The sequence below is a fragment of the Bos indicus genome, chromosome 9 (genome assembly GCF_029378745.1).
Source record: "Bos indicus isolate NIAB-ARS_2022 breed Sahiwal x Tharparkar chromosome 9, NIAB-ARS_B.indTharparkar_mat_pri_1.0, whole genome shotgun sequence".
Lineage (NCBI taxonomy): Eukaryota > Metazoa > Chordata > Mammalia > Artiodactyla > Bovidae > Bos > Bos indicus.
This window is the reverse complement of record NC_091768.1, coordinates 29,668,892-29,813,070: the sequence shown is the minus strand read 5'-3', so window position 1 is coordinate 29,813,070 and position 144,179 is coordinate 29,668,892. Positions and strand designations below refer to the sequence as shown.

The 144,179-nt window shown below is 38.7% G+C and overlaps 1 long non-coding RNA gene across 2 annotated transcripts; it reads left to right on the top strand.

Annotated features, from left to right (window-relative positions):
• Positions 1 to 35,087: 35,087 nt before the first annotated feature.
• On the top strand, positions 35,088 to 138,094 carry LOC109563771 (uncharacterized). Of its 2 annotated transcripts, none has more exons than XR_002181392.2 (3): positions 35,088 to 40,459; positions 126,644 to 126,819; positions 131,179 to 138,094. It is a non-coding gene; the product is annotated as an uncharacterized lncRNA (long non-coding RNA). The 2 variants fall into 2 exon arrangements; XR_011568410.1 differs by having other exon boundaries at positions 35,093 to 40,459; positions 126,644 to 126,707.
• The last annotated feature ends 6,085 nt before the right edge of the window (positions 138,095 to 144,179 follow it).

Sequence of the window (144,179 nt, the reverse complement as noted above, 5' to 3'; positions counted from 1 at the left end):
ACCAGGGAAGCCCCCAGAACCCTCTACAAGATATTTAAAGTTGCTAATTTTCAGCCAAAATTTATGAGACAGGCAAAGAAATAGGAAAAGGTGACCCATATTCTTTGGTTTTCCTGGTGGCTCAGCTGATAAGGAGTCTGTCTGCAATGAGGGAGACCCAGGTTCGATCCCTGGGTAGGGAAAATCCCCTGGAGAAGGAAATGGCAACCCACTCCAGTAATCTTGCCTGGAGAATTCCATGGACAGAGGAGCCTGGTGGGGTATAGTCCATAGGATCACAAAGAGTCAGACACGACTGAGTGACTAGCACTTTCACTTCACTTTTATGCAATTCTAAGTGGTTTTGAAGGGATTCAGATGTGAAATTTAGCAGGCAAAGATTTCAAAGCAGACATTGTTAAGTGCATGCAAAGAACAGAAGGATACTATGTATAAAAAATTAAAGGAAGGTGTGAGGACCTTGCTTCATCAAATAGAAAATATGAATAAAGAGATATAAAGTATTTCTAAAAGACCAAATGGAAATTCTGTAATTAAAAAATCAAGTGACAAAAATAAAAATCCACAGGAGGAGCTCAACAATAGATTTGAACTGACATAAGAAAGAATTGGCACATTTGAAAATAAGTCAGTAGAGATTATGGAATATGAATGCAAAAAGAAAAAAATAATAAAGGAAAATGAACACATCCTTAGAAAAATGTGGACTACAATTAAGTGTACCAGCAGACACATAACGGGAGTATCAAAAAGAGGGAAAAAAGGACAGAAATAATAGATGAAATGATGAGATAAAGAAATAATGGCTGAGAAATTCTCTGATTTGATGGAAAATATTAGTCTACACATCTAAGAACTTCAAATGGAATTTTTTTCTCCTCCCTGATCCTCATCCAGCAATATTTAAAATTAAAATCAATATTTAAAGATTCATTTTTACTTCAGAATGGTGTTCCATTACTTATCTAATATCCTTTACTTCTCTTCATATGTGTGTGCTCAATCGGTAGTCGTGTCTGATTCTGGATTTTAGCCTGCCAGGCTCCTCTGTCCGTGGGATTCTCCAGGCAGGAATACTCGAGTGGGTTGCCATTTGCTGCTCCAGGGGATCTTCCCAACCCAGGGATGGAACCATGTCCCTTGAGTCTCCTGTGTTGGCAGGTAGATTCTTTACCACTGAGCCACTTGGGAAGTCACTTCTTCTCATAAGTATTTGCTAAAGTCACAAGTGGATGAGGAACTTGGCTTAGAAATACAAGTTCTCCAGTTTCCTGAAATTCCTAGCATATTTTTGTCATAGAGGTGGAATAGTTCTTGCTGTAGTGCTGCATGCCAATGAAAAAGTCAGAAAATGTCTTATGTTTCATTTCCATCTGAGTCCCACAGATCTATACAGATCTCAAAATCTGATAGGCAACTTGCCATAGCAGGCATTCAGTGATACCTCTTGCTTTTTCTTTTTTATTGATTATCAAGGGTTGATAAGATCCTGTGAACACCCATGTCAGTCAGCCTTTCCAGAGACTGCCTTATTCTGGGGAATTAATTTAAGAACCTACACTGAAAAATGTAGTAACAGGGGAAAAATATAATAACCTACACTGAAAAATGGTGTGCTGCAGTCCATGGGGTTGTAAAGAGTCGGATATGAGCAGCTGAACTGACCTGAACACTGAAAAGCAAATTTTCTTCTATTAGGGATATTTACCTCAGAAATGGAGATTTAGGGACTTTCTTGGGGTCCAGTGGTTGAGACTCTCCCCAAGTTGGGAATTAAGATCCTCTGTTTTCCAAATTATCTCCTTTTCATCTGATCCAATATTTGTATTTGGTTGGTTTATTAAATGAGCCTGCTATTTGCTCTAATCTTTACTTTGCATTAATATGATGAATCTATTAATAGTCTCTGGTCAGGGATAATGTTTTATTTAGACTTTCCCTCAACTAATGAGTCCAGGAGAGATTGTAGTGAATACCTGGAGTTTTTGTCACAGCATTATTTCATGCCCTTTCTTTTATTTTTGTTTTTGTTTGAAGGAGAGATGAGTAAAACAACACTAAAATGTTCCTCTGGGAAGTCATTTTTTTCTAATTCTCTTGATAAGTGATGGTGGTGAGATTGGCTCCACTCTTCACTCCTTTTTATATGGAAATGACAACCCACATCAGTATTCTTGCCTGGGAAATCCATGGATAGAGTTGCCTGATGGGCTACAGTTCATGGGGTCACAAAAGAGTCAGAAAGGACTTAGAGACTAACACAACAACAAAGAACTTGGTTAAGCCACTGGTTTATCTCAACCTTCAGTCACAGTGATTGGACTATTATCCATCCAACAGTTTACGACATGCCAGAGAACATTTGCTGAGACTAGTGGGAAGAAAATGGCTTTTTCATCTCCCTGTAGATCATGGTATGAAGAGTTGAAGCCAAGACTTGCTGAAGCTATGCTCCCTACCCTAATGGGAGAAAGTAAAACCGCTAAAGGGACCAATTTTGAAGCCTTGAGATAATGTTATTGTAGAGTGCTGAACAGAGGTGGAGAAGAAAGGGGCTTTGGTCATACCATTTAAGTCATGGGACCATATTTCATCTGGAATTAAATATATGGATATATATCTAGACTTTTAAATTGTTAATGAATGGATTTCATTCATATTTAAGTTAGTTTAATTTAGATTCTCTGTCACTTGTTGATGATACAGCTGAAGAAATGTTACTCAATGGATGAAGTGAAAGCTCATTCATCAACAACATTTTTTATTTATTAATACACATAATGTATTTGACCATCAGGTAAACTTATCACGTATATAGTTGTGTGTGTGTTGTGTGTGTTGTGTATGTGTGTTTGTTTTCAATCAGTGGTATGATTCTTGTGATTGTGAAGCCCAAACAGGTGAAGAGTCTCACTTGGGTGGGGTGTGACCCTTGTAACAAACAGATGCTTGGTTCCAATCTTTAAAGCATAGAGAAAATACCATTTTGGAATCCGGTGCTTTTTGATGCTGCGCTTAAGTGTTTTGCACTGTGAATTTCTTGGCTCCTATGCAAGTCTATTTTAGAGGCTCAAGTTATGGGGCTCACAAACTCCCTCAGTGTCCTTAAAAGGACAAGAAGTATTCTCATCCTGCTTCTCTTTGTTCACATTGGGACCCTCCTGAATAGAGGGTCAACAATGGCAGCTGCATACAATTTCTTCAAATTACTATGATTTCCTCTGGCTTTTGCACTTCAAATGAGCGAGGAGGAATTCTTTAATTTTTCTTTTTTTTAGATAAATGCTATACTTATGTTTCATAATAGACATTGAGTTATAATCTATCTTTTCACCAATAAATTTTACCATTACCTATGTTGGAATTCCTGTGACCAGGAATTACCAGGCAAGTTCCACCTTTATCTGCACTTTGGAAAACTGGCTCCTTGTTTTGTTCCTTCCCTGTGAGATACTATTAAAAAAAAAAAAAAAAAGTCAATTTTAGGAACTCTTTCAGCTAAGCATTTTTTTTGTTCCTATTTTTAAAGACCATGAGTTTGCCTCCAATTTTTCAAAGAATAAGCATTTTTATCATTTCAAATCTGATAGCCTGGACCTGAAGTCTTGGGCTGTACATAGACAGTTTAAAGGGAAAAAAGTCTTGGAAATCATTCATTTGATTTCATCAAAGTGAAAGTCTGGCCTAGAAGTTCAAGACTTCCAACTATGTATGATTAATGGGTGGAATTACCTGGATTGGCTCTCTCTTTATCAAGTTCCACTTTTCTTCTCTCTCCTCACTCATTAGTACCTAAATTATGGATTTGACTCTGATACTCCACTGTAGATGTTCCCTCAAATGTTCCCAATCTTAAACATGGAATCCAATCTCTAATCTTATTTTTCATGGTACCTCTATTGCACTTTACAATAACTATTGCCTTTTTCAGTAAGTTCTTTTGCGTTAACCTCTAGACTGTAGAATCTTAGGATTTGCTTTTCCTTCTCACGTCCTAAATGCAGGCATTTCAAACAGTTCCCTCTTTAATCTTTATCTCTGTTCCCTTTTCTTTTGTTCATCCACTTCCAAGACCTCAAAAGTCAACTCTGTGTAACTTCAAAAACCTGTGTTCATTGGATCAAATTACTGTGCAGAGTGCCTAAATTTCAAATGTTCGATATCTGCTTAACATCTCCATTTGAGGCTTCTGCAGGCTGATGCTCAGTCATGTCCAACTGTTTGCAACCCCATGGACTGTAGCCCTTCAGGCTCTTCTGTCCATGGGGTTTTTCAGGCAAGAATACTGGAGAAGGTTGCCATTTCCTCCTCCAAGGGATCTTCCTGACCCAGAGACTGAACCTGCATCTCCTGTGTCTCCTGCATTGCAGGCAGATTCTTTATTGCTTAGCCATCAGGGAAACACCTAAAGCCTCTACATTATTTCAAATTCAACTGATTCCATTATATTTCCCCCTAAATAAGAACTTTCTCCTCAGACTGAACAACGAAGAGTTAGTGTTTACTTAGACTTCCCATTTTTCTTTTTTTGAAGTCAACATCTATTCAATCAGCAAATTCTCCATATTACATCTTCTGCCTTTTCTATTTCCCTCTTACAATTCTGGAACAGATCCTAATTACCTCTTGACTGATCCCTTGAAACAATTTGCTCCAAAGGCCCCTCATATCCAGTCTGTCTCTCTTTTTTTCACGTACACCAACAAGTGAATCTCTCTAAAGTGTAGCTCCATTCTCTTTGGATCTTCTTTCAAACTCTATCATTGTAAATGAACATAATCACAATTTCCTAACAAGGCCTTTAACCACGTCTGCCATCTTTTCAGCTGTACTTCTTGCTGTTGCTCCACACCCAAGAGTAATGCTGCTTTACCACTCATGGCCTCTCCAGTCCCATGAAAATCTTTATACCTGAAATGATGTCCCTGTCTCTATCCGTGAGAACTCAACTATAATGCTATGGAAGCATCCAAGCCTTCAGAGTCCCTTCTTTTTTTTTTTTTTTTAATTTAATTTAATTTTATTTTTTAACTTTACAATATTGTATTGGTTTTTCCATATATCAAAATGAATCCACCACAGGTATACCTGTGTTCCCCATCCTGAACCCTCCTCCCTCCTCCCTCCCCATACCCTCCCTCTGGGTCGTCCCAGTGCAGCAGCCCCAAGCATCCAGTATCGTGCATCGAACCTGGACTGGTGACTCGTTTCATATATGATATTATACATGTTTCAATGCCATTCTCCCAAATCATCCCACCCTCTCCCTCTCCCACAGAGTCCAAAAGACTGATGTATAGAACAGAGTCCCTTCTTTCCCTTCTTGCCTCTTTTCTCTGACCTCTCACTGGTAGTGTCCTTTCTCTTTCGGACTCCTCTAAGTTACAAAGTTGTGTTATGTTTATTATTTTTAAGCCTATTACTTTTAATTTGGTGATTTTTAAAACGTATTATTTAAATTTTGGATCGTATTACTTGTGGTGTCTTCTTGCCAAGAAAGCCAAAAGTTCCTCCAAGAAATGATAATTCACGTTTTTCATTTTTTCTGTTCTCTATAGAGCCTAGTGAAGGAGTTAAATAAGTACTCAAGTAACATTTTGAATTTATTACCAATTCTGGGCAAACTTAATGAGGTTATGAAACAGCTCTCAACACTTTAAACTTTCAGTATTTTTCACAAGCAATTAACTTCTTTAGGTGGGAGAAATAATTTTCTTCTTACTGAACTATATATAATAAAACTCTACATAAAATCAGACTGGACTAGTGAAAAAATTATAAGATGGCTCCAAGGAAACCACGTGACTGAAACCTCGGATATTTACTTACTATCCTTTGCCCTTGTGTGATAGCTAGAGCTGAATTCAAGTCAGCCTGCTACTGAGCAGTTTGGGTGGCATTGAATGGCCAAATTACATCATCTTTTTAAACTTGTATTCTAGTTTGTAAAGGGCGACTAGTACTCTATACCGACATTGTTAAGCATAAACAGGACAGTACATGTAAAGAAGCAATACAGAGACCATGTTCAATACACAATAGCTACTACTGACATTATCATCCATAATGGACTGCTTTTCCTTAGCTAAGATTTACACACCCATCTATTAGGCAAGATCTCTGAAACATTAGATGGCTCCCTGGCCATGGTTGCTTTTCCCAGTTTTATCACTCATTGCATTTCCCACTTTTTTCCAAATTTCTGATATTCTACCTGGCTTAGAAGATCATATTTGCCATTATGTCTCCTTAGTAAATTGTTGCAAAAGCATAGAAAAGTTGGCAGTTATTTTTTACTTACTGTTTGCTTCAACTGTTCCATTTGTGTAGCACAGTTCCACCCAGGTAGGAGTTTTATTTTTTATTAACTTCTCAGAACATAAAGTTTTGGCCTATTCCTCTATCTTATTACCATATAAATGATAGAATATGGTCTAAGTTAGAAAAAGTTGAGTGCACATTTTGAAGAGGGAATCTCCATGAACTTCCATATCCCATGGTCAGTGCAGCAGAGGTACCAACACACACGTCCCATTGCCATTATCAGGCATCCCTGATATCTATCTAGTATTGCACAGCTTACAAAACACCATCACAACATCATCAACTTTGAACCTTGCAAAGTACAGTTTAGGAAGGCAGTGCAGGTATTATCATTTCAATATCATAAATGGGAAAACTGAGGCTTGCAAAAATGAAGTCAGGTGGTTTATAATGGAGAACATCATTCAGAACAGTCTCTTGACTTTTCATCAAAGACATTTTCACCTAATCTCCCTAGTTTTTAATGTCCATGAACCATATGGTAAAATTAATCATGTTTTCCAGATAGCAGAATTTTAAGACAAACTAGGTATCTATCCTTCCAAACATTTAGGAATCTTGTTCTTGCTAAAGGAATTCTTTCCATGTTATCATCCATATTTTATGGTTAAGTGTGAGTTCACTGCACTCCTATCTCAATATTAAACTCCTCTGACTTTCAGTAAGTTTGTGCCTTCTCTTTCCTTCTCTCACTTCTTTGGCATGTAAGCTAGTTACAACTAAGTGAATCAGGAAATAAGGGAATATATATATATATATATATATATATATATCACATATATATTTTATGTGTATGTACTTTTCACAAAGCAAATGAAAAAATCACATATATATTTTATGTGTATGTACTTTTCACAAAGCAAATGAAAAACAGGTGCTGATGAAAGGACCATTGTTGACCCTAATTCAAAAAACACTAGTAATATTTATGGAATACAGCAAGGACATAGATAAGAATTTCTTATAATAATTACGTAGGTAGGAAGACATTCAGAGAAGGCAATGGCACCCCACTCCAGTACTCTTGCCTGGAAAATCCCATGGAGGGAGGAGCCTGGAAGGCTGCGTTCCATGGGGTCGCTGAGAGTCAGACACGACTGAGCGACTCCGCTTTCACTTTTCACTTTCATGCTTTGGAGAAGGAAATGGCATCCCACTCCAGTGTTCTTGCCTGGAGAATCCCAGGGACGGGGGAGCCTGGTGGGCTGCCGTCTATGGGGTCGCACAGAGTCGGACACGACTGAAGCAACTTAGCAGCAGCAGCAGGAAGACATTTAAGTATGGCTATCACTGCTCAATATTATAAAAGTCCATTAAAGACAGAGTTATTTGTCCAGAAAGACAGCATTATCTAGTTAACAGAAATAGGTGATAGCATTTCTGTTTTAGATATCATGAAACAGAAACTTTATCACTCAGTCATGTGATAAACTCTTTGCAACCTCATGAACTGTAACCTGGCAGGCTCCTCTGTCCATGGAATTCTCCAGGTAAGAATACTGGAGTGGGTTGCCATTTCCTTCTCCAGGGGATCTTCACAACCCAGGGATTGAACTTGAGTCTCCTGAATTGTATGCAGATTCTTTACCTTCTGAGCCATACCCATTTGTAAAGATGATTCTGGTGTGGTTTTTTATTTTTTTTCTTCCTAACAACAGTTTTGTTTTGTTTTTTCTTGTAACTTTTTTTTAACAATTGATTTTTAGGGTTGAGAATAACATGTTATTTAATCTTGAACATCAAAAATCCTTATTAATAGTTTCATTCTAACTCAACCATCATCTTGTATTGCTTCTGTTTTCTATTAGGAAAAATGGTAACAATAAAACCTTATACAATTTTTGTGAAGCATAGTCACATATACCTAGTACATGATAAATATTTCAATGCATGCTAGTAATATTAGGAATAGTATTTGCCCTCCTCCACTTCAATATTAAGCATGTAGTATATTTAATTACAAAAATGGCCATGATTCTCCAACTCTTCCTATGTTCATGCCCTCTGCAATGTGCCTTAATAGCCTCTCCTCAGCTGGCCTATGACTTGCTTTTATAAATAGATTTCAGCAGAGACGTCACTTGCTTTACATAGTTTCACATAATCTCTTGGTACTTCTTCCTCCATCATAAAATCAAGCCCAGACTAAACTAATGAAGAATGTACAAAAAAATTTTTTAAATCATGTGACCTAATGATAACTGAGAGAACTTTCACTTGGTGTGCCCAAAGTGGCTTGCTGCTGCTGCTGCTAAGTTGCTTCAGTCATGTCCGACTCTGTGTGACCCCATGGACGGCACCCCACCAGGCTTCCCCATCCCTGGGATTCTCCAGACAAGAACACTGCAGTGGGTTGCCATTTCCTTCTCCAATGCATGAAAGTGAAAAGTGAAAGTGAAGTCGCCCAGTCGTGTCCGACTCCCATTGACCCCATGGACTGCAGCCCACCAGGCTCCTCCTTCCATGGGATTTTCCAGGCAAGAGTACTGGAGTGGGGTGCCATTGCCTTCTCTGCAAAGTGGCTTAGGCAGCTGCTTTCCTGACATTCAATGATGTGACTATGTGAATGAGCCAAGCTGGCACGCTCTTATGTTGACTATACAGAGCATACCAATGTAAAGTGACTAATGTAAAGTTGATACGGTTTTATTCTTTTTTTTTTTTTAAGAAATTGAGGCAACAAGCAATATAAACAATCAGATCAGATCAGATCAGATCAGTCGCTCAGTCGTGTCCAACTCTTTGCGACCCCATGAATCGCAGCTCCCCAGGCCTCCCTGTCCATCACCAACTCCTGGAGTTCACTGAGACTCATGTCCATCGAGTCATAAAAAGCACTTAATATTGTTATCAATATAATAATTAATTGATATAATTCATTGCAACATATAAGTAAGTAATTTAAAATTAAGAAGCACTAAATACTTCCCAGGTGGTGCTAGTGGTAAAGGACCTGCCTGCCAGTGAAGGAGACATGAGAGATGGGGGTTCCATCCCCAGTCAGGAAGATTCCCTGGAAGAGGGCGTGGCAACCCACTCCAGTATTCTCGCCTGGAGAGTCCCATGGACAGAGGAGCCTGGTAGGCTACAGTCCATAGAGTCACAAAGAGTCAGACACAACTGAAGCAACTTAACATACACATGCACAAATACTCTTGGAAGCTAAATGTTGCCTTATTAAAGTTTTCCCTGTGTGAACAAATTCTGAACATATTTACATTAATTACCTTTTATGTAGAAAAGTGAAAGTGAAGTCGCTCAGTCGTGTCTGACTCTTTGTGACCCCATGGACTGTAGCCTACCAGGCTTCTCCGTCCATGGGATTCTCCAGGCAAGAATACTGGAGTGGGTTACCATTTCGTTCTACAGAGGATCTTCCCAACCCAGGGATCGAACATGGGTCTCCCACTTCGGAGGCAGACACTTTAACCTCTGAGCCACCAGGGAAGCCTTGATTTAGTCTGACAAGAAATTCCTAACTTTTTTCTCAGATCTAAATGAGAATTTTAATTCACAGCATCACGTCAGCCAGGTATATCTGCTCAGTGCTCTTTCTGTAACAATGAATTTTTAAAAATAGATGCATTTACTGACTATGCCAAAGCCTTTGACTGTGTGGATCACAATAAACTGTGGAAAATTCTGAAAGAGATGGGAATACCAGACCACCTGACCTGCCACTTGAGAAACCTATATGCAGGTCAGGAAGCAACAGTTAGAACTGGACATGGAATGACAGACTGGTTCCAAATAGGAAAAGGAGTATGTCAAGGCTGTATATTGTCACCCTGCTTATTTAACTTATATGCAGAGTACATCATGAGAAGCACTGGGCTGGAAGAAGCACAAGCTGGAATCAAGATTGCTGGGAGAAATATCAATAACCTCAGATATGCAGATGACACCACCCTTATGGCAGAAAATGAAGATGAACTAAAGAGCCTCTTGATGCAAGTGAAAGAGGAGAGTGAAAAAGTTGGCTTTAAGCTCAACATTCAGAAAACGAAGATCATGGAATCAGGTCCCATCACTTCATGGGAAATAGATGGGGAAACAGAGGAAACAGTGTCAGACTTTATTTTTTCGGGCTCCAAAATCATGGCAGATGGTGATTGCAGCCATGAAATTAAAAGATCCTACTCCTTGGAAGGAAAGTTATCACCAACCTAGATAGCACATTAAAAAGCAGAGATATTGTTTTGCCAACAAAGGTCTGTTTAGTCAAGGCTATGGTTTTTCCAGTAGTCATGTATGGATGTGAGAGTTGGACTATGAAGAAAGCTGAGTGCCATAGAACTGATGCTTTTGAACTGTGGTGTTGGAGAAGACTCTTGAGAGTCCCTTGGATTGCAAGGATATCCAATCAGTCCATTCTAAAGGAGATCAGTCCTGGGTGTTCTTTGGAAGGACTGATGCTAAAGCTGAAACTCCAGTACTTTGGCCACCTCATATGAAGAGTTGACTCATTGGAAAAGACTCTGATGCTGGGAGGGATTGGGGGCAGGAGGAGAAGGGGACGACAGAGGATGAGATGGCTGGATGGCATCACTGATTTGATACACACGAGTTTGGGTGAACTCCAGGAGTTGGTGATGGACAGTGAGGCCTGGCATGCTGCAATTCATGGGGTCTCAAAGAGTCGGACACGACTGAGCGACTGAACTGAGGACTAGAATAAAATTCATTTTGATGTTTCTTTAAAAAATATTCTGGAATAAAAATGCAAGTAAGTTAAAAAAAATACAAGTAAGTTTAACTAGCACCTCTTGTAACACAAAAAGCACCTGGACATTAAAAAAAAAAAAATTATAGTCATTCCTTGTTGCTGCTGCTACTGCTAAGTCGCTTCAGTCATCTCTGACTCTGTGCGACCCCATAGACGGCAGCCCAGCAGGCTCCCTGTCCCTGGGATTCTCCAGGCAAGAACACTGGAGTGGGTTGCCATTTCCTTCTCCAATGCATGAAAGTGAAAAGCGAAAGTGCAGTCGTTCAGTCGCGTCCGACTCTTCACGACCCTGTGGATTGCAGCCTACCGGGCTCCTCCGTCCATGGGATTTTCTGCGTAAGAGTACTGGAGTGGGGTGCCATCGCCTCCTCCGATAGTCATCCCTTTAGGATAAGACAAAGTAAATGAACACTATTAGGATAGAAGGATGGAAGTTGAGTGGCAAACCAATTTAACTCTGATAAGCACCTGGAAAACCTAAGCATTTTGTTTATTAAACCTTCAGTCAGAAGAAATTATTTCTTTTCCTTTGCATGTTCAACATATATAGCATTTCCTATCCTAAACAAATACACTTCCTAATTTAGCATATATTTCCTCACACTAATTAAGTGGCTTTCAATATTATTCGTTTCTTATTCAATGACACAACATTATCTACCTTGTTTTCCCACAAGAAATGTATGTGCCACGACCGGATACTGTCAGGGAATACTTCTTAGCTGAGGTTCCCATGGCCTGCATCACCTATTGTTTGAAACACAATAAACTGGCAGGGAGTGAATCTATAATAAAACCAGGAACAGTTGCTTGGCACCTCAAAACACGTGATGTGATACAGTTACCAAGTATTTTGTAGGGCAAACTGTCACTCTCATACAAACTTTATAACTGTTAGTGAGTAGCACATATATATTCTATTTTAAATTCAGCTTCTTTTAGTGATAAGAGTCAGTTTACTTCTCACTGAGAACCAAACACTGTTTGGTTTAAGGATTAAGAAACCATCTTCTGCTCTTATATTCAACGAAAAAAATATGTTCAGATCCTAGTGACACTGTACCTCTTTTATGAATATGAGCAGATAGAATGAAGTTTCTTCAAAGGAGATCCATAGACAAGACCCAATTAAGCTTAGTAAGAAAACTATAGTATTACTATCAGACTCTAATATTGACTTATGGTAAAGAAAACATCTTTTAAAAATATTTTCAAGGTTTTTGTAACCAGGCTTTTCATCTTGATAATCACTGGCCAACTTAAAAAAAAAAGCTGTTAGGATTAATAAATTATATTTGTAGGATTTGTGGACATGTACAATAGACTGAGTAAAATGGTTTCGATTTCTATTGCCCCCAAATGCTATTTTGTATATTACTTCTCTCTTTTAATTCTGAACAATCAAGTCTTAATTTTTCAATGAACCACCAAAGCATTTTCATAGTCAATTCTATTTCAGAATATAATTAGTTTGTAGTTTTATCCACCTAAACTGTTTACAAAGCTAACCAATTAGCAAAAGTATCCCAGATTATATTTAATTGTATTTAAACGGAGTTGAATTTAATATTCAGACAGCTAAGTGACCAAAATTACTTAAACAAAAACTGTACGAAGTAAATATGTACAATTAGAGGGAATGGGTCTCATTAAATTAAGAAGAAGTAACAGGAGCAACATAAACTCAATGATAAGAGCAGCATCACAATTGAATCAAAATAAGAAGGAGTAATGGAAACTATCCTTGAGGTTTTGAGTCTGCCATTATTTCCTTTTATTACTAAATAGTCAATGACTTTCATTTTCAAAGGACTGGCTTTAGTCCACAAAAATATTAAGTTTCAGTTTATAAATACAAGTACTTCATAGAAAACATGAGACTTAACTTGAGAAGACTTTGAGTACTCTTAAAGACTTATTTCAGAACTGTAGTTTGTCTCCTGGTCTATTTCCTATCCACATCATGGACATTATGAGTCATTATATCTCCAAACTATGTTCTTTACCCTCCAATGAATAAGCTTTCCAGCATAAATCTGATTGACCTTCTCACTTCATGCCTTTCTTCCTTCCCGCTTTTTTTCCTGACTTGAATTGCTTATTTAAGTTTGTGGGTCGTCCTGAATATGACTATAGACCATATGGGCAACAGTTTTCCCTTTTGTGTAACGCAGCTAGCAAATAGTAATCAGTTACTGGATAACACAATACATATATATCATAGTGCTTAATAATCAGAGACTTACAAATATTAAGTGGTGATTAAACAAATGGATTCTGGAATCAGAACGCTTGGGTTCAAGTCTTACCTATAAAACTTACTAGTTGCATGGTTTTACGAAAGTTGAATGATTTTTCTGAGCTTTTATTTTCTTATCTGGAAAAAAGAAACAATACTAATATTTAGCCTAAAAGAAACAAAGTAGCAGAGAGAAAAGCTCAGACAGAAAAATATATTATTGTGATAGGGAGCTATTAATTACATTTGAAAACAAATTAGTATAGTTAATTACATTTAAAAAATGTATTAAGCTTATAATGTATGTGAATTACAAGTCTGGGAATGAAGAAAACTAATGCTTAATCCAAATATTTGTTATGTTTGTGAGCATGAGTATCTGTTTCCGTTTTCAAGAATATCTTTATAGCAAGAGATAAAAAAAAATTAAGATACAAATGTTTTGTATTAAAACTCAAGGACAATGCAAATATATAAATGAAATTTTACCAGTTTGTTTTCTGTATCCTTCTTATCTCTAGCATTCCTGAAATAAATTATCTCAGTCACATAAAAAATAGTGAATCTTTACTTTCCTAAGCAATTATTTTCCCTAAGAAAAATTACACAGGTAATTTTTCAGTTTATAAAATGAAAATAAAGATAAGTGAAACTGAGGAAATTACCACCAAAATTCCTAGCACCCTGAGATTATTACTCCTAACAATTAAGTACACCTACTTCCATTGTATATGAATACACATTTTACAAAAATGGGATCAAAATAGACATTTTGTAGTTTTTACTAGTAATCTCTTTGCTTAGCTTCATTCTTGGCATATGGTAGAGGCTTAATAAATATTTTGTGTGCTCAGTCATTCAGTTGTGACCCCATGGACTGTAGCCTGCCAGGCTCCACTGTCCATGGGAGTTTTCAGGCAAGATTACTGGAGTAAGTTGCCATTTCCTCCTCCAGGGGATCCTTCCAACCCAGGGCTGGGTCCATGTCTCCTGTATAGGGAAGTGGATTCTTTACTATGTGAGCCATCTGGGAAACCCAATAAATATTTTAGTTAATTAATAAATGAATAACTGAGTTCTAATAATGAGCAGAAGATTCTTTTAGAAATATTTGGTCAAATTTCTAAAAAAATATTAAAATTCCTACTGGAATTATTTAGTATATTTAGATCAATTTGTTGAAGAAGTACATATTAACTACATTAAATTTTGCATTCCAGGAACAAAACACACCTCTTTACTTAGATATATCTTTTATATTTTACAATGAAGATTTCCGGTTTTTTTTTTTCAAATATATTTCAGGTATTTTTATATTTGATTTAATGTTTTTCTCAGTATAATTTTCTGGAAATTTATCCAGTTAACAATCCTAGTTCCTTTGCTTTCCAAATAAATTTTGGCATAATCTTGCCTATTCTAAACAGTATAGCTACAAAAATATCCTGCTGGGAATTTTATAAAAATTTTATTAAACTTAAATATCAATTTAAGAATAATTGGCATCTTTATTATGTTGAGTCTTCTAATCCAAGAACACAGTATCTTTCCCTATTTATTTAAAACTTCTTCCTTCTTAATCTTTGTGCCTTTTATTTCTTCTTTTTGCCCTGCACTGGCTACAGCTGTTAGTATCGTATGTTGATTCAGGGTGATGAGAACAGAAGCCTTGCTTTCCCCCAGTCTTTGGGTGAAAGCATTCACTCTCTCATCATTAAGTATAATATTGGCTCTAGGTTTTTGTAGAAGACGTTTGTCAAGCTGAAGAAGTCCTCCTCTATTCCTATTTCTCTGTGAGTTTGCCATGAATGTGTGTTGAATTTTGTCAACAAAATTAGCAATCAGTGTTAGACTTACTCCAGACTAAATGCAACCTGAAAGGAAGAAAAAAAAAAAAAAAAAACACTTTAAAATATTTGCTTTCAATTTAAAAAATACTCATTCATCCATTCATTTAATAAATAAGTACACACCAATCTGCTCAGTGTTGAATCAGTGGGGAACACAGAGGTTTATAGTAATCCTGGTTAATACAGAACTGTCTAGGCAGGCTTTGAAATGAGTTTCTTCTACCAAATGAAGAAATACAAACACCTCTGTGGAAAATCTGAGTCTTTTTTATTTGCAGATACTTTTTCTAGATAGTTTAGTAACATTAACATTATGTTTGTTCTAGGATAATTTAGTAAATTAAAGTAACATATCAAAAAGTTTTTCTTTAGGAAGCTTCAATATTCAGAAAAGTTGAAATAAATATACTTGTATCAGTTACTACTCTAGTATCAACCTATATTATGAACAAGGCTAATTTCTAGCCCCTTTACTACCAGATTATGGTCTAGGTCAGGGATCAATGGTCATATAAAGGAAAGCAAATGTGGACATTTAGAATGCAAACCTTAGCTTTTCCCATTCTGGGAAGCTAAGTGTGTGACATGATCAGACTTGAGACAAAATGTGGTGACTTGCTTCCAAAGAGCTCAACCCAAAGTAAGGATAAAGAGGAGTTATTTTCTTTGGTTTTCTTTCACAATTGCTTTGGGTTTTTTGCTTGGTTGGTTGAAAACCCTAAAGATCATTCCACCATTAAAACACATTTCTTGAAGAATCCTTTCCGTCTCTGGGTGCAAAAAACAGCTGTGCTTAAGTTAGTGCAATAAATCTAAGAAATAAGGGAACTATTGTCACCTCTTTGTCTGGCTGATAACAAAAGTCTGTGTGAAGCTCACATTCCTGAGGTGTAGTCATTCAGTTCTACAAAGTGAGTGCTTTTTACGAGCACCAGTTTCCTCTAAACCTCTTAAGGTTTCAACTAAATGAAGTTACTGTTGACTCATTGTAAGTAGTCAGAAATGTGGCTTTTTCCTATTCACTTCAAAAGGAGTAGTTTACATTTACACATGTTTTAAATTGCTTTTCCATCTAGTTCTTCTGATATTTATAGTAACCTTGTGAGATAGGTAAGGCAAGTGTTATCATTCTTACTTCATATATGAAAATATAAAATCTCAAAGAAATGATGTGATTTTTGAATAGAACTGAGTCTTCTGGCTCTTTCACTATTGTTAGTTTATTGAATTCATTTACTTAAACACTTATTAGTCAACATACACTCATTGAGTGCCTACTTTGGCCAAATATTCAGCTCCATTTCAAGCATATTACTATTTGTAAAATATTAGAAAGATTTCTAGTGATAAAAACTTTTGGTAATAATTGTGAAAGGAACATTCCTATTTTAAATCTTTAATTTTAAAAGCTGGTCTATATTATAATTACATCTTGCTCAGACATCAGCTTTGATCGTGTATCTACCCCATGTTCAGGAGAATATAAATAGCAATATTTCTGATATTGAAAATAATGAAGTCAATATTTGACAGCAAACATTTCAAACTCTCCCCCTAATATTTTCCCTTTATCTGTTGAGTTGATCATATTCTATTAATGTGGTGAATTTTTATATTGCTTGAATTTTAAATGTTAAACAAATTTTGTATTACTGGGAGCAATTCAACATGACCATGTGTAGTATCCTTTCTGTACAGTGCTAAATTCAGTGTGCTAACATTTTGTGTCATTTTTGTGACTATATTAATGACAGATATTGACACTTAATTTTCTTTGTTTTTGGCATAATATCTTTTTTAGGTTTAGTATCAAGGTTATGCTGGCATCATGAAACAAGGTAAAGAATAATGTTTCCTCCTCTAATTTTTGTAACAGTTTGTATATATCTTTTTCTTATTCTTTTACTCTCAATATGTTGCAGGAAGGGGGACCCCTTCCAGGGCCCGAAACTGGGCTCTTGTCTAACATTTGGAAATGAATTGTCCAAGGAGACACATGTACTGACAAAGCAAGAGATTTTATTGGGAAAGGGCACCCGGGTGGAGAGCAGTAGGGTAAGGGAACCCAGGAGAACTGCTCTGTCACATGGCCTGCAGTCTCGGGTTTTATGGTGATGGGATTAGTTTCCAGGTTGTCCTTAGCCAATCATTCTGACTCAGAGCCCTTCCTGGTGGTGCACAGCTTGTTCAACTAAGATGGATGCCAGCGAGAAGGATTCTGGGAGGTGGTCGGACAGATGGGTGTCTCCTTTTGACCTTTCCCAAACTCTTCTGGTTGGTGGAAGCTTATTAGTTCCCTGTTCCTTACTAGGACCTCCTATCGTAAAACAACTCATGCAAATAGTTACTATGGTGCCCGGCCAGGGTGGGCGGTTTCAATCAGTGTGCTTCCCCTAACAAATATGTCTGTGTTATGTTGAAATGGGTTTCTTGCTTATACCTTAGAGATGTGTTTTACTTTCTTATTCTGGTTGATAATCTTTAATTAAATAGTTTATATCATTGATATTTAATGTTGTTATTGATTTGGTTGGATTAAGTCTACCATCTTGCTGTCTGTTTTCTAGTTGTCCCAAGTGTTTTTTTTGTTTGTTTTAAATTTATATTTCTCCTTTTCTGCCTTTTTGTTTTAGTTAATCACTTGCTATTATTTAGTAGTTCGTTTAGAAATTTTAGTATGCATACTTATTTGTCTTGTCTGATGAAAGTTCATTCTGTATGTATTCAAATAAAATTCCAATCATTAGCCTCTTCTTTTATTCTATTGTCAAATATTTTACATCCATATGTGTAACAAAATTCTATAATACAGTGCTATCTTTTCTTAAAACTACACGTTTATTTTTTAAAGGAACTATGAGAATACAAAATAAATGATAATCATTTATATGTACCTGACTATCTGATGTCCCTTTATTATGGAGAAATGAATTTAAATATTTTATCACCAGTCTTTACATTATATTAAGACTGATGGCAAAAAGATGTTTCCAAGTGTCTCCACCCATTAGTTGCTTTCGTGTAGTTTAAAAAAGATAAACAACAACCAAAAAAGACCAATATTTCAGGAAGGAAAAGGCAAAAAGTAAATCAGAGACAAAGGCTAAAACAACCTTTTAAGACTAAGAAAAAAAGATTACTTAAAATATATAGGAGCTTAAAGATTACTTAAAATATATTAAAGGAGCTCTAAGAAGACATGTTATAATCATGATGTAAAATCCATAGAACAATTTATTCTTAAAATAATTAACTCACATTATTGAGAAATAGTGCATTTTCACTTAGTATTTAAGTTAATTTTAAGGCCTGAGCATAATAAATTTTTCATTTACTAGTAAAGTTACAACTTTGTGAAGTGCAGCTTAGAATAAGTTGAGTCAGGAAGTCACATGTTGCCACCCATCCTGGATTGGGATGTGTCATAGATAATTTTGTAGTCTAAATTTAAGTCAAGTTTTACTTTAAGAGTATTTTTCAAAGACCAAAGACAATCTGAGAATTTTTAACATGATCATTTTTTAAACACTTTTTTCCTGCTAGAGTAATTCTACGTTATTTATCTGCCAATTTTTCCATTCCTGATTTTTCTTCTTTCATGTGCTTTAAAAATGAATCAGATTGAAAATTTAATAATAGGATTATTAAGGATGGAATCACTCTATTTGATTCTAACTCTAGTTGGTTTTTCACAATAATCCTCTCAAATTCTACATACCTCCTCCACAGTATGCCACTATTCTGATCTTATAATCAATATTTAGTTGAGTTCAGTTGCTCAGTCGTGTCTGACTCTTTGCGACCCCATGAATCGCAGCACGCCAGGCCTCCCTGTCCATCACCAACTCCCGGAGTTCACTCAAACTCACATCCATCGAGTCAGTGATGCCATCCAGCCGTCTCATCCTCTGTGGTCCCCTTTTCCTCCTGCCCCCAATCCCTCCCAGCATCAGAGTCTTTTCCAATGAGTCAACTCTTTGCATGAGGTGGCCAAAGTACTGGAGCTTCAGCTTTAGCATCATTCCCTCCAAAGAACACCCAGGACTAATCTCCTTTAGAATGGACTGGTTGGATCTCCTTGCAGTCCAAGGGGCTCTCAGGAGTCTTCTCCAACACCACAGTTCAAAAGTCATCAATTCTTCAGCGCTCAGCTTTCTTCACAGTCCAACTCTCACATCCATACATGACCACTGGAAAAACCACAGCCTTGACTAGACGGACCTTTGTTGGCAAAGTAATGTCTCTGCTTTTCAATATGCTATCTAGGTTGGTTCTACTCTAAAATATTTAATAATGTCAATCTCTTTATATAAATTCAAATTTATATAAAATCTGTTTATGTAAATCATTCCCTGAGAGCTAGTCTGATAATTCTTCAAAGTCTAAATCAGGACTGTTTTCCAAGAAACATTAGCAGCTCTTTCTAGCCCACAGAGGTCTTATCTTCCTCTCATCTCAGAGAATAATGTGTGTGTGTGTGTGTTGTGTTCCATGTCTTTGTGACCCCATAGACTGTAGCCTGTCAGGCTCCTCTGCCCATAGGACTTCCCAGGCAAGAATAGTCGAGTGGGTATTCATTCCTTCCTCCAGGGGATCGACTATGGGTCTCCTGCATTTCAGGTGAATTCTTTACCCTCTGAACCACCAGGCAATTGGCAAGTGCCTGTCATATATGTTAAGTGGGTGGGTAATAAATGTGTGTTGATGGATAAGCCACAATTCAATCTAACCTCATTCTATTATGAATTAGAGAAAAATCAGTAACACAATTTTAAGTCAACCATTTCTACTTGTTCAGTTTTTCTAGGTGGGTTTTGGGATTGAAGGTACATAAACACATCCTCATGGCATAGAAGATAGGCAACCTGAGGCTGAGAGCAAAGTTGTAAAGCCTCATCAGAGCATTCTTCACTGTAAGAGAAAAAGCAGTGGGTGGATGCATTTTTAAATTAATAGATTAGCTGTTTGCTGTTAGGTCATGAGAGTATCAACAGTTCAGGATAAGGAAGCATTCATGATAGCCTCAAAGACTCTGACTTGGATGGGGGTATTCTGAAAGAACAAAAGCCCTATTTTGTCATCTTAATAGCAGGTAAATTTATTATTTATCCATTCAACAAATACTTTTTGAGCTTATAACCATGTTCTAATTCTTTGTACTGAATTCTCCTAGTTTATCCCCTCTTACTCCCAGAGATATATTTTTGGCTAACACTATTTGAAATTTATTTTGTTAAAAAGAAAAAATGAGGTTTTGTGGTCATTTATATTCTCTTGCTTTTTTAATAGATTCTCTTTCTCATAAACACTGATATCTTCAATGTTGAATTTCACATTCTAAGCATCACTCCATAATCATGCACCCCTATTATTTATTTTAGCTTGGTTCTTTTGGGAATTTTTTAAAACTCAAGTCTCTAAGGCTGCATCATTTTCTACTTCTTTATATGTGTGCTTTCTTCAACTAATAGACAAGCTCAGTTAGTTTAAAAAAAAAAAAAAAGCCAAACCCAAATAGTTGCTTTACTGATTTAGAAATTACTATAGCTAATTTAACCTCTTGTTTGGATAACTAAATTCACTTGATAGCCAAATCAACCGTGCATATGTAAATCCTAGAAATTGGAAATGATCTAGACAGTGGCAACTTTCTAGTCAAAACACTAGTTGAGAAAGCGGAAAGCATAAAAGGTGAAATAACTCCTTCAAGGTCTTCTAATCTGGGTCTCTTTTCATAGGCCGCCAATTGAAAGGTTAAACTAACAAGAATCATTTCTTTGATTCTCATTGAAATTACTTCTTTTACCTTTAATAAGCTTTCAAGAAAGGAATCTAAGAAAGGTCCAGATGAGAGAAATGATTAAATCCTTATAGGGTCTTTCTGCTTATTTATTTCTGGTTCTTTATTTCTTTGAAAGTCTAATCATGACATTTCCATTGCCTCTGACCCTTTCTTTTTTCTTGTAAATAATGATGATCCAAAATTACCTTCTGAACACCAAGTACCACTACCTTTCACTCACCCTCATCTAATTATTTATTTATTTTCTTCTGTTGTCAAGTTAACAGTGTCTGTTGATATTTTTAGAAGACAAATCAGGTGTGAAGCAAGACAAATTTTAAAGTTTCTGGTACAGTAGATGATCAGTCCAAATATTTGTACAATACATGCTGTGCTTCATGGATGGATGCTGATAATTATATCGAGGCCAATAAGCAAGGTTTTCCTCCAAGGCACAGATTGGGATTCAAAAATATTTGATAGAAACACAATCAAATTGGAAAGGATGATGGAATTTATTGCAATTAAGCTGAGCATAGTAGTTGAAACAAAATTCAGATAACACTGTTATTGTCCTTTACTATCTGTGAGGAGATCGGGATTTATTTTACACAAATAATTCAAATGCATTTTATTATGAAAAAAGAAACACCTTCCTACAGCCAATAAATTTAAGAAATTACAATCCTTTCTTCAGGTTTAAACACTGTAATGTTAAAGGTGATATATATGATTTATGGCTGGATGTGAAGAGAAAAAGGAGAATAGCCGCTAGCCAACATCTGCCTTCCACAGAGTTTTTTTTTCCCCTTTGCAAGTGTTTGAGAAAATGTTTGGCAGGGACTTTTTCCTGAATCACTATGATAAAAGCATTGCTGAGCAAATGTATTCCAAATGAATAACATTGGCTTGTTTGTGAGATGGTTACCTATTTCTTTTCCCGTAATTCAATATTTTGCCTTCAGTAATAAATAAGGCCTTATTTTGGGGGCACTATTTCATTCTTTCATTCTACGCTTCATGTAACCGTGTTCTGTCACCTTAGAGAGGCCATGAGTGCACAAAGGAAGCAGCTATTTAAAGGATTATGAATTTATCATCACAGGACTTGCATACTTTGTATGTCAGACAGATGCTACCTCTCATGATTAGAAACTGGGGTACTCTTTTAGTGAAAGAATCAAACTGGTAGGATTTGAATGGACTCTAAAGAAAATTTATTTCTAAAAGTTTCACAAATGAGACAGTAAGTTGTCAAAAGCCCTTGTTTTCCTAAAATTTCTACTGCTGGATTTTTTGAGGCTGCCTTGATTTCCATATTCTGAAGGGACTATATTATTCAAAATGCTTTTACTACCTTCCTAGTTAAATATGAGTAAATGGCATGTATTTTATATGTCAATTATGTACCAAACAGCATGACACACATTGTCTCTGTTACTATTCATTATAACCTCTGAACTATGTACTTTATTATCCTAATTTGGAGGACTTGAAAGTTAGGCTCGTATCAAATAACTTGGCCAAAATCACATAGCTGGTCAATCGTGGATTCAGAATTTGAACAATAGTTTGATTCCAGATGCTATGCTATATTTAAAGAGAGTCTATGTAGGTAGATATTAGATACATTAAATTGTAATACATGTGCATAATAAATATATGTGTATATTTCTTTGAAATGATAGACCTCACAACTTATTAATAGTTAAGGGTTGGATACTACTGTAGATTTATAGCCATAAAATATAACCAGCAACGTTAAAAGGTGTTTGGAATATTGCTCCACGTATCTGTTGAATGAATGAAAGAAATGCTAAGTAAGTAGTATAGATTAAAAACTGCTTTTCAAGTTTAGAGGAGGAAGAAAGTAAGGAAGGTTTTCCCTTAAAAATGAAGCTTCATTTAAAACATATCATAATGAGAAGAACATTAACATTGCTTAGTTTAATAAAATAACATGATAACTATATCATTGAAAGACTCACATCTATCTCAGTATATATTCTGACGGTGACAATAGTGTTTTAACAGCAAGTGTTACTGTTAACAGACAATGTACTCAAATATTTTAGTTATCTTAAAAATTTTGTCATATGAAAGTAAAGTCCAGGTTTCATAAGCTTGACTATCTATTAATAAAATATATCAAAATCTTTGGCACATAATTTGTGCATAACAACATCTATGGATTTTAAATTAAATTATATATTTTTTATGTCTGAATTCACACAAGTTTCTGAGATTATTTTCAAAACTGTCTCTGAGGGATGAAAATTCCTTATGTTGACCATCTTCTGTTGAAACAGAGCTTTTTGTATTTCATAAAGTTCCATTCAACTGCAGCCTCATTCCATGCTTCCTTTCAAAATCTTATAGACTTCTCAATCTTTACTTTTCCATGTATTTCTTTTTGTTTCTTTTCTTTCACTGTTTTGAAGCATTTTTTTTTAATTCCATACAATATTTAAGGAGATTTTGAACTGGAGTAATAAAAAACTATCTGTATTCTATTCTATTCAATACTATATCTTATTCATTTTGATATGTATACCATTTTAGATTATTAACAATTCTCAAAAAGTGTAGGTATGGAATTTTCTTATATAGATTTATCCCCACTCAAACGAACAAATCAGATTTTGCTGTGTTGATAATTTTTTTGACAATTGGCATACTGCTTGTTATCATGAAGCAGTAATTCACTAAGGACTTATATAACCTTACTGATTCCTTGAGTTTATCTAATGTCTAACATCTTTCCAAGGAGTGGTTTATGTACCGAGCAAATGTAATTCTTCTAAAAGCATTTTAAAGACAGTTTGCCTCTTACTTGTGCACTTTTTGTTACTCCAGGAAATGCTAAACTTTCCTGTGTTATTGATACAATCATTTAATATAAATTCTTTTTCATCAAAAATTATCTTAAAACATTTATATATGTTAATTCTTGCATGTTTAATATCAAAATTACTGCTCAAAGGAGCAAAACAAGCAATAATTCCAGATGAGGGAAAAGAATGTGCCCCTTAAAAGGTCAAATAGATTTATGATTCATTCATACCATCATGAATGCATGCATTAGAGTTATATGAAATGACCTGTAAGAACCTCCATGAGGCTTAGTTGAGTGAGAAAAGTGCAGAAAAACATTGAAAGAGCAGAACTATAGGATGCACTCATTAGCAGCATTTCTTACCCACAACTGCTCTTACGAAACTGTTCATTATAGTGCTAGAATTTGTGCTTTTGGATAAAATCTAGGGCAAACTTGTAGTTTACTGCTGTTAGATAGTAAAACATCTTTCAACCATTTTGGCTTTAAAAAGACCCAGTTCAGTATTGAATACATCCAGTCAGTGTAATAATTAAAGATTTCAAAGTTAAAGCATCTCCTCTCTGTAGCTCAGGTTTGATGCTAAAAGGAAGGCTATTTGCCTGCCTGTGTTTCTATCCTTGCTCCCACAGTTGGTAAACCATGGCTTCTGACTCCTCCAGCATCAAAGGGGTGGTGGTAAAGGAAGAAAAAAAGAAACAAAAATTACATAAAGGATCAGGGAAGACTTTACGTGACTAAGTTCTCCTAGTTGGCACTCTCTGGGCTTGGCAAATGTTTAAAGCTGACTACTTCTAATGGAGAGTTTGTGGGTTCTTTGGAGAGGTTCCCATAGCTGGACCTGTCTTCCTGCAATTCACTTGGCTTAGCCTGATGCAGATCTTTGTCTGCTAGTTTCCAGCTTCTGCCTAGTTCCCTGGGCATCTGCTGGTGCACTTCAGTCTCCCTCTGTTGAAGTCTCTTCACCACCCCAGATAGTCCTTTTAAGCAGGATTTATAACAGCTCTTTACCAACTCTCTCTTGTGTGGCCCACATCTTGTTCACAGGAAAGACACACTTTTGGTTTTTTGTTGATTATTGTCATTGAGACATTAAGTCCAACTCTTCGTGACCCCATGGACCATAGCCCACTCCTCTGTCCATGGGATCTCTGAGGCAAGAATAGTGGAATGGGTTGCCATTTCCTCCTCCAGGGGATCTTCTCACACCAAGGACCAAATCTGTGTCTTCTGCATTGGCAGGTAGATTCTTTACCACTGAGCCACCTAGGAAGTCCTTTCTGATGATGGACCACAGTTAATTCCCAGTAATGGCTCTGCACACTTCACCCAGTTCCCTTCAATTCTCTCACCTGTTAGCTCTGTCAGCACTAGTATCAAGTTCTCCAAATGGTTTCTTTGCAGTTCCTGTCAGTAGGCTTGAGGTGAGGGTGAGCCCTGATGTCCAGTATTCCAGGGGAGCAGGAATTGTCACTCTGAGCAGGTTAATAGCTCTCTCAAGTGAATTCCTCTCTTCAGGCTCCAAGTCTTTCCTCCTCAACCACAATCTTTTATATTCTAAACAGACGTTTGGGAAATGGTCTGAAATGTAGTTTTCAGTCCTTTACTTTGCACATCCTGCCTAGATTGTCAAGTAGTCAGACTGCAGGAAAAACTGAGATGGTTACTTTTTTGTTTTGTTTTGTTTTGTTTTGCTGTACCAGATGGCATGCAAGATCTTAGTTCCCTGATCAGGGATTGAACCCATGTCCCCTGCAGTGGAAGCATGGAGTCCTAACCACTGGGCCACTGGAGAAGTCTCAGGAGATGGTTATGTTTGAATGTGCCTGCTATAATCCCATTTATTATGTACATTAGTTACTTATTGCTGCATAACCATATTACCACAAATTTAGTTGCTTATAACATCATGGATTTATTATTTCATGGCTTCTGTGAGTCGGGAGTCTGTGAGTGGCTTAACTGAGTCTTCTCTTTAGGGTCTCATAAGGTTGCAGTCAAGGTATCTCTTGGAGTTGGGGTCTCATCTGAGGTTTAACTGGGAAAGGATCCACTATCAACCTCACATGGTTATTGGCAGCATTCAGTTCCTTATGGGTTGTTGAACGGAGGACCTATGTTTCTTATTGATTGTCCCCTGGGGGCTGCTCTCAATTTCTTGTCATGTGGACTTTTCCTAAATGGCCACTTGCTTCCTCAGAGTCAGCCAGGAAAAGTCATGAGAGAAGCCCATGTGCCACACCACAAAGACCCAGCCCAGACTAAAAATGCCACAACCACCACCAAGAAGTCAGGTTTCTCTTAAAGATGCTCCCTTTTTATTGGATTTTGAAAGGCATTCAGTGATTTGCTCTTTCTCAGTAAAGTGGTCCTGGCATCTTAGAGAACCTGACTGTAAGCAAAATGAAGTTCATGTATGAATGGGACATCTATGTTCAGTTGTCATGTATTTATCTCTCTCCTTCTCCTGTCTTTAATCCCTTTCCTCTGTTCTTTTTTCTTTTTCTGCCCCTCCTTTCTGCCCCCTGTCTCCTTTTCTCTTCTCTCTGACACATATACACACAATTAAGAAGTGAAAGACACAAATTAATATCACTCAAATTGTGAACAAAACTCAGATGTGTTTCTAATTTAAGACCAAATTACAATTCCATTTTTAGTTTTTCCACACACAGCTGCATACCATGTTGTTCACAATTTGCTCTTTGCCAACGGTATAGTTAAACATTGATTTTGCTTAAAATCTGAAAACAATATACATTTTTCCTTGAATATTGCCTTCAAGATCACAAACAGTCCTTTACTTATTCTTCATAAGAATTCTAAAGTGTTCTCTCAAAGATGTTATTACTTATACGAATAAATAGATCTGTAAAACTGAAATACATTCTTCCCCATCCCTTAGAGGTACCACGAGTCTTCAGGCCCCTGTGGACTTGCCTTTTGGTATGCCTATGCTACTTTTACGCTGAACAGATTCACCCTGATGCTGACTGCTGCCCACCATTATGATCTAGCTGTTGATGGACCACATCAACATCTATAATTACTTAGAATTAGAAAACCTGAAGAAACTTTAAATCATATTCTCTAGTCAGTCACTTTCTCATATCGTTGAGACCCATGTGGGTTGAGGAACTTGCTTTTGTCTACAAAGGAAATCCCATAGAGAGAGGACCCTGGTGGGCTACAGTCCATGGGGTTGCAAAGAGTCATACATGACTTAGTGAATACACAGCAAACATTATATACAAACTGGAGTACCTGCAACAACAATAATCTTTTTAAAAAACCTGTAGCTTAATTGGAGGCTGATACACTGAAGTAACAGAAGGCAATGGAACCCCACTCCAGTACTCTTGCCTGGAGAATCCCATGGATGGAGGAGCCTGGTAGACTGTAGTCCATGGGGTCGCTAAGAGTCAGACACAACTGAGTGACTTCATTTTCACTTTTCACTTTTCACTTTCGTGCACTGGAGAAGGAAATGGCAACCCACTCCCGTGTTCTTGCCTGGAGAATCCCAGGGACGGGGGAGCCTGGTGGGCTGCCGTCTATGGGGTCGCACAGAGTCAGACATGACTGAAGCTACTTAGCAGCAGCAGCAGCAGGCTGAAGTAAATTTCTGTAAATCCATTGGAGAAAATTATTTCTTTTTATAGTTGCCTCTAGTCCTTTGTGTATCAGTTTTTATGTTCTTGTTTCCTGACTGACAAGAACAAGACTTTAAAATGTATGAGGTATTATTTTCTCCATCTTATAGGTAAGAAAAGTTTTAAGAATTTTCGAACTCTTTGTGAATATTTGTAAATTTGATGGAACATGTGAAAACAAACAAGTTACTAAACCTTCCTATAAGGTTTCTAAAACCTGTTCTGCTGCTCCTGCTGCTGCTAAGTCGCTTCAGTCATGTGCGACCCCATAGACTGCAGCCCACCAGGCTCCCGCGAAAACCTGTTCAGATAAGATCAATAACAGTCACCTTACAGAGTTATCAAATGTAACAATGTCCACGGCATTTCCATTGTACTGCAAGGCCTCTGCAAGCACTCAGTATCAATCATGATCATGAAAACAAAAATTACTGTCAATTCCCTAAAGTTTTTAATTTCAAATATGACTGGGGAATGACGTTCTTCAGAAAATTTTTAGCATACTCTGATGACAATGTTCAGGTATATAAGTGAGTTCCTGAAGACTTTACAAATAAACAAAGCCATCGGGTGGCCTTTATTCCAGGTCATTAGTCATCTTTTATGCAAAGTGCTTTCTCATAGACTTCCACCAGGCAAATTCTCCTGGACCAAGACTAAGGATTTCTGAGGTTTGATATGAAACAAAACATACCCTGTTGACAGTTTGGACTAGCTGGTATACTGGAGCCCACAGCTATGATCAGAACGTGTTTAGGAGCACAAATCACATAGTTCTACTTCAATATAGGTCAGGGAAAGCTATAGGAAGTGTTCTCTACACTTAAGAGCAATTTGCTGTTCTCTTAAGAGAAAGATGCTATAAACCAAATTAAACAAAAAATATGAAAGTGCTATCAGTCCTCTGAGGAGAAGAAATGATCTAAGTCCAAAGGAGTGTAATTTGGTCAGCAAGCTCAGCTACTGCATTCAGTCCATATAGAGTGATAGTGAAACGTGATTCCAACTACCAAGTATTTTTCGAATCATTTCTCAGGATGCTTCTAGTAGCTCCATCAATATACGCCTATGCTCATTACAATGGGATAAAATGGGTAGTGATGCAGGAAGCTTTTGAATGATTTTTACAGAAAGAACCATAACTTGATTCAAACAAAAGCAGAGCCACTTCAAATTTCCCATCCTTTTCCACACTCTTTACTGAAAAGAGAGATCAGAGACAGAAAGAAGTAAATGGGCTTTGAGGAGCAAAGTGAAGACAGAAAAACACTTTTATATAGAAATCAAATAGCACTAAAATTGCAAAATAATACCAGACTTGGCAAACTCTAAAACAAATGTGTTTTAAATTTGACCCTGGAAGATTTCTGTGGTATAATCCCCCAAAAAAGACTGAGTGAAGAGCCATCTCCATATAAATCCTCAGTGGGAATTGTAGTTTATGCTTCCTTTATTTAGATCTGAGGGAAGAATTCAGCCCAATTGCCTTCAAAAGAGATTATTTAAGATAGAAGGCTAAGCAGGTGTACAAAGAATTTTGGATTAATAAAAATGTAATAATCTGTCTTTGAAGTCAGATAACAGACTCCATCTGGGATCCCTAATACTGCAAGTGTTTATCTTAAATATACAAATTAAGCAGTTTTTCTAGGGATGGAGTGAGCAAGAGTTAATGAGGGACAGCTCTGCCTGCCCTGGGCTAAGTTAAAATGGGTTTTGAGGAACACCAGAATGAGGGCCCAAGTGATCATTTTGAGTTGACTCTTGGCAGACCAGCAGTGCTATTTTTGAAAGCATATTTACTATAGAATAGAATATGCACACAGTTAAGAGCTCACGAGGCCTGAAGGTTCATTACTATTAATAATTGGTGGTCTCCTGCAGCAATATATGAACCGTGAACTTCCCGATGTTCAAGCTGGTTTTAGAAAAGGCAGAGGAACCAGAGATCAAATTGCCAACATCTGCTGGATCATGGAAAAAGCAAGAGAGTTCCAGAAAAACATCTATTTCTGCTTTATTGACTATGCCAAAGCCTTTGGCTGTGTGGATCACAATAAACTGTGGAAAATTCTGAAAGAGATGGGAATACCAGACCACCTGACCTACCTCTTGAGAAACCTATATGCAGGTCAGGAAGCAACAGTTAGAACTGGACATGACAACAGACTAGTTCCAAATAGGAAAAGGAGTATGTCAATGCTGTATACTGTCACCCTGCTTATTTAACTTATATACAGAGTATATCATGAGAAATGCTGGGCTGGATGAAGCACAAGCTGGAATCAAGATTGCTGGGAGAAATATCAATAACCTCAGATATGCAGATGACACCACCCTTATGGCAGAAAGTGAAGAGGAACTCAAAAGCCTCTTGATGAAAGTGAAAGAGGAGAGTGAAAAAGTTGGCTTAAAGCTCAACATTCAGAAAACGAAGATCATGGCATCTGATCCCATCACTTTATGGCAAATAGATGGGGAAACAGTGTCAGACTTTATTTTTGGGGGCTCCAAAATCACTGCAGATGGTGACTGCAGCCATGAAATTAAAAGATGCTTACTCCTTGGAAGGAAAGTTATGACCAACCTAGATAGCATATTCAAAAGCAGAGACTTTACTTTGCCAACAAAGGTCCATCTAGTCAAGGCTATGGTTTTTCCAGTGGTCATGTATGGATGTGAGAGTTGGACTGTGAAGGCTGAGCGCCAAAGAATTGATGCTTTTGAACTGTGGTGTTGGAGAAGACTCTTGAGAGTCCCTTGGACTGCAAGGAGATCCAACCAGTCCATTCTGAAGGAGATCAACCCTGGGATTTCTTTGGAAGGAATGATGCTAAAGCTGAAACTCCAGTACTTTGGCCACCTCATGCGAAGAGTTGACTCATTGGAAAAGAGTCTGATTCTGGGAGGGATTGGGGGCGGGTGGAAAAGGGGACGACAGAGGATGAGATGTCTGGATGGCATCACCGACTCAATGGACGTGAGTTTGAGTGAACTCCGTGAGGTGGTGATGGACAGGGAGGCCTGGTGTGCTGCGATTCATGGGGTTGCAAAGAGTCTGACGCGACTGAGCAACTGAACTGAACTGAGATGATATAGGCAATTTGATTATTGATAAAAGCAAACAGCATTTTACTGAGTGGATTTATATAGGAACATTGAAGTGTCAAAGACTGATTCAGACAACTTCAGTACCTTATTGGATGCAAGCGGTTGAGCTAGTCTCACCTAATTATAGGTGATTGGCTTCCCCAGTGGCTCAGGTGGTAAAGAATCTGCCTGTAATGCAGGAGAGCCAGATTCGATCCCTGGGTAGGGAGGATCCTCTGAAGGAGGAAATGGCGTCCACTCCAGTATTCTTGCCTGGAGAATTCCATGGACAAAGGAGCTGGGTATGTATAGTGCATGGGATTGCAGAGTCGGACACAACTGAGTAATTAACTTTCACTTTCACTCTCTAAAGTGCAATTATTCTAAAGTAACCTTAAGTTCAAGGTCATGTTGGTTCTGAGAACAAAAATATGATATAGATGAAGCTAAACATCTTCATAGAGCTTATGCACAAATGAAATTGTGAGATAATATACACATGTTGGAAAGAATTTTCGTGCTACTTTTCCCCCCAAAATGTCTTGTCATCTCAGAAGTTGCATACATGTCCACAGTAGTGTCTACTTTAGAAATTGTTTCCTAATATGGTGTTTTCTTTTTAAGTAATGAATAAATTTCCATGTTGGTACAGACAGGGAAATTGGAAACAAATTCATTGAAGAGACATTGTGTCTTATTCATCTTCATGCACTTTAGGTTAGAGTGGGTAAAATGTCCAGGCAAGGCTACAGAATTTTTAAACAAGGGACTTAGCCCTTTTATTGGCCCTGTCTGAAAGTGACCTTATATTCATCTTACAAGCAATAACAAAGCACGTTTGTTTTAACTCTGGTGGTGTGCTGATTTGGAGTGAATCTGGCACATAGAGTTTAATGACAGCCCAAACCCACCATGCCTTCCCTTGGTGCCTCTAAAGCACATACAAAATTCAACTTAGCTATTTAATAAAACTGTGTTAATTGGAATTGACATAAAATACACTGTATATTTGATGTATTTATGTAAAATGTATGCATTATATTACTTATAGCCATCCCTAGGTGTCTGCAGAGGATTGGTTCCTGGACATACCCCAACACCCCTGCTCATAGCAAAATCTATGGATGGATGTTCAAGTCCTTTACATAAAATGGAGCAGTATTTACATATGAACTATGCTCATTCTCCCATACACTTTAAATCATCTCTAAAAACTGACATTAATAATATGTAAATGATTTTCAGGTAGTTATAAATACCACATAGTTGTAAATGCTATGTAAATACTTGCTGGCACACAGCAAATTCAAGTTTTTCCTTCTGGAGCTTTCTGGAATTCTTTTTTAATGTTTTCTGTCGGCAGCTGGTTGAATACCTGGTTGTGTGCATGCAAAGGGCCGACTGTATGCACACACGTGCACACACACAGGTACATTAACATCCGTGTATATATTACAACCCAGCTGTTGCTGCTCACCTCAACCCTTGCATCACATGCTGCTAGCAGAGTCAGCATTTATCCTATGTCACTTTGTGTTACTTCTTTTCTTATGTTTATTTTCTCCCTTCCCAAGTATAGTAGCTTTGAAAATAATCTTACACACAAATATGAGATTTTAGGCATCATATGTTGTTATTGCTGTTGTTCAGTCAGTAAGCTGTGTCCAGCTCTTTGGAACCCCGTGGACTGCAGCACACCAGGCTTCCTTGTCCTTCACTATCTCCTGGAGTTTGCTTAAATTCATATCCATATCTGTTGCTGCTCATCTCAACCATTGCATCACATACTGCTAGCTGAGTCAGCATTTATCCTACCTCACTTTGTGTTGCTATGTTGGGTCGGTGATGCCATCCAACCAGTTATCTATCTTCTACTGCCCCTTTCTCATTTTACCTTCAATCTTTCCCAGCATCAGGGACTTTTCCAGTGAGTCAGGTCTTTGCATCTGGTGGCCAAAGTGTATTTGTAGCCAAAAAATATGTATCAGTATGAATCAAAATAGATTAATTTTATTTCCTCTTTTGGCAATAGTGTGAAGGTATGGGATGGTGTCGTTTCATCTTTAAAAAGAAATAAGGATGTGTCACAAACATATCTCTTTTTTTTAAGGGATGATACACACTTTGAGCCACTAACTGTAATCACTATGCTGCATTACCCTGAGCTCTTAAAAAGGCTACAGCTTCAACCAGACTTCACTGGGGCTTCCCAGGTGATGCTAATGCTAAAGAACCCACCTGCCAGTACAGGAGACATAAGAGACATGGGTTCGATCCCTGGGTTGGGAAGATGCCCTAGAAGAGGGCATGGCAACCCACTCCAGTATTCCTGCCTAGAGAATCCTATGGACAGAGGAGTCTGGCGGGCTCAGCCCATAGGATCCCAAAGAGTCAGACATGACTGAAGCAGCTTAGCACAGCAGACCACTGGATGCCTGCATGTGCTTGCGTGAGTAGTTTCTAATGACTGTGTGACCTGATTTTTCAATTAAGAAAAGAGTTGGTATTTACATTTAGAATTGGGAGGAGAGGAGAGAAAAGAGAGAAAGACAGTGTGATACAATTTCACTTCTCAGTGAAGTCAAACCCTCAACTCTACAACATATATTCGCAATATGTCTCTGATTATTGAATATTGATTACTGGCCGTGGCTTTACAATGACCAGAAAAGTTTTCAATCAGCATAACAACTATTAGAAATTCATATAATTTCTCAAAACAAAATCATTTTAAAGGTATAATTTAACATATTTTTTCTAAGACATAAGAAAGTAACTGGTGGAGACAGCAGAAAGCTTATCACATAATCAAATATCAAAAGGTGTTACATTGCCAAAAATGTCTGGGAATCCCTTTGCTGGGCCATCCCATTTCTTTCTTTATTTATTTTGCTCTAGCCTGAAATGGTGCACAACATATTCCACTTCCTTTTTCTCTTAAAACCTGGTTATAGCTCTGTTTAGTTTGAGGTCAGTCTAACCATACCCCTCCTTAGTTAGAGGCTGTGTAACCTCAGTGTAGGCGGCTGAAATCGTGCCCCTTCTGGTTGGCTGAAGGACATATTAATGAAAACAGATCATTTCGTAGTAGTCTGGTCTCAAAAAGGAAAAGCAAGGTGAATTTTATCAGTTTTCCAAACAACAGTTCTGTGAAAGAAGCACACCCATATAGCTTATTGGTATTTATTCCATAAAGTCAAGCTAAAAATCTAAACTGGGAACATTTACTGTAAAGCATTCAATTATGTGAGTTTTGTTTATTTGATTTATAATGCAAAAAAACTTTTTTTTTAAATTTCTCTTCCATAACAGCTACCAAATAAAAAAGAATATGGTTTTCTAATGACAAACCCTGAAGTACTGGTCTTTGCCAGGAGAATCTTGACAAGAGTTTCTAAAACCACTTATAATCCTGACAGATTAGTGTGATCATTTTATTGCCATTTATCTTTTGATGTTAATTTCTTTTAACTTTCATAGGTTTATCTATTAACCTGTTCCCTGGGGACGAAGACAATGTTTGTGTCAAATCTTTAATTCCATTCAGTTCAGTTCAGTTACTCAGTTGTGTCCAACTCTTTGTGACCCCATGGACTGATTCCATTAACAAATGCTAACATTAAAAAACAAAACCAAAAAGCTGTTATTTCTTAGGAATGAGCATTCTCAAGGGAATAAATTTAATTTTAAGGAGTTTAATTTGAACTATGGCTACTGTGAATACATAATTGTGCCTTTTCAAAATTGTTGGCTGTAAAGTGATCAGGAGCTGGCTAATCTTTTATGTCTATTCTTTTACTATCAAGTACCATTCATGTAATAACACAAGTCCCCAGGCTTTGACTCAAAAATAAGAGCTTGAGATGCAAATCTATGTTATGAATGAAGGATTCTGTAGGTTTATGCATGATAGAGAACATTTATCTGTCCCCTGAACATGAACTCTGTCATCCCAATAAAAACACCAGGCAGTGGTTTCCCCTAGGCAGCTTTGTAGGAGGTGTCATATTTATGTATAGAAATTGGAAGACGAATTATAACTCACATTTACTGAGTTCTTTCCTGTGCCAGCCCCCGTTTGAAGAGCTTCACATAACTTCACTCAAGTAATCCACTTCACAGCCTATGAAGTACCTACTAATTATCCTCCCCTTATTAAATATGAGAGAGATATAAAAAAGATTTTAATCATATTGCCCAGGGTCGCAAAGCCAATAAGTTGTAGAGCTAACATTTTGAACCTAGGGAGTTTGGTTCCCAAGCTTTTTATCTTGATCATGTGATACACATAAACCAAACAGAGATATTTTTACAAAATTTTAAGTCATGGATTCTAATATAAATATTTTAAATTTGATAATAAAAATGTGAAGAAAAAGTATGGGTTAGATATATACTGATCACTGGTACAAATATATAATTTTGCTAACTACTATAAATGATTCAACTATGCATAAAAAATTCCTCTAGGAAATTGCAATTTAGCAGCAGAGGAAAATATACAACCAATATAATGTAATATGTGATGGCACCATATGACTGTGTGAACACAATGTACTTATGAAGCTCAGAAAAGAGAGAGATGATATTACTTTTGTTCTAAGGTGGATAGCATCCAAACTAAATCTCAAGTGTCAGTTGGGGATTTATTTTTAAAAGTTTTGAATGTCATGTGAAATACTTTTAGGTTGCAGAGAACCTCTAAAGATTTTTGTGTTGGCAGATGAAATGTTCAAGAAAGTTAAATAATGCAATAAAAATCTCTTTGAAAATGGTAAAATTTAATTTGGATATAAAGACTATTATTTTATCATGTACAATAGACATCCCCATTATGGATTGCAGACTTGTCACGGTGAAGGAACTTGTGTAAGTCAATGAAGCTATCAGCCATGCTGTGCAGGGCCACCCAAGACAGACAGGTCATAATGAAGAGTTCTGACAAAACGTGGTCCATTGGAGGAGGGAATGAAAAATCACTCCAGTATTTTTGCTATGAGAACCCCATGAGCAGTATGAAAAGGCACAAAGATATGACACTGGAAGATGAGCCTCCCAGGTCAGAAGGTGTCCAATGCTCCTAGGGAAGAGTGGAGGGCAATTACTAATAGCTCCAGAAAGAATGAACTGGCTGGGTGCAAGCAGAAACAATGCTCTTGTGGATGTGTCTGGTGGTGAAAGTAAAGTCTGATACAGTAAAGAAAAATATTGCATAGGTACCTGGAATGTTAGGTCCATGAATCAAGGTAAACTGGATTGGTCAAACAGGAGATGGCAAGAATGAGCACTGACATTTTAACAATCAGTGCACTAAATGACAGGAATAGGAAAATGTAATTCAGATGACCATTATATCTACTACTGTGGGCAAGAATCCCTTAGAAGAAGTGGAGTAGCCCTCAAAGTCAACAAAAGAATCTGAAATGCAGTACTTGGGTGCAATCTCAAAAGCAACAGAATGATCTCTGTTCATTTCCAAGGCAAACCATTCAATGTCACAGTAATCCAAGTCTGTGCCCTAACTACTAATGCCAAAGAAGCTGAAGTTGACCAGTTCTATGAAGACCGACAAGACCTTCTAGAATTAACACCAAAAAAAGAGATGTTCTTTTCATCATAGGGGATTGGAATGCAAAAGTAGGAAGTCAAGAGATACCTGGAGTAACAGGCAAGTTCGGCCTTGGAGTACAAAATGAAGCAGGGCAAAGGCTAACAGAGTTTTCCAAGAGAACACACTGGTCACAGCAAACACCCTTTTCCAACAACTCAAGAAAAATTCTACACATGGACATCACCAGATGGCCAATACTGAAATCAGATTGATTATATTCTTTGAAGACAAAGATGGAGAAGCTCTACACAGTCAGCCAAACAAGACTGGGAGCTGACAATGGCTTGGATCATGAGATCCTTATTGCAAAATTCAGATTTAAATTGAAGTAGGGAAAACCACTAGGAAATTCAGAATGACCTAAATCAAATCCCTTATGATTATACAGTGGAGGTGACAAATACATTCAAGTGATTAGATCTGGTAGAAAGAGTGCCTGAAGAATGATGGTTCATAACACTGTGCAGGAGGCAGTGACCAAAACCATCCCAAAGAGAAAGAAGTGCAAGCAAAGTGGTTTCCTTAGGAGGCTTTATAAATAGCTAAGGAAAAAAAGAGAAGCAAAAGGCAAGGGAGAAAGCGAAAGGTATACCCAACTGAATGCAGAGTTCCAGAGAATACAAAGGAGGGATAAGAAGGCCTTCTTAAATGAATAATGCAAAAAGTAGAGGAAAACAACTAAATTGGAAAGAATAGAGATCTCTTCAAGAAAAATGGAGATATCAAGGGAACATTTCATGCAAGAATAGGCATGATAAAAGCCAGAAAAGGTGAGGACTTGGCAGAAGCAAAAGTGGCAAAAATGCACAGAACTATTCACAAAAGGTCTTAATGATAACCACCATAGCATGGTCACTCACCTAGAGCTAGAAATCCTGGAGTGGGAAGTCAAGTGGACCTTAGGAAGCATTACTGCAAACAAAGCTAGTGGAGGTGATTGAGCTATTTCCAATCCTAAAAGATGATGCTGTTATAGTGTTGCACTCAATATGCTAGCAAATATGGAAGACTTAGCAGTGGCCACAGAACTGGAAAAGGTCAGTTTTACTCCAATCTCAAAGAAGGGCAATGCTAAAGAATGTTCAAACTACCTTAAAATTGTGCTTATTTCACATGCTAGTAAGGTTATACTCAAAATCTTTCAAGCTAGGCTTCAGCAATATGTGAACAAAGAACTTCCAGATGTACAAGCTGAGTTTAGAAAAGGCAGAGGAACCAGAGATCAAATTACCAACATTGAATCATAGAGAAAGCAAGAGAATTTCAGAAGAACATCTACTTCTGCTTCCTTGACTGTGCTAAAGCCTTTGACTATGTAGATCACAACAAACTGTGGAAAATTCTTAAAGAAAGGGAATACCAGACCACCTTACCTGCCTCTTGAGAAACTTGTATGTGGGTCAAGAAGCAACAGTTAGAAATGGAACAACAGAATGGTTCCAAATTGGGAAAGGAGTGTGACAAAATTTATACTGTTACCTTGCTTATTTAACTTTCATGTAGAGTGTGTATGTGCGCTAGGTTGCTTCAGTCGTGTCTGACTCTTCTCGATCCCATGAACTGCAACCTACCAGGCTCCTCTGTCCAGGAGATTCCCTGGGCAGAATATTGGAGTGGTTGCCATGCCCTTGTCCAAGGAATATTCACAACTCAGGGAATAAATGTGTGGCTCTTGCATTGCAGGCTAATTCTTTACTGCTGAGCCACTGGGAAAGCCCTTTATGCAGGGTACATTATGTGAAATGGTGGGCTGTATGGAATTAAGATCGCCAGGAGAAATATCAATAACCTCAGATACACAAATGATACCACTCTAATGACAGACACTGAAGAGGAACTAAAGAGCTTCTTGATGAGGGTGAAAGATGAGAGAGAAAAAGCTGGCTTAAAACTCAATATTAAAAAATCTAAGATCCTGGTGTCTGGTCTCCTCACTTCATGGCAAATAGAAGGGGAAAAAGTGGAAGCAGTGACAAATTTTCTTTTCTTGGCCTCCAAAATCTATGCAGATGGTGACTGCAAACATGAAATTAAAAGATGTTTGTTCCTTGGAAGAAAAGCTATGACTAACCTAGATAACATATTAAAAAGTAGACATCATTTTGTTGACAAAGGTCCATATAGTCAAATTTATAGTTTTTCCAGTAGTCATATACAAATGTGAGAATTGGACAATAAGAAGGTTAAGTGCCAACATATTGATACCTTCTAATGGTGTTGCTGGAGAAGACTTTTGACACTGCCTTAAACATTAAGGAGATGAAGCCAGTCAATGCTTAAGGAAACCAACCCTGAATATTCACTGGAAGGACTGATGCTGAAGCTCCAATACTTTAGCCCTCTCATGCAAATAGCCGACTCATTGGAAAAGACCCTGATGCTGGGAATGATTGAAGGCCAAAAGAGAAGATGGCAGAGGATGAGATGGATAGATAGCATCACCAACTCAAAAGACATATGAATTTGAGCAAACTCCAGGAGATAGTGAAAGACAGGGGAACCTACAGCCTGGCATGCTGCAGTCTATGGGGTCACAAAGAGTCAGGCACGACTTTACAACTGAACAACAATGTTAGACATGATGTTACATGTCATATTATATTTATATTGTATCAGGTATATAATGTAATGATTTCTACATCATAAAGTATAAGAATTCAATGATTTATGGGGAAAATTCAGGTGGAAAACTTTAGTAATAGATAGCATTTATTGAATGCTTAGTATTATCTGCAATATCTTCTATGTTTCAAGTTAGATTTATTACCCTCAATGGCAATAGAGGAAAATACAGCTTAGGAAGGTTGAGAAATTGCCCCCGGTTGTCACAAGGCTTGTAGTAGAGGGCCAAATTTGAACCCAGATCTGTCTGATTACAGAGCATATGCTTCTTCCACTTCACTGTATTATCATTTGTAAATTCAATCTATTTATGGAGAAGAAAAATATACAATATATTAGGAGCTGAACAAGGTGCTGAGCTAAAACACAAAAAGACAAAAATAATCCTGTTTTCATATGGCCTAAAAAGTCCATGTATTTTCATTGAATGCCTAAAATGTACATGGCATTATGAGAAATGAAAAATATACATGAAATCTCTGCCCTCCAGTTGCTCCATTTATAAGTATATATACAACTACATAGGATTCCCTGCTAGCTCAGCTGGTAAGGAATCCACCTGCAATGCAAAGGACCCCAGTTTGATTCCTGTGTTGGGAAGTTCCCCTGGAGAAGGGATAGGCTATCCACTCCAGTATTCTTGGGCTTCCTTGGTGGCTCGGACAGTAAAGAATATACCTACAATGTGGAAGACCTGGGTTTGATCCCTGGGTTGGGAAGATCCCTTGGAGGAGGGCATGGCAACCTACTCTAGTATTCTTGCCTGAAGAACCCCCATGGACAGAGGAGCCTGGCAGGTTACAGTTCATAGGGTCACAAAGATTTGAACACGACTGAGCAACTAAGCACACAGCACAGCACATACAACAATACATATAAAGTGTATACATGTAATAAGTCAAATTTCAGTGCTAAGTAGATATTTTAACCAATAGGCACAAAACAAAAGTGTATAGGGAAGAAATCACAGTGGAATGGAAAGGCTGAGAAGGCTTTACGGCAGACGTAGAATGCTGCCAGACTGTGAAGGATGAAGAGGACCCAGAAGGATAGGAGTGAGGAAGGCATTTCAAGCAGAATTGAAAATAGGAAGCAAAGGCAGAAGTGCTGTAAAGCTTACTCTTGTACAAAAGAATATTTAAAAAATGTCCTCAGCTATACTCTGTTTCATTGTGGCCATGTGGGAGGTTTACATGGGAGAAAAACAGGGCACCGGACTAGAACAGTAAGGTGGGATCACAGTGCAAAGAGCCCTGAATGCTAGGATAGGAGTTAGATTTTTCAGGAGAACTTTGAAGGATAAGTTGAGGACTTGAAATCTACAATAAAAAATAGTCACTAAAGAACTTAGAATACATTTTCCATGATGAAAAGTGTATTGTATAAACCCTGGCTTTCCTTCACTACTTTGATTAAATGCTAATATTACCCAAGGATCTTCCAAATAAATCCTTGCCGTACCTGTCTTCCAAGTCACATCTCACAATCTCTTCACTTTCAACAAGCTATTCACAACTTGCACATCTGGTCTAGTGGTACCTCTGGATGTGTTTTGTTAAGGTCCCCGCTCTGCCCGGAAGGCCCTCATTCCTCAGCTGCATGACCCTGGTTCTGCTTCCTCTGAGACCTTGCTAAAGGCTGCAGTTCTCCTAGGTGCCTTCCCAGACTAACTTCCTTCCTTTGAGATCCGCTCCCGGCTTTGTGTTCCTTGGCGGTGTATCTGTAGGTATGTTATTTTGGCTTTACTTACGGTGTCTACTTGTTGTCTGTGTATTATCTTTGTCTTCCTTGGGGGTCCATGAATTTGTCTTCACTTTTTTAGTATTCTTGAATGCAATTAGCATACTGCTTTGAAAAGAGGAGAATACAAACAAACACCCTTGAACTCTGTTTTGTTTCTCTGGACTAGGTTATCTTTGGCTTGAAGGTCACAGTAATAACTAACAATAGTGAATCAAATTGAATCATCATTTATAATATTTTGGATCTGATTATAAAATAAGATTTTTAAAAATTTTTACATCTAAAATTTCACTGTGGTTTGGCAAAATCTTTTTTTTTTTTTTTTCGTTATGAACCCTATCTTAATTGGAAAATTTAATGGAAACTTCACTGAGTCTTATCTGGAGACATTTATAGCTTCTTATAATTTATTTTCTATCTTCCAGTTCAAGTCAAACAAAAAAGTACCTTTTGTTTTATATTTGTAGCCTCTTTGGAAAGAAGATGCTTGTCAATCATAGGTTTTAAGGATCACTTTCCAGGATAACTCCTTTAATTAAGGAAAGCATGCTGTAGAATGTAGAAGCCCACTGTCCCCAGACCTCCCCTTTCAAATGCAGCTTTCACCCTAATAAAACTCTAATCATCCTACAGATGAGTATTTAAAATAGCACATCTATTTGATCTCTGTGTTTTCAGTGTCTCTACTACCCCAAATACCCTCCATTTTCCTTCCTCATCTCTTTCCTTTTATCACATTTATTTAATAGGTTCATAGAAGGGTTTCAAATTTTTAAAAGTATAATGAAGAAATTTCCATTTAGTATTGGCCTCATTAGGTCATTATTGAAATATGTTAATATTGGCTTATTTATAAATGAATGCATAGGTACTTATTAACTTGATGGAGTATTTTTATTCTTAGTATGCTTGCAATTATTTTCTATTTTGCTTTTATACATCATAAAATTTTAGAGTCAGAAAGGGCCTATTATGTACCTCATTTTAAAGAATTAAGAGAAACTAAGAGACTCATCTAAAAAGATGCAAACAGCTTCGGCATTGAAATTGGCCCTTTGTTTACTAAAACACGCAAAGACACACACACATTTACACACATGTTGGTTACATTTCTGCTATGTCTCAGGTCAGTATGGACTCAGGGCTCACAGGATGTCTATGACATGCCTGGTTCTTTGAATTTACATGGGTTAGGGAAGACAAATAGATGAAGCAATCAATTATAGTACACCTTATTAAATGAAATACAAATGCAAAGTGATATGGAAGTTCAGAAGAGATTTAGAGGAAGTGCTTAGAGAATCAGTTACTTACTGCTATACCTTTGGACTTTTTCTTTTATAATAAATTCCTTGTACTGTTCAAAAAAAAAATAAAGTGAATTTTAAAGTTCACCCAACATTCTTACAAATTGAGTGTAAGAAAGCAAAAGCGTTGGAAGCAGAGCATACATGAGTAAAAATTATGAAGACATTAATACCTGTTCAAACAATGGTGACTGATTTCATCTAGTTACATGTTGATGCATGAAGGGGAGGAAAGTGACTTGAACTTTAGTGAGACATCAATAAATTTGATGTCATAGTCTCTTTATTTACATACGTAATATATAGACACATATATATAAGCACACCATATATATATATATATATATATATACACACACACACAACAAATTATTTGTTAATTATTAGTTTTGTGTAAGAGTTGTTCTAAATGACTTATAAATGTTGATATTCATTCTACATAATATTCTTATAAGGTAGATACTATTATTATTCCTAGTTTGTAACTATGGGATCTGAGGCCCAGACTGTTTAAGAAGCTTAACCAAAATCACAAAGCCAGTAAGTGGCATAGCCTGACTTTGTTCAATCTGACTATAGAGTCCTTGTTGCATTTTATTTGTTAAGAATGCAAGAAATAATCATTTGCCAGTGTTCCCAATTTTCAAGTAAAACGCAATTTAGCCTTTAATACTTTAGTTGCTTGAAAACTCTGTGTGAAAGAAAAAATAATGTAATGGTTAGACAAAACTTTGAATAGGAATGTGTTGGGTGAATATTCAGTAAATAGGTAAAATGAGTGTGGGTTATTCACTGAATCTTTGACTCAATATTCATAGACTCAGACAAATGAATATTTATCTGTATGTATAATTTTTGTTTTCTTTGTATAAGAAAAATCAGAGCAGGCACAAAATGTAAAGGCATTATTTCAGTTCAGTTCAGTTGCTCAGTCCTGTCTGACTCTTTACAACCCCATGGACTGCAGCACGCCAGGCCTCCCTGTCCATCACCAATTCCTGGAGTTTACTTAGACTCATGTCCATTGAGTCAGTAATGCCATCCAGGGCATTATTTAGTGGCTGGAAATTTAAAGTTTACCATGTGCATAAACACATTATGCTATGCTATGCTATGCTAAGTCGCTTCAGTCATGTCCGACTCTGTGCAACCCCATAGATGGCAGCCGACCAGGCTTCCCCTTCCCTGGGATTCTCCAGGCAAGAACACTGGAGTGGGTTGCCATCTCCTTCTCCAATGCATGAAAGTGAAAAGTGAAAGTGAAGTCGCTCAGTCGCGTCGGACTCTAGCGACCCCATGGACTGCAGCCCACCAGGCCCCTCCGCCCATGGGATTCTCCAGGCAAAAGCACCAGAGTGGGGTGCCATTGCCTTCAGAAAGATATAAAATTAGTAACATTTTGATTCTAAAAAATAACCAATCTATAAATAATTATGCAATTAATTTTTCTTCCAGAAAGCAACCCACATAGACTTTGAGGAGTCAATAATAGGAGGAAAGTTAAAGGTGTGTAGCTTCAGTGAGTTGTACTAAGAAATGTTGTGTTAGTCACTTAGTTGTGTCTGACTCTTTGTGATCCCGTGGACTGTAGCCTGCCAGACTCCTCTGTCCATGGGATTATTCAGGCAAGAATACTGCAGTGAATTGCCATTTCCTTCTCCAGGGGATCTTCCTGACCCAGGGATTGAACCCAGGTCTCCTGCCTTGCAGGTAGATTCTTTACCATCTGAACTGTAGGGAAGTCCTATATTAAGAAATGAAAGGAGCCATAATGATAACTATTCTCTTTCCCTTTAGCTACCATGGCCATTCTTGAGTTAACCATTTATTATTTAGAGTTCCTATCCAGCCTCATTTTATCCAGATTGCTTTATTTGACTGTTGTAAACAGTCTTCCTGGTCGAAAGCCTCCTTCTCATTAGACCCAAAAGGAGCATCCAAAGATGTACATGGAATCACACTAAAAGAGTGTTGAACATATTAATAGCCCGGTGCCCATGACTCACAGTCATGAATGGTTCATGTTAAAGAGCAACCGGTATAAGCCCATGTTGGTTAGTTTTTATAAGTTTATCAGATAAAATGGCTCAAGGAGGATGAAAGTTCCAGGCAAGGATTTTAAGGGGAATATATTTTAGTGAGCATCGGGAAATGCTTAAATGTATTGCTATGTATTCTAGTGAAGGAGGACTATAAAACTACATCTGATCAGTTATTTCTATAAAATGTCACCTCCTCTACATCTGCATCTCCTCCCAAAATAATACACACATATCTTCTTACTATATTCTGTCCATTGCTTTGCAAAGGGCTGGGGCTGATAAATATAAATTCTTCTTGATTTATGTGGAAAAAGAGCTCTTTGTTTTCTCTTGATGTGGGATACAACTCTAGCCACCTGGCTTCTGGCCCTCCCTTCCACAGCAATAAGCTAGACGGTATATTGATGAACATTCCCACCTTCCCTGGTCTCATCTGCACAAAGGTATAAAACTGTATCTTCTTCCTAGGACTGTTGTAGTCATTAAATGACATAGCCAATGCATATGCTAGGAAAGTCTTGCTTTTTTCTGAGGTGCTATTTTCTTGATTCTCCTAACTGATAAGGAGTACAGTGTAAGTGAGAAACAGCGGGGAAGATTAAAGTTGTGTGTATGTGTGCACCGGGTACTTGTTTTTCACATTTAAAAGATAATATATTAGTAAAGGCCTTAGCTTCACACACAGATTTTTCCCCCCCTCTAGGGTCACAATGAATTGAGCCAGTTAATTCAAAATAGGAGAATTAAACATCTTTTATGGACTTGAGTTATCACTCATCGACTCTACAGGAAGCATTAAGACGTAGTTCCTAGTGGCATGAAACAAACGATAGGTAACAATGACAAAAGCAACAAATATTAGCATAACACCATTCCCAAAAGAGCTTTCGCAGGCCTTACCTTGCTGAATCCTCATAACTATCCTGGGAAGTAGAGGTTATTATTATTTCCATTCCATAAACAGGGAAACGGGCCAAAAGAGATAAACTTCCTCAGAATCACACAGTGAGAAAGAGACAGCTGTTACTTTGACCTAGGTCATCTGAAATCAGATTCTGGTCTGTTCCCACTATACTGCATTTCGTTCTCCCCAAAACAATTCTTTTAGGTTAAAAACAAATCATCTACTTTTTTTTTCTCCCTGATGATTCCCAGAGAGAGTACTGAAGCTGTTAGGAATGAGACAAGCATCTCAGGGAGGACAAAAGCTGGAGATAATAGCACCATGGATAACATGACCAGAGTAGTTGCTTTATATCAGACATTGTTATAAGGACTTTGCAAGTATAAATTCTTTCAGTGGATACAAAAACCCTGAATCTTGAGATACAGCATTCCTCTCCCTATCCAGATACACTGAGATTAAATAGTCTGTTTATGCTTGCACAGCGAATTAGCTGAACATCTGAATTCACACCTTAGAGGCCTGGCTTCAAGGCCCATTGCATAATATTTACATTATGACTCTCCTACCAGCCTGGGTCAGATACACCCAAGGGTATTCCCAGCATCACAGTATAGGGGAAAGGGCAGACAGACAGGCAGAGCAGTTGCCCTAAACTTTAGGATACTAAAGTAAAAGGAGAAAAGGTATACACTGATCAGTGTTGAAAGACAGGATTGCACAATGTTGAAAGACAAAAGGGGAAGTCTAGCAAGGAAGAATAGGTGGACCTGTCCATGATAGATGGTGAGCCTCAAACAGTGGGCCTAGTAGTGCAGCTACCACGTGGCAGGAGTCCGGTTCCTAAGGACTCCGGGCAGAACTCTGTAGCACTAGCTAGCATCTGAGAAAGAGGAATCAAAGGATGGGTCTCACCTGGCTAGATCGTGGAAGAGTAAACCAGGGACCTACGAAGGGATTCTTGCGAGGTTGTGTCTGATAATAAGAAAAACACAAAAGCAAACAAAACAGTATAGAGCCTCGGGCATGAAATTGGAACAGGAAGACTGTGTGGATTTATGTGTCAGAGCCCTTGGGTGGAGACCACTACAAGGCAAGGAGAATGGGCTCTAGACATGGGGTATTCTACCTCAGAAATGTAGATCCAGGGGCGAACCTAAGGGCAGCTAATCTTTGAACTCCTCAATCACTTTGGAATGAATAAGATGAAATATCTTCGGTATTACCGGGGAGAAAGGCTTCTTCACCTGTGAAGTTAAATTCAGATTCCAGGGCAAAGATGAGCCAACAGGTGATGAAGGAAAAGGCTATAGCTGCAAGGTTAGGTGTCTGAAGCTCAGCTTAGATGTCGTCTCCTTTCAAACATTTTCTTACATCTCCAAAGCTGATTTTTTTTAAAATTTTATTTTATTTTTAACTTTTACATAATTGTATTAGTTTTGCCAAATATCAAAATGAATCCATCACAGGTATACATGTGCTCCCCATCCTGAACCCTCCTCCCTCCTCCCTCCCCATACCATCCCTCTGGGTCGTCCCAGTGCACTAGCCCCAAGCATCCAGTATCGTGCATTGAACCTGGACTGGGAAGATTTGGGAGAATGGCATTGAAACATGTAAAATATCATGTATGAAACGAGATGCCAGTCCAGGTCCAAAGCTGATTTTATTAATTCTCTTTGTAATAACTTTGCAGTCCAGGCACTCTTACTGATTTGTACTGTGTAATTAGCTTTTTTCTTTTCGTCTCCATTTTAGAAGTGTGGTAGAGGATTGAGCTATTCACACCCCTCAATTTATTGTCACCAAACTACCACACAATTGCACTCATCTCACACACTAGTAAAGTAATGCTCAAAATTCTCCAAGCCAGGCTTCAGCAATACGTGAACCGTGAACTTCCAGATGTTCAAGCTGGTTTTAGAAAAGGCAGAGGAACTAGAGATCAAATTGCCAACATCTGCTGGATCATCGAAAAAGCAAGAGAGTTCCAGAAAAACATCTATTTCTGCTTTATTGACTATGCCAAAGCCTTTGACTCTATGGATCACAATAAACTGTGGAAAATTCTGAAAGAGATGGGAATACCAGACCACCTGACCTGCCACTTGAGAAACTTACATGCAGGTCAGGAAGCAACAGTTAGAACTGGACATGGAACAACAGATTGGTTCCAAATAGGAAAAGGAGTACGTCAAGTCTGTATATTGTCACCCTGCTTATTTAACTTCTATGCAGAGTACATCATGAGAAACGCTGGGCTGGAGGAAGCACAGGCTGGAATCAAGTTTGCCGGGAGAAAGATCAATCACCTCAGATATGCAGATGACACCACCCTTATGGCAGAAAGTGAAGAGGAACTCAAAAGCCTCTTGATGAAAGTGAAAGTGGAGAGTGAAAAATTTGGCTTAAAGCTCAACATTCAGAAAATCAAGATCATCTGGTCCCAACACTTCATGGGAAATAGATGGGGAAACAGTGGAAATGCTGTCAGACTTTATTTTTTGGGGCTCCAAAATCACTGCAGATGGTGACTGAAGCCATGAAATCAAAAGACACTTACTCCTTGGAAGAAAACTTATGACCAACCTAGATAGCATATTCAAAAGCAGAGACTACTTTACCAGCAAAGGTCTGTCTAGTCAAGGCTATGGTTTTTCCTGTGGTCATGTATGGGTTTGAGAGTTGGACTGTGAAGAAAGCTGAGCGCCGTAGAATTGATGCTTTTGAACTGTGGTGTTGGAGAAGACTCTTGAGAGTCCCTTGGACTGCAAGGAGATCCAACCAGTCCATTCTAAAGGAGATCAGCCCTGGGTGTTTGGAAGGAAAGATGCTAAAGCTGAAACTCCAGTACTGTGGCCACCTCATGCAGAGTTGACTCATTAAAAAAGACTCTGATGCTGGGAGGGATTGGGGCAGGAGGAGAAGGGGAAGACAGAGGATGAGATGGCTGGATGGCATCACTGACTCGATGGACGTGAGTCTGAGTGAACTCCGGGAGTTGGTGATGGACAGGGAGGCCTGGCGTGCTGCAATTCATGGGGTCGCAAAGAGTCGGATGTGACTGAGGGACTGAACTGAACTGAATCATCAATAAACTACAGAAGCTGGTCTTATCTTACTTATACACTTATCTAATTTCTTTTAACAGTCTCCAAACCCATGCCTTTCCCCACTAAAGGCGATCATTTATATGTGTTTCCATATACCCATTTCATTTGTATGGTAAATGGGCATTGTTGCTTTGTGTGTTTGTATCTTAATGTACATGTATGTTGTTGTTATGTATTTTTTAGTTTCTTCTTTTTAAATTACTCAGCATTGTGTGTTTTTAAGGTGCATTTGTGTTATTTTATTCAAACTAGTTCCTTGCTTCTAACTGTGGCAAAACATTCCATAGTACTTTCATGGAAGTTTCCATGGAACCTATATTGCCTCAATGTGCGCATGCTCAGTCACCATCAATCGTGTCTCTTTGCAACCCTATGGGCTGTAGCCCGCTAGCCTCCTCTGTCCAGAAGATTCTCAAGGCAAGAATGCAGGAGTGGGTTGCCATGCCCTCATCCAGGGGATCTTCCCTACCCAGAGATTGAACCTGCATCTCCTGCGTCTCCTGCATTGCAGGTGGATTCTTTACCACTGAGCCAAGAGGGAAGCACATGTTGCCTCTAATTCATTGCTAAATTATTAAGAGGTTAGATGAACCTTTTTCTCTAGAAGAGGTAACAGGAGAAAAATTGCTCACTAGTGACAATTTGATTACAGATTACTTAACTGCTCTCCAGAATGGTATGCTTTTCAATTCACATGTCTGCCTAGATTATATATTTCTTGAGGGCACAGAGTGTCTTACTCACTTTTGTTTCCACACTGCCTAGCTCAGTGTAGAGGAAGTGATTACTGAATATTCACTGAGTACATGAGTGGGACTGTATAGGCCAGTCTGTTCATTCCCAAAGGCAAATAGCATGGCGGGCTATAAATGAGACCCATATATATCAATGTACCTAAATGGTGAGTCCTTTACCAGTTTACCAGGGAAGGGGAAAAAAATACTGTTTAAAGGCTGCCAGAACTTAGGGACTCTGTGTCCTGTCTTTGAACTGCTGTTTCCGCAGAGGAGTAGAAGTGCTTTCCATTATTTTGAGTAAAAAAAGGACATGCTCTGTGGGGCTTCCCATAATTGTTCCGAGAGCCAGCAAATGGGACTTCGAAAACCTCTTCTCCCAGAAATCAACATTGTTTCCTCTCTCACTCTACCTTCCGGTTTGAAAAAAAAGTTCCTGTTTGTGATGAACACAGGTCAGATTCTCCGTGGGAATATTCGTAAAGAATGAACATCCTTCTCCGAACAATGTCACAGTGTCATGTGGCACGTTTTACCTTCCACATAGGGTCCCTGTGTGGAATGTGTGCAGCCTGGGATAGTCATTAGGGGATGACAGACTTATGGCAACATCAGGGTCAATGCCAGACAAGTTGGAAGATGAACACTGGTGGCTGTTTAAAATAAAATGACATAGCTTCCTGGCATGAAATCAAAGCTACGGTGGTGAGTAGTGTTATTGCTCAAAGCAAACTCAAGTACTCCAAAGCTTTAGTATATCCCCTAAAACAATCCACTTCAAAGCATGTATGTATTTTCCAATTATTTATGCCTAGAAAAAAATTAGACAAAAGTCAATATAATAAAATCCATTATTTGTTGTAATGTCGAATTTTTAAATTTCTTACCATGCTCATATCTCTTATAACACTGGAAGTTTTTGCTTTATTTTAGTGTATACTATGTTATATATATATTTTTTCCTGAAGCAGAAAGAGAAAAATGTTTAATAATAAAATGATAATAGTCTGATGAGAGGATGGAGAAAACGTAGCATCTATAGTTGAACATTTTTGTTTGGTGCTGTGATCCTGAGACCACCTGGGAATCTGGGAACCTGTATTCTAGAAGTGGCATTGCTAAGTGATGGGTGGTCTTAGACTTTGTGTCTCTGAACAGGGCTTCTGCCTCTGTAGTGCAGAGGATACCTGGGCAATACTAAAATCTATTTTGTGGATTTGTTAAAGCCCTGGAAATTTTATCATGTCTTGTCTGTTGCCTATGAGACAGACTGGGTCAAACTCAAAGTTTGACCAAGAGTGTTGCATTAGCATTTAAGTTACAGTGATCTCCAGAAAAGGATGGGGAGTTATAGCTTTCCCATCAAACCCAACAGGGTATATTTTCCAGAAAGAGTGTGTAACATACAGCAAAAATGAAAACACACTTACCCCAGGTAACAATGGGCACAGTTAACCTTACAAAGGGTCAGGTCAGTTCAGTTCAGTCGCTCAGTCGTATCCGACTCTTTGCGACCCCATGAATCGCAGCACGCCAGGCCTCCCTGTCCATCACCAACTCCAGGAGTTCACCCAGACCCACGTCCATCGAGTCAGTGATGCCATCCAGCCATCTCATCCTCTGTCATCCCCTTCTCCTCCTGCCCCCAATCCATCCCAGCGTCAGAGTCTTTTCCAATGAGTCAACTCTTTGCATGAGCTGGCCAAAGTACTGGAGCTTCAACTTTAGCATCATTCCTTCGAAAGAAATCCCAGGGCTGATCTCCTTCAGAATGGACTGGCTGGATCTCCTTGCAGTCCAAGGGACTCTCAAGAGTCTTCTCCAACACCACAGTTCAAAAGCATCAATTCTTTGGCGCTCAGCCTTCTTCACAGTCCAACTCTCACATCCATACATGACCACAGGAAAAACCATAGCCTTGACTAGACGAACCTTTGTTGGCAAAGTAATGTCTCTGCTTTTCAATATGCTATCTAGGTTGGTCATAACTTTCCTTCTAAGAAGTAAGCGTCTTTTAATTTCATGGCTGCAATCACCATCTGCAGTGACTTTGGAGCCCCCCAAAAATAAAGTCTGACACTGTTTCCACTGTTTCCCCATCTATTTCCCATGAAGTGATGGGACCAGATGCCATGATCTGCGTTTTCTGAATGTTGAGCTTTAAGCCAACTTTTTCACTCTCCACTTTCACTTTCATCAAGAGGCTCTTTAGTTCCTCTACACTTTCTGCCATAAGGGTGGTGTCATCTGCATATCTGAGGTGATTGATATTTCTCCCGGCAATCTTGATTCCAGCTTGTGTTTCTTCCAGCCTAGCGTTTCTCATGATGTAGTCTGCATATAAATTAAATAAGCAGGGTGACAATATACAGCCTTGTCGTACTCCTTTTCCTATTTGGAACCAGTCTGTTGTTTCATGTCCAGTTCTAACTGTTGCTTCCTGACCTGCAAACAAATTTCTCAAGAGGCAGATCAGGTGGTCTGGTATTCCCATCTCTTTCAGAATTTTCCACAGTTTGTTGTGATCCACACAGTCAAAGGCTTTGGCATCGTCAATAAAGCAGAAATAGATGTTTTTCTGGAAATCTCTTGCTTTTTCCCTGATCCAGGGGAAGTTGGCAATTTGATCTGTGGTTCCTCTGCCTTTTCTAAAACCAGCTTGAACATCAGGAAGTTCACGGTTCACGTATTGCTGAAGCCTGGCTTGGAGAATTTTGAGCATTACTTTACTAGCGTGTGAGATGAGTGCAATTGTGTGGTAGTTTGAGCATTCTTTGGCATTGCCTTTCTTTGGGATTGGAATGAAAACGGACCTTTTCCAGTCCTGTGGCCACTGCTGAGTTTTCCAAATTTGCTGGCATATTGAGTGCAGCACTTTCACAGCATCATCTTTCAGGGTTTGAAATAGCTCAATTGGAATTCCATCACCTCCACTAGCTTTTTTTGTAGTGATGCTTTCTAAGGCCCACTTGACTTCACATTCCAGGATGTCTGGCTCTAGGTCAGTGATCACACCATTGCGTTTATCTGGGTCGTGAAGATCTTTTTTGTATAGTTCTTCTGTGTATTCTTGCCATCTCTTCTTAATATCTGCTGCTTCTGTTAGGTCCATACCATTTCTGTCCTTTATTGAGTCCATCTTTGCATGAAATGTTCCCTTGGTATCTCTGATTTTCTTGAAGAGATCTCTAGTCTTTCCCATTCTGTTGTTTTCCTCTAATTCTTTGCATTGATCGCTGAGGAAGGCTTTCTTATCTCTTGCTATTCTTTGGAACTCTGCATTCAGATGCTTATATCTTTCCTTTTCTCCTTTGCTTTTCACTTCTCTTCTTTTCACAGCTATTTGTAAGGCCTCCCCAGACAGCCATTTTGCTTTTTTGCATTTCTTTTCCATGGGAATGGTTTTTTTTTTTTTTTTTTGGGGGGGGGGGGGAATGGTCTTGATCCCTGTCTCCTGTACAATGTCACGAACCTCATTCCCTAGTTCATTAGGCACTCTATCTATCACATTTAGGCCCTTAAATCTATTTCTCACTTCCACTGTATAATCATAAGGGATTTGATTTAGGTCATACCTGAATGGTCTAGTGGTTTTCCCTACTTTCTTCAATTTCAGTCTGAATTTGGCAATAAGGAGTTCATGGTCTGAGCCACAGTCAGCTCCTGATCTTGTGTTTGCTGACTGTATAGAGCTTCTCCATCTTTGGCTGTAGAGAATATAATCAATCTGATTTTGGTGTTGACCATCTGGTGATGTCCATGGATAGAGTCTTCTCTTGTGTTGTTGGAAGAGGGTGTTTGTTATGACCAGTGCATTTTCTTGGCAAAACTCTATTAGTCTTTGCCCTGCTTCATTCCATATTCCAAGGCCAAATTTGCCTGTTACTCCAGGTGTTTCTTGACTTCCTACTTTTGCATTCCAGTCCCCTATAATGAAAAGGACATCTTTTTTGGGTCTTAGTTCTAAAAGGTCTTGTAGGTCTTCATGGAACCATTCAACTTCAGCTTCTTCAACGTTACTGGTTGGGGCATAGACTTGGATTACTGTGATATTGAATGGTTTGCCTTGGAAACGAACAGAGATCATTCTGCCGTTTTTGAGATTGCATCCAAATACTGCATTTCAGACTCTTTTGTTGACCATGATGGCTACTCCATTTCTTCTGAGGGATCCTGCCCACAGTAGTAGATATAATGGTCATCTGAATTAAATTCACCCATTCCAGTCCATTTTAGTTCGCTGATTCCTAGAATGTCGACATTCACTCTTGCCATCTCTTGTTTGACCAATTCCAATTTGCCTTGATTCATGGACCTGACATTCCAGGTTCCTATGCAATATTGCTCTTTCCACTTCGGACCTTGATTCTATCACCAGTCACATCCACAGCTGGGTATTCTTTTTGCGCTGGCTCCATCCCTTCATTCTTTCTGGTGTTATTTCTCCACTGATCTCCAGTAGCATATTGGGCACCTACTGACCTGGGGAGTTCCTCTTTCAGTATCCTATCATTTTGCCTTTTCATACTGTTCATGGGGTTCTCAAGGCAAGAATACTGAAGTGGTTTGCCATTTCCTTCTCCAGTGAGCCACATTCTGTCAGATCTCTCCACCATGACCCTCCCATCTGGGTTGCCCCATGGGCATGGCTTAGTTTCATTGAGTTAGACAAGGCTGTGGTCCTAGTGTGATTAGATTGACTAGTTTTCTGTGAGTATGGTTTCAGTGTGTCTGCCCTCTGATGCTCTCTTGCAACACCTACCATCTTACTTGGGTTTCTCTTACCTTGGGCGTGGGGTATCTCTTCACGGCTGCTCCAGCAAAGCACAGCTGCTACTCCTTACCTTGGACGAGAGGTATCTCCTCACCACTGCCCTTCCTGACCTTCAACGTGGGATAGCTCCTCTAGGCCTTCCTGTGCCCACGCAGCCACAGCTCCTTGGGAGTGGGGTTGGTCCTCCCGGCCTCAGCTCCTGGCCTCGGGCTCGGGGGCATGGGGTAGCTCCTCCTGGCCGCCGCCCCTGACCTAGGACATGGGGTAGTTTTCCCGAAATATATACAGTTGACCTGTGAATAACAGAGGGGCAGGAGATTAGTGGTGCCAACCCTCAGCTCAGTCAAAAAAATCCCCATATAGCTTACAGTTTGTGCTCCATGTGTGCAATTCCTCCTTAACTGCAGTTCCACATCCTCAGGTGCAACCAGCCAGAGAAATTAGAGTATTTTAATATTTACTATTGAAAAAAATCCATGTTTCAGTGGACCCAACACAGTTCAAACTCATGTTGTTCAAGTGTCAGTTCAGTTCGGTCACTCAGTCATGTCCAACTCGTTGCGACCCCATGAATCATAGCACACCAGGCCTCCCTGTCCATCTCCAACTCCCAAAGTTTACCCAAACTCATGTCCCTTGAGTCAGTGATACCATCCAGCCATCTCATCCTCTGTCGTCCCCTTCTCCTCCTGCCCCCAATCCCTCCCAGCATCAGGGTCTTTTCCAATGAGTCAACTCTTAGCATTAGGTGGCCAAAGTATTGGAGTTTCAGCTTCAGCATCAGTCCTTCCAGTGGACACCCAGGGCTGATCTCCTTTAGAATGGTCTGGTTGAATCTCCTTGCAGTCCAAGGGACTCTCAAGAGTCTTCTCCAACACCACGACTCAAAAGCATCAATCCTTTGGTGCTCAGCTTTCTTCACAGTCCAGCTCTCACATCTATACATGACCACTGGAAAAACCATAGCCTTGACTACATGGACCTTTGTTGACAAAGTAATGTCTCTGCTTTTTAATATGCTGTCTAGGTTGGTCTTGCTGCTGCTGCTGCTGCTGCTTCAGTTGTGTCCAACTCTGTGTTACCCCATAGACGGCAGCCCACAAGGCTTCCCCGTCCCTGGGATTCTCCAGGCAAGAACACTGGAGTGGGCTGGCATTTCCTTCTCCAATGCATGAAAGTGAAAAGTGAAAGTGAAGTCACTCAGTCATATCCAACTCTTAGCGACCCCACAGATTGCAGCCCACCAGGCTCCTCTGTCCATGGGATTTTCCAGGCAAGAGTACTAGAGTGGGTTGCCATTGCCTTCTCTGAGGTTGGTCGTAGGTACTGAAAATTCTAAGGTCAATCAAATGGAATCTCTAATCATCAAGGTATTCATGAGTCAGTGAGATAAATTGATACACATGCAAGTAAAGGTGAGCTACCCTAATAGCCACCAAATGGAGCACAATGGATGAGCCCAAATGGCCCAAGAAATCTGAAAAAGAGACTTTAGAGACAATACTTAACCTGGCCTCAAAGATTTACTAATAAGTACAGATTGAAGGGACAGGGCATGATCAATAGAAGGAGCAGTTTGTGTAAAGTCCCAGAGGTTTAAAATTTCATAATACTTCTCTGGAGTAGCAAATAACTTTGCTGTGATTTCAGTACATGAACCTGGAGGTTTAGAATAATCAAGTGACAGCTAGACATACAGTAGATTTGTGATTTTTCCTTGGTCACTTGATAATCATTACTTTGCAGTGTTTTAAAAACGAGTGTTTCTTTATAATTTAGATGGTAAATATGCCATGATAAAATCAGTTCTTGTCAAGACTCAAATCAGCCCTTTGCAACTTTCATGTTTGCATTTGTGGTCCTCATGATAACCTTTGAAGTAGAGAAGATGAATATTACCTTTATTGCCATTTTACAATTCAGCACAGAGAGGCTTGGCGAGATAAGTTGAATTGGTGAAACTGATATTGGCAATGAATGGCAGCACCAACACATTAACTCCTGATCTGGTTCCTTCCCCTGGTACTTACTCAATGGCTAGACCAATGTTCTGCACCATGTCTTACCAACACACTAAGGTGGGAAGAGCAGAAAAATGACATGCATGTAGGTCTCTGATGCATCAATGAGTTGTTGAATCAGTTTTATTCTGTTTCTAAATTTCTTGTTATGTCATGAAAACTCATTTCTTTAAAAATGACTGAACAAAATATAAAGTGATCCATACTCAATTTAAACTGAAATCTTCATTTGATGTAATGATATTTTTACAGTAATGGTACTTTTTTCTGATAGCTTTCTGCCAAAATATTTTGATCTAGCTAATTGTGTTAAGAAAAATATTTCAATTAAAAAAAATCCAGTACAAGTGAAATATCTTTTGGGGGATATCTTAGCTTGGGCTGACATAACAGAATACCATACCCTTTGGCTTAAACAATAGACATTTATTTTTTCACAATTCCAGAGGCTGGAAAGTCTAAGATCAAGGTGCTGGCAAGGTAGGTTTCATTCTAAGTCTGCTTCTCTTGGCTTGTAGGTGATTGCCACCATCCTGTGGATTCACATGACCTCTTCTTTGTTCTCACTCAGAAAAAGAACAAGCTCTCTGCTGTTTCTTCTAAGGGCACAAATCCCATATAGAGGGCTCCACCCTTATGACCTCATTTAATCCTAATCACCTTTCAAAATCACCTAATCACCTCCACAAATGCCAACCCATTGGGGGTTAGGGTTCAACTTATGAATTCCAGGGGGATACAAATATTCAGTCCATAACAAGAGACAATTTTGTATGAATTTTGCATTTCTGCATGTTTTGCAAGCAGAGGCAATGACAGCACTTTTCTGGACTGTCCTTTCAAAATTGTTACCAAGCAAACAGCTTTGAAAGACAGAGACAGTGTCTACCTCTGAAAGAGAAGGTAGTTTCTTTTGTTATGCAGTTTAATAAAGAAAATACCTCTCTCTGAGGCAAGATTGGGCAGATTTTCTTGCAGTCAGATTTCTCTCCTATAAGAGAAACACACCTAGGTGTCACCTGACCTTTGTCATGCTTCCCTCTGGGAATTGGACTCAAGGAACCAGGGCAAGAAAAATGCTGATGTCCTGGTTACTAATATTTCTGTGAGCAATAAACTACCTAACTTTTCACAAAGGTGTTGTAGTTTCTGCCCAGGCTAACCTGCATTTGTAAATCTGTTTCAAGCTAGTTTGTAGTTGGCAAGTAGGGTGAAATCTTAGATCCCTCACAGTTCTTGACAGAATCTAAACAAAAAAAGCATACTGTCATCAGATCAGATCAGATCAGATCAGTCAATCAGTCATGTCCAACTCTTTGAGACCCCATGAATTGCAGCATGCCAGGCCTCCCTGTCCATCACCAACTCCCGGAGTTCACTCAGACTCACGTCCATCGAGTCAGTGATGCCATCCAGCCATCTCATCCTCTATCTTCCCCTTCTCCTCCTGCCCCCAATCCCTCCCAGCATCAGGGTCTTTTCCAATGAGTCAACTCTTTGCATGAGGTGGCCAAAGTACTGGAGTTTCAGCCTCAGCATCAGTCCTTCCAAAGAAATTCCAGGGCTGATTTCCTTCAGAATGGACTGGTTGGATCTCCTTGCAGTCCAAGGGACTCTCAAGAGTCTTCTCCTACACCACAGTTCAAAAGCATCAATTCTTTGGCGCTCAGCCTTCTTCACAGTCCAACTCTCACATCCATACATGACCACAGGAAGAACCATAGCCTTGACTAGACGAACCTTTGTTGGCAAAGTAATGTCTCTGTTTTTGAATATGCTATCTAGGTTGGTCATAACTTTCCTTCCAAGGAGTAAGCGTCTTTTAATTTCATGGCTGCAATGACCATCTGTAGTGATTTTGGAGCCCAGAAAAATAGAGTCTGACACTGTTTCCACTGTTTCCCCATCTATTTCCCATGAAGTGATGGGACCGGATGCCATGATCTGCGTTTTCTGAATCTTGAGCTTTAAGCCAACTTTTTCACTCTCCACTTTCACTTTCATCAAGAGGCTTTTTAGTTCCTCTTCACTTTCTGCCATAAGGGTGGTGTCATCTGCATATCTGAGGTGATTGATATTTCTCCCGGCAATCTTGATTCCAGCTTGTGTTTCTTCTAGTCCAGCGTTTCTCATGATGTACTCTGCATATAAATTAAATAAACAGGGTGACAATATACAGCCTTGACGTACTCCTTTTCCTATTTGGAACCAGTCTGTTGTTCCATGTCCAGTTCTAACTGTTGCTTCCTGACCTGCAAACAAATTTCTCAAGAGGCAGATCAGGTGGTCTGGTATTCCCATCTCTTTCAGAATGTTCCACAGTTTATTGTGATCCACACAGTCAAAGGCTTTGGCATAGTCAATAAAGCAGAAATAGATGTTTTTCTGGAACTCTCTTGCTTTATCGATGATCCAGTGGATGTTGGCAATTTGATCTCTGGTTCCTCTGCCTTTTCTAAAACCAGCTTAAACATCAGGAAGTTCACAGTTCACATATTGCTGAAGCCTGGCTTGGAGAATTTTGAGCATTACTTTACTAGCGTGTGAGATGAGTGCAATTGTGTGGTAGTTTGAGTATTCTTTGGCATTGCCCTTCTTTGGGATTGGGATGAAAACTGACCTTTTCCAGTCCTGTGGCCACTGCTGAGTTTTCCAAATTTGCTGGCATATTGAGTGCAGCACTTTCACAGCATCATCTTTCAGGATTTGAAATAGCTCAACTGGAGTTCTATCACTCACCTCCACTAGCTTTGTTCATAGTGATGCTTTCTAAGGCCCACTTGACTTCACATTCCAGGATGTCTGGCTCTAGATCAGTGATCACACCATCCTGATTATCTGGGTCATGAAGATCTTTTTTGTACAGTTCTTCTATGTATTCTTGCCATCTGTTCTTAATATCTGCTGCTTCTGTTAGGTCCATACCATTTCTGTCCTTTATTGAGTCCATCTTTGCATGAAATGTTCCTTTGGTATCTCTGATTTTCTTGAAGAGATCTCTAGTCTTTCCCATTCTGTTGTTTTCCTCTATTTCTTTGCATTGATCGCTGAGGAAGGCTTTCTTATCTCTTCTTGCTATTCTTTGGAACTCTGCATTCAGCTGCTTATATCTTTCCTTTTCTCCTTTGCTTTTTGCTTCTCTTCTTTTCACAGCTTACAAATGTAAGGCCTCCCCAGACAGCCATTTTGCTTTTCTGCATTTCTTTTCCGTGGGAATGGTCTTGATCCCTGTCTCCTGTACAATGTCACGAACCTCATTCCCTAGTTCATCAGGCACTCTATCTATCAGATCTAGGCCCTTAAATCTATTTCTCACTTCCACTGTATAATCATAAGGGATTTGATTCAGGTCATACCTGAATGGTCTAGTGGTTTTCCCTACTTTCTTCAATTTCAGTCTGAATTTGGCAATAACGGGTTCATGATCTGAGCCACAGTCAGCTCCTGGTCTTGTTTTTGCTGACTGTATTGAGCTTCTCCATCTTTGGCTGTAGAGAATATAATCAATCTGATTTTGGTGTTGACCATCTGGTGATGTCCATGGATAGAGTCTTCTCTTGTGTTGTTGGAAGAGGGTGTTTGTTATGACCAGTGCATTCTTGGCAAAACTCTATTTATTAGTCTTTGCCCTGCTTCATTCCATATTCCAAGGCCAAATTTGCCTGTTACTCCAGGTGTTTCTTGACTTCCTACTTTTGCATTCCAGTCCCCTATAATGAAAAGGACATCTTTTTTGGGTCTTAGTTCTAAAAGGTCTTGTAGGTCTTCATGGAACCATTCAACTTCAGCTTCTTCAACGTTACTGGTTGGGGCATAGACTTGGATTACTGTGATATTGAATGGTTTGCCTTGGAAACGAACAGAGATCATTCTGCCGTTTTTGAGATTGCATCCAAATACTGCATTTCAGACTCTTTTGTTGACCCTGATGGCTACTCCATTTCTTCTGAGAGATTCCTGCTCGCAGTAGTAGATATAATGGTCATCTGAGTTCAATTCACCCATTCCAGTCCATTTCAGTTCGCTGATTCCTAGAATGTCGACATTCACTCTTGCCATCTCTTGTTTGACCACTTCCAATTTGCCTTGATTCGTGGACCTGACATTCCAGGTTCCTATGCAATATTGCTCTTTCCACTTCGGACCTTGCTTCTATCACCAGTCACATCCACAGCTGGGTATTCTTTTTGCTTTGGCTCCATCCCTTCATTCTTTCTGGTGTTATTTCTCCACTGATCTCCAGTAGCATATTGGGCACCTACTGACCTGGGGAGTTCCTCTTTCAGTATCCTATCATTTTGCCTTTTCATACTGTTCATGGGGTTCTCAAGGCAAGAATACTGAAGTGGTTTGCCATTCCCTTCTCCAGTGGACCACATTCTGTCAGATCTCTCCTCCGTGACCCGCCCATCATGGGTTGCCCCATGGGCTGGCTTAGTTTCATTGAGTTAGACAAGGCTGTGGTCCTAGTGTGATTAGATTGACTAGTTTTCTGTGAGTATGGTTTCAGTGTGTCTGCCCTCTGATGCTCCCTTGCAACACCTACCGTCTTGCTTGGGTTTCTCTTACCTTGGGCAGGAGGCCCTAGAGGAGCTATCCCACGTTGAAGGTCAGGAAGGGCTGAGATGAGGCGATACCCCTTGTCCAAGGTAAGGAGCAATGGCTGCGCTCTGCTGGAGCAGCAGTGAAGAGATACCCCACGCCCAAGGTAAGAGATACCCAAGCATACTGTCATAAGGCAAGAAAAACTTACACATTAATATGTAAGTAACCCCAGGCTAAAGTGAAGTTCAGAGGAATTCCCTATCAGTCCAATGGCTAAGACTCCATGCTTTCACTGCCAAGGGTGCAGGTTTGGTCCTTGGTCAAGCTAAGATTCTGCAAGCCACACAGCTGTGACTCCCCCAAAAAAAGAGAGAGAGAGAAACAAGACAAAGAAATGTTCAATATTGATGCTGCATTACATATTTTAATGTTCCAGTAATTATTTTATATCTGAGGATCTAGTGTAACATCATCTCTGTAAATTAATTGAAAATAATCCAGAGTCAAACCAGTTCATCCAGGAAGGCTTCAACACAGAGAGAACAAGTTCTCCTTGATGGAAATAGCTTGGATATCAATAAAACACATTGTAAACTTTTAATCCAAACTAATCAAGCATTATGTATTAACAGATTCAACTATTTGTTTTATTGAATAAAGCTTATTTATCAGAGATGTATAGACTATGCACAATTGTGGAAGGCACTTCTCTTGGGGCTGACGATTATAGTATCATAAAGAAAGCCCCTGAGCTCAGGAAACCTAAATTTACATCTGAGAGAATATCAACATCAAACAAATAAATGTGATTTCAGGCAAGGAAAAATGCATTAAAGAGGAAAAAAAAAAAAAGACAAGGGAACTGAAGTAATAGAGGCCAATGATGGACTTAACATTTAAAGAAAAGCCTTTTTGAAAAGATGATATATGAGCCAAGACATTCATTTCCTGAAATAATTAGTCATACGATCTGGGGAGAAGAGCTTTCCAGACAGATAAAACCAGCAGGTCGGAAACAGTAGTAAGTGTAGATTGTTCCAGGAAAAGCAAAAAGGCAGTGTGACAAAAGGAAATGAGCCAAGTGAGTGAATGGTAGGGGACAAAAACTGGAACCAAAGGTAGGATCCCATTCACGTGTGACCTTATAGGCCACAGTAAGGCCCCAACATCATTATGGTAAGTGTGATGGAAAGCCATCCCAGCATGTTGACAGAAGATGCTTGTCCAGTGAACAGGCTGTATCAAGGTAAACTTGGGAAGCACTTTGGAAGGCTATTGTACTGCTGTAGACATTGTAAGAGAAGACGGTGGTGCTGACGACAAGAGGTACTGAAGCAGGCAGTTAGGAATGGCCATCTTGGTATATTTTGAAGGTAATTTTTACAAGATTTGCCAATAGTTTAGATGAGTGGTATTAGGAGGAGGCCTTATTCAAGGATGATTCCCAGGTATTTTCCTGAGTGGTGGTGCCTTAGACTAAGACAGGAAGGGACAGGAGAGGAGTCAGTTTGGCAGAGGAAATCAAGAGTCCTTTTTTTTTTTTGCAACAGTTCAGTTCAGTCACTCAGTCTTGTCTGACTCTCTGTGACCCCATGGATTGCAGCAACTCCAGGCTTCCCTGTCCATCACCAACTCCCAGAGCTTACTCAAACTCATGCCCATAGAGTCAGTGATGCCATCCAAGCATCTCATCCTCTGTCGTCCCCTTCTCCTCCTGCCTTCAATCTTTCCCAGAATCAGGATCTTTTCCAATGAGTTGGTTCTTCACATCAGGTAGCCAAAGTATTTTTTACGACAAGTTGATTTTTCTAAAACACATTGAAATGAGGATATTGAGTGGACAGGTGCTGGAAAAGAGGAAGGGTTTAAATCCTTCTCTGGTTATCTCTTACAGAGTAACAACATCCTCAAAGCTTAATGGCTTAAAACAACAGCAACATGTATTCTGTTTCAAACTTGCAACTTGAGTAGGGGACTTGTTTCTGCTTCATTTGGCATTAACCGGGGCAACCGGAAGGCTGCATGCTGGGATGGTGTAAAGCCTCACTTATTCACATGTGTAGTGGTGGATGATTATGGTCATCAGCCATCTGCGGGGGCTGGGCCAGAACTCCTACACATGCCTTATCCCCCTGGCTGCTGGACTTCTGTGCAGCCTGGGGGCTGGGTTCCAAAGGTGCACGTCTCAAGAGAGGTAGAATCGATATGAAGCTGTATCACCTTTCCTAACCTAGTCTCAGAAATCCCACAGCTTCACAGTTGCCTCTGTTTGTTAATACTGAGTCACTAAGGTTGGCTCATGTTCAAAGGGAGGGGAATTGTATTCCATGTTTGGTAAGAGGTGCAGCAAAATATTTGTGGACATGTTTTCAAACCATCACAACTAAAGAAATAAATTTGTGAGTCATTGGCATGTTGATGACATTTATACCCATTAGAGGGGACGGCATAGCTTAGGGAGAGATTGAAGTTAGAAGAGAAAGAAGGCCAGAGACTAAGCCCTGGAGGACACCAATATTTAGAGTCTCTCAGAGGAGGAGGAGCCAGAAAAGGAGACTGAGAAGGAGAAGCCATTGAGGTTAGAGGAAAAACCAGGAGAACATTGTGTGCTGAGAGCCAAGAGATAAAACGTGTCTCATGAAATGGATTAGACTGTCAGTACTGTTGATGGTTCAGATAGGTAGAGTAAGATGAGGATAGGAAGCGAATGGAGTTTTTTGAGAACTTTTACAAGAGTGTTTTCAATTATATGGGGACAACCCAAACTTTATGAGAGGGATTCAAAGAGAAAATTGACAAACCAGAAAGCAAAGGCTCGTTTTCAGCCTTCTTTTACACATTCAGCACCATACAAGGCCCTAGGGGATCAGGAAACAGATGATGAGGATGGGAGGGTGAACTGTAAGAGACCATATGGGAAACCATTCAAGTGGAGTGTTGACCCTGGGCTGTGGTTGAAAACAACTCTTCAGGGCACATTGCTGTACTTTTCCCCCTCAATGAACATTTGATGGTCAAATCCTCTTCAGTTTTAACACGGAGGTATGGCTGCACATTGATGACTAAGATTTCCTGTAAAGTAGTTCTTAAATCCTGATAGTGATAGCAGGAGACACTTCTTACGTGACACTGACATTGAAAGCTGGCATCTTGCAGCAAATAGACTGAAAACCAGGCAGGATATCATTAACAGCAGGGCACATTCCCAAATCGCTCAGTGGTGTCCTACTCTTAGAGACCCCATGGACTGCAGCCTACCAGGCTCCTCTGTCCATGGGATTTTCCAGGCAAGAGTACTGGAGTGGGGTGCCATTGCCTTCTCCAATAAAGAGCAGAAACAAGAGCCTAATGCGTGTGAGCACTTTTTAAAGTTTTTGATTTCTGTTAAATTTCTTTTCTGTTTAAAGCAGAGAAGAAATAAACTGTTCAAAATGGATCTTATGGACATACTTAACTTTAATTTTTAAGCCTATCCTTTAAAACTGTACTAAATTAAGTTAATCATATTTTCTAGATGAGACTATTAATAATAGGTAACCCTCAGTGCCTGCTTTCTAGGGAGTCTTGATCTATTTCCAATCACTTTTAAACTAACTCAACACTTAATCCCATTATGATCCTGTGAGATGGGTTTATCCTACAAAGGAGGAAACTGAGGCTCAGAGAAAACAAATAACTTGCTTAGAGTCAGACCAGGAGGTGGTTGGTAGAGCCAGGGTGCTAAGCAATTTGGCCTGGAGTCTGGGCTCTTAATTACTAAGCGAACTGCTGCCTTGAAAACATGCTGTCTTACCAGAAAAGGCAAGCAAACTGCAACTGCATTTCAACAAGTTTTTTTTTTTAAGTGGCCAAATAAAAATTTACTGACATATTTTAAAAAGTGCACCTCTCAGCTAAGAAGAGAATGTGAAACTCTCAGCCCCATGGATGATTTTTTTTTTTAGTGTAGGAAAAAAAAAAAAGCAAACTGTGCTGCTCTAATTAAAAATACACCAACACATGAGGGAATGAGAATTGCCTGTGTACTTTCAAAGAGCACAGAGTTCTATCTTAAGAGCAGCTTTGTTTGAAAGACAAATACTAGGAAGGAAAAATATAGTAAAGTTTCATCAAGAGGCAACCCTTGCTTTCTGGGCCAATGGCCATATACTACTAATTCTCAGAAATGTTGGGGATGCTGCCTTGCTGCAAATTCAAGATAAGGGGAAGCCATCTGAATAGGTATTAATAACTATGCCACTGGGGCCAAAACAGTGTGGAATTAGGATGATAGTTCTGAGACCTTAATGTGGCTGGTTTCTTTGTTATTAGGCAATGGCACCCCACTCCAGTACTCTCGCCTGGAAAATCCCATGGACGGAGGAGCCTGGTAGGAGCCTGGTAGGCTGCAGTCCATGGGGTCACTAAGAGTTGGACACGACTGAGCAACTTCACTTTCATTTTTCACTTTCATGATTGGAGAAGGAAATGGCAACCCACTCCAGTGTTCTTGCCTGGAGAATCCCAGGGACAGAGGAGCCTGTTGGGCTGCCATCTACGGGGTTGCACAGAGTCGGACACGACTGAAGTGACTTAGCAGCAGCAGTAGCAGCAACCAGCTAGGGAATAATAGTTACTTCAATTCAGTGAAAATATATTGTGCAGCTATTATGTACTGGTAATGTTTGTGGTCCTGTGGATGCAAAATGGGGGCTGAGTCCCCAAGGAGCTAATAGTTTCTCTGATTGGTAGAAAAACAAGTAAACAGGTAATTAAAATGTGATAGGTGTAGTTATTATTTGATAGGGGCAGGAGATAATTTAAGAATATGTGATAGTTCAGTTAAGCTTTGAATGATAAACATGGGTGTTTTGTAGCAGCTGAGTGGGATAGGCACAGAACACACATTCTGTTGGAAGAACACATGGGAAATTTTTGAAAGACAAAGTCAAAGAAGATAATGTACATTGCAGTTTTATTGAAAACACATGTTCATTTTAATACAGTCAAGCAATATCTGTAGAAGAAAGTAAAGAAATCTAAAAATCCTGATATTGAGACAATCACTCCTTTGTTTCCATTAGGGGGTTGCCACAAAACTAACACTGTGGCCTCTCTCCCTCCTTGCTCACTCTTTCCTATAAGAGAATTGTTTTATCTGATCATGAGCAGACAGAGCATTTGGTAGAGTTGACATTGTTGCTCAGGCTTCGTTCAGCTCTGTTCCTGCTTCTGTGAAGCAAGCACAAGTTCTAGAGGCAGATGGGGGAATTTACCTCTGTTTGTCCCCAGTTCCAGAGCCCAGGGGCACAAAGGATAAAATTCCTCTTAGGGATGTCTGTGTAGGACTCAAGCTTGCAGAATTAGAATCTCCTTTGCGTGGGTTACGCTGAGGCAAGACCCTGATGGAAATAATGAGAAACATCTCTCGCCCTAGGACCAGTTTACATGCTCTGATCCAGAGTTAGCAGCACAGAAGCTTCTAGACATTTTGAATTTTACCTGTTTTCTGTATTTGTCAATTATTTCATGTATATTCACTATGTGTAAGACAGGAACAATTTTACCTTGAAGAAATACTTGGTATTAAACATTAATTCTGCCTCACTATGCTTGGCACATGTTTGGTGAAGCTTGAGTCCCACCCAGACATCCATAGGAGGGAATTTTATCCTTTATCCCTTCTGGGTGCTAGCACTTGGCACAAGTTGGTGAAGGGTATAAGATAGTTCATCTCTCCTCCACATTCTGCTCTACAAAGCACTCAGAATTTTAGAACAGAGCTTTCCAAAGAGGTGTCAGTCTTCTTCAGGCTCTCTACTAATGCAGTGATCCTGTCTCAGAGTTCTGAGTTTGTACAACCCTAGAGACAAGGGTTCGATCCCTGGGGTGGGAAGGTCCCCTGGAGTGGGAAATGGCAACCCACTCCAGTATTCTTGCCTGGAAAATCCCAAGGACAGAGGAGCCAGGTGGACTATAGTCCATGTGGTCACAAAGAGTCAGACCTGACTGAACACACATCTTTACCTTAACTTTAATGAAAGAAAATGTACTATTCTGTGATTGACTTTAAATTATAAGACCAAATCCTTTCCACAGATGAAAAATTTTAATTATTGGAAAGCTCTACATTAAACCATAATCTGTCTTTCTATACTGTTCCATCACTCTTTTAGAGTCTGTCTTCTAAAGAGACATAGTAAGTCTACCATTTCTATTATGGGTGATCATTCAAATATCATGCTTTCCTCTCCCATGTTAAAAATCCTTGTTTCCTCAGTCATTTTTGCTCAGTATTGGACATGTAGTGATTGCTCAACATCTATTAACTGAGCCCCAGTCTCATAGAGCCAACTGACTACTTGACATTCATTTCCATTTTAGAGGAGCAACTCAAATTTAGCATATCCAAAAGTGGTACCCTTGATTTACTCCCTAATTGTCTCACTTCTAATCTTTTCTATGTCAATTTTTTTTTTAAGTCTCTATTTATCCAGTGGTTGAGGAAAAATTTAAAAACCATTTACTATTGCATCTTTTCTTTTATATCCAGCATGCAAACCATGAACAAATCCTGGCATGCCTCTAGTTACACTTCAAAATATCTCTCAAACCCATCCTGTTATCACCCTGCATCTTTACCACCTGAACCACAATTCCAGACACCTTTGTATCAGCCTGCATACTTACAAAGACCTTCTTATTTGTTTCCTGCTTCTACTCTTAGACCTCTTTCATGCACCTTTTCACGGCGAGAATTCTTGCCATGGAATTCTCCAAGCAAGAATACTGGAGTCGGTTGCCATTTCCTTCTCCAGAGGATCTCCCTGACCCAGGGATCAAACCCCTGTCTCCTAAATTGCAGGCAGATTCTTTACCAACTGAGCCACTAGAGAAGCCACGCACTTTTACACAGCAGAGTAATCATGCAAAAATAAAAAGCACATCAAACTGTTCTCCACCAAAAGCTTTCCATTGTATTTAGAATAAATGTTTTTTTAATTTTACAAGTCTCTGCTTAATTCTCCACCCTCATCTTGTACAATTCTCTCACTTTCTTTTCTTACTCTATTCTTTTTTTTTCTTGAAACAGTCAAGATTTCTCCATTTCAGAGCCTCTGCACATGTTATTCACTCTGCTCTTTGTAGTTTCTTTTTCTCTTTATATGGTTCTTTCTATTCCTTGTATCTTAGCTGATGAGACCTCCCAGAGGGGCTAAGCCCAAACCACCTTAGGTAAAGTAGCCTCCCTCCCCCAACGTCATTATTGTGTGTCACCTCACTCTTCCCCACATCCTTTCTAGCACTTACAGCTATCAGAAATTATCTTGTTAACTCTTGGTTTGTTTTTCTATATAGCATGCTTCTTGTTCTTCATTTATATTATGTGTGTGTGTGTGTGTGTGTGTGATATACATAACACTGCCTGGCATATAGTAAATGTGAAATCAATATGTTAACATAGTTAATAAATAAAGTTGTGTTTACAGTGTTGGACGTTTAAGATATGGACTTCAGAGATAGAAAATCTATAGGTGATAAGAAGATTTAACCTGTGATCATAAACATGGAAAAGAATTCAAAGTTTCTGGTGTGAGGAGGTAAAGACATAGAGGAACCAAGAGGCTGGATGGTCATATGGACAATCATCTAATTGATGACCAATCTTGGGTGCATGGAAAATGTTCAATTTGCATGCTTCTAGTTTTGCCTTTCTTTCTTCACATTTCAGAAAAGCTTTCCCTGGAATGAGATTCCTATTGGTATATTTTTTGTTTGATTTTTTGGAGCATTTTTTTTTTCTGTCTCTTTATAACCTTGGCTAATTTAAACACTTTTACTACTTAGAATCAGCCAGTATCAAACCCAGATTTCTTCAGCAAATCCAGATCACACACAGCTACACCCTTGATATCAATATGCCAAAATATTTTAGTTTTGTAGCTTCAGATTATGTCTAATTTCCTACCACTGATAGTCTCAGGCCTATCCACAGACAATCAAGGGTGAAGCAAACTCAAAGTTAAAGATTAATACATTGTAAAGAGTGAGAAGACCTATCTTCTTTGGACACTGCTCTTCAGGATCAGAATCACCTTTTACCTTTGAAACTGATAAAGGTTTCTTACCTTTGAAGAAAGAAAAGATTTTTACAAAGTGGATTAATACTTCTCAAAGATTTAGCAACTCAACTGATAAAGAACCTCCCTGTTAATGCAGGAGATGTAAAAGACACAGGTTTGATCCCTGGTCAGGAAGATCCCCTGGAGAAGGAAAAGGCAACCTGCTCCAGTATTCTTGCCTGGAAAACTCCATGGCCAGAGGAACCTGGCAGGCTACAATCCATGGAGCCATAGGAGTTGGAGATGACTGAGCACACATCCAGGCAGAGTAATACTTGTCAAAGATACTCTGTCAATTATATCTTTTAAAACATCAGGGTTTTTTGTGGGGAGAGAAGGGGATTTGGCTGGAGAAGGCAATGGCACCCCACTCCAGTACTCTTGCCTGGAAAATCCCATGGACGGAGGAGCCTGGTAGGCTGCAGTCCATAGGGTCGCACAGAGTCAGACTCGACTGAGCGACTTCCCTTTCATTTTTCACTTTCATGCATTGGAGAAAGAAATGGCAACCCACTCCAGTGTTCTTGCCTGGAGAATCCCAGGGACGGGGAGCCTGTTGGGGGGCTGTCTATGGGGTCGCACAGAGTCGGACACGACTGAAGCGGCTTAGGAGCAGCAGGGGATTTGGCTGCGCCGATGCAGTTTGCAGGATCTTCTTAATTTCCTGACCAGGGATCGAAATTGTGCCTGTAGCAGTGAAAGTACAAAATCTTAACCACTGGACTGCCAGGGAATTCCCAGCATCCAGTTTTAAGGGTTGACAATTCTTAGGTACTTTTGACTGGATAATATTATTTCTTTTGATACCTTCAGCCAATATCAAATGTGAGCACCTAATTGCTGGGTGGCCCAGTTTAAAAAGGGGGCGTTTCCACCTATGTAAGCAGGCAATTGCACTTCCAGTATAATCAGCTGCCTGAATTCCATGCCTAAACTTAGCTAATATATTTTCATCTGTTAGTAATTAGGAAGTTATTTTAAAATGTTCCCTGATTCTTTCTTCAGTGTTACCTATAAATCAAATTACAGAAAAATAAATTTGATTTTGAAATCGTTTTGGGACTGTTTCCTTTTTTGTGTATTTTGTTGGTATGCTGTATTTACAGGACTTAGAAAAAGGAAATACGAAAAAATACTGTTGTGTATTTTTTTTTTTCAAAAAAAATAAAAACAAAAAGCACTGCCCAAAGAAAAGCAGAACCATGAATCACAAAGAATATTCCACAAAGCCATAAAGGACAGATTCTATTGAGTTAAAATCCAAACATAAGAAAAGATAAAGTCACTAAGTAGATTTCCTTAAAAGAAAAGGTGTGATTTTAGACTCTACAAAGGATTCCTAAGCTTTACTTAAGGTTGAGGATTTCATTTAGATAGTGCCCCAGAAGTTTCAAAGGGGGTTTTGGTTATAAAAATTCAAATTTCATGTGCCTTTTCAAGAAAAAAATCAATTTCAGTAAAATAAAATACATCTATAGTATCTTAGTAGTTTCCTTCGCTGTCTTTTATGCTCCCTCTTTTACATTCACACATCTTTTGTCGTGATTACCTCAGTCTAGAAAGCTCTGCCTTCACAGTATAACAGTCTCTGAAATTTAACCCTCTTCCCAGAAGCCCCATTTGGATATTTTTACCCCGTTTTGTAATAAGCACGCTTGCTCTACCACACAGAGGCACTTGTTTCACTCTTGTCCATTCAGGTCGGTTTTCCTCATCTTCCTTTCCCATCAGATCACTTGTAAGATGGAGGCTCTGTTTTATGACTCTGTAAGCTTTGGTGCTGGAACGCAGAGCTTTAGAGTATGACAGAAAATATGAAAGAAAAAATATTCAAGAGGCCCAAGATTTTAGACTTCTCTCTCACCTGACAGTGTCAAATGTCAAGTACTCAGAGCGGGAAAAAAGGCTGTAGCTTTCAACCTTTGGAAGAATATGGACTGAGTTATGTGGCTTGATTTCATCCCAGCTCTGCCACTTACTCCCTCTGTGACTTGTAGTAAGTATATGGTTTAAGTTCTGAGAGCATCACTTTCCTCATCATCAAAATGAAGTAATAATACTTACTACCTCATAAACTTATTTGGTATACAAATGAGACATACCCATAAAAGCTTAGAATGGCACCTGGCACATAAACTTTTGGTGTATGTTCGCAATTATCATTAGTCATAAAAATATATTGATATACTACTTACATGAATGCACAGCACAGGACTGTGTTCCCTTTATGTGAAACTGAAGGACAATGACTTGCAAATAAGAGCTATAGCTTGATTCCAATGTTGTAACAATGATCACTGATTCTTTCATTTTTCTTGTACTTTAAAAAAATTTTTCATAGTTCCCTACATATACTAGTTTATAATGGGACATTAGATATGGTTCTTAAGAAATTTAGGATGTGTAGAAGTACAAATTTGAAGTAGGAGATGAATTTAGACCTAAAGTATAAATTTGACTTAAAATTATGTTGGGAGAGTATGAAAATTAAACTCTCATTTCAGTCGTGAACATCAGGGTTGTTTTTGAGAGAAGGGGATTTGGCTGTGCCACTGCAGCTTGCGGGCTCTTGGTACCACGACCAGGGATTGAAACTGTGCCTGCAACAGTGGAAGTACAGAGTCTTAATCACTGTGCCAGGGAAGTCCCAGCATCCAGTTTAAGGGTTGAAAATTCCTAGGTATTATTGATTAGATAATATTTCCTTTAATGCTTTCATTCTATATCATGTAAGTATATGAAAACATGATAAATGTGAGCACTGAAGTGCTGGGTGGGCCAGTTTAGGAAGGGGGTACGAAATATGAAGGGAAATATGAAGGGAATTGAAGAAATATGAAGGGAAACTTCTACAGGAAACTTCTGGGAATTTTCTGATGAACTGATATTGTATCCTGGGTTCTCTGGAAACATTTGATCCTATTCTGATGCTGAGGTTGTTTGGGTTCAAACTGTTTATTAGGTATCAACAATTGTAAAAGGAAGGAGGAAAAGAATTAGACAGAGGAAGAAATCGAACTGTGTGATAAAAACCCACCGAGATCTTGGCCACCCTGCGGGGTCTCTGGGATAGGTATTGTCAGCCTGTGTGTGCCAGGTCAGTCCCTGACTTGCTTAATCACTGAATATGGGCTGCTTTAAGTGTTTTACAGAATCGTCACATTATACAAGGTAGTGATGCTTTTGTTTTATATTTACTTTACCCTTAAAATTTCCAGATGGAATCAGGTGCTTAGACAAGTTAAATAGCTCTCTTAAGATCAAATATTTAATCCCAGGCAATCTGGCTTTAGTGCCTAATGAATTAACCATCATGTTTCTGTGCTTCAGAGAAAGAAAACTTGTAATTATTTTATATGAATTGGGTCTCCAGCTGAGTTTCATTCCAAGATAATGAAATAAATCACAGACTGAATTTTTTAACACTCTTGGTAATGAGTCAGATTGTGAAAATTCATAGAGAGATAGGTATAAGGAATGAACAGATATAATAACAATTTGCCAAAAGAAAAAGGGAGTCATGCATTTGAGCCATAAATTAAAAACACTAAAAATGATGGATGGATCCAAAATAAGATCATCAGAATGAATCGCACCAAGCAATTCTTTTGCCAGTATGTTTATATACCAATAATTAATTACACCATTAAATAATTAGGATAATATTGTAAAGGCACTGCTTTCTTTTAAAGAAATTGCAAAACACATTAGACCTGACTTTAGAATTGGGCAGAATATGTAGTTGCTTCTATGACATAGTTTGGAGAAGGCATTTATTGAAAATAAATCTATTAAAATCCTGTCACAAGGACAGATATTACCATTCTTATTGATATCGCTACTTTAGGAAATTTTAAATAGATCATTCAGTCAACAATTGTTTGGGAAAGATTTTTGATAGATGGAATACCAAGGAAGCCAAAAGTCTCATCAGAGTGTAAAATTCTGTGGACCTTAATCCTATGGAGTTTTCATCTCTTACATCAGCACTGTATCACATGGGAATACTAAAGCCTCAAAGAGACATTAGTTTTTGTGATTATCACATCATTCACCACCCCTCAGCAAATATAGGGATACCATTCATGGTCAGTGAAGCCAGAACAAGACTAACCTCATCCAATAATATGGTCATCTAGGTCCTCTCAGGAATAAGGTAAGAAGAAAATAGTGGTTGTAAAGAATCTATAATCTTCACAAAATGCCAGTAGTTTTCTCCAGTTTTTCACTGGGAATCGCTCAGTCTGCAAAGCTAATATCTAGATGATGAGATGAGGCATTAAAAGACTTTAAACCTAATGAATATACCCAAAGATGTGTGTGTATGTTAGTGGCTCAGTTGCGTCCAACTCTACAACCCCATGGACTGTAGCCTGCCAGGCTCCTCTGTCCATAGGATTTCCCAGGCAAGAATACTGGAGTGGGTCACCATTTCTTTCCTTCTCCAATACCCAAAGATACGTCTGTATGTATTGGAACATTTTAAACTTTTGAAAGTGGTAGAAAGAACAAAACACTCATTGCCTGGTTGATTTGTATGGAGACTAATACAACAACTTTTATTTATTCATTAAAATGTTTAATTTGGCTGTGCAGGGTTTTAGTTGAGGCACACAGGATCTTTGATCCACGTTTCAGCATCCAGGATTTTAACTGTGGCATGTGAGATCTAGGTCCCTGACCAAGGATCAAACCCAGGCCTCCCGTATTGAGAGCATGGAATCTTAGCCATTAGACCACCAGGGAAGTCCACTAATCCAGCAACTTTAAATTAAAAGCCATTGCTGATTCATGGATTTTATTTGAAGCGTGACCCTAGAGAGAATGGGCACTCTAGGTATGGACATTCTGTATAGTAAAATTTTTCTCCAAAAACGAAAAGGTGGTTTATTTTCTAGTCTTCCTAAGTCTGCAAAATGTTATAGTTAAGAAAACCAAACTAAAGCAAAAAGAAAATAGAAGAAAATTTAGCACATGAGTATTCCAAATAGCTTAGAACTGAATCATCTCAAAATATAACAGCAACTTCAAATAAGTAGTTTCTTCAGGATACAGTAATCTGCAGTTTAGAAAGGAAAAAAAAAAGTGGTTAATAAGGCCCCCCAAAACCTAATACTTGATTTATTTGTGCTCTATTTTTTAAAAAATGGAAATTTTTCCAAGTAGTGAGAGTAATAAAAATGAAACCTTGATCTAGAGAATATATTTTCCTCATAAAGTATTCTCCTAGTTAATTGTTGTGTTTATTCTCCAAATGCCTTCCATGTGGGTATGGATAATAGATTCTATTTGTTTTTCAAATGAGGAAATTAGGAGACAAAACAAGAATAACGAAGGTAAAGTTATCTTCAGCCAACTTTCCTTAACCATATGAAATAGATGCAGGACACACAGCTTTATGAAACATACTTCTCCTAAAGAATAATAGAAGCAGCGTGTCCCAATTCTCTTCTATATTCTTTGCATACTTCCTTCCTTCTCCCTCTCTATGTGCCATTTTTTTTTCTCTTCCTACTTGTTATTTTTACATAAAGAAAATAATCAATCCTTCATGGAACCATATGACCCTGCAAGATGAGAAGAGCAGTGGTGCAAAAGGAATGACAGTAGTTGCATATATACCACAGGGTTGACATCTTAAACATTTAATTACATCAGACTTTTCCACAAGGACCATAGAATATCTAGATTGAATCCCAGTTGGGAGATTCTTGGGCAACCATCATGTCAGGAAAACTGGGAATTAGTTTAGTTTTGTTTTAACAAAGATATTGGGCAAGCAATGTAGTAAAAAAAGATGCTATCAAATAGCAATAATTCAATTTTGACTTCAAATAAGAAAGCGATGCTTCCAGCATCCTAAACAGCAAAAGTTGCTATTTCCTTCTAAAGGAGTATAGCACCAGGCTTGAGGACACTAACGTTGCAGTAGTGACTATTTAGAGACACGCTGGAAGAGTAGGGGTCAGAGGAATGGAGGGGAAAGCCCCTCTTTCATCCTCTACTCTCTTTCCTCTTCTCTATACTCTTTTATTAAAAACTTTAACAGAATTAATTTATAGAAAAATCAGCAAGAATATGGAAAAACTGAATGGCACCATCAGTACCATCATTAAAACTTAGAGAAAATACTTACTTAAAAGGCATTCAGTCTCTTTAAAGTCCGTCAGTAGATTATGTTTTTGCATAGTTATGCATGTGCATTTAATATACTTATTAACAGATATTTATAAACACTTTAGTTTGCTGATATCTCATATTAAGAAACCAAAAGCAGAGATTTCACTTACGTGGAGTCTCTGGAAACCAGTTTTCAGATCAATGAAACTGAAATGCATTATCACCAAGCTGCACTGTGGTTAAACCAAAACCTGAGTACTGAATCCACAAGACTAATTACGGTTACAGGAGAGTGTAGTGGGAGAGCAGAATAAACTGGGTGTTCAGGGGGGCCAATACCAAGTGGACCTAGGAAGCCAGTCCTCTTACGTGTACAGAAGGTTATTTCCCAATCTCAAGTGTCGGGAGAAGGATAAATTAGCCCTTGTCATTTACACAGGAGGAAAACTGGACAGTGGCACCTATACTTTAAGTTTCAGCTAAGAAACTGGCACCAGAGAGAAGTAACCAACGTGAGTAGTAAGTCTCAGGGCTCAGAGGTGGGGGTCTGGTGATATTTCATTCTGTTCTTTGAGGAATATGTTGAATCATAATTTACAGCAAGTGTCTCTGTCCTAAATTACTCAGCAATTAGTTTATGAATATGTATGCCAACAGACACTGGGTTGAGCATCACAATATAACTGTGGGCAACGGACCTGAAGGAAGGAGCATTTGGAGAATAAACACAAAAATTAACTAGGAAAATACTTTATACTCTATGAGGAAAATATATTCTCTAGATCAAGGTTTCATTTTTATTATTCTCACTACTAGCAAAATTTTCCATTTTTAAAAAATCAGTTCAGTTCAGTCGCTCAGTTGTGTCCGACTCTTTGCGACCCCATAAACTGCAGCACACCAGGCCTCCCTGTCCATTACCAACTCCCAGAGTCCACTCAAACTCATGTCCATTGGGTCAGTGATGCCATCCAACCATCTCATCCTGTTGTCCCTTTCTCCTCCTGCCCTAAATCTTTCCCAGCATCAAGGCTTTTCCAATGAGTCAACTCTTCGCATGAGGTGGCCAAAGTATTGGTTTCAGCTTCAACATCAGTCCTTCCAATGAACACCCAGGACTGATCTCCTTTAGGATGGACTGGTTGGATCTCCCTGCAGTCCAAGGGACTCTCAAGATTCTTCTCCAACACCACAGTTCAAAAGCATCAATTCTTCGGCACTCAGCTTTCTTTATAATCCAACTCTCACATCCATACATGACTACTGAAAAAACCATAGCCTTGACTAGATGGACCTTTGTTGGCAAAGTAATGTCTCTGCTCTTTAATATGCTGTCCAGATTGGTCATAACTTTCCTTCCAAGTAGTAAGCGTCTTTTAATTTCATGGCTGCAAGCACCATCTGCAGTGATTTTCAAGCCCCCCTCAAAATAAAGTCAACCACTGTTTCTGCTGTTTTCCCATTTATTTGCCATGAAGTGATGGGACTGGATGCCATGATCTTAGTTTTCTGAATGTTGAGCTTTAAGCCAACTTTTTCACTCTCCTCTTTCACTTTCATCAAGAGGCTCTTCAGTTCTTCTTCACTTTCTGCCATAAGGGTGGTGTCATCTGCATATCTGAGGTTTTTGATATTTCTCCCGTCAATCTTGATTCCAGCTTGTGCTTCTTCCAGCCCAGCATTTCTCATGATGTACTCTGCATATAAGTTAAATAAGCAGCGTGACAATATACAGCCTTGACATACTCCTTTTCCTATTTAGAGTACAGATAAATTGAGTATTAGGTTTTGATGGGCCTTATTATCTTCTCTATACTATTAAAAATACTGTTAAATAGTAGTCAAGTTAAATGTGTGCAACTAACCAATTGAAAATAATGGATTAATTTGGATATCACCTTTGTTATTGATATTGCTTCTTCCATAGGGCATTTGTCTTAACAGCTTTACCTAGAAGAATAAATGTTTAAAAACTGAATTTTAAGAATCATGAAAAGAATGGTGGTAAGACACTCTTGAGTTTTTAATTCAAATTCCTTAACATCTTGCAGATTTGATTATATATATATATGTATATGAATCCATATGTACATGAATATGAATATATAAATATAGGTATCCACATTCTATACATATGCACCTCATTTGAGTTATTACAAAGATTGCCCAGTAAGTAATCAATGGTTAAGCCAATTACAATTTTCCTTTCTGTTTGACAGTTATTGAAGATTTCCTGAGGCTTCTTATCTTTTTTTCTCTCCCTAGGAGAGATGAGTAGGTCTAATGGATTTAAATATTCTCTTAATGTTGTTAAAGAAGAACCAAGAGGAAAATTTTGCTTTTCCATGTATAAAGAGGTAGTACAAAGACATAATAATTAAATAAAACAAGGTATGGTTTTGGTAGCAAGAGAGAAATTAACTAATGCATTGTAATAAAGCTCAGAAGGATACATAGAGGACATAACTTGTGATATAACTGCAATAAAAGGTAACATGAAAAGGGAAACTTACTTCTGGTGGATGACACTGAAAAATTTGACTCCTTGGAAAAACTAAACTGTCCCTACCCTATACCACATATAAAAAGAGTCCAGGATTATATGCCTAAATGTGAAAGGTAAAACTCTGATAGAAGAAATTTAATAGTTTCCTTTGTTGTGCAGAAGCTTTTAAGTTTAATTAGGTCCCATTTGTTTATTTTTGCTTTTATTTCCAATATTCTGGGAGGTGGGTCATAGAGGATCCTGCTGTGATGTATGTCGGAGAGTGTTTTGCCTATGTTCTCCTCTAGGAGTTTTATAGTTTCTGGTCTTACGTTGAGATCTTTAATCCATTTTGAGTTTATTTTTGTGTATGGTGTTAGAAAGTGTTCTAGTTTCATTCTTTTACAAGTGGTTGACCAGTTTTCCCAGCACCACTTGTTAAAGAGATTGTCTTTAATCCATTGTATATTCTTGCCTCCTTTGTCAAAGATAAGGTGTCCATATGTGCGTGGATTTATCTCTGGGCTTTCTATTTTATTCCATTGATCAATATTTCTGTCTTTGTGCCAGTACCATACCGTCTTGATAACTGTGGCTTTTTAATAGAGCCTGAAGTCAGGCAGGTTGATTCCTCCAGTTCCATTCTTCTTTCTCAAGATAGCTTTGGCTATTCGAGGTTTTTTGTATTTCCATACAAATTGTGAAATTATTTGTTCTAGCTCTGTGAAGAATACCACTGGTAGCTTGATAGGGATTGCATTGAATCTATAAATTGCTTTGGGTAGTATACTCATTTTCACTATATTGATTCTTCCAATCCATGAACATGGTATATTTCTCCATCTATTAGTGTCCTTTTTGATTTCTTTCACCAGTGTTTTATAGTTTTATATATATAGGTCTTTAGTTTCTTTAGGTAGATATATTCCTAAGTATTTTATTCTTTCCATTGCAATGGTGAATGGAATTGTTTCCTTAATCTCTCTTTCAGTTTTCTCATTATTAGTGTATAGGAATGCAAGGGATTTCTGTGTGTTGATTTTATATCCTGCAACTTTACTATAATCATTGATTAGTTCTAGTAATTTTCTGGTGGAGTCTTTAGGGTTTTTTATGTAGAGGATCATGTCATCTGCAAACAGTGAGAGTTTCACTTCTTCTTTTCCAATTTGGATTCCTTTTATTTCTTTTTCTGCTCTGATTGCTGTGGCCAAAACTTCCAAAACTATGTTGAATAGTAATGGTGAAAGTGGGCACCCTTGTCTTGTTCCTGACTTTAGAGGAAATGCTTTCAATTTTTCACCATTGAGGATAATGTTTGCTGTGGGTTTGTCATATATAGCTTTTATTATGTTGAGGTATGTTCCTTCTATTCCTGCTTTCTGGAGAGTTCTTATCATAAATGGATGTTGAATTTTGTCAAAGGCTTTCTCTGCATCTATTGAGATAATCACATGGTTTTTATTTTTCAATTTGTTAATGTGGTGTATAACATTGATTGATTTGTGGATATTGAAGAATCCTTGCATCCCTGGGATAAAGCCCACTTGGTCATGGTGTATGATCTTTTTAATGTGTTGTTGGATTCTGATTGCTAGAATTTTGTTAAGGATTTTTGCATCTATGTTCATCAGTGATAATGGCCTGTAGTTTTCTTTTTTTGTGAGATCTTTGTCAGGTTTTGGTATTAGGGTGATGGTGGCAGCCTTCAGAATGGGAGAAAATAATAGCAAATGAAGCAATGGACAAACCACTAATCTCAAAAATATACAAGCAACTCCTACAGCTCAACTCCAGAAAAATAAATGACCCAATCAAAAAATGGGCCAAAGAACTAAATAGACATTTCTCCAAAGAAGACATGCAGATGGCTAACAAACACATGAAAAGATCATCATTATCACTCATTATCAGAGAAATGCAAATCAAAACCACTATGAGGTACCATTTCACACCAGTCAGAATGGCTGCGATCCGTAAGTCTACAAGCAATAAATGCTGGAGAGGGTGTGGAGAAAAGGGAACCCTCTTACACTGTTGGTGGGAATGCAAACTAGTACAACCATTATGGAGAACAGTGTGGAGATTCCTTAAAAATCTGGAAATAGAACTGCCTTATGATCCAGCAATCCCACTGCTGGGCATACACACTGAGGAAACCAGAAGGGAAAGAGACACGTGTACCCCAATGTTCATCACAGCACTGTTTATAATAGCCAGGACATGGAAGCAACCTAGATGCCCATCAGCAGATGAATGGATAAGAAAGCTGTGGTATATATACACAATGGAGTATTACTCAGCCATTAAAAAGAATACATTTGAATCAGTTCTAATGGATGGATTGAATGAGATGGATGAAACTGGAACCTATTTTACAGAGTGAAGTAAGCCAGAAAGAAAAACACCAATACAGTATGCTAATGCATATATATGGAATTAAGAAAGATGGTAACAATAACCCTGTGTACGAGACAGCAAAAGAGACACTGATGTATAGATCAGTCTTATGGACTCTGTGGGAGAGGGAGAGGGTGGGGAGATTTGGGAGAATAGCATTGAAACATGTATAATATCATGTATGAAATGAGTCGCCAGTCCAGGTTCGATGCACGATACTGGATGCTTGGGGCTGGTGCACTGGGACGACTCAGAGGGAGGGTATGGGGAGGGAGGAGGGAGGAGGGTTCAGGATGGGGAACACAGGTATACCTGTGGCGGATTCATTTGGATATTTGGCAAAACTAATACAATATTGTAAAGTTTAAAAATAAAATAAAATGAAAAAAAATAAAAAACAAAATCCCACATGCAATACATGGTATGGCCAATTAAAAAAATAATAAAATAAAATTGAATTTAAAAAAAGGAAAAAAAAAGAAATTTAAGAGGATCTTTTTATAACCTAGGATTGAAAAAAGATTTCTTCACAGAGTCTCTAAAAGCTCAAACTCAAAAGTAAGATGTTGAGAGGTTGCTATATTGAAAGTAAAGATTTATGTCCTCAAACAAGAAAAAAGCCAATAAACAAACAGAACAAAGATAACTAGATTATTAAATAATAATAAAGGATTATTACCTAGAAAATAGAGTAGTTTTTTTTTTTTTTTAAATAAGAAGGAAAAAAAGAAAAGCTGATGGAAAAATAGGAACAAGATGATGAACAAACAACCCCCCAAAGGGAAAGCCTAAATAAATATATAAAGAGATGATCAAACTCACTCATAAGCAGAAAGAAAAAAAAAGACTTAAAATATCAGACACCACTATTTATCAGAATATTACAGTTATAAATTTCAGAAAACAAAGTGCTGGTGAAGATGTGTGCACCCAGTAACTAATCAATAGTTAAGCAAATTACAATTTCCCTTTTCTGTTTGATAGCTATTGAAATTTTTCTGAGTCTTCTCTTAGTCTCGTCTCAGACTAAACAGTGTGTTAGTTGCTCAGTCGTGTCCAACTCTTTGCAACCCCATGGAACGAATCCTGCCAGTCTCCTTTGTCCATGGCAAACTGGAGTGGGATGCCATTCCCTTCTGGACCCAGGGACTGAACCCTGGTCTTCTGCATTTCAGGCAGATTCTTTACCATCTGAGCCACCAGGAAAAGGGAGAAAAGAACTTTTTGATGTGCTATTGATGAGAGTGCCAAGTAAGACAGCCAATCTAAAAAGCATGAAAAACATGAAAGCATAGAGAGCTAGGTATGTGTGTGCCTAAAGGCAATGCCACCCCTGAGTATACTTTCCAAGTCATTTCTAACTCAGAAGCACAAACAGCCATTCAGAGGAAGGTTCAGCACAGCAGTTTTTTGTGTGTTATTAGGGAATTGGAATCCTTCACTTGCTCAGGTAATATATGCATGAAATGTGGATGCCCGGTGTGGAATTCTGTGCAGGGCTAACCAAGACCACCTACCCTGCCTCCTGAGGAATCTGTATTCAGGTCAAGAAGCAACAGTTAGAACTGGACATGGAACAACAGACTGGTTCCAAATTGAGACAGGAGTATGTCAAGGCTATATATTGTCACCCTGCTTATTTAACTTCTGTGCAGAGTACATCATGCAAAATGCGGGGCTGGATGAAGCACAAGCTGAAATCAAGATTTCTGGGAGAAATATCAACAACCTCACATATGTAGATGATACCCTTATGGTAGAAAACGAAGAAGGAGCCTCTTGATGAAAGTGAAAGAGGAGAGTGAAAAAGCTGGCTTAAAACGCAACATTCAAAAAATGAAGACCGTGGCATCTGGTCCCATCACTTCATGGCAAATAGATGGGGAAACAGTGGAAACAGTGTCAGACTTTATTTTTCTGGGCTCCAAAATCACTGCAGATGGTGATTGCAGCCATGAAATTAAAAGACGCTTACTCCGTGGAAGAAAAGCTATGACAAACTTAGACAGCATACTAAAAAGCAAAGGCATTACTTTGCCGACAAAGGTCCATCTAGTCAAAGCTATGGTTTTTCCAGTAGTCATGTATGGAGGTGAGAGTTCGACTATAAAAAAAGCTGAATGCCGAAGAGTTGATGCTTTTGAACTGTGGTGTTGGAGAAGACTCTTGAGAATCCCTTGGACTGCAAGCAGATCCAACCAGTCAATCCTAACAAAATCAGTCCTGAACGTTCATTGGAAGGATGGATGCTGAATCTGAAACTCTAATCTTTTGGCCACCTGATGCCAAAAACTGACTCCTTGGAAAAGGCTCTGATGCTGGGAAAGATTGAAGGCGGGAGGAGAAAGCGCTGACAGAGGATGAGATGGTTGGATGGCATCACTGACTGGATGGACATGCATTTGAGGAAGCTCTGAGAGTTGGTGATGGACAGGGAACCCTGACGTCCTGCAGTCCATGGGGTCGCAAAGAATCAGACACAACTGAGTGACTGAACTGAACTGAACAATAGTGGACCAGGTATAAAATCAACAACATGAATAAGTATGGTGTTGAATGACAGGAGAAGAAAAAATGAGGTTTTAGCTCAATTTATGCAAAACCACATAAGCACAAGAACTAATGCTATATATTCAACTATGTTAAGCAGGTACATGAGAAGAGCTGCTTGCAAGGTGAGCAACAAGTGATGAGTGGGAGTGGGGAGTGAAAAAGGGAAGGAAAGGAAAAATTAAAGGAAAAAATAAAATGAGAAGGGGCTCTGCCCGGACTGATTTGCTGTGAAATGAAGAGAATGACCTTTGAATTCCACCAAAAGAAGGAAAATATAATTAATAAATGAAAAAAATTATTGTAAGATTTTATGAAAACTTTTATTTTGTTTAAAATGAATTTCCCAGTAGCTTCCCTAGGTCTGCATGGTCCCTGTGTGACCTGATTTCACTATTTCATTATATTTTAACCGTATTGACCCTACCTTAGTGCCCGGGACACACAACATGCTTTCATACCTCACACTCTTGTGATCCCTGTCCATGCTTTCAAAAATGTCCTCCTTTCTTATTCTCTATCACAGCCTCAACTCTGACTTTTGTTCACACTTATAACTATTTGCACTTGTCTCATTTGCTTGTTCACACACCATTTAGTCCCTGCTAGCAGGTGAACTCCATTAAGGAAAGTGGTGTCTCTATTTTTTCATTGTTATGTCTGCAGCCTCCAGCACAACATTTGTAGGGTGAATAAAGGAATGAAGAAACTTTAGGCACAAAAGTTCACAAGGCCCTTGGCTTTAGGAAACTATTCTCTTAGAATCAAAATTAAAGGATGTTTTTAAAAGGGATAAACAGATATGAGGGAATTTTTGCAAAATTGTTTTCTGCCTTGCTATATTTTAAAACACATTTCATCCACAAGGCTTAGGAATAGTTTACATAGAGTACAATATTTATTCAATTATTAAAAATATATGGATTGTTGTTCAATATCTGTACTATATCCAGAATATCAGTAGTCTTTCTATTATATAATTGCAGCTATGTAAGGGTTGCAGACCTAGTATTTTCAGTTCTTGGTACATCCCATACAAGCCACTCTTTTTTTTAATTTTTACCTAAAGAGAATATATATATATATATATATATATATATATATATATATATATATTTGTTGTTGTTTGTTGTTTAGTTGCTAAGTCATGTTCAACCCTTTTTCGACCCAGTGGACTGTAGCCCACCAGGTTCCTCTGTCCGTGGGATTTCCCAGGCAAGAATACTGGAGTGTGTTGCCATTTCCTTCTTCAGGGGATTCTTCCTGACTCAGGGATTGAATTGGCATCTCCTGCACTGTCAGATGGATTCTTTACTCCTGAGCCACCAGGGAAGTTCATATATATATATATATATATATATATATATACACACACACACACACACACACACATACATAGATATACATACACATATATGTGTATATCGGAGAAGGCCAGATGGATTCTTTACTCCTGAGCCACCAGGGAAGTTCATATATATATATATATATATATACATACACACACACACACACACATAGATATACATACACATATATGTATATATCGGAGAAGCCAATGGCATCCCACTCCAGTACTCTTGCCTGGAAAATCCCATGGATGGAGGAGCCTGGTAGGCTTCAGTCCCTGGGGCCGCTAAGAGTCGGACATGACTGAGCGACTTCACTTTCACTTTTCACTCTCATGCATTGGAGAAGGAAATGGCAACCTACTCCAGTGTTCTTGCCTGGAGAATCCCAGGGACAGGGCAGCCTGGTGGGCTGCCGTCTATGGGGTCGCAGAGTTGGACACGACTGAAGCGACTTAGCAGCAGCAGCATATGTATATATATATTATATATATACTCACACATACTCATATATATATAATATAGATATACGATCTTTAAGAAAAAAGTAAAAATGAATATAAATATGATATGACTTTAAATGATTCACCTGGAAGAGAAAGAGAAATAAAAAATTTTGAATAAATTATGTTTTGCCTTTAAAAATTTTTAAATACCTATTAACATCTGAGGCTTTGTTATATTATGTGAGAACTATTTTTCTTGGAGAAATTGAGTCACAAAAGGACTGTTTGAAGTCACACCATGAGTCAGTGACTTTGCTTGGAATGAAAACCCAGATAGCTGACTCAACAGCATTCCAGGTGGTGAGTGCTCAGCCACAGTCCTCAACTGCCATGCTGGCTCAGTCAGTCTGAGGTCAGCTCCTGGTGCAAAGGAAGCACATTGGTCTTCAATCATGGATAATGGAATTCTATAGATATTGACAAGTGTTCTGTGGTGTTTCTATTTTTCTTGGAAGAAAAGATTATAAATAAACCACTTGAAGTGTACTAAAACATTGGAAAGAGAAATAATCTTAAAAGTTTTCATTTACATTATACAGACTGTATAAAAAACCTCAAAGCCCTCTAAAATGCATGAGCCATATTTTACCAAAAACAAAATTCTCAGTTCTTCCCTGCTAACAAGAAACATCAACATTTTTCTACTTAAAAATTACAAATAAAGTGAGTTAGTTATTGAAATGGCTTATGTTTTTGTAAAGCAAAGTCAGTTGTTTTTATTCATTCGACCAGTTATTCATTCAATATACATTTATTTAGTGTATTAGGCAACATGTTAGGTGGCAGACACAATCCTTGCTCTCAGAGCTTATCTTCTATTTTCATAAACAGATTAAACCATGCTTGCCCCTGAGATAAGTATGAAACTTTAGATTTTTTTTTTTTTCCTATTAAATGATCTCAGCTGGTAAAGAATCTCCCTGCAATGCAGGAGACCCCAGTTCGATCCCTGTGTGAGGAAGATCCACTGGAGAAGGGATAGGCTACTCACTCCAGTATTCTTGGGCTTCCTTGTTGGCTCAGCTGGTAAAGAATCCTCCTGCAATGAGGGAGACTTGGGTTCGATCCCTGGGTTGGGGAGATCCCCTGCAGAACCACTCCTGTATTCTGGTCTGGAGAATTCCATGGACTGTATGGATACTTCTGCTGCTGCTAAGTCACTTCAGTCGTGTCCGACTCTGTGCGACCCCATAGAAGGCTGCCCACCAGGCTCCCCCGTCCCTGGGATTCTCCAGGCAAGAACACTGGAGTGGGTTGCCATTTCCTTCTCCAATGCATGAAAGTGAAAAGTGAAAGTGAAGTCGCTCAGTTGTGTCCGACTCTTAGCGACCCCCATGGACTGCAGCCTACCAGGCTCCTCCATCCATGGGATTTTCCAGGCAAGAGTACTGGAGTGGGGTGCCATTGCCTTCTCCGATGGATACTTCATGGGCCCACAAAGAGTTGGACATGAATGAGCGACTTTCACTTTCACTCCCATCTAATGAAAAATAATACTAATATTACTAAAACTTTTTCTATAAAATATACAATATGTGCAGATATTTATTAGTGCTGAATTTCAAAAGTAGCAAAAATTATTTAAAAACATATGAACTGCTTGTTATATATACTGAAGAGCTATGATTGTGGATAATAAAATATGTGGTTTGTTGTTGGTCAGAAGTGGTAAGTTATGATACATTCATAAGGATGTGGATATTATGCATGTTTTAAAAATCAGACTGTGTATACTGCCACAACACAACTGATCTGGGCTGAAATATTCAGGTAATTATTTTCACGATGGCTCTAGTATACCGTTAAATATTGTAATAAATGGAGAAAACTCTTGTGAGTCCCTTAAATAGCAAGGAGATCAAACCAGTCAATCCTAAAGGAAATCAACCCTGAATATTCATTGGAAGACTGATGCTGAAGCTCCAATACTTTGACCACTTAATACAAAGAGCTGACTCATTGGATAAGGCCCTGATGCTGGGAAAGATTAAGGCCGGAAGGAGAAGGGGGTGACAGAGGATGAGATGGTTGGATGGCATCATTGGTTCAATGGACATGAGTTTGAGCAAGTGCTTGTAGATGGTAAAGGATGGGGAAGCCCGGAATGCTGTAGTCCACGGGGTCACAAAGAGTCAGACATGAATGAGCGACTGAACAACAACAGATACTCAGAGTCCAATTTACTCACGCTCCTATACAAGGGACTTTAAGTACAATTAAAAAGGATTCATAACTTCCAATTTGGGAATTGTAATTCTGCTATGGTTGAGAAAATATGTGTATATCTTCATGATAAAAGTATGATATGTGTAAATTTTCATGACAAAATTACAGTTCAATGTTTGTAATTGATTTTGAAAGCAAAACTCAAATATGCTAATAAATTTAAAAAAAAAGACTAAATATTCCCAAACAAAATACAATATACTGAAATGCCCTACTTAGGATTCCATGGCAAGCAAAATTTCTGTGACTAATAGATATTGTATAAAGATATTGTATGTGGAAATACACATACGTGGGAAAAACAGAAGTCAGAAACCCTGACTCACAGTTCCTAGCTTTTAATCATGACCTTACTTCACATTTCCCTGACTCCTATTGTGAGGAAATAACCCAGGAATAAAAACCAGGAGGAATGAAGTCTTCAAATCGCAAGAAAACAATTCTGTGAGAGGGAACATGGGAAGAGTTTGGCGGTTATAAAAAAGTGTTAAAAATCCCAAGCCCACATGTTTTTTCTCTTTAGGTTTTAGTTTCTCACCAGGAAGGTAGGAATAGTAATGCTGAGCCTTAGAGGAGAGATTATGATGATAGCTGCTGCTGAAGACGATGTTGCTGGTGATGAGATGACAATTGTTGATGGTGGTGAGGATATCTAACATTTATATCATGCTTGTCCTGTGTTAGACTAGGGTTAAAAGCAGCTGTGTAGGTGGTTGGCATGCTGTGTGGAGTCTGGGGCAGTGGAAAGAATATGAGCTTTGAGGATGCTGTAGGGAGCAAGGTCTGAGAAATGACTCAGTGAATAGTGAGGCGATTAGCCCTTGCACAAGTTACTTTATGTCTCTGACTCCCAAGTTTTCACCCATAAAATGGGACTAATAATCATACCTTACTCTCTTAAATTATTGTGAGCATCAAGTAAAAACAAATGTATATGACCTACCCTCCTCAGTGCCTACAGTATGTTGGGATTCTTTCTTCCTCCTTGATAAGACACTTGAACACATGTAAGCAGTTCTGCCTCAATGAAGGGAACTCATTAAGCTTCATGTTGACTGTTTTATTTATGTGTGAAGAGAATCACTTGCTCTTGCAAAATAAAAAAGACAGGGGTGTTATGGGCTGAATTGTGCCCTGCCCCCCAAATTCATACATTGAAATCCTAACCTGCAGTGCTTCAGAAGGCTGTATTTGGATAAGATAATTAAATTAAACGAGGTCACATGTTTGGGCATGTGTACATGCTCAGTCGCTTTAGTTGGGTCTGACTTTTTGCGACGCTATGAACTGTAGCCCTCCAGGCTCCCCTGACCATGGAATTTTCCAGGCAAAAACACTAGGTTGGGTTGCCATGCCCTCCTCCAGAGGATCTTTCTTACCCAGGGATCAAACCCACGTGTCCTGCATCTTCTGCATTGCAGGCAGATTCTTTATCTCTGAGCCACTGGAAAAGCCCAAGAGTGATCCCTAACTCACTCCGGCTGGTGTCTTTATAAGAAGAGGAAATGTGAACACACAAATGGGGCACCAGAGGAGTGCATGCCCATAGAATAAAGACCTTGTGAGGACGCAGAGAGGAGGTGACCAATTGGAAGCCACCATTGCATCTGAACTTGGGTTTTAGACTTCTAGCCTCCAGAACCATGAGAAAATACATTTCTGTTCTTCAAGCCATCCAGCGTGTAATATTTGTTATAGAAACCCTAGGAAACTATCACAAGGGATTTCTCTACGTACCAGGTGCTTATATGGCATCCCTTTAGACAGGAGGCAAGGTGCCAGCTTTCCAGGCAGTCCCTGTGGCTAATTCAGCTTTGCCGCCAGTGTCATATCCAGGGCATAGAGTTCCAGGCATTCACTGTTTAAACTTCACACAAGAACTCCAAGTCTTGCTTTTCTTTTGCCCAGAAGATCGTATTGTTAAAGTGAATCTTTGTGTGCTCCATTTTTGCATATGCCAGTGGTTTAGAAAATACACAAGTGAAACCAAGCATAGAATGTCTTACTCAGGAAAAATGGATAAATATTATTACTGATGAACAAATGGCAGTGCATAGAGTCTCCTGCAGCTCTATGACCTTATATTAAGTCTTCGTTGAAAAAGTTTATTCGCTTTTAAGAAAAAATGTACTCTAACTTCTACTCACATTAGAAATTTTCAGAGCATTATATATTTACAAAAAATTGGATGTTTTCATAAAAGTCCCTAGACACAAGCTTTCTCAGGATGCAATACAAAACCAGGCAGCCACAATGTGAAAACAATGACCCTTGATGGAACAAACAAACTAGAGATGGATGCAGGGAGAAGAGGCACCGAACAACTTAAATTGTGAAAGCTAAGATTGTTTATTTAGAATGTGGAAAGGCAGCAGCCAGTGGAAAAGTCTCTAGAGTAGCTGCAGGAAAACACACACACAATAGGTTACTAAAGAAGACATTGAAGGTATTGTAGAAACTCTTAATTACTCATTTCTTGTCTAATATTTGGCAAGCCTAATAATACGTTGGAGAAGGAAATGGCAACCCACTCGTGTTCTTGCCTGGAGAATCCCAGGGATGGGGGAGCCTTGTGGGCTGCCATCTATAGGGTCGCACAGAGTCGGACACAACTGAAGTGACTTAGCAGCAGCAATAATATGTACTCTGGCTATAACTATACTTTATTTTATTGTTACTGTTTACTGGGGGGCCATGAGGTCTGAACAGAGATCAACCCTCAACCCCCTGCAGTGGAAGTGGAGTCTTAACCATTGGACCACCAGAGAAGATTTGCTATAACTATAATTTACAGAAGACAAAGATAGTCCTCCTCCCCATCAGTTCCAACTGCCTCATCATTTGGTCTCCATTTGCACATGCTGTTTCTTCTACATACCAGGAATGTCCTGTTCTTTACTTCCTAGAAAATTTCTCATTTCAAGAGCCAGATCACTGTTACACTGTTTTATAAGTCTCCGAATGGATTGGTCATTCTCCAAACCTTATCCTCCGTCTTTTTAATCATTGTGTCTTTAGCTGTGATAGCAAAATCAACCAAGCAAATAAATAAACAAAAAATACGTAAGAACTTAAATGACTATGAATGAGTGCTTGGTTATTTAAATTAGGCAAACTCAAGTTATGGCATGGACTTCCCTGGTGACTTTTGATGGTAAAGAATCTGCCTGCAATGTGGGAGACCTGAGTTCAATCCCTGGGTCAGGAAGATCCCCTGGAGAAGGAACTGCAGTGTTAACACTGCAGTGTGTTAACACAACACTGCACACACTTTGATTATGCTCCTTAGCATAATATGTCATGCAGGGGCTTCCCCAATGACTCAGCAGTTAAACCACCTGCCTGCCAGTGCAGGAGATGTGTGTTTGATCCCTGCGTCAGGAAGATACCCTGTTAGAAGAAATGGAAGCCCACCCCAGTATTCTTGCCTGCAGAATCCAACAGCGGAGCCTGGTGGGCTACAGTCTGTGGGGTCTCAAAGAGTCAGACACATCTAAGCGACTGAGCATATATGGTGTGTCATGATTGTATTGCAGATCAGAGACACTGGGAAGGTGAGGACTCAGCGGCTTCCTCTATGTCTGCCATACTATAGACACTCAACAGAAGTTTGGAAAAAGAATTTAGATTTCAAGTGTAACAAATATGTACATTTGTTACATAAGCGCCAATATATTCTTACTGGAAAAATTCAAATAATGCAGAACAATAGTGAGCAAATAGTGTGGGGGGTCATTGGTCAGTAAACCTACTGAAGCTATAATGTTCTTTTCTCACTTAAGAGTTTATGAGAAGATATTTTCATGTCAGTAACTCATGTTTACTGGAAATAGCTACACACAGTATTCCATCACTTGTGTGTGTGTGTGTGTGTGTGTGTGTGTATTAGTCACTCAGTCACGTCTGACTCTTTGTGACCAGGTGGACTATACCCCACCAGGCTCCTCTGTCTATGGGATTCTCCAGGCAAGAATACTGGAGTAGGTTTCCAGTTCCTTCTCCAGGGGATCTTCCTGACCCAGGGATTGAACCCAGGTCTCCCAGATTGCAGGCAGATTCTTTACCATCTAAAGTCACCAGGGAAGTCCATGCCATAACTTGAATTTGCCTAATTTAAATAACCAAGCACTCATTCATAGTCATTTAAGTTCTTACGTATTTTTTGTTTATTTATTTGCTTGGTTGATTTTGCTATCACAGCTAAAGACACATGATTATCTTTGTATCTACATTTTTGAACACATGTGCCTGTTTCTTTTGAAAACAGATTACCAGAAATGGAATTTCTTCAGTAAAGGAGACATACACTTAAAATACAAGTAGATACTGACAATTTGCTTTCCAAAGAGGTTTCACCCAACTTAGACTGTTTTCAACAGTTTGAGAATGTTTTTTTTCAACAAATTCTAAGCAATAATTCATGTTTTCAATACTTGAAATGTGCCTGCTTTTCTGATAGAAAATATCATGTCATTAAAAACTTATTTTCCTGATAACTACTGAGAGTGAATGTAATTTCAAGTCAATTGAGTAGTTGTATTACTTTTGGAATTATCTTTCATCTTTTGGGCTCATTTTTTAAAACTTAGATTGCTTGCTGATTTCATATCTATTTATAAAATCTCAAATAGTTTGACATTAATGTTTAGCTTTTAAATAAGTCATATGCATTTTTCCAAACTATTACTTGAGTTTTATCCTTTGTATGGTGTTTTTCATCTCTAGAAGTATTTTGTTTAAAATATATTTTTTAAAATGTGGCAACATCTGTTAGCTTATTCCATATGTTTTCTGGCGTGTTTAAACTCTTATTAGGAAGGCTTTTAATACCTCAAATTATAAAAACATTCTTCTGTATTTATTTTATGGCTTACTTTTTATGTTTAGTTTTTTTATTCATTTGGAGTTTATTTTTGCATACTGTATGATATGTAGAGGTCTAACTTAATGGTTTTCTAAAGGAAAAAAAAAAACATTTTTATAAGCAATCAAATAGACCACGTTTTTCTATCATTGTTATAAACATGTGCATATATAAGCAAATTTCTGTACTCTATTCCATTCTATTCATCTCTTTCTCTAGATTTTCACCAAATAAAATGACAGTTAATGTTATAGATTCTTTTGGAATATAGTAAGGCGAGTTCTCTTCAATTCATTAAAAATGTTTTTTGCTATTAGAGATTTTTCTTTTCAATGTAAAGTTTAGAATTTTCTTGTCAAGCTTTATTTTAAAATATCAGAAGTGCAGTAAACTGGGGAATGCATTCCTTGTCTAAAGGCATTAAAAATATACTGAAGGGACCAATATGTTTGGTCCAAGAATGCCATTTTTTTGGCTCCTTATTTACCTGGTGATCACACTATATTAGCAGTTCTCAAAGGGTGTTCTGGTGGCTCCTGGATATTCTCAACACTCTTTCAAGGTCAAAGTATATTTATAATAATACTGAGACACTATTTATTGTTTTGCTGTGCTGACATTTACATTGGCAGTGCAAAAGCACTGGTGAGGAAAACTGTTGGCTCCTTGGTACAAATCAAGGCAGTGGCTTGAAACTGTCCTAGGAGTCATTGCATTTTTCATTGCTATGTGCTCACAGTGGGGGGCAGGGAGGAAGCGAGTTTTACTTAAGAACCTTCTTAAAAATATTCTTGATGATTTCTAGATTTTATTAAGGGCTTCCCTGGTGGCTCAGTAGTGGAGAATCCGACTGCCAGTGCAGGAGACATTGGTTTGATCCCCGATCCGGGAGGACCCCACATGCCTCAGAGCAGCCGAGCTTGTGTGCTACAGCTATTGACCCTGTGCTCTAGAGCCCAGGAGCTGGAACTACCGAGCCTTCATGCCCTAGAGCCCATGTGCTCCGCAGCAAGAGAAGCCACTCAATGAGAAGCCAGTGCGGTGTAACTAAAGAGTAGTCTCTGCTCACCGCAACTAGAAAAATACCTGTGCGGCAAGGAAAACCCAAAACAGCCAAAAATAAATAAATAAATAGACTTTACTAGATCTAAACTCTTGAGTACACCTCTTAGTATTTTGTGTGAGGAACAGAAATATGCACAGAGCATTTCTGTTACCTACTAAAGAAGACCAATGGTTGTTTTGAAGAAAAGCACTTATGCAAATTGATTTCTGAGCTGAATAAACTAGCTCATTTTTTCATGGAATATCACTTTACTTGAAATAACAGCTAATTAATTGACTGATCTGGGGACTTGGATATTTGAGAAAATGTTCTTAAAAATTTTCAGGGGAAACAACTGACAGTATTTGCTGTCAATGATAAAATCCAGGCTTCCAAACAGAATTTGAAATTTTGGAAAACACCTTACCAATGCTGGAAGCTTCCCAGTACTAAAACCCTTTTCTGATGTGAGCAGCAGTGATATTAATTAATGTTGCTTTTTCATATTGTGTTATAAAATATGTCAACATTTAGAAAAGATCTGTATTACTCAGTGACCCAATATTTTCCATAAGAGTGATGCACCATGTTATAAAACCATGTGCGGATTAAAGGTTAATTCAAAATGCAAAATAGACTCCCAAAAAGCTATCAGTTGACTTTTCAACAGAAACTGTAGGCCAGAAGGGAGTGGTGCAATATGTTCAAAGTGCTTAGAAAGGAAAACCTGCAACCAAGGATACTAGTCAAGGCTTTCATTCAGATTTGATGGAGAGAACAAAAGTTTTACAAAGAAGGAAAAGCCAATCAGGTTCAGCATCACCAAACTGGCTTTACATGAAATGTTGAAGGGACTTTTCTAAACAAAAAAGCCCACAACTAGAAACGTGAAAATTAAGAAAGGATGCACCCAAATGTTCACAGCAGCATCATTTAGAACAGCCAAATTAAGTATCCATCAACAGATGAAAGGATAAAAATGTTTATATATAAACATCTTTATATATAGGATAAAGGATATATCCTATATAAGGATAAAGCGTCTATATATATGTATGTATATAATGGAATATTAGCCATAAAAACAATGATTTTCTGCAATTTGCAACAACATGGATAGACAGTGTACTGTTGCTTTTGTTGTCCAGTTGCTAAGTCATGCCCAGCTCTTTGCGACCCCATGGATTGCAGCATGCCAGACTTTCCTGTCCTTCACTATCTCCCAGAGTTTTCTCAAATTCATGTCCATTGAGTCGGTGATGCTATCTAACCATCTCATCCTCTGCTGCCCTCTTCTCCTTTTGCTCTCAATCTTTCCCAGTATCAGGGTCTTTTCCAATGAGTCATCTCTTTGGGTGTTATGCTTACTGAATAAGTCAAACAGAGAAAAGACAAATATAGTATTATATCACTTCTATATGGAATCTACACAAATGAATGAGTATAACAAAACAGAAACAAACTCACTGATGTAGAGAACAAACTAGGAATTACTAGTGTGAAGAAGAAAGAGGAGAGGGGTAGGAAAGGAGTAGGGAATTAGGAGGCACAAATTACTGTATATAAAATAAATAAGCTGCAAAGATACATTGTACCACCCAAGGAACATAGTCAATTTTTATCATAACTTTAAATGGAGTATAATCTATAAAAATATTGAATCATTTTGTTATATACCTGAAAATAATGTAATATTGTAAATCAACTATACTTCAGTAAAATTTTTTTTTAAATTGCAAAAGAAAAAATCTCATTGATAAAGGCAAATATATAGTAAAGATAGTAAGTCAGCCATGTATAAAGCTAGTAGGAAAGTTAAAAGACAAAAGCAGTAAAATCATCTACATCTGTAATAAGTGGTTAAGGGATACACACACAAAAAAGATATAAAATGTGTTGTCAAAAACTGAACCTGGTTCAGTTCAATTCAGTTCAGTCACTCAGTCGTGTCCAACTCTTTACTGCCCCACATGGACTGCAGCACGCCAGGCCTCCCTGTCCATTATCAACTCCCGGAGTTTACTCATACTCATGCCCATTGAGTCAGTGGGCTCAATGGGCATCAATGAGCCAATTGATGCCATTGGCCCATTGATGCCATTCAACCATCTCATCCTCTATTGTGCCCTTCTCCTCCCACCTTCAGTCTTTCCAGCTTCAGGGTCTTTTCAGGGGAGTAAAAATGCAGGATTATTAAAATGCATTTTAACTTAAGAGAAACTTAAACACACATACATATACATTCCTTTGTACAACATGGGAAATATAGTGTACAATTATGTAATATCTTTGGTGATGTATTGAAACTACATTTATCATCATGATTATATTGAAATGTATAAAAATATCAAATTATTAAGTCATGTAAGAGAAATTAACATAGAGTTATAGGCCAATTATACTTCAAACAAAAAAACAAATTCATAGAAGATATCAGATTTTTTGTTACCAAAGATAGAGGATGGGGGAAAAGAGAATTGGATGGATGTGGTAAAAAGGTACAAACTCCAGTTGTGGGATAAATTAAATATTAACATCATCAGAAACACTGGGCTGGAGCAAGAACAAGCTGAAATCAAGATTTCTGGGAGAAATATCAATAACCTCAGATACGCAGATGATACCACCCTTAAGGCAGAAAGTGAAGAACTGAAGAGCCTCTTGGTGAAAGTGAAAGAGGAGAGTGAAAAAGTTGGCTTAAAGCTCAACATTCAAAAAACTAAGATCATGGCATCCGGTCCTGTCACTTCATGGTAAATAGATGGGGACACAATGGAAACAGTGACTAACTTTGTTTTTTGGGGCTCCAGAATCACTGCAGATGGTGACTGCAGCCATGAAATTAAAAAATGCTTACTCCTTGGAAGGAAAGATATGACCAACCTAGACAGCATATTAAAAAACAGAAACATTACTTTGTCAACAAATGTCTGTCTAGTCAAGGATGTGAGAGTTGAACTATAAAGAAAGCTGAGTGCCGAAGAATTGATGCTTTTGAACTGTGGTGTTGGAGAAGACTCTTGAGAGTCCCTTGGACTGCAAGGAGATCCAACTAGTCCATCCTAAAAGAGATAAGTCCTGGGTGTTCATTAGAAAGACTGATGTTGAAGCTGAAACTCCAATATTTTGGCCACCTGATGCGAAGAGTTGATTTGTTTCATATCAGAAACCTAACACAACATTGTAAATTAGCTATACTTCAATGAGACAAAAAGTTTAAAAAGGAGTATATCTTACCAATAATTTTTTATATTTTGATTACATGTCAACACAATGATATTTTGGAAATATTGGTTAAATAAAATATTAAAATTAAAAAAAAAAAAGACCCTGATGTTAGGAAAGATTGAAGGCAGGAGGAGAATGGGACAACAGAAGATGAGGTGGTTGGATGGCATCACCGACTCAATGGACATGAGTTTGGGTAAACTCCAGGAGTTGGTGGTAGACAGGGAGCCCTGGCGTGCTGCGATTCATGGGGTGGCAAAGAGTTGGACTTGACTGAGCGACTGGACTGAACTGAACTGAATGCACAACATGATAAATGTAATTGACACTACTGTATGTTGTATTTGAAAGTTAAGAGTTTTTAAATGATGCAAGATGGATCAGTATAAAATAAAGTAACAGAATGTGGTAAGTTCATGATATGGTTTCAGGATCCCTATTGTAATAATCTGGAGAAATTATAGCTTATTGAGTTTTGATGTAGTATCAGAGAAGAATATTTACAATTATCTCTTCTCCTGTTTCCAACTACATCTGTGTGAAGCTGGATATTCTGCATTTACTGTAACCAAAACAGTGTATTCCAATAGAAAGAATGCAGAAACCAATATCATAATCCAGCTCCCTTATAGTAAGCCAAAGTTTACAAGTTGTTTTAAAATTTAAAATAATGGCAAAGGCAATCTTTCTAGTAATTTTTCTTTGAAAATAGTTATTTTTCATTAAAATGTTATTTATATTAACTACAAATTATATATTAGGTGTAAAGTCACCCAGGTAATAGAGTTATTGTTATTTTCAATGTATTAATGAGCAAACACTTTAAATTATTTATTTATTTATTGTCTGTGCTGGATCTTCATTGCTGCATATGGGCTTTCTCTAGTTGCCGTGAGAGCAGAGCTACCTTTCATTGTGGTGCATGGGCTTTTCATTTCAGTGGCTTCTCTTGTTGAGAAGCATGGGCCCTAGGACTTGAGGCCTTTCGTATTTGTGGCTCTCAGGCTTAGTTGGCTGGTGGAATGTGGGATTTTCCCAGACCAGTGATCAAACCCGTGTCCCCTGCATTGGCAGGCAGATTCTTAACCACTGGACTACCAGGGAAGTCCAATGAGAAAATATTTTCAAAACATCTCAGTTTTTACTAAAATGACCCATCTTTCTTATATGACCTGGGTAAGACTCACTGCAACATTTTCTAACAATTTCCCTAACACTTGAGATGATTCCCTTGTTTCCCTGTGGCCATCCCAGAAACAGACCCTTTAAATTTCCATTTTTTTGTCTTCTACCTAATTAACTGAGGTTCCTTTTCATGATTAAAAAAAAAGAGAGAGAGACGAAACTAGTTAGATAGGGAGATAAACATTTCTTATTAATTGACTGACTGAGATCCGTCTGATGACAAAATCAATCCCACTCCTATATATAACTTGTCTCTGGGCTTCCAGGTGGTTCAGTAAATAAAGAATCTACCTGCAATACAAGAGATGGCCTGCCATGCAGGAGACCAGGGTTCAATCCCCAGGTCAGGAAGATCCCCTGAAGAGAAAATGGCAACCCACTGCAGTATTCTTGTTTCGGAAACTCCATGGACAAAGGCCTGGTGGGCTACTGTTTATGGGATAACAAAGAATCAGACACAACTTAAATGGTTAAACCACCAACCACTATAACTTGTCTATAAAAGTCTATTCCTTTCCATAAAAGCTTAGGCAAAACCACCTGCAAAGATACTCTGATCTTCAGACCTACAATATTTTCCCTATTGTAATTATGGCTAAATAAAGCCAAATTATTCCTCATTTGTTCATAGATTTTTGTTGTTGTTCTTTTGCCTTTGACATTAAAAATAAATTCATATTTTTGTTAAATCTTCCAGCTTCCAAAATATGTTAGGGCCTACAAAAATAAGAAACACTGGCTTGACCTTTATTTTTAAAATCATAAAGCATGGTTTATAATGCAAAATTCATCTATGAAAACTTCAACCTTAGGAAAATGAAGTTATATTTCCATTTGTACGTACATTTTTTCTATGATTTCATTCAGGAGAAGGAAGGAACCAGATGAATCAGGCATGAATTTCTGGCAATAGAAGAGAAAGGACTTCCTATGCAGGCCACACGATTGGATAAAAGCCACGCATATAGTTCAATCTGTAGAGCAGACAGTAGTCCTCCAATCTTAAAATATCTCTCTTATATGTTTGGGCACTTGTATATATGTGTGTGTGTGTATTGGATGGAGGAAATCCAGAAAGAGACATTTAATTGAATTATGCTTCAAGAAACAAATACCATGAGGCATTGATTTAACACTGTACATTGACATCAGCTGATTTTTAGAGGAATTAGTTAGCTGCTAAAGAGGAAGGTAACAGGATGGTTATCACAAAGAGGGTGTTGTGCAGGAAGAAGGGAAGGAAGTACGTGGAAGCTGACTGCGACATTGAAAGAGTCCAATTGTTCTTCCTACGCACCTCTGCCTATGGTCTATTGGCCTATCCTTGGTTCGAACATTTTGGTCTTTGTCTTCACTCACTGACTCAGGAAATCAGAAAGCTCCATAGAGGCCAGGAGTCAGTGTGTTTTATGGCCTATTAGTCCCTTCCGTGCTGCTGGAAATAGGCTCTTTCAGGATGTGTATGTGCTGGTATAGGTGTTCTGGCCAAGACGCAGCCAAGGGCAGTGCTGAAACTTACTAAGGAATGACAGAATCTCTCCTATTACTTGAACCTATAATACCTGTTACTGGAACAATGCATTTTTAATAGTAATAAGTATAAGAATAAAGGGAAAGTTCAGTGGATAAAAATTTTCTCACGAGTCTCCTTTTCCTAACACAATCCTAAATTCCTATGGAGAGATTATATATATATGTATAATTATTATTACCATCAAATGAAAAATGCTACAAATATAGACGTTTGGAAGCAGGTGTATTTGTTACACTTTGGCAGTGTAATGTAGTCTAAAGATTACTAAAGAGAATTTTACTAACTACATCTTGTATTGTTACAGAGAACTCAGGGTTGAGGAAAAAACACCATTGAGAATATTTAAAAGATCAAAGTATTTAGCTTTAACTACTAACTTTGAAATATTTTTGATTGGTTTATATAATGCAGCCAATTTGCAATAACTCACTGTAAATTGGCTATAATTGACTGACATATAAAATCAAAGTATATCTTCATTTAAGTTTTCTTATATTGAAATATCAGAGAAGGCAATGGCACCCCACTCCAGTACTCTTGCCTGGAAAATCCCGTGGATGGAGGAGCCTGGTAGGCTGCAGTCCATGGGGTCGCTAAGAGTCGGACACAACTGAGCGACTTCACTTTCACTTTTCACTTTCATGCATTGGAGAAGGAAATGGCAACCCACTCCAGTGTTCTTGCCTGGAGAATCCACGGGATGGGGGAGCCTGATGGGCTACCGTCTATGGGGTCGCACAGAGTCGGACACTACTGAAATGACTTAGCAGCAGCAGCAGCATATTGAAATATTGTTCTTTTGTAATGTTGATAGAAATAAAAGATATTTTGATAATAATACTTTTTGAATTATAAAATTTTAAACAATTTTATCTTTTGGGAATTTAATTATTCTCATAACTTTCCCAAGAGGCAATTAAACACAATCAGACATTTTAGATTGGTTGGTTCCTTCTCTTAGATATTACTAAACTTAATTTGAGAACTAAAGTGAAATAAAATCATATTGTATCTAAATTTATAGAAAGTCTATTCTCTGAATATAACTGAATACAAAAAATAAAATTTTAGATTAAACATTTTTTCCATAATTTCAAAGATATAGAACATTTAGGAAAAAGTAATCAATATTCTGCAAATTTTAAGATCTACTAAATTTTCCAGAATTTTTAGACACAATTCTGGGATATTAGTTTATTATTGGAGGGCATATCTATTATGTGCTTTTATTTTTAGCAAGTCAGAATGAAAACATTTAATTGTTTTAGACACTCTCAGGCAGAGGAACCAGAGATAAAATTGTGAACATCTGCTGGATCTTTGGAAAAGAAAGAGAGTTCCAGAAAAACATCTATTTCTGCTTTATTGACTATGCCAAAGCCTTTGACTGTGTGGATCACAATAAACTGTGGAAAATTCTGAAAGAGATGGAAATACTGGACGACCTGACCTGTCTCTTGAGAAACCTGTATGCAGGTCAGGAAGCAACAGTTAGAACTGGATATGGAACAACAGACTGGTTCCAAATAGGAAAAGGAGTACATCAAGGCTGTATATTGTCACTCTGCTTATTTAACTTCTATGCAGAGTACATCATGAGAAATGCTGGGCTAAATGAACAAACTGGGATCAAGATTGCTGGGAGAAATATCAATAACCTCAGATATGCAGATGACACCACCCTTATGGCAGAAAGTGAAGAAAAACTGAAGTGCCTCTTGCTGAAAGTGAAAGAGGAGAGTGAAGAAGTTTGCTTAAAGCTCAACATTCAGAAAACTAAGATCGTGGCATCTGGTCCTGTCACTTTATGGCAATAGATGGGGAAACAGTGGAAACAGTGACTGACTTTATTTTTGGGGGCTCCAAAATCACTGCAGATGGTGATTGCAGCCATGAAATTAAAAAAAATAAAAAATAAAAAGATGCTTACTCCTTAGAAGGAAAGATATGACCAACCTAGATAGCATATGGAAAAGCAGAGACATTACTTTGTCAACAAAGGTCCATCTAGTCAAAGCTATGGTTTTTCCAGTGGTCATGTATGGATGTGAGAGTTGGACTATAAAGAAAGCTGAGCACCAGAGAATTGATACTTTTGAACTGTGGTGTTGGAGAAGACTCTTGAGAGTCCCTTGGACTACAAGGAGATCCAACCAGTCCATCCTAAAGGAGATCAGTCCTGGGTGTTCATTGGAAGGACTGATGTTGAAGCCGAAACTCCAATACTTTGGCCACCTGATGCGAAGAGCTGACTCTTTTGAAAAGACCCTGATGCTGGGAAAAATTGAGGGCAGGAGGAGAGGGGGATGACAGTGGATGAAATGGTTGGATGGCATCACCAACTCAATGGACATGGGCTTGGGTGGACTCCAGGAATTGGTGATGGACAGGGAGGCCTGGTGTGCTGTGGTTCATGGGGTCACAAAAAGTCGGTCATGACTGAGCAATTGAACTGAACTGAACTGAACTGATACCATATAAAAATGAAAGAGTCTCTAAAGAGTGAAATCTCACTTCTATGGCTGCATGCTCAGTTATGTCAGAGTCTTTGCAATCCCATGGACTGTAGCCCGCAAGGGTCCTCTGTTCATGGAAATTTCCAGGCAAGTATACGGGAGTGGGTTGCAATTTCCTACTCGAATTGTTGCCTTCAAATTGTGGTGCTGGAGAAGACTCCTGAAAGTCCCTTGGATGCCAAGGAGTTCAAACCAGTCAATCTTAACAGAAATCAACCCTGAATACTCATTGGAAGGACTGGTGCTGTAGCTGAAGCTCCAGTATTTTGGTCACCTGATGTGAAAAGCTGACTCGTTGGAAAAGTCCCTGATCCTGGGAAATATTGAGGGCAGAAGGAGAAGAGGGTGTTAGAGGATGAGATGGCTAGATAGCATCACCAAAGCAATGGACATGAACTTGGGCAAACTTCGGGAGATGGTGAGGGACAGGGAGGCCTGGCGTGCTGCAGTCCACACGGGCCCAAAGAGTTGGACACGACAACAATGACAACCACTTGGGAAGCCCATTCCTTACTACTATTCTCTAGCAAATTTTTCTGCAAAAAAGACTAGTTCTGAAGTGAGGATTCACTTCATAAGAAAAAAATTCAAAAGCTTCTGAATTTAGAAACGTATATTTAGCCAGTGTGTTAATCCTGTTGTGCAGCTCTTAGAGGCCACTCAGCAAACTTGCCATGACAACCTGAGAGGAGCTTTCCAGAGTTCTGTTGTGAATCAGTTCTCAGTAGTTCAGAATATACCAGAAAGGATGTACTGACTATGAAATCATCCTTAACTGTAAAAGCTTGAGATATGTAAAACATCAGAAAAATCCCTACAGAAAAGGACCAATCATTCATTCTACCTAGAGGCAAGAGGTTATCCTGTGAGAAGGTTTGCCTTGAGTCCAAGGACTTCAAGTCCCAGCGATGCTGTTAACTTACTTACTGCATGATTATGGGGAAGGCTCCAGCCTCCTTGGGTTTCCTCCCACTTATCATCCAGGAGATAAAGAGACTGGATCAGATGACTCAGGAAATTTCTCCAGTTAAACATATTACATTCCAGTTGTAATTATTTAAGAAAAGGTCTTTTTTTTCCTATTGTGTATATAAAAGCAAATAAATAAAAACTAACCATTCAGTTCAGTTCAGTCGCTCAGTCGTGTCCGACTCTTTGTGACCCCATGAATTGCAGCACGCCAGGCCTCCCTGTCCATCACCAACTCCTGGAGTTCACTCAAACTCACGTCCATCGAGTTGGTGATATCATCCAGCCATCTCATCTTCTGTCGTCCGCTTCTCCTCCTGCCCCCAATCCCTCCCAGCATCAGAGTCTTTTCCAATGAGTCAACTCTTCCCATGAGGTGGCCAAAGTACTGGAGTTTCAGCTTGAGCATCATTCCTTCCAAAGAACACCCAGGACTGATCCCCTTTAGAATGGACTGGTTGGATCTCCTTGCAGTCCAAGGGACTCTCAAGAGTCTTCTCCAACACCACAGTTTAAAAGCATCAATTCTTCGGCGCTCAGCTTTCTTCATAGCCCAACTCTCACATCCATACATGACTACTGGAAAAACCATAGCCTTGACTAGACGGCCCTTTGTTGGCAAAGTATTTTCTCTGCTTTTTAATATGCTATCTAGATTGGTCATAACTTTCCTTCCAAGGAGTAAGCATCTTTTAATTTCATGGCTGCAATCACCATCTCTGGTTGAAAAATTCAAAACCTGAAAAAAAAAATGATTTTGTGTGATTCCTGAAACAAAATTTATGCCCCCCTTAGAAAATGCATTTAAAAAAAACAAAAACAAAAAAACAAAGAAAGAAACTGCTAATTCAGCTTCTCTTCCATCTTTTCTCTCCAGTAACCCTTTTTAGTTTTTAACCAAGAATGTATGGCATGACCAAAGTTAACAAAAGCAGTTCTCCGTGCATGGATAATTCCTAGCCAGTGATCAAGGGTGAAAAGCAATGACCATGTATTAAAGGGTCAGAGCTATGTGTCAGGGGATGGTCCACACTCCCACTGAGAACATGGCAAAGCTCTTGGACCCCGTGACCCTAAGTCTGTTTCTTTGTAAAGTTCAAAAAGAGACTCAGTGAAGTGCTAAATAACAAACTTATCCACGGGTGCCTGAGAATGGCTTTACTCTACAGGAAATTAAATCCAAGCTATTGAGGGCTTGAGTTCATCCTTGTTTTTTAAAAATCAGTTTCTTACAGCATAACCCAAGTCTTATTTTCATTGTACCACCCACTTCATTTGTGCTCACGGAACACTGATTTTCTTAAGTAGTTGAAACATTAGGTGAAAAAAGAGGATGAATATCACAAACACACAGTTTTGTTTTTTACTTAACATAGGTTTGTTCCAAAAAACAAAGCAAGTAACATCAAAACAACAGCAAAAACAAACTTAATAGTTCCTGAGACAGATAAGAACTAAAATATAGCAGCACATTTCAAGCTCCTACATGGTAGAAACTCTTTCTTAGTTTACTGTGAAGTTTAATAATTATATGGACATGGATGTATCACATTTTTATTACAAAAATTAGGAGTTGTCTTGCTTGTTATTTTTACCTCAGAAATGAAAAGGTAAAGCCAATAAAAATGATAGTCCATAAAACTCTACATAATTTTACACTCTAGTTTACAAGTTAGCTTGGAAATGTTTATTCTTGTTAGAAGAAATACCTGTCTAGAATTTTCCAACTCAATCAGGCAAGAGAAGTCAAAAAGAAGGAAGAAAAGAAGGAGAGAGATTGTAAAAATATCATCCTGTATCAATATATATAAGCAGAATTTGAACTATTTTTATAGAAAGTAAAAGCAAATAGCAGACAGCTCTAAGTTCAATTATGCTTTAATTTTAAAATTCAGTAACTTTTTTCTCTGATATTTAATGAGAGATGCTCTTGTAACATCTTCACTGTTGAAAATCTTTGTTTTCCATTTTATTCCCCAATCTACTTTTTGCTAATTGCTCAAATCTTTTCTTTTATTTTGCTAATTGTTCAAATCAGCCCTTCCTTCTCTAATCTTTTCCCCTGGCCTTCCTCTTCCTCCTACCTCTGTTTTCTTCCGCAGGCATTTGATGTTGTGACACAGCCCGGAAGGTGCCCATGGGCAATTTAAATGGTAGACCCTGAGGGGCACGTGAGGGTGGGCAGTGTGCAACGGGAAGCTGGAAAAGCAGCCAGGCTGCAGACCAAGGGGGAAATGAGCTGGACTCAGCTAGGCAAGTGAAAGTCAAGAGCCCCAGAGAGAAAAGTCAAAATGACAGGTTGCTTTGTTTCTAGGTGGCTGACTTGTTCTAATTCCGGTGACTTTTGAGGTGGCTTGTATTTCCTTTCGGTTCTAAAAGATTTCTTAAATTTTTCCAAAACCTCTTCTCTTCTTTCTTCTCTCTCTCTCTTTTTTTTTTTTTTTTTTCAGATTTCAGAAAATTAATTTGTAACAAACAAATGGCTACAGACTGAATATTTATGTCCCCCAAATTCATATGTTGAAACCTAATCCCCCCAAGTGAGGGTATTTGGAGATGGGGACTTCAGGAGGCTATTAATTCATGAGGGTAGATTCTCCAGGAATGAGATTAGTGTCCTTATAAAAGAGACCCCAGAAAAGAGACTCCTTTGTGCCTTTCACTATGTGAGGTTCCAAAAAAAAAGAGAGCTCTATCAGAACCAAAAAGTGGACTCTCACCAGATATTGAGCATTTTAATCTGATACTTTAACCACCATACTGCATCATCTTCTTATAAGTGTGGAAATCAAAGCCCAGGAGAGCTTTGGAAATGTGGGCAACAGAATTTGTACCTCAGTTGGCCCGATTTTCCTCTTTTCTTTTCTTTGTTCCTCCCTCCTTCCCTTCCTGTCTCCCTCTCTCTTTGGCCTTCCCTCCCTGGCAGGATTTAGTGATGATTGGAAATCCTACCCAGAAAGAAAATTTATGAAATGAATACACTAAATCTAAAATAAAAAATAACCATCTCAGCCAAAGGATGTTAACAGAGCTCAGTGATTATTGCCATTTCAGTCCCACCAAAACAATGTTAGGAATGAAAACTGCAAAGTAAGCAAAGCAAAAAAATAAATAAATGAAAATAAAAGCTTTGACTCTTTAGTCCTATTGTGGTAAATTTACAGAGCAACCCTATTACCAGACAAGAATATAACCAAAAGTAAAATTATGGTAGATGGATAATATGTGTATTTTATCAATAACATCAAAACAAAAAACATGGGCTTCCTTGGTGATCAGTGGTTAAGATTCTGTGCTTCCATTGCAGGGAGCATGGGCTTGACCCCTGATAAGAGAAATAATATCCTGTATGTCATGTGTTGTGGCAAAAAATACAAAAGAAAGCCACACATAGTCATTTCAGGTAACATATTAGTAAGACTCTCTTTACTTACAGCATTGAGCTTATATTATTTGTCTTTGTCATTTGCTGCCAGTAAAGATTCACATTAACCTCCAAGAACAAAATGTACCAGACTATAGCTTTTCTTCTAAATCAAGTTTCAAAATATCTGAAGAGAGGAGGGATGGATTTAGATGTTATTAAACAACAGCTAATAATTACTTAAGTGTTTTGGCTGAATATGTCCTAAATCTATAATCTAAACATTTTGATTTTAATATTCAGAGACTAAAAATTCATCTCATGTTACATCAGAATCTCAACTGTCATACTTTGGAGCATCTGCCTGCTCCATTATAGAATTTACAATCTTCTTCAGCACTCCCTTGCCCAAATTATCTTAATATTCCTCAGTGCTCATGAATCAATTCTTCTCTATCTCTTTTTCCTGCTGAGCAGGAATTCATAGAACCTACTCTGTCAATTCTTCCCAGAGCCAACTGCTCATCACTGTCTTCGAGAGGTCCTTACTCCAGTGTCTTCTGGAGCCACCAATGGCTCCTGAACTTCCATGGCTATTGTGTCCCTGGGGTGACAGTCTAACAGCCAAGTCCTAACAACCTCATAGGCTTAGCTCCTGTCATCTCCATGTCTATCATCAGGCTCACTGCCATCAAATCTTGCTCTTTCAATCTGCTAAAATAAAGCCATGACTCAGTCACCAGCATCCATCAACTGAGGTTGCTTAAAAAAGACAAAATGAATGACACTACTTTCTTCAGTCAGGAAAGCACACACACACACACAAACACTCAACTTGGACCCCAAGGTTTACAGATCTAATGGTGTGAGTCCTCAAATTCACCCACCCAGCCTGGTTCCCCCACTCCCTGAGAACACTTGAGATTTCAGGCAGGCTGATGTGGTTGGGGAATTACTACCCATCTCCAAGTTGGCCAGAACCAACATTATCCATTTCACATTTTCATCTCCATCATCCTTTCTTGACCATTTCTTCTTGGCCAGTTCTTTCTTTGTCTCACTGTATATATGTATGAGTGTTTCCTACATCCAAGGCACAGTTCAAGCAATAGAAATAGTCTACCATTTGTTTTAATCATTTAAACATCAAAGAGAAGGTATGGTACCTTTCAAACTCTTTTCTTCTAGGTTTTTCTACCTCATCTATATTTGTGTTTTCAAATAGTTCTTTGGGATCAGCCAGGTGGAATCTAAGGCCTAATCAACATGTGTGAGAATTTGCAGGACCCCAAATATTTACTGAATCTGAGCCCTGGGAGGCTACTTAGTCAAAAGCTTACTGTATACCAGTGGCACCAAGATCAGAGCAGTGGGAACGGTCTACCTGGGTTCAGGCAGTCAGTATGGACATTGTCTAGTGTGTTTTGTCCTGTATCATCACCAAACACCAGCAATTCTAAAACAGTATCAGTGTTAAAATACTCTTCCCCAGAAAAAGTCTTTTGCTGGTCTAAGTTGAGCATCAGCAAGCAACTTTTTCTGTAAAGGGCCAAATAGTAACTGTTTGGGACTTTGGGGGATAAAAGAAACCTGTTTCAATTACTCAGTCTTGATGCTGTAGAAAGAAAGAAGTCACAGAGAAAACACAAATGGCTGGAAGTGTCTGTGTTCCAATAAAACTTTATTTATAAAAATAGGCAGCAGGCAAGATTCGGCTGGGGCCACAGTTTGTGGTCTAAATTCTAAATAATTGTTGTTCTTACTGATGATTTGTAATAATACACATAACCTTTAAAGAAGCATATTTTTATTACTTATCTTTTGGTAAACATTGGATTCTATACGTAAGTTAATTCAAAGAACTTCCAGTTATACAGAGGGGCTGACACATGCAGACTCAGCCACATCACTTATTTCTAGAGTAAATTCTTAACAATAAGGAATCATTTGAGCTTGCTTCTGCCTAGTTCATTCCAAACCCCTATGGTACCACATATTTTTTCATCTAGATGTATATTTAAAATAAACAGTGATCACAGAGATGTAAAGAAGAAGAAATAAAAGCTGGTTTACTTTATTATATTATTCCTTCTGTGCACATGAAACCCTGGTGACTCCCTGCATGTTCAAATCTCTTCTTCCTATAAGGACCCGAGTCAGATTGGATCAGAGATCAGATCAGTCGCTCAGTCATGTCCGACTCTTTGCGACCCCATGAATCGCAGCACGCCAGGCCTTCCTGTCCATCACCAATTCCCGGAGTTCACCCAGACCCACATCCATCGAGTCAGTGATGCCATCCAGCCATCTCATCCTCTGTCGTCCCCTTCTCCTCCTGCCCCCAATCCCTCCCAGCATCAGAGTCTTTTCCAATGAGTCAACTCTTCGCGTGAGGTGGCCAAAGTATTGGAGTTTCAGCTTTAGCATTCCTTCCAAAGAAATCCCAGGGCTGATTTCCTTCAGAATGGACTGGTTGGATCTCCTTGCAGTCCAAGGGACTCTCAAGAGTCTTCTCCAACACCACAGTTCAAAAGCATCAATTCTTCGGTGCTCAGCCTTCTTCACAGTCCAACTCTCACATCCATACATGACCACAGGAAAAACCATAGCCTTGACTAGGTCCGCCTTTGTTGGCAAAGTAATGTCTCTGCTTTTGAATATGCTATCTAGATTGGTCATAACTTTCCTTCCCAGGAGTAAGCATCTTTTAATTTCATGGCTGCAGTCACCATCTGTAGTGATTTTGGAGCCCAGAAAAATAAAGTGTGACACTGTTTCCACTGTTTCCCCATCTATTTCCCATGAAGTGGTGGGACCAGATGCCATGATCTTCGTTTTCTGAATGTTGAGCTTTAAGCCAACTTTTACACTTTCATCAAGAGGCTTTTGAGTTCCTCTTCACTTTCTGCCATAAGGGTGGTGTCATCTGCATATCTGAGGTGATTAATATTTCTCCCGGCAATCTTGATTCCAGCTTGTGTTTCTTCCAGTCCAGCGTTTCTCATGATGTACTCTGCATATAAGTTAAATAAACAGGGTGACAATATACAGCCTTGACGAACTCCTTTTCCTATTTTGAACCACTCTGTTGTTCCATGTCTAGTTCTAACTGTTGCTTCCTGACCTGCATACAAATTTCTCAAGAGGCAGATCAGGTAGTCTGGTATTCCCATCTCTTTCAGAATTTTCCACAGTTTATTGTGATCCACACAGTCAAAGGCTTTGGCTTAGTCTATATATCAGAAATAGATGTTTTTCTGGAACTCTGTTGTTTTTTCCATGATCCAGCGGATGTTGGCAATTTGATCTCTGGTTTCTCTTCCTTTTCTAAAACCAGCTTGAACATCAGGAAGTTCACGGTTCACATATTGCTGAAGCCTGGCTTGGAGAATTTTGAGCATTACTTTACTAGCGTGTGAGATGAGTGCAATTGTGCAGTAGTTTGAACATTCTTTGGCATTGCCTTTCTTTGGGATTGGAATGAAAACTGACCTTTTCCAGTCCTGTGCCACTGTTGAGTATTCCAAATTTGCTGGCATATTGAGTACAGCACTTTCACACCATCATCTTTCAGGATTTGGAATAGCTCAACTGGAATTCCATCACCTCCACTAGCTTTGTTCAGAGTGATGCTTTCTAAGGCCCACTTGACTTCACATTCCAGGATATCTGGCTCTAGGTCAGTGATCACACCATCGCGATTATCTGGGTCGTGAAGATCTTTTTTGTACAGTTCTTCTGTGTATTCTTGCCATCTCTTCTTAATATCTGCTGCTTCTGTTAGGTCCATACCATTTCTGTCCTTTATTGAGTCCATCTTTGCATGAAATGTTCCTTTGGTATCTCTGATTTTCTTGAAGAGATCCCTAGTCTTTCCCATTCTGTTGTTTTCCTCTCTTTCTTTGCATTGATTGCTGAGGAAGGCTTTCTTATCTCTTCTTGCTATTCTTTGGAACTCTGCATTTAGATGTTTATATTTTTCCTTTTCTCCTTTGCTTTTCGCTTCTCTTCTTTTCACAGCTATTTGTAAGGCCTCCCCAGACAGTCATTTTGCTTTTTTGCGCTTCTTTTCTATGGGAATGGTCTTGATCCCTGTCTCCTGTACAATGTCATGAACCTCATTCCCTAGTTCATCAGGTACTCTATCTATCAGATCTAGGCCCTTAAATCTATTTCTCACTTCCACTGTATAATCATAAGGGATTTGATTTAGGTCATACCTGAATGGTCTAGTGGTTTTCCCTACTTTCTTCAATTTCAGTCTGAATTTGGCAATAAGGAGTTCATGGTCTGAGCCACAGTCAGCTCCTGGTCTTGTTTTTGCTGACTGTATAGAGTCTAAAATGCAGTACTTGGATGCAATCTCAAAAACGACAGAATGATCTCTGTTCGTTTCCAAGGCAAACCATTCAATATCACAGTAATCCAAGTCTATGCCCCAACCAGTAACGCTGAAGAAGCTGAAGTTAAACGGTTCTATGAAGACCTACAAGACCTTTTAGAACTAACACCCAAAAAAGATGTCCTTTTCATTATAGGGGACTGGAGTGCAAAAGTAGGAAGTCAGATTGGATAGGCTTATCCTAATGATCTCTTTTTAACTTAATCACCTTTTTAAAGGCCCCATCTCAAAATAGTTACATTTTGAGGCACTGGAGGTTGGGGCTTCAATATTTGAATTTGCAGGGGTATATAATTGAGTTCATAACATACAGGATGAGTTAAAAATATAGTCTCAGCTTTTTAAGCCTGAAGGGAAATCAGAGTCCACTTTCTCATTTTATAGCTGAGGAAACAAAGGTCTTTCCAAGGTAAGCCAGGAAGTGAAACCATGGCAGCCCAAATCTGAGCCCAGTGCTCTTTCTACTAAAATTTACAATATATTTTGTTTTCCTATTTTCTCTCCACTGGCAATAATTAAAATAGTAACTTTACATTATGTCATTATATTGCCTCTTGTAGAAAATTTCTCATTTTGGCTTTTACTCTACACATTATTTTACCTACTTCTGTTACCATACCATGCAAAACAATGTATTTGGGAAGGTCTCCATCAGAGCCTAGAAGCTCAGGTCTTTGATAAAATTTCTGATAGGAACACGACAGGAAAAATGTGTATTATAAGAAGTCAATATTTTAAGTGATTATAAAGAGCATTATCCTTCCCATTTGTCCCCCAAACTGCCTTTTAAGGAAATGAAGTATATTTTGGGATAACTTGAGAAATACTTCTTTTTCAGGGGAAAAAAATCAGGCATCATGTGTTTTCCATAAAACACAGCAGTTTAAGTTCTATTCCAAGAGGGCAGAAATATTTGTGAAAGAAAAATGTAATTACAAAAATCAAAAGAATTACACAGCAGAAGGATGATTTTTCCTAAAAGAGGAATATTAAAAAACCGAAGGAATTATTCCTGTAGATCTCTCTGCAAATCTCCGAATTTCTAACAGTCATTTCGTGATGGTTCCCAAATGAAAAATACATGCTGTTATCTGCGGCTGAGGTCAGGCAAGTTTGTTTATAAAGACGTCAGGGCACTTCAAAATGCTTGATGTTTATCACGTACATAGGCTCATGCAATAAGCAGTGGGATAAGGGAGGCAGTTTCTCATAAAACCTACCAGAAAGTGATTTTAAAAGCATAGTTAAGATTTTTCAGATAAGGAAGAAGCACATAATGCTTTTTTTTTTTTTTTTTTTAGGGTTAGGGTGACCCTGGTTTTGTAGAAGCTTTTCTTTTTTTTTTCCCTGTACAAATATCTAGGACCCACTCTGGAGTTTCAAATCTGTTAATAGAGATGAGCAAAATGTACCTTAAAAACTAAGGCTATCTGGCCTATTTGCCTCAATGTGTCTCTCACAATCTAGCAACATTTTAGTCTCTTGATCTATAGTATCTCAGCTACTGGAATTCTGGATTCAGCTCTGTTCTGTTCTTCTGTAATCTCTATGTGGATGGAATAAATTAGGGGAGTTAATAATAATTATGGAATGTTTTTAAGCACACTAATTAAATTCTGCAATAATGGGAGAAGTTTGTTTTGTGTTTTTTTTCTTTTGGAAATAATACCTTATTGTTGTTTTGGCCCTTTTTGTTTTACTGGAACTATTTACACTATCCTATTTTTCTGAAGGATTTGCAATTGGAGTCAGTAGGAAAACAAGTTTTCCACAGAAAGGAATTTTAGAGATAATCTAACCAAAGCACCAGTTCTTTAAGTTGAAGAAACTGAAATAAATGTAAAAAATGGAGGTGATGGTGTTCTGCCACATGATAAGCAGAGAGAGAACAAAGAATTGAACCCTGTGTGATCATCTTTCGTGGTATTCTTCCTGATGGGCCATGAAAAATAGAAATATTCAGATATGTTAATTATATTTAAAAGAAAATATGACATCATGCCTTTTCTGTGCGAAGAGTAAAGGATTTTATGTTCTTTCCATTCTCAAATAGAAGTTTCTGTTTTCTTCCTCCTAAAATTTTGATTTTTACTAGATATAGTTTTGATTTATTCAAAGTATAAGGGAAAATTAGTTGGGAAAATTTTGTCCCAGTTTGTTATCATTTATCTTGAGAGGTCCACTGGTCTCTCAGACAGTGCTTTAGCCAAAGAAGCTTCAAAGTGAGGATTACATTCCAGAGATTGGTTGTTCAACTTTCCAAATCCTAGGAAATTTTTGCCAGTATACTTTGAGACAATGAATTAAATCTTGTGAATTGACATATAACAAACTTACTGGAAACTGATTTATAAAGAAACTCCAGTGACTAATTTGTAATGAAAGCTAAAACTAACAAACAGAATATTTATGTTTGCTGACTTGCAAATAGTTTACTGAACAATTGCTTCTTGGAAGAAAGTTATGACAAATCTAGACAGCATATTGAAAAACAGAGACATCACTTTGCCAACAAACATCTGGATAGTCAAAGCTATGGTTTTTCCAGTAGTCATGTGTGGATGTGAGAGTTTGACCATAAAGAAGGCTGAGAGCTGAAGAATTAATGCTTTTGAATTGTGGTGCTGAAGGAGACTCTTGACAGTCTCTTGGAATGCAAGGAGATCCAACCAGTCAATCCTAAAGGAAATCAGTCCTAAATATTCATTGGAAAGACTGATGCTGAAGCTGAAACTCCAATACTTTGGCCACCTGATGCAAAGAGATGATTCATTGGAAAAGACCTTGATGCTGGGAAAGATTGAGGGCAGGAGAGAAGAGGGCAACAGAGGATGAAATGATTGGACGACATCACCAAATCAATGGACATGAGTTTGAGCAAACTCTGGAAGTAAGTGAAGAACATGGAAGTCTGGCCTGCTGCAGTCCATGATGTCGCAAAGAGTTGGACACGACTTAGTGACTGAACAACAACACCTCATTTACTTATGAATAATTTTCATTCCACCTGCTGGCTCAAAGGGAATAAAAGGTTACAAAGTTGTCTGACTAAAGGACCTTCTGGTCGGATTTTACGGCTTGCACACCCTGAAATTTCAGATCGTGAGAGGACGTTATTTGGGGAGGCAGTGCATCCACACCTCCAGGGAGACTGCTGTGGCAGCTCTCACAAGAAGGAGCTGTCAGCAGAGGCTTCTCCTGTGGCCAGCTCTCACAAGAAGGCTGTGGGCAGAGGCTTCCAGCTTGAAACCTCCAATGGGATTGTTAACAGTAACCGTGGGATGTTTCTATGATGTCACAAAGCAGGCACCTTTGTGTGGCAATAGCCTGGGGTAGTTTTTGAGCAGGCCAGAGGGGAGGCACTGTACGCGTCTTATTTTTCCCACATAATGCAAAGCAAGAAAGTGACAAATGCTGCCTGTCCAAATAACTTAATGTGCATTATATCTGCCATTTATTGAATGCCAACGACCATTCTTAGTGATTCACACACAACAGTCCACTTACTTGTAACTAAACCATATAGGATAGGTGCAATTACACAGGAAAAGGAACTTTTTTCTTTCTTTCTTTTTTTTAACAAATGAAGAAACTGAGGCTTTGAAAAGTTACTTGACCAAGATCATACAGTTACTAAATGTCTGAGCTCATATTCGTGCTCTGAATCCAAGGGGTTCATCACCAACTCAATGGCAATGAACTTGAGCAAACTCCAGGAGATAGCAAAGGGTGGGGAGCTTGGCGTGCTCCAGTTCATGGGGTTATGAAGAGTAGGACTAAGTGACAGAACAATAACAATAACAAACAGCAAATAGAAGAGATGCCAAATTACAATCCAGGATGATTTTCTCAGAACGATTTAATGAGCATCTGGCAAAGTAGATAATTTAGATTGATAACATCAGCAGTCTATTGCTAACCTGATTTTAAACTCAAGCTTATTCACCAATTTTAGTTGACATGAAACAAAGGCACAGTGGAACATTTAAAAATGTATTTTGCATGTTTGTGATATTAGTAGTTAATATACATTTACATGCACAAAAAGAAAACATGCATTTAGCTAAGCACATTTCCTTAAATTTGTTACTCATTACAGTGGCTTTTTATTTTTTATATCTATGTAAAGAAAACATGTATTTTAAAGAAACATTTAGATATTTGTGGTAGTAATACCTCAGATGTGAGGCAGTAATTCCTGAGATGTTTTTTATCCAAAGTTAGAAAGTTGCTGTAAACTCTTAGGGAATAACTCTTACCCTTTCAGTTCAGTTCAGTCGCTCAGTCGTGTCCGATTCTTTGCAACCCCATTAGTAGTCTACTAAAATAGGCATGTATATTTAACTGGATTCTGCCCTCACTTTATGTTCTCTGCCCACCAAAAATCAGTTCAAAATCCACCTAAAAACTCCTTGCCACTTTCAGAAAACCCTCCGTGACGAATTCTGCCCGATCCTGATTATGCTATCATTTCAGAATTGATAAGTAGATTTTAACTCTATGAATATGCATTTATTGATCTAAAATGTGCTTTCTGTACCTCTTATTTAATGATTGTGGTGAAAGTGCTCAGTCGTGTCCCCGTGGACTGTAGCCCACCAGGTTCCTCCATCCATGGGATTCTCCAGGCAAGAATACTGGAGTGGGTTGCCATTTCCTACTCAAGGGGAATCTTCCCGACCCAGGGATCAAATCCAGGTCTCCCGCATTGCAGGCAGACGCTTTAGCCTCTGAGCCACCAGGGAAGCCACCAAGAATGATTATAGTAGCCAGTGTCAAGGATAGACCCACGTATTTTCCTGTTTTGATATTCATGATCTTAGCTGTACCCTTCCGTAGTGAATAGGGCCCAATCAGATCAGATAACTAACTGGATGTTGTGGAAGTAGCAGATCTCGACTTTTGAGGCAAGGTCACAAAAGACATTCAAATTTTCCCCTTGAGACTTCCCCATGGTCTAGTCGTTAATACTCCAAGCTTCCACTGTAGGAGGCACAGGTTCCATCACTAATTTGGGAAGCAAGATCCTGCATGCCCCTCTCCTACCTGGCCGAAAAAAGAAAAAAAGAGAGAGAAACTTTCTCCTTGCTCTTCTGAATCATGCACTGTGGGAGAAAACAGCTCAGACATTGTAAAGACACTCAAGAAGCCCAACAGAGAGGTTCCTGCGATGAGGAATTAAGGCTTTCTGCCAATATTCATGTGAGAAAACCATTCTGGAAAAGGATCTTCCAGTCCAGTCAAACTTGCAGTTAACTGTAGCCCAGGATGATACCTTGACCACAACCCATGAGAGACCTTGAGCTGTAACCAAGCCAGTTAAGCTGGTCTCATTTTCCTGCAGCAACTGTTAAGATAATACAATTTATATTATTTTAAGCTACTAAGTTTTCCAGTATTGAGCCATGCATAATAATAACCCTAGCATAATGGTCACTTGTCTTCTAACATTTAAGCTATTTAGTCATAACATTTTTCTTTCCATTTCTTTGTTTTTTTTTTTTTTTTGCACAATCCTTTTGTTGTTCAGTCGCTCAGTCATGTCTGACTCTTTGCAACCCCATGGACTGCAGCATGCCAAGCTTCCCCATCCTTCACCATCTCCCAGAGTTTGCTTAAACTCATGCCCATTCAGTCAATGATGCCATCCACCAACTCATCCTCTGTCGCCCCTTTCTCCTCCTTTAGGTATAAGAGAAATACCAGAATTGATATACAAGGCTAAAGATAAATATGGTAGAGAAATGGTGACCTTGTGACCTTGTGGTTTGGTGCCATAGCATTTTGCTCTGTAAATAAAATGACGATAGGGCATTCCCTCGTGGTTCAGTGGTTAGGACTCTGTGTTTTCACTGCCGATGGCATGAGTTCAATCCCTGGTCAGGGAACTAAGATCCCTCAAGCCACACCATGAAGCCAAAAGAAAAAAAAAAAGTTGATGATAGGAATCACAGTTAACTCATCGTTAACTTCAGGGATATGAACTAGATGAGCAGGTACTGTAATTTAATCTTTTACTTTTTTTCTGTAAGTTCTTGATGGTAGAATTACTCCCTGGCAGCTAGTAAAATGTCCACTTTTCTCTTTGTTTGAGGTCCCCAAATTAGATGATAGTCTATTGCTGTTCTAGTAAACAGTGTAAAAGTGTTTTTTCAATCTCTCTAGCTCTCTCTCCCTCTTTCCTTTCTATCCTCTTTTTTCTATTTCAAATAACTGGCTGAGGATGATAGTGAAGGAAGGTTTTAAAAATATCTTTATTATTGATAAGTAATAGTTTTAAGAGGTTAATAGATGACCCCCTTTCCCCCTACTTCAGGTAGGCATAATCATTTTTTTTTGGAAAGAAAATTTAAGAGAATTGCCTCTGTTTTTGATATTTGACATCTCATTATAACTAATCATGCAATAAGATTTCTGAAGGTGTGATTGCCAATGAGGAACTGAGATGTAGAAATAAAAATCATGTTGATGGGAAAATAAGTGAGAGGGTTTTGATTTATAGTAACTGTTGGTTTATGATGAGCAGTGAAAATCATTTTGCAAATATTAAGGGTGCTTTCATCCATATAAAAAGGTTGTTACTATTCAGAAGATGTAACAATCAATGTTCTCCAAAACATCAGAACAAGTAGACAACATATACATGTATGCATATAAAGATATTTATTTCAAGGTATTGCCTTGTTAAAATATAACTTTATTTATTTGTTTTGACTGTGCTGGGTCTTCACTGCTGCTCAGGCTTTTCTCTGGTTGTGGCGAGCAGGGGCTGCTCTCCAGTTGCAGTGTGTGGGCTTCTCATCGTGGCGGCTTCTCTTGCTGCAGAGCACGGGTTCTAGGGTGCATGGGCTTCAGTGGTTGTGGACCTGGGCTCAGTGGTTGCAGCTCACAGGCTCTAGAGTGCTGGCTCGGTAGTTGTGGTACACAGGCTTAGTTGCTTAGTGGCAAGTGGGATCTTCTTGAATCAGGATCAAACCTGTGTCTCTTGCATTGCCAGGCAGATTCTTTACCACTGAGTCACCAAGAGAAGCTCCAAGGTATTGTCTTTTGTTATGGAGGTTTGTTGTTTCGTCTCTAAGTCCTGTCTGACTCTTGGCAACTCCATGGACTATAGAGCCTGCCAGGCTCCGCAGTCTGTGGGATTTCCCAGGCAAGAATATTAGAGTGGGTTGCCATTTCCTTCTCCAGAGAATCTTCCTGACCCAGGAATTGAACCCCAGGTCTCCGGCATTGTAGGCAGGTACTTTATTGCTGAGTCACCTGGGAATCCTATTGTAGAGGCTAGCAAATTCAAATTTGTAAGATAGGCCTGCAGACTGTAAACACCAGGAGTTGAGTCTGGAGTCTTTAGCTTCAATTTCTTCTTCACAGAAATCTCAGTATTTGTTTTTAAAGTCTTTCGTCTAATTGGACAGGCTCATCTACATTACGGAAAACAATTTCCTTCACTTGAAGGCAGTTGACTGTACAATGCTAACCACATCTACAAAATACCTTCACAGCAATACCTTGATTAGTCCTTGATTGAATAGCTGGGTACTGTTGCCTAGCCTAGTTGACACATATTGATAAAACCAGCCATTCTAGAAAATATGAGTTTGAAATTAACCATACAGTTCCCATTTATAGTAGGAAATATAAATTCCGTAGACACAATTGTCACTATTAAAAAATGCTTCTAAGAACATTTAAAGTCAACTACATATTGATCTTTGTTGCTGGGGAAGATTAAAAAATGTTTTTCTGTTATTGAACTGGTTGAAGTCTTAGTACTGTACCTGCTAAAAGGTCCTTAATCTTCAAAGATTTCCAACTTTTAACATTAAACTCCTTCTCTTTCTCCAAATAAAATGAGCAAGGACTTCTGGAACTTAATCTGGAGTGAGTAGTTGGAGCTTGCACGGCTCCCATTACACCCACAATTTTTCCTTTTTATCTGCAGCAGATTCTCCACTGGTGAAATTTTTCAGTTTAATTTTAATCAGAAACAGCTGTTTCAAGCAGATGCTCAGAGTTCAAAGACATTATGTACACAATTATAAAAACTTTCATTTTCAGACAACAACAGTAAACCAATCTAAGTGTAGCATGCCTAGGGATTCAAATTACATCCTTGTGTTTTATTTAAGAATCTACCTAGTATAATGCTTCCTAGCAGCTAAGAAAACAGTTCTGTCACTTCTCAAAACCTAGAAAAGCCAGTGTCAGGTCCCTGGAGAGGCTGCCTTTGTCATATCTCCAGATATGCAAATTGCTTATCACAGGGCAGAGGTGTTTTTCACTGCTTCCAAACAAATGTTGCTTATATTTACTGTAAGCAACATTAACAACAAAAATCACCCATAATTACTGACCCAATGACATCTTTCAAAGTAAAATTCTTGGCTACCTGCCCTTCCAATAGGCTGCCAAAAGATACTAGAAAGAGTCTCTAACTTTTGCAAACATTTCCAAAGCCACTTAAATTCAGCTGAGAATTTGAAGTACTTACTCTCCTGGGATAGGAATGTTTGTCCCCTGCTGGGCTGATGTGTTGTCACCTGCTTCTATCATTTATTAGGACAGAATTGCCTGATGGGCTAGATATTTCCAAAAGGGTGAATCAATTCTAAAGTAAACACAAATGGAAAGGCAATATTTTTCTATTAGATTCTCTGCTCAAATGTGAATAAATTTAGATATGCACTATTCAGTTTTGATAAGCCAAAAAAACATTGGAACTTATTTAATACTCTATTTTTTTTTTAATGTTCTAAGAATCTGATGTTGGACTGCTGACTTTTTTTTTTTTTTTGCTAAATAAGAGCATTTTTTAAATACCAGCTTCTACAATCTACCATCTTCATCATTTTATTCAGAAGTATCAGAATACTAAGAAATAGAAACAACATCATCTTAGAATAGTATCCACCTTTTTAAAATGGAATAAACTTCAATTAAAGAAAAAAAATGACTACACTGTTTTCATTTACTCATTTATCCATAGATCTGTAAAAAAAAAAAAAGAGAGAGAGAGAGAATCACAAAAGCTCAGCATATGCCCTCCAGTAGTTTTGGAATCACTAGTGAAAATGTTACCTGAAAACTGGTTCACCTCTTTGTAGATGTGGAGTCAAAAGACACAGTCAAGTCAAAGATTGGGAAAAGAAAGGATTTATTATTTGCTTCAAGTAAAGGGAACACTGAAGGTCTTTTCCAAAGTAATGTCTCCTGGAACTGCAAAGCTGGGGAAGTTTTAAGTTAAGGGTACATGCAATTCATGAAGCGGCTTGAGTAGAGGAGAATTCAGCATGGGATTGGGGCAAAGGTCGACAGAGTCTAAGCTTTAGTTGATTGAAATCACTGATAGTTCGAAAAGGGCAACATCATCATTCCCTAGGTTCCAGTTGATTGAGTGGTTGAGTGCCCAAGAGGGCTTTCATTCTGCAAAACAGCTCAAGAAAATGATTTGGGATTATCTTTACCACTGAAACAAGGGCTTCCCTGATAGCTCAGTTGGTGAAGAATCCACCTGCGATGCAGGAGACCCCAGTTTGATTCCTGGGTTGGGAAGATCTGCTGGAGAAGGGATCGGCTACCCACTCCAGTATTCTTGGGCTTCCCTTGCGGCTTAGCTGTTAAAGAATCTGCCCACAATGTGGGAGACCTGGGTTCTATCCCTGGGTTGGGACGATCCCCTGGAGGAGGGAAAGGCTACCCACTCCAGTATTCTGACCTAGAGAATTCCAAGGACTGTGTAGTCCATGGAGTCTTAAAGAGTTGGGCACGACTGAGAGACTTTCACTTACCATTGAAACAGAACTGGGAGTCTTTACAGTTGGTTTATTATCTCTACTGTTGTTACTTTACTTGCTGATAACAGTTTGCTCTTTTGTTCCCCACAAGATCATTATTACCGGGACCTGTTCAAAGGCAACCATTGTGACCAGGCTTAGGTTACAAAACAGCTTAGGCCAAAATAACTTAAGTCAAGAAAGTCATTCCTGGTTCTCTTTCTGTAGAGAACTCCTCACCTATCTGTTTAGAATTATTCTGCCAACAAAATTATTCAGATTTTTTTTTTTTAAATAAAAGGAGACCAAGTGAAATGATTTGCACACACACACACACAAAAGTAGAAGAGCCACAGTTTGAACCCATATTTTCCTATTCAGAGCCCATCTTACTGAACACTGATTTGCCCAAAACCTTTATGGTTCTGTCTTTTCCCCAAATAATTTTGTCTCATCCATTCTTCTGTTACTCTTAACAAACTGTGACAATGCATATTATTGTTGTTTAGTTGCTAAGTCATGTCCAACACTTTACGATCTCAAGGACTGTAGCCCACAAGGCATCTCTGTCCATGGGATTTTCCAGGCAAGCATACTGGAATGAGCTGCCATTTCCTTCTCCAGGAGATGTTCCCAACCCAGGGGTCAAACTCGTGTCTCTTGCATTAGCAGTTCAGTTCAGACACTCAGTCATATTAGACTCTTTGCAACCCCATGGACTGAAACACACCAGGCTTCCCTGTCCATCACCAACTCCCAGAGCATTAGCAGGTGGATTCTTTACCACTGAGCCACCAAGGAAGCCTTCTGTCAGAAATTAATCCTAGTTTAATAACTGCAGAGGGCAAGTTATTTAAAAAAACAGAATCTAAGATGAAAATTGATGTGAGGTGGTCTATTGGTTGAGTCTTCTTTTTTTAATATTTATTTTTATTTATTATCTATTTGGCTGTGGTAGGTCAGCTGTGGCACTCAAGATCTTCAATCTTCATTGTGGCATGTGGGATCTTTAGTTGTGGCATGTGGGATGTAATTTCTTGACCAGGGATTGAACTGAGCCCCTCTCCATTGGGAGTGCAAAATCTTAGCCACTGGGCCACTAGGGCAGTCTAATTGATGAGTCCTCTTTGTAACAGCACTTTGAAAGGTAAGAGAGGTAGGACTGGGCAGAGAAAAGCTGAAGAACAGCAGTGCAATAGCAGCAGTGGCCTCAGTAAATCCCCTCAAAGAGTCTTGGAAGTGGCATTGCACTTCAGAGATGTTCCAAATTGAGACAAGAGGGCTAGGTCTTTGTAACCCTATGTCGACTAGTCATTAGACACAGGTTTTTCTTGGAAACAGGCATAACCTTGCAGAGGCTGCTTCTTCCAACAAGGAGAGGTCTCTGAGAGGACTCTGTTGAGAGCTGGCAATGGGCTACACCACCGGCAACTGTGGTAATGAGAGCATGGGCCCTTAATGGGGCATGGGCAGTGCACCAATGCATTCACTGCAGTGTTCTCCTTCAGGTACATTGAGCCTGATATTTCCATTGTAAGCTTTCAGAGTCCCACTTCTTCCCAGCCAGGTCCCTGCCTGCAGGAGAGGATTGAAAACTCATCCTTCACTGCAACACCCTAGTGTAGGGCAAACCTGGGTCTGGTCCTCAGCTTTTTGTGCTTTTGGCTACAGAAATATGTATGCTGTGTATGCTGCCAAGGTCTCTGGCTTTCATATTTCATTTGACTTGGTAATTAATTGCCCAAGACATTTTATTTTCTTTCTCTAATGTCTCAGTAGCTTCTGGCTATAACTCTCTGATTCTATATTTTTATAATTGCGACTCCTCCTGACCCTCTCAAACACCTGGGGGTATTTCTATTATCAGCATATTTCCTTCCACTTGTATCCCATTCCAACTGCACAGTGGCAGTATGCCAGAGGCTCTCTGAACTCCACCTAGTATCAGTAATAGGTCCTCATGGCTGCAGGATAAAGGTTGATTCAACTCCAAAATCCTATTTTAGAACTAATTCCTAAAGCTAGCTCTCTTAGATGAGTATCCTAGGGAATAGGCTCTGGTAAAATTTAAGGGCAGAAACAATACCTCTAAAGGAAAGAGGGGAGAAAGACTAGGAAGAGGGATACTTAATATGTGAGGCAGTTTCTACAGAGGTTCTCAGACAAAGGAAAGGTATTTGTGCCCTTATGCACAGGAGACGCAAGAGACACGGGTTCGATCCCTGAGTCCAGAAGATCCCCTGGAGAAGGAAATGGCAACCCACTCCAGTATTCTTGTCTGGAAAATTCCATGGACTGAGGAGCCTGGTGGGTCCTCAAAGGGTCGGACATGACTAAGCACATGCATGCACACACTCCAGTATCTAGCATCACTGGATATGAACATCATCACTCTGGGTGAGATAGCTCTTTGAGGTTGGGGGAGGCAATTCCTAGGGAGGGACTTATTTGTGAGTCATCAATAGGCAATGGTCATAGCAGTTAAGAGATTGGGTGCTTTGGTCTTAAATGAGAATTTATACTTATTGACCCAATCACATCTTTCAAAGGAAATCCTTGGCTACCTGCCCTTTGTATAGGCTACTAAAAGATATTAGCATTTCTAACTTCTGCTGCCACATGTCCATTACAAATAGATTGTGAACTATAGACTAGAAATGCTTACATTTATTATCTTCTTCAGATTCAGTCATTTATTTATCTTTCATTCAACAAATAGCCCTCCAAAATACTAATGAGTACTCATCAAGCACTGAGTTGGATAATAAGCCTATAGCAATATATGTGATAAGCAAGTTCCTTCTGTCAAGGAAGTTACATTTATTTGTAAGACAAGCAATAAACCACTTATTAATTTATTGAATTAATATTTGAATTAGGCATCTACTATTTGGATATATCTTATTTCAAATACTAAGGAAATCACGGTAAAACAAAAAAATGTCCCTGCTGTCAAAGATCTAACATGTGAGTAGGAGAGATGGAAAACTTGTAAATGAGCAAATGAAAGAGTGGTATTATTTCAGATAGTGACAGATGCTATGGAGAAAATAACACACAGTAATGTGATGAAATGTGATGAAGAGTGGAGGACAGTCAAGGAGGGGTCTATCTAGAAGGTGGTATTTGAGATAAAACTTGAGTAGTGAGAACAAACCAGTCATGTGAAGGTCAGAGAGACATGTGCTAAAGCACAGGCAACAAGTGAATGCCCTGATGAAACAGGAAGGAGGCCAGAAGTATGGCTGAGGAGGGACGGTAGATGGTGAGGTTAGAGAAGCAGGCAGGACTTGCAGGCCATGGTAAGGAGTTAGGATCTCCAGGTGATAGAGAAAGTATCAGAGGCTTTCAAACAGGTGCATGAAGAGTCTGACTTTAGTTTTTTGTGTTTTAATATTTATGAATATTGATTTATTTGACTGTGCCTGGTCTTTGTTGCGGAACATGGGATCTTTGATTTTCATTTGGTACAAGAGATGTTTAGCTGCACGTGTGCACTCTTAATCATGGCACGTGAGACCTGGTTCCCTGAGCAGGGGTCAAACTCAGGGCCCCTGCAGTGGGAGCACCGAGTCATAGCCACTGGACCACCAGGGAGGTTCCTGATTTAAGTCTTTTTTTTAAAAAAAGATTACTGATAGTAATCTTATATATAATAGTATATATAGTAATATATATAATATATTATATATATATAATATAGTAATAGTATATATAGTAATTCTGATTACTATAAAAAATTGAATATGTGGGGATCGATGTGGAAGCAGGTCCTCCAAATAGAGGGTATTGGTGTAGTCTAAAGCAATGATGTTAGTAAATAAAGAGAAAAAACCTTAGAGATGGAGATGAATGAATATTTACTGAGTGGATTTTGGAGACTAGTTTACTAGTGACTAGTTGATGATTAGGCACAGGAGTGAGGGAAAGAGGACCAAAGGATCATTCTTTTTTCCTTTGATTATATACTAGACAAATGATGAGATAAAGGTGGTCATGCCAATGAGAGTGATGTGATAGGGAATAAAGGGTGAGCATATTTATATGTAGATAGCATGGTTGTGAAAGGCTTCTTGTTAAGGTAATGTTTGAGCAGAGATCTGAGGCATAACAATGATTGGCCAGATGAAGATCCAGGGCCAGAGTGATTAGTCCAAAGGGCTACTGACACCACAGCAAAGGCTTGATATCAACAGGAACCTATGATGGCTGGAGCACAGTGAGGGAGGGGAAACACCATGAGATATGGCTGGACACAGAAGTAAGAACCATAAAATAGCTACTCACAACTCTTTCCCCTAGACCTGTACATAAATCAGCCAATTCATTGATTAGACAAAAAGCTCTGCGTGAGAACTGGAAGAAGACCAGTATGCCTGGGGGCAGGGTAAAGTTTTTGTAATTCCCAGTATTTGGCAAAGCTGGTTTGTTTTACCACTTAGTCCCTAGGGCCACTTTGACATCTTTTAATTGTGCTTCAAGATTCCCTATGACTGAGTAAATGAAAAATTCATTTGTGCTTTTTAGTTTTAAATTTAGAATTAACTTTTGGCAGGTTTACTAACAATAATAATATAGAACACATGTAATGTACAAAATGCTCTCAATTTTCAGCATTTCTGTAAGATGACACAAATCTTATTTTGCTCATTTTATCAATGAGTTGAGTTGAGTCATGGAGCAGTTTAGTGAACTTGGCTAAATGAATTCCCCACTGAAGCAGGAGTTAGGATTAGCAATCAGGTCCCTTGTTTCTTAGTGCAGAATCCTTTCTAACAGAACCTTTTCTCTCTGAAAATGATGAATCATCACAGATAACAATGTTTAGCAGAACACAGTTTTGGAACCTTGGTCTGAGCAAAACTACAGAAAGAAGCAACAGAGAACAGCATTCTGTCCAATGAAGAATACTTAAAAATAAATAGGTCAGGAAGAAGCAAGCCAGGAAATTTAAAAACCGAAAGGGACTATTGCTTACCATTTTCTTCCCCCATTTCTAGTTTTTCCCTTTCCTGGAAAATGCCTATTTTTCTAAGATCAAGAACAAAAAAATTTTAACTGTTGGTCTCTCACTCACACCTACTTTAGAGCTGGAGAATTTGGTCCTTATTACTTCTTTCTCTACTTTTTACATTTTAACTTTGTGGATTGACTTTTTTCTTTTTAATTTAGATTGCAAACACTTGGAGAACAGGGTGCATTCTATACAGTGTAGAGCACATTATGTAAATATGCAGCAAGCATTTTCACAATGATTTAGCTTTTTTAATTTTTTTTTCAAACAAGCAATTATAAAGGGACCATGACTACTCAGTGTTGGTTCATTAGCTAATAAATACCCATCCAAAGAATAGGCACCAGATCTGAAGCTGAGTCTCAATGTGTTCAAGACAGTACATGTGGGTTTGGAAATTCACGATGATCACAGGTTGTGGCTGAGTTGATAAAAGGAGTATAGACATAGACTAAAGCCTCTGCCAACAGGTGAAACTTTTCCTACTTCTTGTGAAACAAATCTTCTAAAAATTACTAACCTGAAACTTGGTTGAATAATTCTGCATACTTCAGCTATAAGAGTACTAGGTGTTTCTGTACTAATTGGCTCTTCTGGCAGCTAAGGTTCGAGACCTTTACTTCAAAGTAATGCCTTGAAAATATGTTATTTGTTCATGTGTTAGAAAAGCAACTTGACTCTTTTCAATTATTCATTTAGGTACACACAGGTTCTTCCTCAGTATAAACTTTTGAGACAAGTATGGATAATTGTGAGATTCCTCTTAAGTTCTTCAGTTTTTCCTTCTGAAACAAAAGGCTGTATTTCTTCTTCATCCTGATAGTCAATTAACTGTTGCTATTGGAACACTCTTAATAACAAAAAGAGGTTACTCAGAAGACTTGGTTCTGAAACTGAATTTTAATAGCATAGGTAGAAAACCTAGGTGTGTGTTTAAAATATTTTGGTTTCTAATAATCTAAAATATTAAAAATAATGACATAATTATTATTATTATTTAATAGCATATAGTAATATATTTTAAATATCTATTTGATGTGGTTGAAATGAACTCTAAGATGAAAGCCAACAATCTTCCCTTTCTTTGTTCTCCTCCCAAATCCTTCTCCATTGATCACAACTACTCACTCGCCACTCATTTACACAGGGCATCCTGAAAAGACATGTTGGAAAACGTTTTCCCTTTGAGAGATATGCAATTTCACATGCTATATATCTTATCCCCCCTCTCCCCTTCTCTGCTTCATGAGTGGTAAAATCACTCTACATGTTTTGTCATCCCAAACTGTGAAAAATATTAATCTGTTAAACTGAACATTTTTTATACACAAGTTTTTATCAAAGAGAAATGACTTTTTTTTTTATTTTCAGGCTGGGTTTTTTAGGGGAAGAGAATCTAAAGAATGATCAGATCACAAAAAGAAGCAATGGTCTATGCTCACATATTTCTATTACATCATAAGCCCATTATACATGCGTTTGTACTCTTTACCATTCCTTGCTTTGAAGACTAAAATGTTTTGCACAATTCAGTTTAGTCAAATAACTATCTCAAAATATACTTTATAAAAAGTAGAATCGAGCTTCAACAGACTGCAGTGACACTCCAGCAAACGGCCTGGAGCCTCACTAAGAATATTGTCAGAATTTGGAGAGAAATTTGTTCTAGGCGTGACATAAAAATGTAAAACTTGAATTTCTTGCACAAACTTAAAACCAAAACGTCGTATAACCTCTCTGTGTTTTGGACCCAACACGTCTCTATTTGGATAAAAACTGTTGAATGCACATTTTTTGGTGAACTGTCAACAGCAGAGCATGAAAACAGATGTGTTTCTGCTCTTTTCATTATTAGAGAAATAAGAGCAGCTGTGCGGGGCCTGTGTGTGAGGAAAGCTCTCAGTGCAGCCTTTGCACTCTGGATGCTGGGAAACCCGGCAGTGCAGACCAGGGTTCACATCATGAGCATCTTCAAACAAGGCCACTGGGGACAATTCCCGGGTGCTATTCAGGGCCTTGCTCCTTTCTGGTTTCGCTGTTTTCCTGGTACCAGAGTTCTGTGCAGGAACCTGTGCTAAAGTGAGGTAGAGTTATTATGGCCTAAGTCTGCATAAAACAGTAAGAAAGGCTATTTCATCAGAATCTGAGACTCTGTCATTAAAAGAGTGAGTGTACCTTATTGCATTTGAGAGAGACAAGTACAAAATAATGCTAGCGCTTCGACAGAGTTCTGCTAAGACTATCTCAATGTGGAAGACCAAATATGCCCTTTCTAGACACAATACATGCAGTGGAAGAAACCCAGCATGTTTGGTGAAAGAAAAATAAATCCAAGTATAAAAACAGAGTCTTCTTTCATGCCCTTGTTGACCTGACAGTAACCAGATGGTAAGGTTTTTTGGTTGTTTTTTTTTTGCATTGAATTGATGGTTTTCGTGCAGAAGGGCTATTTTTGGCCCAGTTTGGGAAATTTGTCACAGTTTGTTTGTTTCAGTTTTTCTCTTCCTCCTGTAGAAATCCTGTGTGTGTGTGTGTGTGTGTGTGTGTGTGCAGGGGAGTGTGCTTGTGTGAGGAGGGAGAGTACTTATATATGTGGCAATGTACTCAACCTGCCTTATGTAGAGCAGAAATTATCCCTCAGCGAAGAGAACAAAGATTAAATGTGAGAATGAAGAAACTAGATTGGTGTTGATCTGAAGTTTGAGTTGATATTATATTCTGATCAGAGTTAGAAAAGATTAAAATGAAGACACTGATAAAAGAGAAGTAACATACTTTATAAATTTTCTAAAGACTGCATTTGTTGATAGTATCTTGTGTAATTTTCTTGAAGGGAGGAATAAAATCAAGAATGAATATCATTTAAATGGGCAATAGATAATCAAGCAGGCCACTATATTTAAGGTGTAATTGCTGTACTTTCTTTAGGTGTCTGTATGACAGTCACACAGCACTGTAGCCTTAGTCAAAATCCAGGCCACAGAAATAGCTGTAGGTGATTATAACAAGAAGTGCAATTCTGCAGCATTTATTTTCACAAAGTGCCTGTGTGGCAGAATCTCCTAAAATTTGATATTTTCTCCCTCTCATTATAGATCTCAGAAGACTCAGGTTATGAAGTAGCTTTAAAAGAAGAATGAGGAAGAAGAGACTATTTAGGTATGGGTTCCAAAAAGCCTTGGCATAAACTCTGAAACTCTAACCCACACCAGCAATTGTGGAGAGTTACTCAGAAAGCGTTTCTTTACCAGATGACGTTATTTTTGATTCTGTAAGTTCAGCTCATATGGTAATTTTCGGTCTCTTCTCTTTCTTTCTCATTCTCTCTCTCTCTTTTTTTTCTTTTTGGTTTTCAAATGGTACCTTATATTTGACTAAGCTCAGATAAATGTAGTATGAAAAATGGTTAGGAGTAACAGTTCAAATGTGCAGGATGTTTGATCAACTATCAAAGAAGTATTATACATTTAAAAATTAGCACAAATTTAGTCAAATCCTATTGATCCTTAAAGCCCAATTTTCAAAAATAATTATGTCCGGGTTGCTCCAGCTGAATATTCTGGACCGATAGTGGATTGAATGGGAATTCCAAAACCTCCACTCTGTAAGACAAGGAGGTAAAGGCAGACCCCAAGGGAACAGGCAGCACCTCCTAAGGATATGACCACACTCTAACCCCCACAGCAGGGACTGCTGAGATCAACTTCTAAGTTTTTGTTTTGTTTACTCTTTTGTATTCCTGCCTTCTCCCAGGACATCTAATCCCCATTTCTCTGGGCTTGATCTAAATCTTGTATTAAGTGCAGAGAATGTGAAGAGAGTAGTAGATTCCAAAGCGCGCTCACTCACAACTCCTTTACACTTATCTGCAAAATCAAGTTAACTAAGTATCAGTTCAGTTCAGTCGCTCAGTCATGTCCGACTCTTTGCGACCCCATGGACTGCAGCATGCCAGGCTTCCCTGTCTATCACTAACTCCCAGAGTTTACTCAAACTCATGTCCATTTAATCGGTGATGCCATCCAACCATCTCATTGTCTGCCGTCCCCTTCTCCTCCTGCCTTCAATCTTTCCCAGCATCAGGGTCTTTTCAAATGAGTCAGTGCTTTACATCAGGTGGCCAAAGTATTGGAGTTTCGGCTTCAACATCAGTCCTTCCAGTGAATATTCAGAACTGATTTCCTTTAGGATGGACTGGCTGGAACCCCTAAGTGTAGCATCTGTCAACTTTCTCTTCCCCAATTCTGATACACTGATGTACATGCACATCTTCCAATCCAGGACGAGCCCTCCCTCAGGATCACGGCTAATCTCTCCACCATGCTCATGATTTCCTCCCTTCTTGGAATGGGACCTCATCCATCCATTTCCCCCACTTCTCCCCCACCCTCATTGTCTTTGGTTTATATTAGAGATAAACCTCTCCTATCCTTAAAAGAAGTTCTAGCTTGAGCCTGTTTCCCACTCTATTCTCCCACTGTAAATGTCATAGCAGCATTTTCCTACTCTTTCATCTTTTTCCCCGTTTACTCTTCAACCTACTGCAATCTGGCCTTTTTCCCCACTCCCAGGAGCAATTCCTTTACACCACTCCTTTGATTCTCCTCTTATTACTTCTCTGACTTTCCTTCCTGGTTTCTTGAAAGGCTTCTCTTTTTCTGCTTTCCTCTAAGATTTTGATGATCTTCAGATTTCCTTCTTACAGCATATACTCTATCCTAGAGATATCTTTCTGGCTTCAAAATTTTAACTGTTGTCTGTTTACTGAAACCTCCTCAATAAATTTCTCTAATATGATTATCTCCTGAGAAAAAAGTGTCTTGTATTTACCTCCTCTGAATATTTACACCTGGAATTCATGGCTCTTCCATCTTAATGCCTCTGAAAGAATCAGTCTCCCTTTGCTGTTCCTGGACTTTGCCTTCTGCCTTTCTCTCACATTGTTACAGCCAAACAACCACCAAGTCTTACAGACTTTATTTATTAAAAATTTCTTGGCCTTTTATCATTCTCTCAGCACCTCTTCTCTGGATTACTATAATAACCTTCTAAATGGTGGTGCTGTCTCAAGCTTTTTTTTTTTTTTTAAAATCCATCCTGCACACTGTGATTAGAAGGGACTGTCAAAAATCTATTTAGCTACCACCCTTTTCAAAGCATGGGCTTCTCTGGTGGCTTAGCAGTAAAGAACTCTCCTGCAATGCAGGAGACACAGGTTCAATCCCTGAGTCGGGAAGGTCTCCTGGAGAAGGAAATGGCAACCCACTCCAGTATTCTTGCCTGGGAAATCCCATGGATGGAAGAGCCTGGAGGGCTTCAGCCCCTAGGGTTGCAAGATTCGGACATGACTTAGCAACTAAACTGCCACACCACTCACTATTCAAAGTATGAAATGGCCCTTATTAATGTAGTATATAAATTTTCCATCATCTGGCTTCTGCTACATTTTCAGTAGCAGAAAGTCCCAATCTTAGTCTGTTTGCCAATGTTTCTTTTCTTTCACCACATTTATCTTGCCTTCACAGCCTTTCCTGTAGTTTCCTCTGACTGAATCACTTTTCGTTTGTATCTTCATCTAAATTCTGTTTACCTTTCAAAGTATCACTTTCTGTACAATGCCTTCCTCAATATGTCCTCAAGACTGTCAACCTCATGGGTGGGAAATATGTCTGCTGGTGATTTGGGGCCTCACAGTATCAGCTAGATATTGAGAACAGACAAGTAGTAAAGGTCAGATTAAGTGCTTTGCTTTTTTAGCCAAGGTAAATGTTCCAAAATCCTCTAGGAGTATCCATTGTGTTGAGAAAGTGGGGTAAGATAGTAGAATACAGACACCAGTAAGTCAAAAAAACAGCAGTGATTTCAGATTTTAAAATTACGTCCAGAACTTTGGTTGTGGTTACTCCCAAATGAAATTGAGGAGGATCAAAAACATTGGAAACCTACTAACCTTTTGGGGACTTTATATTTTCAAAGAATGTACAAATTAAGTTTACAAAGATATTATGAGTCAAACTAAAATCAGATCATTCTGAACCAGAAGAAATCAAACTGAAAAAAGGAGGGGAGCCCTCAAACATACTTCAGAAATGACCACACAGGACACTAGACTAGAAATTAACTTCCCAGTGGGCAAAGTCACGGGCTCCTCACAGAGAGGCAAATTAGGGCAGGAGACTGTCTATGTAAGGAGCTTAATCTAAGGCATGTAATTTTCATGATTCTTACCAACAGTCCTTGGTAATCTCTATGGATAGATAACTGTTCAGGATTTCCTATTTTTCCTCATTTAAAATTAGAGATTTTAAGACAGTCATCCTAGTCCTATTCCACCACTGTAAATTTAGTATAGAGGGGCACATAACTTGTCTCTTATTTTAGCAGGTTGTCAGATGCTTGAATGAGATCTGGAGAGGGCGTGAATGTGCCCTATGTGTGAGAAGAGTACCACAGATGTATGCCCAGGCAAAAGGGTGGACTGTGAGAGAGTGGGTTGATCCCCAGTACACATTCTCCTCATCCATGGCAATGGAATCTTAACTCTTACAAGGCCATTCAAAATGAAGAGTACATTTTTCTAGCTTTCCTTGAGACTAGTTGTGGTTATGTGATTTGATTCTGGCTTTTAGAGCAGAAAGACAATGTGCTTCCTGGGTTTTTCCTTGAAGAGATGTCCTCCCCTTACTCCCTTTGCCTTTTCCAGTGATGGGAAGGTGGGGGTGGGCCATCCATTGAACACAAGATGAAAGCCATGTGTCCTGAAGGTTATAACACTGAAATAGAAGGAGCCTTTGTTTTGATATGATAACTAATAAAAATTATATAAAAGAAATTTTACAAAAAGTACCCAGGGAGTTAAAACAACTAATTAAATTTTATTATTAAACCATGTCTATATTAGGAAAACTTTGTTGTTTTTCATTTTTTCTGAAGGAGTTCTAAACATTTCCTGGAATCTGCAATACTGAAGTCACACATGCATAGTCAAATTTTTTTCCTTTACCCATCTACATTTTATTTGGGGTTTGGGTGGAATGTGGGGTGGTGGTGGGACACAATTGGAGGATACATGAAAATAAATGATCAGTTTCCATGCTCCTTCTTGATTGGTGGTGGTGGTGGTTTAGTCACTAAGTCATGTCCAACTCTTGTGACCCCATGGACTGCAGCTAGCCAGGCTCCTCTGTTCATGGGATTCTCCAGGCAAGAATACTGGAGTGGGTTGCCATTTCCTTTTCCATCCTTCTTGATTATATATTAATTATTCCTCATTTGCATTGTGATAGGTACTTATATCATTGCATATTTTGGTAGATATTTACAATGGTCAAAATCCCCAAGAGATTATTTTCAAGTGGGCACAAAAATGATGAAAGGTGAACTTGAGAAATCAAGGTCAAGAATAGTGGTAAGCACCTTTATGATAGAGCTAGAACATTGAAGGCCAGGATTTCCTTGGTCATAGACATCTAAAAATTTCTAAAGGCCATTTCATTTGAGCCTGCTTGATATATTGCCAGAAAATCAGATGTTTCTCTTCTCTTTATCTGTGTCCTCTCCTTCCCTGGGCTAGGAAATTATTTTAGATTTTCTGGATAATCTCTAAATGCCATCACATGTATCCTTATAGGAGAGAGGGAGATTTGACACACAGAGAAGGTGATGTGAAGAGAGAAGCAGAGATTGGAAGGATGTAGCCATAAGCCAAAAAATGCTAACGAATGCTGACAGCCACCAGAAGCCAGAAGACACAAAAAATGGATTCTCCCCAAACCTCTGGAAAGAAATAATCCTTCCCACACCTTGATTTTGGACCTCTAGACTCTAGAACTGTGAAAGGGTAAATTTGTGTTATTTTAAGTCACCAAGATTTTAATAATTTTTAGTAGTAGCCACAAGAAATTTACACAATGGGTAAATTAAAACTGTTTAATATACATTGGTTTGTCTTTTTTATAATATAAGTATATATATCAAGATTACTTATTCATTCATGCATTCCTATATTCACCCAGTAACTATCGTTCTTTTCTGGTGATTGCATGCGTGTGTGTGTGTGTGTGTGTGTGTGTGTAATCATGCTGACTTTGTCTTTTCAGTGTTTAAACAGACAGCATGATGCTATGATGACCTTCTCTACTTGCCTCATTCTTTCCTACGCTGCATGACTTCAGCCTCTCTGGCTCCTTTCTGTCCAAAAAAAAAAAAAAAAAAGCTATGAGTAAGTTAATTACTTGAAGTAGTTTCATCTATTACACTGTTATTTGCTGATACATGCAAGCACAATTATTACTCCACCTGGCCTGGCAGCATGACAGACATTTGATGGATGAAAGGTTTTACAATGTATTTTATTCTTCTAAGTATTGCACAGGTCTTTATTAGGGTCATATCCCTGACAAACAGACCATGTGTTTTAAGGGAGTAAACAACTGAGATTTAGAAATCGGCCAGCTGGTCTACACAGACAAGGAGCTGAAGCTTCTGCTGCCATTAGCCTGTGTTTCACTGGGGGAGACACACAAGAGAGGTGTGGAAAATATCATACAAGTATTAAAGCAAGGCATTTTTACCCCTCTACCCCATGAACCATGTTCTATCACAGTGATTCTGTTGGTCTAGCCTATGGAAAAGAGGTGATGACAAGTGCTACTTTAGGAAGACAGAAGACAGCCAGAGAAAGTCAATGTTACAAAGTAGGTGCTAGCCCATCCCCCTTGGCTTAGGGGTAGTAAAAGAGAAGGAAAAGATGGGACTGAAATAGGGGAGTGAGACAGTCAGACATGAGCATTTAATGGAGGAGAACATAAGGGCTCTGACCTCATTCCCCATTAGGAGTCGAAGAGGAACCCACTGACTAGAATTGGCCACATGAAAGTGTAGACTGGCCCACACTGGGTGAGTGGGTAGAAAGGCACAGACAGGCTGGAACAGGGTTTTGTTTTTCCTCGGAAACCTCCCTCAGGTCCTGTGCGATGTGAATGCTGAGTTGGCAGCCCAGTGCCTGGTCAAGCCAAGCAGACTCAACCCCAGGTTCATTAGGTATACATGTCAGTAACAGACACCAGCAGAAAGCACAAGGATGGGACAGAGCCAACGTAGCTCACCGGGATCCAGCCAGTACATTACCAAAGCAGCACAGGACGGTGGCAGAAGGCATGGGTTATAGACTGGCTACAAGTCCTGGCTCTGCCATTTACAGTGTAGTGTGTGCTAAGTCTTCAATCATGTCCAACTCTTTAATTCCCTATGGACTGCAGCCCGCCAGGCCCCTCTGTCCATGGGATTCTCCAGGCAAGAACACTGGAGTGGGTTGCCATACCCTCCTCCAGGGCATCTTCCCTACCCAGGGATTAAACCTAGGTCTCATTTTGTTTCCTGCATTGGCAGAGGGTTCTTTACTGCTAGTGCCATCTGGGAAACCCTACTGTGCAGTAAAATTACACAAACAACATTGTCTCTCTCTGTCTCAGTTCCTTCAACTATAAAACCAAGATAATGAAAGTATTTACCTTATAACATGTATAGTGTTATTGCAAGGATTATATTAAACAGTGCATGTAATCAATTAAAAGCAATGCTGAGATTATAATAGTCATTCACTAAACATGGTTGAGTTACCCAAAAACTAGCATGAAGCCAGAGAGTCCCTTTTCCACACCATTTTGAAGAGATATAAATCCTTCTCCTACTTGAGGAAATTAAAGAGAGCTGAGGAGATACAAGTAAAAGAGAGAATAATTATAACAAGCCACATCGAAAAAGACTATTTAAGCAGTTCGATTGAATTAAGTTTCAAAGTGGAAATATAATTCATATAATTTCTTTTTTATTTTTTCTTGCTACTAGCTGAAAAAATTGGGGGCAGGCTCATGAGCAAGATCAGATTAGCTAATAGGCTAAGAAAAGATCCTCTTTTTTTTCCTTCATAAATTTTAGTGTGGGTACATATCTGGTCCTGACCCCTAAGCAAATAAATGAGCATTCTCTGGTAGTAATGATTTGTTGACAAAACCCCAAGTGGGTAAAGTCATGTGTAATGATTGTATAATGATAGTCCCATCATTCTTCTTACTTAATTATATGTATTCCTTAACTTAAAATTTATATTTTACATGTATAAAATTATATATAATAAGGAAGCACAGAGTAAGAAAAGAACTCCCTGAGAAAGTGACACTACGGTTTAGACTTGAGAAGGAATCAGGCTCACTTATATTTGAAAGAAGAGTTTTCAGAGGGAAGGAACAGAAATGCAGAGATTCTATGCCCAGATGAATTGCTATTGTTTTAGGAATGAAGGGAAAGCAGTGTGGCCAGAATGATGGAGACCAAGGCATGTGCCATGGAGGGATACATAGGTCATGGTAAGGAGTCTGAGGTTTATTTGAAAAGAAATGATAAACCACTGGATGTTTTAAGTTAAGGAGTAAGATGATCAGATGCACATTTTTACAAATCACTTCTTTGCATGGAAATCATTTTCTTTCTAAGACATGGCTGGAAGAGAAGTAGACTGATAGTTTAGACAAGGCTGATGGTGGTGGAGATGGAAAAAAGTCTATGGATATGGAATATATTTTAGAAGTAGAGCCAACAGGTTCTGCTGATGCGTTAAATGTGAAGTTGAGAAATTGAGGACAATTTCTTGAGTTTTTGGCTCTAGTCTGGATGAATGAAAGCAAATACTCTTTACTGAGGTCAAGAAGAGCAGTTTGAGGTTGTGGGTACAGGAAAAAACAGACACCAAGAATTCTATTATGGACATATTCAGTTCAAAGTGCTTGGTACATAGCCAAGTGTCAATATCAAATGAGCAAGTACTATGAGAGAGTCTGGAGCTCTGGGTAAAGGTCATGGCTTGGACACATACAGTTAGGTGTCACTGGCCATATAGACCAGCATTTAAAACCAATGGACAAGGAGCAATCATCTAAGTAAAGAATACTTATAAAAGAGAGGAGCAGGCTTAGGATCTATTTATGATGAATCAATATCAAAACCAAAACATAGCAAGTGAACAAAAAACATTTCTCTAGCTTTCTCTTGTAAATGAGCTGGTAAAGTACCTGAAGAATACAAGCTAAACTTGTAACACCAATTTGGTGATGTGTATGATATTGGAAAATTAGAGATACCAAAGGAACATTTCATGCAAAGATGGGCATAATAAATGAAAGAAATGGCATGGACCTAACAGAAACAGAAGATATCAAGAAGAGGTGACAAGAATACACAGAAGAAATATACAAAAAAGATCTTCACAACCCAGATAATCATGATGGTGTGATCACTATCTAGAGCCAGACATCCCGGAGTGTGAAGTCAAGTGGGCCTTAGGAAGCATCACTATGAACAAAGCTAGTGGAGGTGATGGAATTAAGATGATGCTGTGAAAGTGCTGTACTCAATACATCAACAAATTTGGAAAACTCAGCAGTGGCCACAAGACTGAAAAAGGTCAGTTTTCACTCCAATCCCAAAGAAAGGCAATGCCAAAGAATGCTCAAACTACGGCATAATTGCACTCATCTCACGCACTAGCAAAGTCAGTTCAGTTCAGTTAAGTCACTCAGCCGTGTCCGACTCTTTGTGACCCCATGGACTGCAGTATGCCAGGTTTGCCTGTCCATCATGAACTCCCAGAGCTTACTCAAACTCATGTCCATTGAGTCAGTGATGCCATCCAACCATCTCATCCTCTGTCATCCCCTTCTCCTCCCTCCTTCAGTCATTCCCAGCATCAGGGTCTTTTCAAATGAGTCAGTTCTTTGCATCAGGTGGCCAAAGTAATGCTCAAAATTCTCCAACCCAGTGTTCAACAGTACGTGAACTGTGAACTTCCAGATGTTCAAGCTGGATTTAGAAAAGGCAGAGGAACCAGAGATCTAATTGCCAAAATTTATTGGATCATTGAAAAAGCAAGAGAATTCCAGAAAAATACCTACTTCTGATTTATTGGCTATGTCAAAGCTTTTGACTGTGTGGATCACAACAAACTGTGGAAAATTCTTAAAAAAGATGGAAATACCAGACCATCTGACCTGCCTCCTGAGAAATCTGTATGCAGGTTAAGAAGCAACAGTTAGAATTGGACATAGAACAACAGACTGGTTCCAAATCAGGAAAGGAATACGTCAAGACTGTATATTGTCACCCTGCTAATTTAACTTATATGCAGAGTACATCACGGGAAATGCCAGGCTAGGTGAAGCACAAGCTGGAATCAAGATTGCCGGGAGAAATATCAATAACCTCAGATATGCAGATGACACCAACCTTATGGCAGAAAGCGAAGAACTAAAGAACCTCTTGATGAAAGTGAAAGAGGAAATTGAAAAAGTTGGCTTAAAACTCAACTTTCAGAAAACTAAGATCATGGCATCCAGTCCCATCACTTCATGGCAAATAGATGGGGAAACAATGGAAACAGTGAGAGGCTTTATTTTCTTGGGCTCCAAAATCACTGTAGATGGTGACTGCAATAAAAGACGCTTCCAAGGATGGAAGAAAAGCTATGACCAACCTAGACAGCATATTAACAAGCAGAGTCATTACTTTGCCAACAAAGGTCTGTCTAGTCAAGGCTATGGTTTTTCCAGTAGTCATGTACGGTTGTGAGAGCTGGACAATAAAGAAGGCTGAGCGCCGAAGAATTGATGCTTTTGAACTGTGGTGTTGGAGAAGACTCTTGAGAGTCCCTTGGACTACAACGAAATCCAACTAGTCCATCCTAAAGGAAATCAGTCTTGAATATTCATTGGAAGAACTGATGCTGAAGCTGAAACTCCAATACTTTGGCCACCTGATGTGAAGAACTGACTCATTTGAAAGGACCCTGATGCTGGGAAAGATTGAAGGTGGGAGAAGAAGGGGACAACAGAGGATGAGACGGTTAGATGGCATCATCGACTCCATGGACATGAGTTTGAGTAAGCTCCGGGACTTGGTGATGGACAGGGAAGGCTGGTGTGCTGCAGTCCATGGGGTTGCAAAGAGTCATACATGACTGAGCAACTGAACTGAACTGAACTGATGATATTGGAAGTAGTTGAAGTAAAATGCTTTCTTTAAACTGCAATCATTTCAGTATTGTCCAAAGATGCCTGACTTGAACATATTTACTAATGTTATTTCTTTTGTAATTAAAACAAAATGCTTGAAGAGCGTAAAAAGTAATACTTGTCCAATATAGACAATTTAGAAAACTATACCAAGCCAAAATAATAAAAGAAAAATCATTCATACCCCATATCTCAGAAGCGATCATTTTACAATTCAGGATATGGACTTTTTTGTGTGTAAATATATTTATATAGGATCTTATATATTTTCCTTTTAGCTTTTCACAAACACACACACACACACACATGCACAAAATGATTCATAGAGTCTGTGCTATTAATTTCCATTCTATCCAATGATTATTTTTTTCAACTCCCATGTTTTGATACCACAAATATTGCTAATCTAGATTTAAATTCTATGTACCATCCTCCTCCTGGCTTCCCAGGTGGCTCTCTGGTAAAGAATCTGACTGCCAACAGAAGATGTGAGTTGATCCCTGAGTTGGGAAGTTCCCCTCGAGAAGGAAATGGCAACCTACTCCAGTATTCTTGCCTGGGAAATCCCATGGACAGAGGAGACTGGCGGGCTACAGTTCTTGGTGTCACAAAAGTCAGGCATGACTGAATGACTAAACCACAACAACCATCCTCCTCCATCCCTTGTTATCACATCATTTCACTTGGGGATCCCCTAAGAAGTCCAGAATCAAAGAATTAAACTTGAAATTTGTCAGGTGCTACAATCTCCACATTCCAAATATTGGTAAAGGGCACTGTTATATTCCAAACCAAAATTTTTAGGTAATTTCTCATCCTTGACCTGTCTCATCCCGTTGCTATCCATATCTAAATTGTCAGTATGTTCTACAAATTCTGTATTTTCTGTGACTCTCAAACCTGAATTCAACTATCCTCATTACCACCACTTCAGTTCTAGCCTATAGTTCAAGAATATTGTTTTTTTTTACTGTTATGATAGCCAATTCTTTTCTTATCCTGCTCTAAACCAAACTTTCTCAAAAAAATATGTCTGATTATTACGACTCCATCATTTCAGACTCCACAGTAGATACCCACCGCCAGCTGTGTAAAAGCTGAACTCCATTGTGTGGTACACAAGGAGTACCAAGATGGGGCTGCTCCACTTTGAGTGCCCTGTATTTCCGTATTTGACTCCTTGCATCCTCATCTCAAGTCACAGGAATGCACCTGTGGTTTCCAAAATATGCTGCAGTTTCAAGTTTGCCTACAGTTCCTGATAGAATGCCTGATACCAAATAGGCCTTCAATGCATGCTTATTTAATACAAGAATGTAAGAGAGTTCCCAGAGCCTACAGTATAGATGTGAAACAGCAGACTGTAGAGATGAGAAATTCAAGTGGAAAAGGAGCTGTATCAAAAGGGTTCAGAATAAGGAAGGAATATATGAGATCATAGGGAGACAGTATCCAGGCATTCATATTCTAAGCCACGCTGTCCAATGGTAGATCATTTAAAGCTTTCTGGTAGCCATATTAAAAATAATAAAAAGAATCAGGTAAAAATAATTTTACTAAGATCCATTTAAGCCAATATAGTCACCAAATTTCCATTTCAATGCATGTGGCATGTGCGCTTGCTCAGTCGTATCCAAATCTCTGCGACCCTGTGCACTGTAGCTCACCAGGCTCAGCTGACCATGGGATTCTCCAGGCAAGAAGACTGCAGTGGATTGCCACGTCCTCCTTCAAGGGATCTTCCCGACCCAGAGATTGAACCTGTGTTTCCTGCATTGCAGGCAGATTCTTTACCACTGCACCACCTGGGAAGCCCTAATCGACATTAAAATGATTAAGATACTGTACATTATTTTTTTTTTCATACCAACTACTTGGAATCCAGTGTGCATTTTATGCTTAGAGCACATTTAACATTGAGCAGTCATATCTCCAGGGCTCAGTAGTCACATGCGGTTGGCAACTATTGTAGTGGATAGCAGTGGTCTAACATCTATGGAGGAGGAGGGGAAAATCTGCTGTAACACTGTGTTGTTATCACTGGGAGAAGGCAAGGTGCATCCAGAAGTTCAACTTGAAGGATTTAGGAATGTTACGTTTCAGTGCCTATAGGTGGAACTGAAAATGAGTAAGAGGAGTTAGAAATTGAGAGTAAAAAGTTAGGAATAAAATTTAAATCAAAGAGGAATAGTAATAACTATGATGCAGAAACAGAAAGTTCAAAACTAAAAGCTGTGTTACTATGGTGCAGGAAAACAAGACCTAGCTACTTCAGATAGGTGATCAAAAAGCTTCAGTTCAGTTCAGTTGCTCAGTCACCTCTAACTCTGTGCAACCCCATGGACTGCAGCACGTCAGGCTTCCCTGTCCATCACCAACTTCCAGAACTTGCTCAAACTCATGCCCACTGAGTGGGTGATCATAAGGCTTAGGTATTTAGATTTTGCCAAAGGCTGTCTTCTGGTTTAATTTTCTTGGCCTCAGTTGGAAAAAAAAAAGAAAAAGTGACCATTTTAGAAATTCTCATAATTTAATATCTATTTAACAGCACTTTTCATTTGTCATAAGTCAAAATCCAAAGTAGTGGATTCCATTTTTGCCACCTTGAATTATGAGACAGTCAAAAATCTCTGAATCAGTACAGGGTGGCAGCAATCGCTAAGCAGGACTTGATGACAGTACCCAGACTTCCCCTCCAATAAATAGCTGTGAGTTCAGCTGGGGCACAGAGCTGAACCCTGGCACCTTTATTAGATAAGGGCACTAATTATAGTGAGGTGGAGCGTTACTCATTTACATATTTCTGAAGAAACAAGAACAACGACGTGTCCAGACTGATAAAAGGTGCGCAGAAACAGGCTGCCTGGTTTTTGTCCACAGAGAGTACACATCTGTCACTAACGATGTGAAGAGACTTGATACACAATCTTTGTAAAGGAATTTCTTGTAGTTAGATTCTCTATTTATAAATAAGTAATAGTCCTTTCTTTTGCTGTTTTTTCTGGTGGACTATTTTAACTCCTGGAAGGGTAGTTTACAAAAATTCTTAGAAAAGAAAAAAACAAATGGAGATTACACTGAAAGCACCCAGTTCTTTCAAATATTAAATCAATTGGATCTTTGAACAATGCCTAGTTTTTACCATATCTGTCAGCATTTGATGAATTAACATACAAGAGCCATCAGTAAATATTTCACTTTTAAATAGTATTTCCTTACTCAGTTCTTCCTGGTTATTTACCTAAGTACCTCAAAAGATAAAACATTTATATTGTTATTTAACTTTTTGGTTTTAAACTTCAACAGCATCTAATGAATTTCTTTGATGTACCTTTCAATGAAGAAACTCAGTTTTCTTTACTGATTTTTTTATTCAATTTTTAATAAAACTTGTACATTTTTTAAAAATTTGGCACTGAAAAAGGAGGAGAATTTCATTTTTTATCACAAACAGCAGAAGGCTGATTTATACAGACCATAGAAATTTGACTATAGAACTGGACTTTTGAATCTAGTTATATGAAATCTTTCTAAGGCTGTACTTGTGTTGAGACTTATTTTTGGTTCAAGATTAACCCTCTACTGCTGGAGGAAGGTGTGGCAGTGGCTGGAGGAACAAATCAGGATGTGATTTGTTTGGGGGAGGACTACTGGGCATGTGGATAAAGTAAGTCTATAGCTTTTGCAGAAATATTGGCTTTTGATGTTACAGGCAAAACTGGTTATTTGCTGCAGAATGAGAAAACACTTGCCATGTCTACTTTTGTTTCAGGTTAAATAATTTTAAAATATGTATTTTAAAAGACATAATTGTTCATTGAAACCAGTAATGTTAATTCTAGTTGGAAAAAAAAAAGACCCTCAAGATAATGTTCACTTTGTTTTCTTCTTAGACAAACCCATGATTCTCAATCCTAGATTGGGGCTTCTTCCTTAAGTTTTAAACAAGTGTTTTGTTGTTGCTGTTGTTCAGTCGCTAAGCTGTGTCTGACTCTTTGTGACCTCATGGACTGCAGGTATAATTCATAACAGTTCAAGGCAAGATCTTTAAGTTTCTGATGGATCTCTGTGCCAGTGTTCACCCTCCAATGGCATTCAGCTCACTGGGAATCAGTCTTCAGTAGGAAGAGTTAGTCAAACTTCTCCAGGCTTCAGGGAGAGGACTTTCTCATAAAACAAAATAAAACAAAACCCTTGAGATAACCCCCCTTTAAAGTCTGCTTCCACCACTTTGAACCTATAAACCTACTATAACCCAGCTGCTAATGATCTTAGACAACCATATATATTTATTTTATTTAGAGAACTATTTCCCATGCTTCTTCCAAGTTATTTTGTAGAAATATCTTCCATACAACCAGGAAGAATTTGGCAAGAATGCATTGTCAAAGTCAATCCATGGGAATGGAGAATGGAGTTCTGTTAATTTATACTTGCCTAGGTTTTACTTCTACCTAAAGAAAAAAATATATATGTTATTGCTTTTAAAGGTTTTATTGTATGGAATTTATTTGTTTCTTTGTTTTGTTTTGTTGTTTTAAAGACAAAACTATAGAGGAAATTTCTGAAGGGTTAGTAATATTCTGGGTGTATTTAAGACAGCTAGTTACTACATTTGGTTAGTCACTCAGATACTGAAAAATAAAAAGTACACATCCAATATGTAATAAGACTATAAGGATAATAAGTAATAATAAAGGAAAATTTTTAATTAATTGATAGCGTTTAAATCAGTTATAGTTGGGGTACATTTTTAATAAAGCTATGTTTAAAAAAAGAGGGGAGTTATTGCCAAGGCCAAAAGAAAATATTACAGTCAGATTGATGTTCAGTTAATAGCACAAGTAACTTTAACATACTCTGATGTAAGCTTCACTGTCAGGTTGTTAAAAAAAAAAAGAAATGATTCAGTCTCCATTTATAGGCCAGTCCGTGGCTTGTAGCAATCTATAAGGATGAGAGAGAAAAAAGCAGGATTAACATGTCACTCTCCCATGCTACGGAACCATGGGACCTGCAAATCCCAAGAAAGAGGGAAACTCTTGCAAGGTCACTTGGGATTAGGCATGCAAACTAATGGCCTTACTCATTGTTCCAAGGGGTCCTGTGATTGGGCTTGAAGCCAGCACACTGCAGCCAACAAAGTCTCTCAATTAGGTACAGTCTCCATGCCAAGTTTCTCAGCAAGAGCATGTGAAAGGGCTCCTTTTGACTTTTGATCAAATCCATTTAAAATCTTTGCCATGGGACTCTGAAAATCACCATTTAAAAATATGTCTGGAATGCCTCATACCTGGGAACTAGTATTAGGTACATATACTTATCATAGAGATTATTACTGATGAGTTCAGGAAGCTCTCAAGTAGATGGATTCAAAACAAAACACTGCTGTGGGCCATGATGACAAGAGGAAATCCATTCGCATTTGCCAGCAGTGCTAGCATATCAGCTTTTTAGGGTGGAGGCCTTGTCTTACACCTCTTTGCAGGTGCAGAGCCCCGCAGGTAGCAGACACCTCGTGAATGTTTTTCTGCCTGGATCGGTGAACAAAACAGATTTGTTTACTGAGCTAGCAAAACAATCATCAAACAAATAGGCGGTTTCCCGTTTGGAAGACCCTTCTCTACTCTGTTTTCCCAGTTACCCATGGTGAGACCTGAAATATTTGTCCTTTTAGAAGAGAAGAAGAGCTTTTTACACTGGGAAATCCAAACCAATGGCAGGGTGCCTACTTTGTGGAGGTTGCCTAATCCCTCCTGCTTTGGAATGCTCATTTGTGTTGGGATGTGAAGTCTCCTGCCTTGGCAGGGATCTCAGAACTACAGAGAAGGCTTTCACTTCAGCACCCTTTCTTTTCAAGTATTAAAAAAAAAGTAACAAGGTTTGACTGACATGTTGCACTGAATACTTTGTTTTCAGATTTTACTTGCCTTTTCTAATACATTTTTTGGTGACTTTCCAGGCAAAAATGTTGGCGTGGGTCACCATTTCCTTCTCCAGGGGAATCTTCCCAACCCAGGGATCAAACTCACATCTTCTGCATGGGCAGGTGGGTTCTTTACCACTGAGCCACCTGGGAATCAGCTGTGATAATAAAACAATGACTCACAACCCATGAGAAGGATCCACACATATTCCCTTTAAGAGCGATGCTCCCATGATTTCAACTAAGATTAGGTGGACATGGTAAGTGGAGACACTGAACTCAAAGCAAAAGAGTAAGAACAGACTGTGGCACATTCTGTGGCCTGCGCACAGGATTATCTGCCTATCCTGCTAAGCTTCACTCCATGGAGCAAAACATCTCCAAAGAAATGAACTGTTTTTTTCCTGATTAAAAAAAAAAAAGAAGGCTGTTTTTTTTTCATCTCATAAATGCAAGAATTCATGAGATATTGAACACTTAAATCTCAACCATGAAGGCTTTGAGAAGGTAAACTGTAAAAATGTACTTTTACAAATTTAAACAATATTTGAAAACTTAATTGCCTATAGCCTTCAAAAAGATAAAAATCTGTGACTGTGACATGGGCTAGATATCAGATGAATGGGGTAGTAGAGAATGTGGGGGAAGTGGTTAAGTTTGTGTGTGTTTCAAAGTTGTTCAAATTCTTGAAGACACACACACTCAGAGTCAGATGCCTCCAGTGAAATGTATCGAGTGAAATGTATCAGTCAACATACGTCTCCTTTGGGCCATTATTTCTAACCTCTGAATTCTACCCTGATGTTTTGTTTAGTTTTTCTAGGTTAGAGGGATTTTTCCAAGTGAGAGTCAAGCGTGGATCTGCTCCCTGTCATGTGAAATTTTTTAGAAGGTGTGATTTCAAAAGTTCTAAAGATTCAGCCCCATGGAGGTTAATTCCATCTAATCCCTTTCTAATTTACCAAAAACTCCGTCCACTACTACCTACTACCTTGACCCAATATGGACTTAGTTCAGTTTAGGTGCTCAGTCCTGTCCAACTGTTTGTGACCCCACAGACTGCAGCACTCCAGGCTTCCCTGTCCATCACCAACTCCCAGAGCTTCCTCAAACGCATGTCCATTGCATCAGTGATGCCATCGAACCATCTCATCCTCTGTCGTCCCCTTCTCCTCCCGCCTTCAATCTTTCCCAGCATCAGGGTCTTTTCCAAGGAGTCAGTTCTTCGCATCAGGTGGCCAAAGGATTGGAGTTTCAGATTCAGCACAATCCTTCCAATGAACGTTCAGGACTGATTTCGTTCGGATTGACTAGTTGGATCTCCTTGCAGTCCGAGGGCATCTCAAGAGTCTTCTCCAACACCACAGTTCAAAAGCAGCAATTCTTCGGCGCTTAGCCTTCTTTATAGTCCAGCTCTCACATCCATACATGACTACTGGAAAAATCATAGCCTTGACTAGACGGACCTTTGTCAGCCAAGTAATGTCTCTTTTTTTTAATATGCTGTCTAGGTTGGTCATAGCTTTTCTTCCAAGGAGTAAGTGTCTTTTAATTTCATGGCTGCAGTCACCATCTGCAGTGATTTTGGAGCCCAAGAAAATAAAGTCTCTCACTGTTATATGGACTTACATGTGACCCTTA